The sequence below is a fragment of the Brachyhypopomus gauderio genome, chromosome 12 (assembly GCF_052324685.1).
Source record: "Brachyhypopomus gauderio isolate BG-103 chromosome 12, BGAUD_0.2, whole genome shotgun sequence".
Classification (NCBI taxonomy): Eukaryota; Metazoa; Chordata; class Actinopteri; order Gymnotiformes; family Hypopomidae; genus Brachyhypopomus; species Brachyhypopomus gauderio.
Window position 1 is genome coordinate 9065370 of NC_135222.1, and position 144179 is coordinate 9209548.

At 44.3% G+C, this 144179-nt stretch overlaps 5 protein-coding genes across 11 annotated transcripts in view; 4 read left to right on the plus strand and 1 right to left on the minus strand.

Moving 5' to 3' along the window:
- Window positions 1–389: 389 nt before the first annotated feature.
- asb7 (ankyrin repeat and SOCS box containing 7) lies at window positions 390–7059 on the minus strand. 3 transcript variants are annotated; one of them, XM_077023001.1, is made up of 5 exons: window positions 6946–7057; window positions 6013–6126; window positions 5308–5564; window positions 3739–4344; window positions 390–2346 (listed from the first exon to the last, which is right to left on the minus strand). In XM_077023001.1, exons 3-5 carry the CDS (start codon window positions 5516–5518, stop codon window positions 2207–2209), a joined length of 957 nt encoding a protein of 318 aa, XP_076879116.1. In that variant the 5' UTR covers window positions 5519–5564; window positions 6013–6126; window positions 6946–7057; the 3' UTR covers window positions 390–2206. The 3 variants fall into 3 exon arrangements, with proteins under 3 accessions (XP_076879116.1, XP_076879115.1, XP_076879117.1); XM_077023000.1 differs by having other exon boundaries at window positions 6211–6984; XM_077023002.1 differs by lacking the exon at window positions 6013–6126 and having other exon boundaries at window positions 6946–7059.
- Window positions 7027–9081, plus strand: lins1 (lines homolog 1). Of its 2 annotated transcripts, none has more exons than XM_077023004.1 (5): window positions 7027–7714; window positions 7831–7920; window positions 8436–8577; window positions 8768–8820; window positions 8945–9081. In XM_077023004.1, the coding sequence occupies exons 1-4, from the start codon at window positions 7409–7411 to the stop codon at window positions 8773–8775; spliced, it is 546 nt and encodes a 181-aa protein (XP_076879119.1). In that variant the 5' UTR covers window positions 7027–7408; the 3' UTR covers window positions 8776–8820; window positions 8945–9081. The 2 variants fall into 2 exon arrangements, with proteins under 2 accessions (XP_076879119.1, XP_076879118.1); XM_077023003.1 differs by having other exon boundaries at window positions 8911–8993.
- Window positions 9082–12236: 3155 nt separating this feature from the next.
- Window positions 12237–24814, plus strand: cers3a (ceramide synthase 3a). Of its 2 annotated transcripts, XM_077022999.1 has the most exons (12): window positions 12237–12659; window positions 13149–13225; window positions 14701–14883; window positions 15137–15254; window positions 16342–16460; window positions 16870–16927; window positions 18875–18925; window positions 19386–19478; window positions 19634–19762; window positions 19936–20042; window positions 20385–20538; window positions 23643–24814. In XM_077022999.1, exons 3-12 carry the CDS (start codon window positions 14711–14713, stop codon window positions 23772–23774), a joined length of 1134 nt encoding a protein of 377 aa, XP_076879114.1. In that variant the 5' UTR covers window positions 12237–12659; window positions 13149–13225; window positions 14701–14710; the 3' UTR covers window positions 23775–24814. The 2 variants fall into 2 exon arrangements, with proteins under 2 accessions (XP_076879114.1, XP_076879113.1); XM_077022998.1 differs by lacking the exon at window positions 13149–13225 and having other exon boundaries at window positions 12241–12659.
- Window positions 24815–27675: 2861 nt separating this feature from the next.
- Window positions 27676–111009, plus strand: adamts17 (ADAM metallopeptidase with thrombospondin type 1 motif, 17). 3 transcript variants are annotated; one of them, XM_077023005.1, is made up of 24 exons: window positions 27677–27854; window positions 28531–28874; window positions 33636–33801; window positions 41683–41855; window positions 43707–43790; window positions 44908–45065; window positions 49229–49272; window positions 61405–61510; window positions 64295–64435; window positions 66689–66839; window positions 68180–68281; window positions 70237–70382; window positions 73472–73641; window positions 75448–75575; window positions 81245–81365; window positions 82831–82905; window positions 85523–85603; window positions 87272–87429; window positions 90542–90701; window positions 96771–96906; window positions 99531–99735; window positions 100237–100389; window positions 106061–106238; window positions 108338–111009. In XM_077023005.1, exons 1-24 carry the CDS (start codon window positions 27782–27784, stop codon window positions 108487–108489), a joined length of 3405 nt encoding a protein of 1134 aa, XP_076879120.1. In that variant the 5' UTR covers window positions 27677–27781; the 3' UTR covers window positions 108490–111009. The 3 variants fall into 3 exon arrangements, 2 of the variants coding, with proteins under 2 accessions (XP_076879120.1, XP_076879121.1); XM_077023006.1 differs by lacking the exon at window positions 82831–82905 and having other exon boundaries at window positions 27678–27854; XR_013134252.1 differs by lacking the exons at window positions 100237–100389; window positions 106061–106238; window positions 108338–111009 and having other exon boundaries at window positions 27676–27854; window positions 90415–90701; window positions 99531–99668.
- A 17905-nt stretch (window positions 111010–128914) lies between these two features.
- Window positions 128915–144179, plus strand: part of minar1 (membrane integral NOTCH2 associated receptor 1) — a 15432-nt gene continuing 167 nt past the window's right edge. The window contains exons 1-4 of the mRNA XM_077023007.1: window positions 128915–129213; window positions 129660–131947; window positions 137705–137959; window positions 142443–144179. The exon at window positions 142443–144179 is cut by the window's right edge and continues 167 nt beyond it. Of these exons, the coding sequence (XP_076879122.1) occupies window positions 129704–131947; window positions 137705–137959; window positions 142443–142640 (2697 nt within the window). The 5' untranslated portion in view covers window positions 128915–129213; window positions 129660–129703 and the 3' untranslated portion in view covers window positions 142641–144179. The remainder of the gene's footprint in view (window positions 129214–129659; window positions 131948–137704; window positions 137960–142442) is intronic.

Consider the following 144179-nt stretch of genomic DNA (forward strand, 5'->3'; position numbering starts at 1 on the left):
CACATCATCTAAGGGGTGGGGGGAGGAGGTACTGATGTCATGCCAAGCCGTGTCATTTAAGGTGTCCCCTACATAGAGGCACATGTGACGCCACTGAGATCGGCATGGCAGGGGTGGGCAGCTCCTTTTAAAGTTCTGCCAGCAAAGCAAAGCTGTAATATGCGTGCGTGAAACCCAAGAGCCTTGAGCGGTCATATATCAGAGCAGGATCTGCCCATGACCTCCAGTGTGGACATTAAGGGTTTATAGTAACACATCACAGAACATGAGAAAATAAGGACTGGCTCCCAATCTCCACCCGGTCATGTCAGAATTCAGCTTAAATGGTGTTTCTGTACAGGGCTGCACTACACTGGTCAAGGTCACCTATGAAACCAAGAACAACCTCATTATACCGAGTAGATTTTATTTAAAAAGGCAACAAACTCTCAAATTAATTCAAATGAATGTGTAGTATACAGTTACTAATGCTGTGAAAATAAACAAGGACATTATGATATTCATTTATTCACACGTTTACATTCTGAACTAGGCAAACAGCAGTTTATGTACATTCAGTAGTTGTGGCGAATGTTGCGGAAGACTTTAAGATTATTTAAGACGCAATCTGAATTCAGCTTAAGTTGTTCTGCGAAAACACATAAGCTCCCCCGGAATTCGGTCATGAAATAAAATACGCTGAGGCAGTAAGCATTCATGCGTACACAGTCTTTCACTCTTACTCTCGCACTCATACTGTAAACAAAATCTCAAACAAAATGTTGAGAGAAAAAAAAATAAAATAAAATAAAAAGCCTGAATGCACACTGAAATACCATCCCTTAAACACTCCTCGGTCTGATCTCCATAGTGTAATGGCATGTTCTACTGCTTCAGTCATAGCAATGGCAGTATTCTGGGTATTTGAGTTTATTTTCTGAGTGAATGCAAAAGTGTACTCAAGGTTTAGCAAAGGAAGTGATCACATTAATATTAACACTGAATCATCCATCCATCCAGGCTTAGTCTGTAAGCTGATGAAATTATAATTTAATAAGAAATGACAAATAAGGTATATACTTCTTTGAGGGGTTTCAAATTTCAACTCTAAGTTCCATTTGAAGGCACAACTTACTGCTGTAGGCCTTACATTGTGGGTAGAACAAAAAAAAAGAAGAAGAAATCTTAGAGGGGAAAATGCATCACAATTCGCTGATTTCTCCTGGTTTTTGACTATGGTTTTAGATTCAACCCCTTCACCCTGGCTCCCTGTGCAAAAAATAATAAAATAAAATCAACCAACAAAAACCAAACCAACACACCACACCACAAGACCATTCAACAAAATCTTAAACAGTTCAATAATGCAAGAGTTTATAGCTTAAATAATTCTAGAAAAATATTCGCTGTACATATGACACAAATATATACATAGTGTAGTCCTTGGTGATTTGTGTATCTTTATACATGCTTATAATTACGAAATCAAGAATTCAATGTAACTAATGGCAAGCTCATTTTTTTACATGTATATCGCCAACATTTCCCAAACAATAGTAGCACCAATACTCACCATCAAGAAAAATTAAATGGCAAATTATAAGAACTCTATAGTGGACTTAAACAAAAGAATGCTGCAGAATTCTAGCCAATTTGTGACCAGTCCTGGGTAGATGTAGCACTGAAAACATTTTTTTATTTTTTTAATCTGACCACACATTTTGAAATGGACAATTTTAGTCAAAATGACTAGTGCATCACTTAGCTTGCTAGGTAAAATATCCAGTACTTAATGCAACTAAAGTGGTGCATAGTCAACATTTTCCAAACCTTGGATTGAGAAGTAACTGCAGAGACAAGAGCTCATAGTCTGCACAAGGTTGGTCCAAGGTTGATTGTGACCTCCAAGATAAGTATATTAATAATAATAATAAACAAAAAAACAAAATTCATTCAAATGAAACATTTGACAAATTTCTTCCCAAGGGTCAATGATTAAAAGATTTTCAAGCTCAACGTTCATAACATTTACTTGAATTATTCACTTGGCTACATTTTGAATTTGCCCAAATTCAAAAGCCATTAATTGTAGAAATACATGCTTACATCATTGTATAAAACAATCTGTTGCCAGAGGTTGAAAATAAAGAGGAGAACCAGGGTTTGCATAGTCTTCTGTAGGGAAAGAGGGTTCCTGCGATCCTAACAAGAGGTTTTAAGGCCTTTGTCAGACATTGTCAAATTTGTGTTTTAAATAGTCTTTCATGACCTTGGCAATAGGCAGATCCTCCAAGAACTTTAAACTTTGAAGACCTATGCACTGACGAATCTTTATTCTGCACAAGTCCTGCAAAGTCCTGGGCTGGCCTAAAAAGAGAGGGGGAAGATAGATTTGACAACTTAAATATGAAACCCCATCTGAAGCAGTAATATTTTTGGTAATCAATTTGAAACCATCCCTCACAATGCATTACAACATGGGTATGATAACTAATTGACATTCCGGGAGGGAGGGAAGGAGATAGAGATAGAGAGAGAGAAAGAGAAAAACCCAACAAACCAAGCAACCCAGGCCACTAAAATAACCCCCAAGAACCAAACTGAAGAACAAAGTCCTACACACATACATGGGGTGGCACTTCAGATGTCAAGATTCAGATGTCAAGGTGAAGATCCCTTTTTTTAGCTTCAGGTTACTGCTCAAAATGTCATTAAGGTCATAAGCTCTGGCCCCCCACCCCCAAGTACCATCTTGAAGATGGTAATGAACCTCCATGAACTCATTATCAGTTCTAATGGCCGGGCTCGTTCTGCCCACGGACAATGTGGCACAGGCACAAATGAAGCCAGCTGGGAAAACCACTACAAAAGACCCTGCTGGGGCCCATCTGCAGAGTCAGACCCCGTCTCCTGCCTTTCCCAGTGCCTCATTATTATAAAATTTTTTTTTAACCCATCCAAAACTCTTTTACATGTCAGTTATGGTTTTGGAGACCTTACATGACTGGGAGACACTTAAGAAAGGCGCTGAAGTGCTTTTTATAATCGATAACTGGGCTGAAACGTGATCGGGCTCATGGTTTGGGCTGAATAGGGGGAACCAACTCCACTGTGCATGAGGGTCAGAGACAGGCAGCTTTGATATGGTGATATCAAAGTTGAAGCAGAGCACAGGAATGTGGCCATTGTTGTCTACTAGATCATTAGTGCTTCAGGTAACACGGCTCCCTTTTCTCAGACACTGGATTGTTGGGGGGGGGGGTGAAGCTCATTATAGCTGTGCGCTCAGGAGGTGACGGCACAAGCCAAGACCACGGTGCCTTTAGATCAGGCCTCTGCTCAATTTACACGCCCAGAGAGCTACTACTGCACCAGTGCATTTACTGGCAAGTTCTGGGCTTTTAATTTGTGTGTGCTCATTTTATATATACACACACACACACACACACACACACACACACACACACACACACACACACACACACAGACACGTGTGAGTGTACACTGCTAGGAAAACAAATGGAGTCATGACCATGCTGGCTAATAATATTTGTTTCAATGCAAAGTTTCAGTATGAACATCAACATAAAACACCTTATGTGTAACATATCTGAACCTATTATCAGTGGCTGTTTAATGAAATACGGTGTATTTATCGCCTATGCAAATTGACTCATTCATTCATTCAACCAACATAGTGGCTGAAAGCGACAAATGCAACAGTCTAAATCAAAGTATCCACATGTGAAGTGAACCTACGTGTGACCTCCTGCAGGAAGTCCAGGCAGGGCCGGCTGACGGCGGACATGCTGACGGAGACGGCCACGGGCGTCTGGCCCTCGTAGTTGCGCGTGTTGGTGTCGGCCCCGTAGGCGTGGAGCATCTGGGCGCACAGCACGTCGTCGCGGAGGGCGGAGAGGTGCAGCGGCGTCTGGCCGTCCTCCAGCCGGCCCAGGTTGGTGTCGGCGCCACGCTGCAGGAACATGCGGCAGTACGAGTGGTTGCCCTTGATGACGGCGTAGCGCAGCAGGAAGCCGTTCTGGATGTCGATGTTGGCGCCGTGGTCCAGCAGGATGCGCACGCAGCTGGAGCGCTCGCGGATGATGGCCAGCTGCAGCGGGGTGGTGCCCTTGTCGCTGAGCGGGTCCACGTCGGCCCTGAACTCCAGCAGGAGGCGCACGAAGGAGTCGCGGCCGTAGTGCGCGGCCACGTGCAGCGGCGTCCAGCCGTCGTTGCTCTTGGCGTTGATGATGTCGCCGCGGTGCTCCGACTCCAGCATGAGGCGGGCGATGCGGGCGCGGCCGTGCATGGCGGCGTAGTGCAGCGCCGTGAAGCCGCCGATGAAGTCCTTCACCGTGGGGTCCGCTGGGTCACACACACACACACGCGCGCACAAGTTACCTTTCAGGGCTGCATGGGGACATAATGAACCTTCAACCCAAACACTGGACTGCTACTGTAACAAAAACTGGAGAAACTCTATCCACTCCTTCATAAAGCCTATGACAATGAGTTAAAGAGTTTATCATCTGCATCATGACATACTGTATAGTACTGTCATAATATACTCCACAACCTATTTCAAGACAACTTCACAGTGATTCCGTTGGGTGAAACAGCACAAATGTTTTGGACTACGGCCCCAAATCAAGAACCCATGAGAGTTTTAAATGAAAACAGTGTGACTTTTAATTAATCCTGTAATTTCATTATTGCCAGTAAACATTTTTTTACTCAATGGCTCATATGGTACTGCTGTAAGACAGCAGATTACTGCATGTAGATTTATTTTTTAGTGTTTCAGCAATTTTGCAAATAACCTAGTTACATAGCGCCATCTAGCCTCCTGAATAAATTCCTGCACTCTAACTTATATTTAGGTTATATTTATGGCGTTGGCCATTTAGGTTTATATTTAGGTAAAAAAAAAATTATGTATAATTAAAATATTGTGAAACAGGGAAAACAGGGCCCAGAGTAGCTGGTATTTTTATGGACAAGACCATAAAATTATGGATAGTTATCTTTGAAACAGGTCTTTCCACCGACGTCTCTGAAATCAATCTTCTGTGTATGTTTCCAGTACATTTTGCAATATGCATTTGTGCTTTTTGTATGTTTTCGTGCTTAATTTTTGTACTTGTTTCAATATTCTATTTGCACGTTTTCACATCATCTTAAGTGCTGCCGATGTGAATGAATATGTATGAATGGACTAGCACGGTCTTAACATCTGCTTACGATGCATTACCATACACATTAGCAAAAAAAACCCCAACCCCAACACACTGGTAAGTGCGTGGTCAGCCAGGCCTCGTGGCCTCGTACCTCCGTGCTCGAGGAAGACGCGCACGCAGCGTTCCTTGCCCTTGGCGGCGGAGAAGTGGAGCAGCGTCCAGCCGTTGGCGTCGCGGATCTTGGGCGAGTAGCCCTGCTCCAGCATCTTGCGCACGGTGTAGACGTCACCGGCCGCCACCGCCGCCTGGATCTGCAGCTCCTCCTGGAGTTCCGGGTTCCTTCTGCAGTGATGGTTCAGCATCCTGTCACATCTCGCAGCAGGACGGGGTTCAGCTGCTCCTGGGTGTCTGGGTGTGCACATTCACGTACACACACACACACACTTTTTTTAAGCCAGTAAATGTTGATAAATGACAAGAAGCTAGATTTTTCCTGAAAGGGGCAGCTTTAATTTTTTCTTGTTACCAGTTTGGTACAGCTATTTCTGTAAGAAAAATATTACCATTTTACCTAGGTTTACTAAGCTCACCAAGCATGCAAATACATTATACAAATCAACAAAAAGTCTGAATATATTAAGTCATATCTAGTCAACGGCTTTCTTAAAAAATATGTTCAAGATTCCTAGCCCAGTTTCTTTGGATACATCTATTACTGTGTCTCCCAAGACACATAACTTTTAAGTGATTTGCCAATACAAACAATTAAATGTTTTAAAGATCCTTGTAAATGTGCATGCAAGATTAAGGGAACTTCAGTCATGCAATGATAACTGCTGGCATGGTTTAAAATTACCCTTGATTAACGTATAACAGTTCTGAATGTCCCTTTGTGTTTTGGGCCCATTCTTCTGTCCAGTCCAACCAGCATCAAACTTCCAAATGTGTAGTAGCAGTACCGAAAAAAAACCTATTAAGAACACAATCAAAAGTCATTATCTACACTGTCAACCGGTATTACAAGAGATACAAGAACAATAAAGTACTAAATTACCTAAAAATGAAAACTGTTCCTGGTTAAAATAAACCTAAATCGCAGTTTTGCTCTCCGATGTGAAGAATAATCCGATAATCAGGGATCGATCTGTGTTATTGTGGCTAGTCTCACAGCTACACGTCAGTCCCCCGAGCTAACAGCGCTCAGCCGACGATGGGAACCGGCCGCCGTCGCTAAATTTGACAGTAAACGGATTAATTATTTACCCCGAGTCTCCACGATACGTGGTTTAAACCCGACATTGTGCTCCTCGTTGTCCGAATTAACCCGACGAGACTCCCAGTACACACACAAGACTCTGGCTCGGCCAACAGGAACAATGAGTTGTTATGTGTCTCGCTAGCCAGATACGAGCCGAGTCTGCTTCCTCCCCGGCTGGGCAGGGGGCCGAACCCCGTCCGCTAGCCGGCTCAGGACAACTACGCGCCTTCGTTAATACAGAACAGAACGTGTACAAACGGGACCGCTTATGTTAGGAGCTCCAGACGTAATATTAGCCAAGCTGAACCGTTAGCATGCTAGCTAGCTAGCCCAGCTAGCTGCCAACATTACTTTATAAGCTGTCTGGCTAGCAAACTAGCTTCCTGCCAAAGAGGCCGTCCACACAGCCGCGTCCTGTCTCAAGTTTCGGAAACTCCGTGAAGTAAGGCGTGCGAGTGTGTTTGGTAGCGTTATGGCGCGACAGCAGCGACTTTAGAAGAAAGTAGCAGAAAAATATTCAAACGTTCATACTTAGACAGAATGCAGCTAGCCTCACTAGCTATCCACTTCCAGTTATGGTGCCCGCAGCCAATCAGCGCACGGGAGCGAAGAATTCCAGCTGTCAAATCCGCGTCCTGCTGCAAAAGAAAAACGCCGCTTTGCGACAGTTGCCGCCACCGGCGGTAAGACTGCGCCCGCGCATGCGCATTCGAGCGGCGATAGTTGCGAGGCGAGGACGTGCTAGCTGTGTGACGCTAGCTGTCCGGCTGACATGGTACACGACGTAAAACCAGACAGTACATCATTAGGCTCAACACCTCGAAATGGTGGCTTAATTTTTAAATAAGTCTCGTCATTTGTTGTTGATTTAGTTTTTTTATTTTTTATGAACAATGATTTCTTCGGCATTGGACTTAAGTGACAAGTTAGCTAGTTGATGTGTTTCCAAGATATAGTTTTGCATTCCTAGAGTACAGTAGAGTACAGTAGAGTAATGGATGTACTTATTTCAGACTTGCACGCAGTGTTCAGTGTTTTGCAGTCTGGAGTTATTCCTGACATGTCTGCTGAGGAACTTGCAATTAGCATTTCATCAGTTGTAAACCACTCTTTAAATACTTTAATCCAGTCTACACCAAGCGTGACAAGTAAAGACACAGACTTATTTTGCTTGTGTCTTACTGTTATTGGAAAAGTAATTGCAAGTCAGTCATCAAAGAGTTTTGAACAAAATGTCAAAGACTTTTATGAATATGTCATAAAGAGGCTGTTTGCAGACAGCAGCCTTATGCAAGAACTTGTGAGTATGAGCACTTTTGGAATGTAGTTTTCTGCTTAAAAATATTAATGTATTAATCTTAATGGCATCACAATTGCAAAGCTCTCTCATTTCTTGCCATTTTATTGATGTTGCAGGTACATTTTCTCAAATACCAGGACAGGTTCTTGTTCCATTTAACTGCAAAGTGTATGTCATCATTTGTCATTTATGACATTAATATCAATGTGAGTACTGCAACAACACTGCATAAACCTAAATTTTAACACTACATTACTCCTAAACACATACCAATTGATATTATTAACATCCAAGTAACACAGTGAGCATTCATATGACTATCAATTTAAAGCATGCCTGTTTTATCATAACTTCTGGTTGGTCAACAGTGTTTTGAGATGTTTGACTGTCTTATGAAGAGTAGAACCTGGCTAGTTTATATATTAGTCTGTCTGTGTCTCTATGGTCTTATGGTAAAGGGCTGTCTGTATATTTAGATCTAAATATTGTTAGTCTATACACACATGGGAGTCCTTTAAGATTCTAATGTTATATTAAAAATATTACCTGATCCAGGTAATCAAGTTACATTGCAATGGCGTAGACCAAGTAACAAAGCACCATGTACTCCTTCCTGGTCCTTTGTTACTTGGTCTATACCATTGCAATGTAATCTAAATACTAAGTAGATGACATTATTATTAATAGAAGAGTTTGTCATATATCTGTAATGGTTCTGCAGCGAGACAGCAACCCTGTTTGGACTGCCATGTTGGTCGAAACGTTTAAAGAATCAGGCCCTGGATACAAATTGGACACATGCCTGTGGTCACTAACACGCGTGATCAAGGGAATCCTGAGAGGACATGGTCTCAGTAAGCAAGGTATGGAAAACCTTTTTTAGGAAGACTTATAAAATTAATGATTTCGTTTTTATCTATGCCTGGAACATTCCTCATTTTGCTGTGCTTTTGGAAAGCACACAATGTATTTTCTGTCATTGTCTCTGCTTTATCAGTATGCATTGCCATGTAGGTTTATTGTTTTATATTTGTGTTACATGTTTGAAACCAGATGATTAATGTGGCTTAATTTCCCGAGAGTCCTTTATGCTGAACTACTACATGGTAAATCAATATTTTGTCATTTGTTCCATAGAGATCTTGATGAAACTTCTTGCTGGTTTTGAACCATCCCTCCATTCCTTGTTTTCAAAGTTGCTCTCTTGTGCCACTTCTGAACACGTGAAAGCCAATTCCAGTGATCTGGATGTCTCCGTGTGTGCATACATGGATCTTCTTGAGGCCCTTACTGCAGCAAGAACGAGTCATGGCATCTGCTCCTCCATCCAGAGGCTGACGTTCCTTCAGACATCAACCCTCCTCCACCTAGTGGACTCCGAGCTGGGCTACTTTGTGAAGAAGAGGACGCTGCTGTTACTGAAGCGGTGTCTCGTGGGAAGGGCCGGGGAGGAGTGGGCCTTGGGAGGAGCCCGCCCCACCCCCTGTGACGCCGAGACCTGGAGCAGTGACATGCTTGCTATGGCCAGCGCCGTGCTGCAGGAGGTGGACTCTGGTTGGCTCAGGCGCGTGTCTGTCAAGCCCCAGGCGAGTTTCTTTGGTGGGAACAGACAGAAGTGCACCGACGGGGAGGGGAAAGATGGCGTGATGCTGAGGGCTGTGAGCCTAATTTTGATCAAGAGTTTGGAGCTCAAAATGCAGCATGTTGGCACTGCAGGTAATGAGTTTGTCTTGCTTCAGTTTTGTGGTTCTTCACCCAAGCCATGCCGTTACTTTATCACGATAATGGTGCTCTTACAATAGCGCCATTCTTCTGTTTTTATGTGATCTAATCTTAGAGCACATTATATATATTCTTGGCATATAAGAAAGAGCTCATATATCCACAGTTTTTACACCTAATAAATTAGAATCTGAATCTACTCAAAGTAAATTTACTCATTATATGAATTAGACCATATAATAATCCAAGGTTAAGCACATCTGTAATTAAAAGTTTAAAATATGGTAATAGACATTTGATTCAAAATGCAAGCTACACACACAAGTTAAAATGTCTCACTTGTGTGAACAAGTACTTGTTTAAACATATTTGCACTGCCTCCTTTTCAACAGGAGATGGCAGCCTTTGGACTTTGAGTAACCACTTCTTTTCTGTTCTACTATTTTAGGAGCTTCCCATGCGGTTCATGTCCAGCAGTGTGTAATGGAGCTTCTGCTCTTCGTGCAGCAGCAGGTGTTCCAGTTTCAAGGAGATACTCACAGGTGCTCGTGGATTTCATTGGTGTTCAGTGAACAGGATGATGACATGATGGAGTCAGTCAAGGCTGTGACTGCCTTGTATCTACATCAGAAAAAGTAAGATATTCGGTTTTCTTAAATGATTGTGAATGATAGCAGAATTATTGTTGACTGTTGGATAAATTGTGTTTTGTTGTTTAGTTTGACTTACTGAGATGAGAAGCTGGAGGCAAATGTTTTGTATTTCTTTACAGGATGGCTACCTCCGAGCCCGAGGCATGCAGCTGGGGCTGTAACCCACACTGCCACTTCATACTTCTGCTCCAGAGTATCTTCTTTGACCACACTGTGCTCCTTGACTTCCTCATTTCTGCTGAAACCTGTTTCTTGGAATATTGTGTCTTGTACCTCAAACATTTACCAGAAAACTGGCAAGATTTTTGTAATGCTTGTAGTCATATTGAAGACTCGCAGAGGAAGTTTGGAGATCGTGAGATGATGACAGAAGCTCTGCCGCTAGCAGCTGCATCTGGAAGTTCATTGAACCCTCAAGGAACATCAGTTACACCTCAGGCTAGAATCAGTCCTCAGTCTCCAACTTCTCAGCCGCGGGACCCTGTAGTCAGCTCTTTTCTACGACTGGTTGATTATGAGAGCTCAGAGGAGTCTGAGGAGGAAGAACAGAACATTTTGCATCTCCAGACAAAGAAGAACCCTGAAGAACTGGAATTAAACAATAGCACGAGACACATGAAGAGTCTTTCCTGGGCAGCTGATGGAGTGGAGAAGGCGAGGACTAACTCCTCTGATTCTCTGGTTAGAAAGGTTGTGTTGTGCCTTACTGAATTAAGGAGAGTTATCACCAGACTTCATTCTAGGGACCTCTTCCCTTACAATCCTAGTTCACTTCTGAAGCTGTTAATGGCCGTTGAGGCCAGGGGAGCTTTGTGAGCCCCAACTGTAAGCCAGCTCAAGTGATATGGAGACTAAAACTGAAACCATTTTGAGGACTTCCATATTTGCATAGTCTCAAAACATGATATACATATAAATACAAATGATGTTAATGCAATTTAACTGTGCTTGTGAAACAAGGCAAGGCTGATTAATCAAAACTGTTAGATAAATGCTAGCCAAGTAAAATTTTGTGCTATTAGGGATTATTTATATTGGGACAAGCTCCTCAGTCTGCAGTAGATGAAGTTAAATGGACAAAAGTTCTCAGATAAAATGTCTTGTGAAAAGTACATTTCAGTTGAAAGCACGCAAACAAGAAGATCTTGTACTTCATTAGTACATCAGAATTGCCCGGGTGGGAGAAAAGGGCAAAGTGATTAGTTTGTCTTATGAACAGCAATGACAGAATTTCAGGAAGATCAGTGCTGTGACTCACTGGAGTTCAGCTGTGGGTCTAATTAACCTTTCATATTTCAGTTCATTAGCATGTTTCACTCCCCCTCTTCTGCTTTCATTCATTTAATTTTTGAGACACTTTCAGATGTATAGGTGCTTGTTATTTGTTTGAGTGGTAACTGAAACAAATGACATATGTCATTAAAGAACTGAAGCTTTAAACAAAAGAGTATTTACTACTACTCTTTGTTTAGCTTATCTTTGAGTGTAATTTACAGTGTAATTTAGTAATATTTATGTTTTCAAGATAAAAACATGTACCATTTAAAAGTTCACCACAAAAGCAGTGGAAGTGTTTTTCATATGGTGGGTTAAATCTTTATCTCTAGGGAGGAAGTATAGTCGATTGCCTTTTGTCAATATTTACGTGACACTAGTAGGAGATCAATTCAGTTAGCATTCACATTGAAACAATAAGGACAATCAACAATTTACAGCAACCCACAACTGGTAACGTGCCACTATTAGTGCAGTTAAAACACTATATCTACAGGTTCTTGAAAGCTCTTGTTTCCTATATAATCTCATGTGCTATAATCCTGTCTCAGCCTGTTTCCTGCTTTTAGAAAAACACACTCTGAAATGCACACTCTCCTGATAAACTCACAAGTACAAAGACGTTTGTGTTTATGTTTAACTGAATCCAGAAGCATTAGGCACCATTATTTTTCTTGATCATGAAACCATGACTTTCAGCCCGGGGCAATGTTTTATTAAACCTTCCCCCCTTTCTCATTTCAAACGTACAAAGACAAATCTATAATATATAATAAGTAAATAATAAAAGAGTATGTTAATCTTCTTTATGATACCATATGAGGATATTCAATAAAAGTTCTAAAGTACAGTATAGCCCCATGTGGCTGCTTTAATATCCCAAGGCATATGCAGTCATTATAAAATCATACTTCTCAGCTTATCTGTCTTTTGTCCGTATGCACAACTAACTGTCCAGATATCTCATCGGCTCAGGACTATCACCACGTGAATCTGAAGTCCTGGGGGCATGTTTTCCCGCCAATGACGGCTGTCAGCCAACAAATCCTTCGTTACCTGAGGACGTGTGGAGAGGAGGAGGAGGAGGAGAAAGGAGGGGAGGAGACAAAAAAAGTCAATTGTAGCTAAGCTGGGTGTGCCAGTGAGAAATTCCAAACAAAGAACAGGTCCTGCGTGAGCTAAGAGTGGCTGTCATGTACTGCGGTTTGCCAGCGGGTCAGCAGGACACAGAGACGGTCGCGGCGTGCAGCTCCCACCTTTACCCACACACCAAAGCGGGAGAGGAGAGGAGAGAGGTACGTTTGGGGCCTTACCCTGGGCGAGGGCTCGCCTGGGCGCCTGTCGGGACGTGTCCCCGTTAACTCGGTCTTTACTCTCCCTTTCTTCCCCTCTCACTTCTCTACTTACATGTCAGCAAACTGTCTAAACAAGCGACAAGGGGAAAGACATTCGGGACATGAAAGGATCTTTTGATCTAATTGGCAGACAGATTTGTGTCTGAGGTAGAAGTGGAGTGTGTTTTTAGGACATTTTACCTTGTTCGGCAGTGCAGGTTCCATGAAACTGCTGTGAATTTAAAACACTGTATATTTGTCAGAATTGGCACCATAATATTACAGTGTATGTGTTGTTTTTGCTGTTTTTTGACCAGTCACTATAAGTGGCGCTAGAACATTCTTTAACAGTGACAGTATAAGTCTGTCTGTGGGACTTCTCTATCAGAATTACATTATAACATTCTCAACCAGCATTATTGTTTGTGTTTACTGGTCTCATTCTCCCAGGATACACATTCCATCAATAAAAGAAAGTACTGAACATTTAAATTACTTGGATCAAGATATTTCAAAATATTCTCAAGGTAACCAGTGTAATACATTGATTCCTCATAGAACATTGAGTTGTCGCAGATTCCCAGGAGGCTACAGGTTCACTGTTTTACAGGTGCCCTCTGTTCACACTGCCGTTGGAACTACATACATGCAACAGTCTGATATCACGCATGGTTAACTGAAACAAAGCCTATTGTCTACCCTGGTTACCCCGTGTTGTGTTTATGGCCGGCTTTGTCTACTCAGAGTTTGAGGAAGAAGAGTTTGCATACATATGGAGCCGGACGCTGTTTACACAGCTCATGTTCTTTGCTCTTTGGACATTGGTAGGCTGTACAGTGATGTACTACTGACCATATTCAGAAAAAAAGTCCTAATTGGGAGTGTTTTTGAATGCTAGCTTTCTGCTCGATTCTGAGTAGGCTTATCTGCCCAATTAAGTGAAGTAATGGCATATATCAGAGCTGATGAAGGAACGCCTTTGGCTTACCGTGAACCTTGAAATATGAAACTTTAACCTTGAAGTTTTCATGGTTATTATGATAACTAGTTTTCCAGTCCTACCGGTTGAATGGGACAATGGCCATTTAGCATCAACCTGTTATGATTGTTTTGGAAGATACATTTGTATTCGCCGACACCTACAATGAATATTGAATGTCTATTGTATTTGAATTACAGAAAAGACACTAATGTGCATAGGAGCTGGGTGTTTCTAAGCATTCCTGGTGGGAGCAGGTGTGTGTCTGCATGTGCGTCCGTGTGAGAGCACAGGTGTGGGCATATAGTTGAACCTAAGGTCATCACTACCCCTATTCCGTTTGTTTTCTGTTACAGCAGATATGTTTTGATGTCAGCAGAAAAGGCCAGTGCCTTCACCAGTATTTTGAAAGCTGACAGAGCTTTAAGCAGCTAGTACGCTGGAAATCTCACGCTCATTTAACATTAACGTCTCCTCTGGTGAAGAGAACCTGTACACACAGTGATTTGCTTGTAGCCAGCAAGGCAAGACGCTGGCCTGTGGCGGTCGCTAGGATCCAGCCATCGCATTTACTGAGTCTTTGGCACGTTTGCTATTAATCAAAATGGGTGCAGGGAAGGACCACTGACCAAATATTTACATTGGAAATAACAAGAAACTCTGCTGGTCTAGGGCTATAAATCCAAAGTCTTTATAGGCTTGGTTTGCTTGCATTATGAATACCTATGGGATGTTTTTCTCTTTTATTCTGAATAGCTTTGTGTTTCTTTACTTAATAAATTTATTTTATTCATTAAGTTTCTTTATCACAGATTAATTTTGTGTTTTTCAGAGAACAACTTTTCTCAATCTCACTATAACAACACTTCCTTTTAAAATAGTCCTCGAAGTGAATCTTGTAAGGCTATTACCATTACTGTTCTGCAGTTTAAAATCAAGTTTAATTTAATCCACAAATGAATATTTATGCAAAGAATAATGATCTAGTAGGGACACGCCTCTGATGTTTGCTTTGTCTTACAGAGTGGGCGGGATGCTTGACACCATTGCAGAGTGGTTCTGGTGGGACCGTCTCTGGCTGCCATTCAACCTCACATGGGCGGATCTAGAGGACAAGGATGGGCGTGTCTATGCCAAGGTGTCAGACTTGTATATCACCTTGCCCTGCTCGATAGGGTTCCTCATAATTAGATACATGTTTGAAAGGTAGGTTCTAAGAAGCTGAATGGGGTTTTCCTTGCAAAATCTCAAATATAGTTTTACCATTTCTGTAATTTAAGTTTCGAGGAAAACCATGCGACAACAACACTCGATTCACAACACATTGAATGAGGCTTGGAACTCATTCAAGTAAAAACAATTACATGGATATCCATGTTAGTGTGTGAACCTCCACTCTCTGCACCAGATCCCTTTCAGTGGGTGGTGTCATATTGTAAATTATTTGACTGTTTTTCAGGTTTGTAGCCACACCGTTGGCAGCCACCTTTGGTGTGAGAGAACAGAACAGGCACAGAGTGGAATACAATTCCATCCTGGAACGTTATTATGCATCGCAGTGTCAAAGCCCAGGAAAGGTACGGCACAGACCTCAACCTGACACTCCCTATGCTCACCACCCTCTTTATTAGAATCAAGGGTTTATTAGACACACCTCCTTCATCGACATCTAGAGACCCATGCCTGTGTTTTGCCCTGAGCAACATGATGACCGCAAAACTGCTGGTCATTTTTGGGTGGTTCGCTGAACTGCTCTCAGAGGGATACCTATTCAGCAGTGGTCAGGTAATGGCCAGCGATTAAGGATTGACATGGGTTAAGTCTGCATGACAACAACTGGACCAATTGTTCATCTTGTGTGTCTGTGAAAAGCCCCTATTGGACAGGTGTACCTAGAAAGGCGGCCAGTAAGAGTTGTTCCAGACTAGGTACTGCTAATATGGCCAGTGTGTGCAGTAGCCCTTAACGCACAAGGGAAGCACATGCAGCAACTCCATTCACTCTGAACACAGAAGGAAGGGGTTAGTAGCAATTCCAAAGTCTAGGTAGACCAGGTGTGGTTGAGCAGTAATTGAACAAGTATGTTAAAAGAGTGAGAAACACACTGGAAGCTGTTTCTCACAGTGGTGAAGCAAAAGTCAAAAGCTTCCATGTGAATCTACCGTGCCTTTCATAGCACTAGACCACGTCAATGGCCTTTGCTGTTGGATATCTATTGTGTTTTTCACAAAAGTATAAAAACTGTACAACACAGACTCTTCAACTGTGACCTTGAACAGGGCAGGATTCAGGAGCCAAACTCCTCATGGTTCTCTGCTGATGGTGCCTGATATCAGGATTAACATTTACTTTATCAGTGAACAACATAATTATATTTTCAGGAATGTGTGGTCGGTCACACCTAGTGACCTTCTGTTTACTTAATTAGGGGTTAACTTTGTGTGTTTGTGTGTGAGAGAGAGAGAGAGAGAGAGACATTTCACATTTAAAATTGGTATGTGAATTTGTATGTGAAACAACATCTAGTTTCTCACCAATGCGTGTGTGCATGCTTGAGATTGGGCTGTGTGCAGCACCCATGTGACCACAAGCATGTGCACGCGTGTAACAGGTGGAATCTCCCTCATTCTGACTCTGGGTACAATCTACTGTATGTGAGCCCAGGCAGACATTCAGGGCCTGTCCAAGAAATGCGGCTGGTCTAACCGACACGTGGAACGCTGGTTCAGGAGGAGACGAACCCAGGAGCGTCCGGGGGTCCTTAAAAAGTTCAGGGAAGCCAGGTGAGTGAGACGATACTCAACGTGTTGAATATTCTTAACCAAAAACTCAAGTGAAATTGAACTACTTTTACTAGATTTTGTATAGTATTTGTGCATCTTATAGTCTTGAGTGAAACTTGCATGAATTCGTTTTGGTTGATGAGGCAAAGCAATTGACATCAATACCATTTTATTAAACTGCATTTTATTAAAAGTTTTTGAAGTTGCATTATGTTGGATGCAGTTTATCAGTTGATCATGTACCCAACATTATTATTTATGTGTTCTGGTCTGCACAATAAAAGCCTATCACGATGATCACGTATCAAGTCTCGTTTTGGCAAAGCCTCCTCTGAAGCTTCCTCTCATGTATGAGAAATGGCCAAAGGTTTGCTGTGCACTGTAATTGTACTTTCTCTGCTTCCTCAAGCTGGAGATTTGTCTTCTACATTGGAGCCTTCATCTGCGGCATCGTAGCCCTGTATGATGTAAGTGTTTCATCTTCTCCACCCTTATCACAACCACTTGCACGAGTCAGAAAAGGGCTAGGAGATAAACGCTTGTAGGAGGCAAGTGTGTTGGGTTGTGATTTTGGTTGTAGCTGGCCAGGAGTAGAAGCTGTATTATGGGCCAGGCACAACGATGGGTGAAACAGAACTGGTGTCAGTGGATATTTGTTTTGGCTCTGATGGTAGTAGAATGACTCACATTTTATGCCATGCTTGGGTGGGGGTGAGAGGGTGAAGTCTGTCTACGGAGACGCCAGCGGACATGTTACGGCTGCAAGCACAATGCTGAGAATGTCAGCTGAACAATGACTCACCTTAGTATGTCTCGGCATAAAAAAAACACTAACAGCTATTGTGACCATGGACAGATGATTATTATGGAAATATAATTCACTTGCGAATCTGTGCCGTAGCATTTAAAGGACACTCGTAGTTTGAAATATTGAGATAAAATCAAGTAGATGAAATTGCAAGATTAGGCCAGAGAGCATTGCAGATTTCTTTGAGAAAAGCATTTTTTGTAACTTGCAATTAGTGAGTTTAAAGGAGGCAAACATAATATAGCTGAAATTCGCACAGAGCAGTGGACATACTGAACAGGGCTGCAGTAGTGAATCGATTTTCACTACTGGGAAAGATGGGAAAGAATGACAGAAAGAGGGAAGACAAAAAGGTGCATGCAGGCACAGTTCTCTCTACTGAAAGAAAACTGAAAAGGAAAGAGACCACCATTTTGTTCTTATGCAACACATGTTGATAGGGTTGACTGTGTTTGAATAGTGTGATATATTTGATTTATAGATTGACTTTTGTGATCAGAAATACGTGTGGAATGTTTATAGCAAGGATAGCAACAGGGCGTAGGGCGTGTTGGCTATGGTCCAAAATGATAATAATAAGACAACACACTTAGCTAAATTCTTGAGGGAACTTTCACAGTGCATATTAAATGAATGCAAAATTGTACATTTAGGGTACATTTCTTTTCCCGCTGTAAACCTGAAAATAAATGTGATCATTATAAGAGCACATTTTTGGACCCACAACATTTATTAAACAATGATTTATGGCTGAGACAGCCTTTCCATTGCACCCACACTGTGCACGCTGAATGAATGCTGCAAAGTCATTGAATAAAATAAATAGAACCATGTGAATGAACAAATGAATTACATGTTGTTGTTGTTGTTGTTGTGGTGGTGGTGCTGGTGGTGGTGGCTGCATGAGGATCTGAGCACTATGGTGGTTTAGGGAGTATGTCAGTATGGAAGACAGCAAGGGCTCAAACAAACGTAGCATGTGGTTGGACCTTCCATGATGCAGGCACATAAGCAGGTCTCAGAGCGTCCGAACATTTTACTGCAAAGAAAGTAGATGATGAGCAAACATAATATCAGCTAAAAGAAACAGCTTTGAAGAACATAAGCAATGAAGAACATAAGAACAATCAGACATCTGTGTGTGTGTGTGTGTGTGTGTGTGTGTGTGTGTGTGTGTGTGTGTGTGTGTGTGTGTGCGTGCGTGCGTGCGTGCGTGCGTGCGTGCGTGCGTGCGTGCGTGCGTGCATGCACATCTGTACATTACAGGTTTTTTTTTTTTTACATTACGGTGGGTCCATATACCCTATTGATGAATGGTATGGAGAAATCAAGGAATAAAACAAGAAAATCCTTCATTTTAATGCCAAACATCTTTTGGATATTTATCAATCTTTATAAAGATGCATCAGTGCATTTCAACACTCGTGATCTTAGCGTGCTGTTTCTTTTAGCTGATGAAGGAAATCAAATGATCTGGCTGAATAAATATCCCAATCTAAATCTCTTATCATAAGCTATAAATAAATTCTGCAATCAGATTCATGTATGTTTATTTGTATTTAATTTGTTTTGGTTTTATATTTTGTTTATGCTTTCTGTTTTCTAGAAACCATGGTTTTACAATTTAAGAGAAGTTTGGACTGCCTATCCTAAACAGGTAGATTTGAACATTCTTCTAGGTTTTAATACTCCTATTTACATTTAATACTCGTTTCTGCATTCCAAAAACATTTAACTACAACTCATGAATAAGCTCCAATCTGATCCAACACAAAACATCAGCTTAGACCATATTTAGTCAAAAATCATGTTTTTTCCTAAAAGGAATGTGTCTGGAATTGTTTAGATCAAATCAACAGCTCAGTGACATCATTCATGTTGCCCACCTGCCATTATATATAACAGCAGTAAAATATAACAGTATAATTCCCTCTCCTGAAGAACATTTTAATAACCCAGATGCGCTACGCTACAGTGAACTGCATATATATCTCTTTAATCGATAGCATATGTCTTTTTTTTTCGAGCACTGTAAGAGTACTCAAATGTATTTTTATGGTCACAGCGGTATTGGCAGGTTGAAAGAACTATTGTTGTTTGGTTTTTCTCTCTTGTAGTCCATAATGGAGTCCCAGTACTGGTATTACGTACTTGAGATGAGCTTCTACTGGTCACTGCTCTTCAGCATCACCTTTGATGTGAAACGAAAGGTGTGTGTCAACACGGCATTGTGTTCTTCACACCCACACGTCTTCCTTGTATGAACAGTATGAACAACAATGTTAGCAGCTACAGATAAGGCAAAGTGTGAAGAATGTCTCACGTGGGGAGTTTTTTTCACGTGGGAATTTTTTCATGTGGGCAGGATTTCAAAGAGCAAGTAATTCATCACCTCGCCACGCTGACCCTTCTGGCATTTTCCTGGTGTGCAAACTACATCCGTGTGGGAACGCTGGTCATGCTTGTGCATGACTCCTCTGATGTGTTCCTAGAGGTGAGGAGCGCCGTTTACTTCATCTCCACACATTATTCATACGTACCTCAGTGAGGAAATATGAAAGAGAGCAGTATATAGTTAAAGTAATAGCAAAGGTAACAGACATCTTTGATGTTTTCATTTGACCTGACATAGCTGTTCATCTCACCCTGCTTCATCATTATGTCCAGTCTGCCAAGGTCTTCAACTATGCCAAGTGGGGAAAGACCTGCAACGGCTTGTTTGTCCTGTTTGCTGTTGTGTTCATGGTGACCAGACTCATCATCTTTCCTTTTTGGTAAGATACCAAAGTGTGTTTGTGTGTGTGTTTGCGCGTGTGCGTGTTTGTGTGTTTGCATGTGTGTGTTTGCATGTGTGTGTGTGTGTGTGTGTGTGTGTGTGTGTGTGTGTGTGTGTGTGTGTGTGTGTGCGCATACGTGTGTGTGTGTGTATGTGTTCATGCATACGTGTGTGTGTGAACATGTGTGCATTCTTGTGTTTGTGTGAATGCAGCTTGGATAAGCACGTGGTTTGTAGAGATCTCATTAGAGCGATATCGAATCACTTTGCTGCTTTGAATGTTACTATGACATCATAGCCATTTTATTACGCTAAGATCTCTTTTTTGTCTTCATGGCAGGATCATCCACTGTACTTGGGTCTACCCGCCAGATCACTACCCAGTCTTCTTTGGTTATTACTTCTTCAATGCTATGCTTGGCATTCTCTTGATGCTGCACATATTCTGGGCCTACCTGATTGTCTGCATGTTGAAGAAGTTCCTTTTTGGCAGTGTAAGTAGTGATTGGACATGCCCTAAACATGCCATAACATGCCATAACATGCCATAACATGCCATAACATGCTACAAACTTGCCATAAAAATGATCGTAAATATGTCATAAACATGCCATAAATATGCCATAAACATTCTATAAACATGCCATAGCATGCCATAACATGTTACAAACTTGCCAAAAACATGCTATAAACATGCTATAAACATGTCATAAACTCTTTTAAATCGTTCAGCTAGCACAGCCAACTGCAGACTGTGCTGTTCATTGGCCTTTTAGTTTGAAAGGTCACACTTTCATATCCTGAAAAAAGCAAATAACATCTTGTTTTTCTGTTTAGTTAATTAATATAGAAGGTCCTGACAACACGCTGCTGATTTGAGGTTAAATGGCTGTGTGAATGTTATCTGTAATATTAGCAAGGCGCTGTTCATTTCTTCACAGCATGTCTTGAAAATTCTGTCCTCCCTCTGTACTCCATGTAGGCCTATTCAGTTAATCTATTTATTGCCACAAAGACTAATCCCTATGACATCTTTGTGCTTTAAGACTAAATGGCAGTTTTATGACCCCTCAGAACCAACAGTATAGGTTTCTGAGAACTGCTCCTTCCTTCATTCTTCATGCCATTTGTTGGTATAGGAGCTCTGAAGGCAATAAGAATAGGACAGCCCTGTATCCATGCTTACTAAGGCAGGGTCCAGCAATCAAACTGGCCAATCACAGGACGGATGCTAGATTCACAATAACCAAGCATTGCCAGCTGTTGGCAAGGCAGGTTGAAAATATCTCCTAATACATTTTTTATTTTACCGGCCAATTTTCATGGGGCCCCTAAAATGCACGGGGCCCATAGGCCCATAAGCCCATAGGTCCATAGGCCTACCCTGCCTATATGGTAATACAATATATATCCAGTGCTGCTTTCAGGCATGCCCTGTGAGGCTTCATCAACCACTCCTCCACTTGACGGAGCCTTCCTGTGTAGACCAGTTTGGCCAGAGTTGTGGTAGTGAGTGTGGCATGAAGAAAGTGGTGACAGTTTGATGGCACCAGGAATAAATGGCACATGACAGACTATAGCGAGAATGCTGCACAAACGCTCAAAAAGCAAATGTGCTCAACAACTGGTTAGGTTCACATTCGTTCTTAGTCTCTTAGTACTACACATCAATTCTACATTTGTACTGAGAGGAACCATAGGCCGGTACCTTAGGCATCTTTGTTTGGCATTTTTGGCGGGAACGAGTTTAGTGCGTGGTCATCCTTGGTGGAAGACGTTACATGGTTGTTGTGTAGCTTGTTGAATTTTGTAAGCTTTTGAAGCTTTGTTTATACGGATTACAAAAGAGCACAAAACACTGCCTTTTATAAAGCTGATGTCTAAGCTTTGATGGCTTGTCACCTTATCACAGACTTGATCTTTTTCCAGGTCACAACCTTATCAGTGTACTTGACATTGAAGGTATTTTAAGCATATTTAGAAAATTTCACCGTCAACTTTTGAAACCCCCATACAGTTTTCAATTAATCAACTAAATGTCAAACTAACAAGACTTAAATAAGGTTGTGTGTCCAGTGGTTATGGTATGTAATTCAATTACCATAGAAATGGCAGGTTCTTTCTTTCCCTTCTATTTCTCAACTGCGTCAAGTGAGAAATTTAATAACTTGTACTTCCTTGAGGTTTGTGGCTACCTTCTTTACCCTTATGTTTGTGCTTTAGCATCTGATATATGATATACAGGAAAAGGTTTGTGGTGTAACAGGACGGGCAGTAGGGAGGATCTGAGTGGGTTTGTTGGCTATTTGTTTTGGTATTTATGTAAAATGCAGTAATGTCATGGTGTAAATGGCTCTCTACGTTTAAGTAAATCACCTTAATTGAGTTTTAAGTGATGAATTTCACCAGTTGCTGAAAAATAGCACATATCTGCAGTAAGTTGCAGACTTTTGCTTTGGAAATCAGATAATGGTCATTATGGTCATTGTATAATTTATTCATATGTGACTGAAAATGAATAATGTAAGTATGAATATGACTACTGCACCTAAGACCCTAGTGGGTTTGGGGTTAGAATACCCTTAATTTAAGGAGAGGTGTTTTTTAAGCATTTTCATATATCTTTATATTGGACTTTTGGGCCTGCTTAATCTTTCTGTATCATATGTAATAAATGCTCAGTGTAGCTGTCAAATAATTTATAAGTCCCATATGCTTGTACTGTTTTATTGATGCAGTTGATGCCAGTTCTAGTAATCTATGCAGTACTTGCTGAAGGCACAGCAGCAGTTTGTCCAAACACTGTCCGCACTGTCCCGATTTGGCCCTACTTTGGCATGGAAGTACGCGGTTTAATCAGCGTCAGCTTGGTTCACAGGCTCGTGGTTCTTTCTCCCGCACTGACACGGCTAAGTCATAATAGGTGTTTGGTTGAACAGGCAAGCTGCTCGCTTTCCCGTTGAACAGAGTGGCCAGAGAATGCCAGAATGAATGACCTCACCTTGTAAATGACCTATGTCTGTCGCTCTCAGGCAGCTAATTTGGTGTGTTTTAATGTACATCAAACTGTAGTCAGCTGTGATGTTGGGGAGACCGATTGTCCTCCTCTGCATCTCATTTATAAAAGTGACTCAACAAGCTGATTCTTCAGAGAGGGTTTTGAATCACAGGGTGCCGGTTTAGTGCTGCTGAGGCTGGTTTCTCATGTCTCTTTGCTAAGCGATGGCTGTGTCAGGTTCGTAGTGCGTTACTCTTCCTGCTGGATTTACAACCTTTAGAGCCTGGTTGTCACTCTTGCAGGATTCTAATACATTGGCATTTCCTTAAAGTTCTCAGTTGTGCCCAGATAAGACAGGTTGGCTGTCTGCCTATCTAACATGGTGCATCCAGATTCCCAGGTTATGGTGTATTATTGATGATTCATTCATTTGTACAAACATTTCCATTTCCATCAATTTTATAGTCATCAGTTTCAGAAGCCCACGGCAAATGTAGTAGTGAGAACGTTGTCATATGGTCACTAGTGTGTTTTGCTGTAATTAAATATTCTTTTGCTCTTTTAAGTTCATGTTCTATTTTTCTGTCTCTGGCTTGGTAGTTAACCAAAGATGAGAGAAGTGACAATGAAGAAGATGATGATGATGAAGACAACAGCATGTCTGAGGACCATGATGCCTACCTAAAAGTCACCAATGGCTGTGGAGCTAGAAGCAGGGTGAACCATCACTAGTGAATAGGCTGCCTCCCGGTTCCCATGGTGATGACTGAAGGAACTTATGAAGTAGTTTGTTTGTATGTTTGTTTTCCTTCTGGAGCTGGGAACCAGACTCAGGCTTCTGTAGTGGACGGCCCCGAACCAGAAATGTTTCAGACAACGAGACCCACATTTGATTAATTACCATTGAGACCATGCCAAAGATCTCAGCAGAAATGCTCTTGTGTCTCTCGAGAGTGTACTTGCAAACTACAAACAAGTGCTTGTGTTCTTTCACTCAGTGCCAGCATAGACTGGTTTCATTGGCTCCTTCAGTATAGCCAAGCCCTCTCTGGCCAGCAAAATGGGCAAGAACAGAGAACCCCACCTCCCCCACAAAAACTGGGGGGGGGAAAAATGGTCTTCAGCACAAAAGAAAAAGAGATGTTACTCCTCTTCTCCATCATGCCTAATGGGTTCCTCATTGTTCCTCGGAGGGATCTGGCCGCTGTTGCTGCTAATCGTCATCCATCAGGGTCTCTTCTTTCACCGGCTGCCTTCAGTCCCGTGTGTTTCCCGTTAGTGTGTTCCATGAGATGGAGGCACTCTATGCTCTCCAGCCAGATGAAATCGTGTTTTGGGGTTTTTTTTTTGCCAGATGACTTTACAAAAAAACGCTTCAGCACTGTGCCCGCCCCTCTGAGGTCTTGCTCTTATACTGACTGGCATACTTCTGAAAATACGTTACCTCGAAACGGAGGCTGTCGGTTCTTAGGTTCTCCTGAAGCTATGAGCTGCTATTGTAGCTCTATATTTTGGTCCTGTTTTGATTGTTGGTGAGGCGTGAACGAATTAATTTAAATAGGCATGTGGGTGGAAGTCATTATACATGTTATATAACCTTTACAAACTCAAAGTACATGTTTTGGTTTTTGTTTGTGATGTTTAAATGCATTACCTCTTTTAAGCACTACATGTGTGCTTTAGCGTTTGCCTGTTCAGAAAAAGATGATTTTACTGAAGGTGTCATTTTGACTGTAAAGTATTTTGTTTTAATAAAAAAAATATTATACGATTGTATGAAAGCTACATGTCTTGGCCATTATTAAAGTTGAAATAACACTGATATAACTATGATGAAGTGAAGCCCATGTCAAGAAAATGATCCTCCGTTTTCTGATTACTCCATAGTTTCCTCCACAGTCCTGCCAGTTATCCTGAGCTAATTTCAGTCAGTGAGGTGGAAATTACCAGGTACACAAAATGGCCTAATGTGTTTCCCCCTAGTACTTGTGTTCTTAAACACTAGGCAACAAAATAATTTTGTTATGTTTCACAAAGTAAACTTGGTGGTAATACTTTTTATGCTGAATTTGTTTGAATAATTTCTATCCAGTATGTTTGTAAGTAATAAAATACTACTTATTCATAAATAAGGCTGTAAAAAATCCCTCTTCAGGGTCTCCCAACATAGAGGGACTTCACTTCCTTTGGTACCTCTAATACTATACAGACGAAATAACATAAAAGAGAAAATCTAGATTTAGTGACCAAAAAATATATAAGAAAAGCTTTTTATCTCTCTTTTTGTTGCATGGGACATTTCTGTTCTTCGGTGTAATCAGGCCATGAACTGCATCAACCTCTAGGGGGAGCAGTTAACCACACTAACAAAGCAAGGTAATAAATATTGCGCTCCCCAGTTTGCGTCCGTGTTCATGGTTCAGCAATGGTTGCCCGTTTCCAGCAGTTGGGTCTGCACTGTTCTCTCTTGAAATAAAAGCGACTGTCATGGGCCACCCCTGAATACCTAGACGAGGCACCGTACTCCGTTTGACCTGCTTGTATATTGTGGAGTCCACGGACGTAATTTGGGGGGGGGGGACATGTCCCCCCCACTTTTTCAAAAGCCGGTGTTGGTCCCCCCCAGTTTTTACGGTTAAAACCAAATATTTAAATAGCGACGAATCCATGTCCCCCCCCACTTTTTATTACAAAATTACGTCCATGGTGGAGTCCGTGGACTGGAGACTAGCTGGCCATTGTCCAGTTCCCATGCAGCCCAAAGAGCGCGCGATGGACTTCCACGCAATGACCGCGCGTGTTGGATCGAAGCTGGTTTCACCCACCATGCGGCGCGTGTGGCGGTGCGGCAGGCAGCTATAAAGGCAGCGCCTTTGGTGTTATTAGCAGCGTCTTGTTGCGTATGCGAACCATATTTCTTCCCACAGGTGCAAGCTTGTTTTCCACCATTTACCAACTGAGTGGTTGAGCCCAAGGATGTGGTTGGATGTCTTTGATTGTATGCCTCTCATTTACTGTTCAAAACACTCCAGCAATATACTCCAGCTTTCACTCCAGCACCAGTACAGACAGACTGGGTGGTTCTGTCATGCTGTTCTTTCATAATGGTCAGTTGAGTCAAGCCAGATGCTTTTGCTGCCCATCCGGATTCAGCAAAAAGATCTTTTGGGCAGCTGAGCTGTAGAAAGAGAAGAGAAATCATAGTGCTCCGAACAGAACTAATCCCTCCCTGACCCACTCTAAAGAATCTCCATTCGCTGACAAGGGCTTTGATCTCTGGGTGGAAGTTTCTCATTTGAAGTTTTCCCATTCAAATCCTGCACAGCAATGAGAATAACATAACTGGAGCCATAAAACAAGACTAGTTCTGAAAATCTATATATCTGTGTATGAGATGAAGTGTCAAAATGCTTTGTAGTCTTCAAATTAACCTGGTTATTGTAATATGTAGTAGGTCACATTTGGTAGCCATGATTAAAATCGATTTAATACAGACTCTCTGAAACGTCCACGCCACTAGGTGTCAGTATAATGGCTGTCTCATGACGGGAAGAATTGGAAAAATGACTTAACGCCGCTTTAACTTTGGCGCTCCTGGGTTACTGTTATCAGCATGCTCGTGCACAGGTCAGGGCTTGTGGTGCTCAACGTGAACTCAGTGAGAGTCTCACGAGTCCTCTAAGAGACCATGGAGGGCAACGCTGGCCTGGTAATGGCTCACCGATTGTTAGTCAGTTTTTTAATTTCCTTTCTTTCTTTCTTTCTTTTTTTTTTTTGGGGGGGGGGGGGTGTATAAATAACCATGTAAGAGTTTTGTGCTGCATCTGCGCTCCCACGTCTTGCTTTGGCAATTACCTGATGTCTTGAATCAGGTGAGAGAGAGAGAGAGAGAGATAGAGAGAGAGAGAGAGAGAGAGAGAGAGAGAGAGAGAGAGATCCATTAAACTGTGAGTGTTCCATGACTATGAGAGAGAAGCGTTGGTTTTTCCCGGTACTCGAGGACATCACCATAACAGAGTCATCAGATGTGATGAAGAATGACTGTGGGTTGTGTTGAATTACCTACATCCTTTCACTTACACCCCATTTATCAGTTTTCATGGGGGACAAACACCTTCAAATGACGACCTTGCCAGCCATTTACTGCGTTATAGCCTAATTTTACTCTTGCTGAAATTGTAGTGTGTACATAAATGTAACGTTTCACATGACTAATAGTTTTATTTTTGGGGTTGTTTTTTTCTCCATTTTGCCTCACTCCTTTGTCCTAATCACAACTGAGCTGCAGGGTATAAAAAACAAAACTTGGTGATGAATCTGACAATGACATTTTAAAGTCATTTAATAACAAAATCATGTATAAAATAAGTTAAACCGACTTTTCTTGGAGGGTAAAGTCTGACTTGGCATGTGGTATGCAGTACGTGTTCAAACGTCTTCTGGATTAAACTCCGTCTGATTTTACTACCTACGTTTTTAACAGCATGGAAACCACGTGTACGGTTGCGACCCGCTCCTAAGATAGACAGCGCAATCAGCGAATCACAACACAGGGATCTGGTTTTTATAAGGCACGCAGGCAAATGCGGTTGCGGGGAGGGCTGTCCGGCGTCGGTGGGCGTGTATTTCGACTCAAGTTCAGTTTGCTCGCCGTAGCGCTTAATTTTCCAAACTTTCAGTGACTTCGGTTCAGTTCGTTCTCGCTTGGCTGGCGTGCGTTTCGTCTTCATATAGCGGTGATGCATTACCACAGTGGTCTACGGCTTCTCTTCCGTTTTTTCCTCTTTTGCATCGGGCAACATGCAATATCAGGTAAGACTGTAATAACACCTGTCTAACTTGTCTACTAACGTTACTAATACCCAATCTGCAAAACTGCTTACAATGCCACAACACTCCTTTAACTCAAACGACTCGTTGTCATGAGTTATCTGCAAAGTTCACAAGTAAAGGACTTCTGCTGTCCTCGCTAAAAGCAGTTTTTTGCAACTCACATGCCATTTCAATAATAATAATAACCACTGAGTACTTAAGAATCACATAACTTTAGCGCCCGGTTTTATCCACATGTATAATTGTTTTCACTGCGCGTTTGGATTGGTTCAAAAGTTTACTAGACAGTGTAAACTCTTTCTGTCTTCTCTACCCACTTCCATGAAAGATCTCTGACTGTAATTCCCATTCTTAATACTTCTAACCACGCCGGTCCAGCCTCTCCTGGCATTACCCCTGAGACCGTTCAGCTCAGCAAGCATCACCGCTTTAACGCTATTCTCACTTTGACTTCTTTGGCAAAAGTGAATACTTTCCCCTCATTAAGTTTAGCTATAAATGCAGTTACTCTAGCTTTTACAATAGTAACCTACTTTCGTCTGACGCTACATTACTCTCATCAGTACATTTATTAGCTTTCTTACAGTGTCATAATTTGATTTTCCAAAAAAAGAGTGTTGTCCCAAACCGCAGTGCTCCATCCCTTTCACCCTAGCACACTCCGTAGTGTACGAGACGGATACGGCAGTGCCGCGGGTGCTACGGCGCGAGCAGGTGCACCTGCTGCCGGAACCGTCCGGGTGGAGTTCGGGCCGCACGCGACGTTCCGGCCGCCAGCAAGACGGCCTGTTCCTGTCGCTCCCAGCCTTTGGCCAGGAGCTCCTCCTGGAGCTGCAGAGGGACGAGGCGTTCCTCGCCGCCGGCTTCGTGGTTGAGGAGAGGACTCACGAACGAAGCTTCCAGCACGAGCCGGCTTTTAAGGCACGGACCTGCTTCTACACCGGAACTGTTCTCAATCGCACGGACTCCTTTGCGTCGCTGGACACTTGCGGAGGACTGGTGAGTTCCTCTTTTGTTCGACGGGCGGTTGACGGCAGCCTGTGCAGCCAGCGCAGGTGCATTTCAGACACTGAGCAGAAAAGTTCTTTGAGTTTCAGGCTAGTCGCTTTGGGTTTTGGTTAGACTCCCTGCAGTGAGTATCGGGCTTGCAGACGTTTCATCTTTGGTGACCGCTTACATTGTCTCAGATCCCCACTGCTTTTGGGTTGGCATTACTGGGCATCGACATGTCCGCAAGACTTTGCCGGCACAAGCGTGAGATTGGTTGGATTCTGCACCCATGTTCACACGTTCACACATAGACGGCTCCTTGGCCCGGGTCCAGCCACGCGTGACCCGCTATCAACCGGCTGAAAGGAATGAGGAACCTGTTGTGGAGAGCTGTCAGGCGGTCTGTGATTGGGCCGTAGGGTCACGCCGGTGTTCCCTGGCATCCACCATCCCCCACCCCCACCCCTCACTGCTGCTTTGGCAGTGAAGGGCGCTGTTTGTTTGTGCACGCGCACGCACTGGGCTGCTGTCCCGTGCCTGTTTGCGGAATAATAGTGCGAGTGTGGCTGTTGAACACCACGTTGAACTGTGAGGCATGACACTTGAGCCGCACGCCATTTTTTCATTCCGACGCCGGCGCCGTGCATGCCTCGAATTCTGCAGTGTGTGCATTTGTGTGTGTGTGTGTGTGTGTGCATTTGTGTGTGTGTGTGTGTATGTGTGTGCGCACATTAAACACTTGTGCATGCAACACTTTTGGATTTCTGACTCTGCGTTTTGGCTCTGTTGCTTAGTCCACAAACCTCTGCTCCACGCACCATATTGGGCCATCGCAATCCATTCATTTTCGGTCATGCAGCCCTGACTAATTACAAACAAACAGCGGCGCTTCGATACATCTCGGGGTGTCCGACGTTTCTGCGTTTTTTCCCCCCTCCCCTTATAAGCTCTGCTTAGGCAACAGCTATGTGGAAAGTGAGGTCATCCTCAACCGCAAACGTTCCAGTCGCATGTGGAATCGGACCAGGCCGGGCTGCACCGACACCCCCGGGCAGGCTGACAGGGAGCAGATGCGAAAGCGAGACGCCTCCCTGCCCCCCACCTCCCGATCAGCTGGGGATCAGCTGGGATGTTTTGACTATCCTCGGCTCACGATTCCTCGCGACGCCGGGCCTTTTCCATTGGGCCAGGAGCGCTTCCTGTGCTGAGTGCTGCTGCAGGTCTGACTGGCTGTGTGCAGACAGGACAAAAAAAAAAGTGGGTCAGTGATGTGACGCTAGTGTTTGGGTTAGCATTAGTGCTAACAGACTCAAAGGAGTCAGGGGCATGTGTTTAAGACACGCTTCTTCTTTTATTCTCCTTTCTGTTTGGATTTTGTGCTCTTTCTTGGCTGTTGCCCCAGGTGACCCGTCCTCAGGCGGCTGAGTGACAGTCTTGTGCAGTTACTGTTCTCAGGACAGACTAATTGCAGCCCTGTAATTTGACTATGGGTTTACATGAAAATTTACCATATATGGATTGCATTCTGACATGAGCTTATAACAATCAACTAGTGATTTCTACTGTTTTTCTTTTCCTTTTTGGGGTCAGCACATATTATTTTAGGCCGACAGTTTGAACTCTCATAACACATACTAATAAACCCCTAGTAGTTTTATCACACTTTATTTGATTAGCGGAATTACATTCATGTAGCTCTGCATTCAGGCCTAAAGCGAAACATCAAGCAATGGGAATTTCATACATCTCCAGAATTCTGTCCCGTATATATTAATTCTGTGTTGTACGTTTTCAATAGTGTTTCTTCCATGCCTGGCCCCTTGGGGCCCTGCCCTGACATTCTGCTGGGTACGTATGATGATGTAACTCTGAAAAAACTTTATCTGTGTTAGTTTCTGGGAACTGGCCCCTTTGATCTTTTACATTTTTAAATAGTATTTTCATCCTTGGCTTTTCATTACCAATGTGCCTGGTGGTCACAACGTTGGACACGTGACTCATCAAAGCATCAGAACAAGAAGTTGCATTATGCAACCTTAGTGTAAAATGTCTGCATGGTATGGACACATACGGATGTAGATCTTCCGTTCTCAAGTTCATGAATTTCAACTCCATACATGTTGTTAAGTAACAGAGATCTTAGGTTAAGAGCTTTGAGCTTGTCCTGTTACTACTCCATTAGCTCACCATTAGCATGACTTGCTAAAAGAAGCCTTACCAACAGGTTATTTGGCCTGGTCTTGAGTCTGGTAGTGTATTACTTTAATATATGGTTACATTAAAATTACATAACTAAATTGAATATTATAATACAGTAATATATTATTCAACAGTTAGTTACAACCTCACAATCTGATTGGTTGAGAAGCCTTCTTACCATGCTGGTATTCATGATAACAGCACAGGGTTTTCACACCAAAAACCCCACTGACACGTTGTTACATAACGACTACCTTCATGCACCTAAGTTGTTTTGTGCAGGTACAGAATGGGAAATGAGTGAACGACCTTTCTAAGATAGCAAAAATTGAAGATTTGTACCTGCGCAAAACATTTTGACCTGCAATCTGTCTGGAGAGTGTGACCACAGATGCACATCAGATTCTGCACATCAAATTCTCCACATCAAGTTTGGCCAGTTTTAGACTGTTGGGACTGTTGACAGTTAATACACTGAGGCCAGTAAAGTGACCTGCACTGTTTGATGTCAGCATTTGTCCTCCAGAGTTTATTCTAACTGCACAATGAATGGAAGTGTTAACATATAATTAACATAATTATATTACCATATAATAATAACCCCGATAAATGCAGTGAGCCTAGCAAAAACAGTTCTATTAATTAATACACTTTTATTATTTTTCTTTTTGCATAGAAGTTGCATTGCAATAATTAAGTTATTTGCTTTGGAACTACTTTTTGGTGGAAGATTTGCCATATAACATATTCAACAATATGTTTTGTGCAGATTTCTTTCTTTGGTAGACCTCATGTATATAAGCAGGAAGAACACTCAAGGCTGTGCGTTATTGCAAATACCATAACGGCTGTGATTTGGTCACAGGCATTAGCCGGAGGCGATTGTTGTAGATTATCGGGGAATGACATTATTTGCGAAACGCTCTTATTTCATAACATTATGATTTGCGACAACACGGTCCATCTATTATTCCTTCTATAAATATTAAAATAAATAATGTAATTATTACATACATATTGTAGTATTGGCATTAGTCCAAGCCCTTTATGGGTATGAGGGCTGAGGAGGTGTGAGGCTCTACCTCCATTTCAACCATGACACCCCCCCCCCCCCCCCCCCCCCCCAAGTACGTGCATCCATGCGTGGGGACCTGAACGTGGTGGAGATGACAGCACCTGCTGCATGATCTCTTTCTGCTTCGCTCCCGCCCAGAGCAGCTCTCTCTTCAGAGCCACAGAACTCGCCTTAAGTTCTAACGGTCACTCAGGCTGGGATAGACAAGCCCACCATGAGTTGGGCCAACATTCCTGGTGGACTACTGATGGAATTATATACATGGGCAGACGTGATGCATAGAGGGCACAGAGATACATAGAGATGCATAGAGATACACAGAGATGCATAGAGATACATAGAGATACATACAAATGCATAGAGATACTGTACGTAGAGGTACATACATACATAGAGAAGCATGGAGATACATAGAGATACATACAAATGCACAGAGATACTGTACGTAGAGATACATACATACATACATAGACAAGCATAGAGATATATAGATACATACAAATGCACAGAGATACTGTACGTAGAGATACATAGACATACATAGAGAAGCATAGAGATACATAGACATACATAGAGAAGCATAGAGATACATAGAGATACATAGAGAAGCATAGAGATACATAGAGATACATAGACATACATAGAGAAGCATAGAGATACATAGACATACATAGACATACATAGAGATACATAGACATACATAGAGAAGCATAGAGATACATAGACATACATAGAGAAGCATAGAGATACATAGACATACATAGAGATACATAGAGAAGCATAGAGATACATAGACATACATAGAGAAGCATAGAGATACATAGAGATACATAGAGAAGCATAGAGATACATAGACATACATAGAGAAGCATAGAGATACATAGACTCTTGGGAGTCCTTCCAGGTGCAGTTGCCAGTGTGATAATATACTGTGATTAATTTGTTTTTTAGCTGACAGCCCATGTGTGTATTGAAAACTCTTTACATTAAATGAACAGGGCTGTCTGAGGAGAAGAACACACATCACATTTAAGAGAGTGATCATAAAGCATAATAGATGCTAATGAGGTGTTTTTGTTGAATATGCTCAATTTCATAAATGCCTCTTTACAAAATTAGGTTTTAGTTGTGTACTGTAGTAAATATGTGTCAGTGTAATCTCAGATCTAGGCAAGCTGTCATGGTATGACTTACAAACGAAACAGCCCCAAGATGTAATTGCACAGAATCAAAATTGATTGGTTGCTTTTGATTCTAGAAGTGACGGGGAAAAAATCAACACAGGGTTATTGTAATTTTCAAAAGTGAAGTGATAAACTGCTGTTTGAAAGATTCTACCTCCTTCTGTAAGTGGATGACATACGTCTGTGATTTTGTGATTAGCAAGCACACATTTAAGCAGCTTTGCAGCCACAAGATCACTTCAGCTCATAATTTTGCATGCAGGCATTACTGCACCAGGAACTGACTACCTTCTAACCTCGTGTCTGTCTCAGACGGGCCTCGTCCAGAACGGAGAGGAGACTCTGTTTATTGAGCCAGTGGATCATGTGGCCGACTCCTTCTCTGGCTTGGAACACAAGGTGGTCAGACAACTGCGCTCCTCTGGGGAAAGGTCCCGGTCCAGAGGAAGTGGCCCCAAATACTGCCAGATCATCAGAGGTGAGCAGAATGCTTTCAAATGCCGTTGAACTGAGCCTTTTGTGCTTTTATTAGTTTAGTTGTAACCTTTTACGTACCTTTTCTAACAAAACGAATATGCAGCCAATTAGAAACTGTTTTCTTTGTGGCTTTTGACTGCAAACTGATGAAGCCGCCGGCATTTATTTGCCAACACCGATCCCAGCTAACCAGTGTCATTGAAAAACCATTAGAGCACCTCGCCATGCACTGTATTTCATTCTACTTATTACAGCCAGAGAGACTCACAGGATCACTTAGACTGGCCTCTCTATTTATGATGAATTACACGCAAGGAATCTGTTATGATAATGGCGACGCTCGGCTTCGCGCCCGTGTCCACCTCCCCATTTCCCCCCGAGAAGCGCTCACGGCTCGACAGCCGTCGGCCTCATAAATCATGCATTTCATAGCAACATTTACGGCCACATCCAATGCTTTTGATGTCTTCATTTTTCCCCCCACAACGCCGCTAAGAGACACGGAGGCAGAGAAGGCGCAGCTGTTTGGGTTTTCGCCACACACTTGTCTGTCCCGGGTCAGTGTCGCTAGACTCCTGTCGGGACTCGCTTCTGCGCAAAAACGCTGACGGAATCTCATCGTCGCGCTTTCTTACGTTAATAACGCCGTGCATATTTTCCAGGCCCGTGGGCGCTTCTTCGCCAAGATGTACGATTTTCTTTCTTGCCGAAAAGAAACCGCAGCTTTAAGAACTGGCTCTCCTCTGCGTCGTGGAGGCCAAAAGCTCCGGGCGTCTGGTCGCGCTCATATTTAGGGACGGGAGGTTTTTTGTGAGCACGCCGCAAACTTGTAGTTTACTCTTTTGTTCTTCAGCATGGAAATGAGGGTAGCCAAGTTTGTTGAGTCCATATGCAAAGATCTATACTCCTGTCTGCCAGCTTAATAACACAGCTGGATTTTCTAGTCTTGTACTATCACAGGTTTGTGGGTATTCAGAGTTTAGGATCCAACATTCTTCCTCATTTGTTTGGGCGGTGTTGTAGTTTAATTCTCAGCTGGACTGTGCAGGACGAATATTACATAACCTTCTCTTAAGGGGGAAAGACCACCAGAATTTTGACAACCTGTATAAATAAATTCTTTCCATATGTCCATATTTGGAAACTGAAACTTCCTCTTTAAAAAGAGGAAAAGGGGGAAATGAAAAAGAGAAGAAAAAAACAAAGAAAGAAGGAAAGAAGGAGTACCAGTTGTGGACCTGGGGTATGATGAAGGCTGTGTTTACAAGTGGGGTCTGTGTGCTAGGTGTGAGGGTACATGTGTGTGTGTGCACGTGTGCTAGGTGGGAGGGTACATGTGTGTGTGTGCACGTGTGCTTGGTGGGAGGGTACGTGTGTGTGCACGCGTGCTTGGTGTGAGGGTACGTGTGTGCACGTGTGTGTGCTTGGTGTGAGGGTACTTGTGTGTGCACGTGTGCCTGTGTGCTTGGTGTGAGGGTATGTGTGTGTGCACATGTGCTTGGTGTGAGGGTACGTGTGTGCACGTGTGTGTGCTTGGTGTGAGGGTACTTGTGTGTGCACGTGTGCCTGTGTGCTTGGTGTGAAGGTATGTGTGTGTGCACGTGTGCCTGTGTGCTTGGTGTGAGAGAACGTGTGTGCACATGTGTGTCTGTGTGCTAGGTGTGAGGGTACATGTATGTGCACGTGTGTGTGCTTGGTATGAGAAAATGTGTGCACGTGCGTGTCTGTGCTAGGTGTGAGGGTACGTGCACATGCCTGTCTGTGTGCTTGGTGTGAGGGTACGTGTGCACATGTGTGTTTGTGTGCTAGGTGGGAGGGTACGTGTGTATCTGTGTGCTTGGTGTGAGGGTATGTGTGTGTCTGTGTGCTTGGTGTGAGGGTACGTGTGCACGTGTGTGTTTGTGTGCTAGGTGTGAGGGTACGTGTGTGTCTGTGTGCTTGGTGTGAGGGTATGTGTGTGTCTGTGTGCTTGGTGTGAGGGTATGTGTGTGTCTGTGTGCTTGGTGTGAGGGTACGTGTGCATGTGTGTGTTTGTGTGCTAGGTGTGAGGGTACGTGTGTGTCTGTGTGCTTGGTGTGAGGGTACGTGTGTGTCTGTGTGCTTGGTGTGAGGGTACGTGTGTGTCTGTGTGCTTGGTGTGAGGGTACGTGTGTGTCTGTGTGCTTGGTGTGAGGGTACGTGTGTGTCTGTGTGCTTGGTGTGAGGGTACGTGTGCATGTGTGTGTTTGTGTGCTAGGTGTGAGGGTACGTGTGTGTCTGTGTGCTTGGTGTGAGGGTACGTGTGTGTCTGTGGGCTAGGTGTGAGGGTACGTGTGTGCACATGCGTGTCTGTGTGCACATGCGTGTCTGTGTGGCTAAACTGAGCTCCAGGTGTGGCAGGTGCTTTAGCCATTCAGCTCTTCCAAGCACCTGGCGTTTGCTGAGTGCTGATTGGGCCAGTGGAGAGGCACAGGGTGCCAGATTTGGGGGGGAAATTCTTTCCTCTGCATTCATGTCTGTCTCAGGCCATGCCAGAGCCCTCATCCCGTATCTCTCTTGTCTGTCTGTCTGTTTCTCTCTCTCTCTCTCTCTCTCTCTCTCTCTCTCTCTCTCTCTCTCTCTCTCTCTCTCTCTCTCTCTCTCTCTCTCTCTCTCTCTCCCTCTCTCTCCCGACTTGTTTGCTTTCTCTGTCTTTCTTTGTCTTGCCATCGTGTTGAAAAGTTGAGAGAGAACTGTATCCCTGAACCCCCCCCCCCCCCCCCCCCCCCCCCTCACCCTCACCACCAAACCACACTGTCCCCGGAGAAAGATACTAACTGAGACAGACTTTATATTCATTAAACTTCTTGTCCTCGATGCGTTAGAGCTTTCCCCTTCGCTGTGCGAGCACACACACACACACACGCACGCACACACACACACACACTCACGCACACACTCACACAGTCTGGATGTGCAAGGACGGATCGTGTTACAGAGGGGGAGCGTTAAACGCAGCAGAAGGAGTGAGTCTGGCTGCAGATCTCACACCCTGTTCCATCTGGAGCGCTGAAATACGGCCTCTCTGACGTGCCCCCGAGCCAGTGCACCATCACACGTAGCGCCACCTTTGGAAGACGACCTGCTCGCCGCAGCCTTCGCCACTCCAGTCCTGAACCGGGAAGCCAAAAGGTGCTCGTCAATCCCAGCTGATCGTGAGCGGAGGGGACGGGACGTTCCACACAACGGGACTCCCGGCTGAGAGGGAATGTCGAGCGAGATCAGAGGGCAGAAGAAAGGGGCGTGGACGAAAGTGGGTCAGCAGACGCGAGGAGGGAGTGGAGCTTGTCGGAGTTAGCAGGTAACGATGTCTCATGGGCTCGGAGGCCACTCCAGACTAGAGGGCTTGGACAGGTCTCGCTGGTTTATCACACCCACTGCAAGGATCCCAGGATGAAACTCACTGTGTTGCGCTTATAAAGGTGGCTGTGGATAGGGGGCAGATCAAGGTGAAAACCTTTGAAGAGAGCGGACACGCCGAGGACCGCAGGGACCAGAAAGGACATGGACCATGAAGACAGGAAGCTTGGTGGTCATCAGGGAGCAGCATTTAAGCAAGATGGAGGGCAGGATGAAGAAGTCCTGGAAATTAGGAAGCCGTGGCAAAGGACAAAGAGTTCACGTCGGTTTAGGAGAGAGGTTTGCTTCAGGGAGGTGGGGACGTTTCTGTCCCATGTTTAGAAGCTGGCGGCTGGAAACAGTAGGTGGTTACACCATGAAGCGCAGGGAAACTGTGGAAGCAGTTCTGGACTATTGGCTGTATATTCCCATTTCGTTTCCATTGGGAGCCACTTGGTCTTTTTTTGATGCTGGACCGTCACTGGGGTTGCGCCGTCAGTGCGGAAGGCCAGCATTTCTACTGGGGCCAGAGTTCTGGTCTGCCCCACTCTTTGTGATCTGAATCGCTAGGTTCTGTGGTCTGCCTCTGAACCGGGTGGAATCTGAAAAATGTTGGAACTTCTCTCAGACTCTCAGACCTCTCGAACGACTTCCAGCACCACACCGCCTTCCCCATCCCGTTCTGACTCGCTGCTCCTCTTCAGGCCGCATAGATGTTTTTGTATTCCCACCCACTGGTTTCTTGGCCTTGGCCCACACACACACACACACACACACACACACACACACACACACACACACACATACACACACAGGCATACATTACAGAAGCTGAAGCTGGTTTGTGGTGTAGGGTGTGTGCCTTAACCCCCAGCAAAAACAGTCTACAGACACCTGTCAGCTAAGAGGCTCTATTTCAGCTCTACTCCTCTCCAATGGGCTTGTGACATTGACAAAACACTACAGGAAGATTTGGCCATCTGGTTGTCATACTGTTGACCATTGTACATCCAGTAACAACTATACTCTTGAGTCCTCAAGGTGCTTTATGACTTACATATAACACATAACTAGAAATAGTAGCCGGTCAGAGATAAAATACAGCTCATACTAATTTCACCTGCACTCAGTTCATAAAATACAAACACAACAGTCAGTTTGTTCTGCTGGATACAGCCAGTGAAACTACCTCTTTCTCACTCATTAGAGCTTGGCTAATATTAAAGCATACGGTTGTGTTATTTTTATGTTTGGTGTTTTCCACCGGTCATACCTGACTTCCACTGCTCAGGCTGTGCGGGCAACAGGAAAATCATGCAAGGATTGATTATGATTTTAGATCTTTTTTGTTGCAGACAACACGTTTGTAATTGGACCACAGTCACCTGATTGGTGCATGCAGGATATAACATAGCACTACAATGTCTATTTTCACAACCCCTATAAAGGTTTTAAGCCACAGTAGTGGTTTTCAGGAAGCATTCACACCAGTCCCAAACTCATTTATGCTGTGTTCATACAGCAGACAAAATGGTTCACATCTAATCTTTTTTCTTCATATTTCAGAATGTAACAAATAACAAATGTGTTTTCTGGGTAGCTTTGTGAAAAGCAAAAAAAAAACACACATTGAAACTGACATTTTCAGTTGTGATTTGGGACACTTTCATATGTGGTACTGAAATCTGATATGTTGCAAAGTGACTCAGATTCAGGAGCCAGATCGGAATTCATGCAGCTTTTACGCCAATCGAACTCTATGTTCGCCATGATTTCGCACTGGCGGGAAGGAAAGAGCCCACTGCTCCTGGCTCTGATTTTGCATCCAGATATTCCTCTCATACCTGCCATAACTCCACAGAGACCCATCATTAAAATCTTGGCCTTCTATCATCTCCTTGCTCTCATGATCATTTGTTTCCGAGTTTGTAGCCAGCTTCCACTGCAGATGAACATGAGCATTAACTTCAGGCTAGCGGCCTGACTCCATTTTGATCATGTGCGAAGCATCGTTCTTCTCTGGGTGTTGGTTTAGGAGTGTGAAATGTTCGGACTAATGTCAGACATATGCCATGTTACAAAGAGTGTGAACAGCCTAACAACAAAAAAATGGGTCATGAAATCAGTTTTGGGCCTCTTCTACCTGCAGTGTGCATGTACTATTGTGAATCATTACTATTCAGTGCACTTTCCCCATGGAAGCACTTGTCAGAGCAAACAGCTACCTTAGCAATGTGGGGTTTCTGGCAACCGCTGTGAGAATTATTATGTTTCTCGATGCCATGCTAGCAAAGCAGGAAGGTAGAAGGTAGTGAGCTTATTTGTTGTTAGCATGGAACGTACAGTATGCTGTTAAGGGAAACGTACGCTTGCATCTTCGAGATCTCGTACAAGTGGAACCTCGTTTTATGGCCGGAGCCTCTCGGAGCAGAAGGGCGGCGTGTCTGGGAAACGCACTGCTTGATGGCATCAGGTTTTGTGTGTCACGCTCTTCAGATCTAAGGGATGTTAAAGTGCTTCCTTTGACTTTCTGTCCTTTGAGCTGTCAGAAAGTTTTGACTCATGGAATGTTTCCACGGCGAAAATACCCCTAAAGAATATTTTAGTGCAGCTACCCAGATGCTCGAAAGTGCTCGCGTTTACACAACTGTACACGTAATTTCACCTTTTTCTCCCACGGAGTTCTCCACAGTTTTATCAGCCCTGTTCAAAGTCTAAAGACCCGTTTCAGTTCTTGGAGTGGAGAACCTCCGGCACCCAGCTCGGGGAGCAGAACCTAAACTCTAGCTCCACAAGGGCTGGTTCCCAGTGATGTGTTTACAGAACCTACGTGTAATGTATGAATGCAGAGTGGCCAGAACCTTGGGATAGTTGTTCAGTGATTACAAAAAACCTGGATGTGGATTCAAAGGCTGAGAAAGAGTACCAAGAGTGCAGACTGAGCAGCCGACGCCTTCTTCAACCACAGTGTTTTTAGGGTCTGGTGTTGGATGACAGGGGTGAAGTCTGGACATCATTATGTCATCACAGATATCAATGTCATCACTGGCTTCATGACTTCACTCGTCACGGTTACTTGCTGACAAATATATTCATTAAAAGGAACTTTCCAAAATATCTTCACGCATGCATGACATGCATGACATGCATGATTAGTCTTCCTTCACAGTTTTTGCATATCGTTTCGTGCAATAACTTTGTCACCTTCGATAATTATTGGGTTTATATGACACAGACTCTTGCAGCATGGCCACGTTTAGTGTGAGGCTGGGACAGATGACCTTTACAGCTGCCTGAGGAGACAACCCAGTCCATATTGTCCCATCATGTCACTGTCACTGCAGCCAGTTTCATTACCTTGTACAAAGTGACTTTGTATGTTTTTACAACAGATGTTATTTGGAGTGAAGATATATAACGACATATTTAACGATGGGATGTTTAAGGACCACCAGCAGCATCTCCTGCTATATTTTGAGATGCGTTGAGTGATTGTCTTTGTCTTTGAGTGTTCAGTTCTATTGCTGTGAAATGGTTCCGGTGCTTTGAAACACATGGAGGAATCACCCTGTGACATTGGGTGCCCTTTGGGACCAAAGGGATCCTTCATTAGTGTGTGTACGCATGCTGACATACAAACAAACATCTGCCTGCAGATGGCTTCAAGACTTGCATGGAGCACACATGCACTGCAGATAGGCGTCCAGTCAGTTGACCTTCACCTGCCAGGCGTGGTCCTGGTCCACTCTGTCTCCTCCCTAATGGGCTTGTGCCGCTGACAAAAGACCAACGCACTTAACTACCAAATGTGCTGCACAGTCAGTGACGTATGCTTTTGTTCATTCCCACGCAGCAGGAACGCGTGGACTGGAAACGACAATCTCTGAAGATACTCACCATTCATTGAATTTAATGAGCTTAATCATCACTATAACACTTTTGCCCTTAATATTTCTTTCAGAGCCTTGACTTCATCCAGAGAGTATCTGGAAGAACTTACCCCCCCCCCCCCCCCCCCCCCGTCTCCAATGTTCTGACTCGGTTCTGCAGGGTTGCGGTAGTGCTATTACATCTGCTCAACGGAGGCCTAATTGGTCACATGGGCAGAGCGTGCGGGGGCATCTTGGAGACGGCTGGAGCTGCTTAAGAGCAGCTCGGACGTAGAGCCGGCCAACGTTTGCCTTTTGTTTATGAGAGTTGGTTACTAGAAACTTCAGCCATACATTCTGCTGTCGGCAGTCATTAAGGGTTCTGCCTTTATTCCCATCACATCTGTCATGCTGGTTCTGTGTGTTTTTGCATGTGTGTGTGTATATGTGTGTGTGTGTGTGTGTGTCCTGCATAGACAATATATCCTGTATATAAAAATGCTGTGTGCATGAAGACATATGTAAGTCGGTCTGCTATAGAAGTTAAAACTCATTGTGTGTGTGTGTGTCTGTCTCTGTGTGTGTGTGTGTGTGTGTGTGTGTGTGTGTGTGTGTGTGTGTGTGTGTGTGTGTGTGTGTGTGTGTGTGTATGGTAGGGAAGAGGAAGGAGAGGAAGGCTAAAGTCGTAGAGGATGCCCGTGGGAAGAGGAATGCTATCCGTCTGAGTGGCGAATACACTGCAGAGACCGTGGTGGTGGCCGACGCAGACATGGTGCAGTATCACGGGGCCGAGGCCGCCCAGCGCTTCCTGCTCACTGTCATGAACATGGTGAGTTTCACACACACACACACACACACACACACACACACACACACACACACACACACACTCACACACACACACACACACACACACACACACACACACACACACACACACACTCATCCAAACACTCACAGTGCGAAACTTTCTCCTAGAATAGGAAACAGTGGCATATGTCAGTGCAGCACAGATATTACATTTTCAATCCAGATTTTAGGTTCAGTTTCCGTAATTATATTGTGATGACTTAGAAAAATAGACATATGGTTGTTTATTTAACGAGGAGGTGATCACTTCACTCTTGTCCTTGTGTTTTACAATCTCTATTTAATCCTGTGCACTACAGCCATTATGATTTTCGCTAGTGTGCACTGGGTGGTTTACTATATCCACCCCCTGAGGGGATGTGAGGTGCAGGTATAATACAAAAGTTCCAGAAGGATCTTTGGGCAAACTTTGAAAGAGATGTGATAATGGAAGGCGTCTAAGGGAGAGACCTCCTGAAGTGTGGATGTTACAGCATACAAGACTGTATGCTTGTATGCTGTAACACACACACACACACACATCTAAGTTGATATAATACCTCAAAGCTGCAATAAAGACTAGAAGAATGTATTCTTTTCGAGGATACTCATGCACATGCTATTTTCATGCTGTTTAACGCCGTTTTTCACAGAGGACGCGACTTCATCTTTGATCTGTTTCATTTTATTAGGGCCATAACGTACTCTGGAATTTACTTTGACCGCCATGAAGATTTTGATTGGCGGTACTTGTAATCATACATACGATGGTCTTTAACTGCCAGAGGAGGAAATATTATGTTTGGATTTTTGCCAAAAGTTTGAATTAGATTAGCAACTAGAGTAAAGTAAAGGGACGTTTATGGGGTATCACATAATTAGCTGTAGGTTTTGAGTGTGTATATCATATGTCCACTTTAATTTGTTTGGAAGAGCAGTAGTAATGAATACAGTCCAGCTTTTTTGGCACCTGTTAGTTATAATAGTCTGAAGAAGAAACCAAAGGCAAGACTTTTTCCAAAGGTCTGAAGATTGTTGGATCTGGTGTGTGTGTGTGTGTGTGTGTGTGTGTGTGTGTGTGTGTGTGTGTGTGTGATTTGAATAAAATCTTGACATTCTCTGTAGATATGCTAGCTGTTGTTTGGAAGTTGATTTGTCTGTACATGAAGAGATGTATTAACATTTACAAATGAATTCAAAAGCCAAGATCTTCTGAATTAATTCAAAGAATGAATTTAGAGCAGCATTTCATGTAAGCATTGTGAAAACGTTTTTCCCACAGTGAGCTGTTTTTAAGTCTTCGAGAGAGGAGAGAGCTTCCTGCCTTGAGCAGGCGTTGTTCCGTGGTCTGGGCTGTATGAGGCAGGGCGTGTTTTACGGCCAACGCAGGCCTTGATTCATCCTCCCTCAGGTCTGGCCTGATTGTTGAAGTGTAGCAAGGACACCGCTGTGGAAAATATTCCTCTTTCTCGTGTAAATACAGTGATGTGAAGTGGTTCCTTGAGGTCCTTCCTTCCAGATGTTGATTCCCTGTTCTGTCCACTCCCTGTGTTACTTAAATGGTCTCATAAATGTCTCAGAAACAGCTGTCTCTCTTATATCCAATGTTTGTTTTCTACAAAAGGTTTTGTAGTGTGGAACTCTCACCTTAACACCCTTTCTGTCACTGTTTGGAAGGTAAAATAAAAACATCCACCTCTTCTCTTCTCTTTTCTTCTCTTCTCTTCTCTTCTCCTACTTTGTGAATGCCTGCAATGCTCTCTCTCTGGCTTTCTGTCTGTCTCTCTCTCTCTCTCTCTCTCTCTCTCTCTCTCTCTCTCTCATGATGCAGGTGTATAATATGTTTCAGCACCAGAGTCTGGGCGTACAGCTGAACATTCGTGTCACCAAATTGGTCCTGCTGCACTCCCGCCCAGTAAGTCTGACCTCCACGACCCCTGTTGACAGGCTTGACCCCCGTTGCCCTGAGATGTGCTAAATCTCTCCAAGACTGTGAGCCTTTCAGCCCCTCCCCCTTTCTCTTGTTTTATTTCTGTCCTCAGGGCCTGTGATGTTATCGGTGTGTGTGTGTGTGTGTGTGTGTGTGTGTGTGTGTTTAACAACTGCTTTCCACTCAGAAAATCCTAAAGTACATGTTAAAATTGTCATGAAGTTGCTCTAAAGACCTTAAGATAACAGCCACAGATAGATTGTGGATATTCGATCATCATTTTTGAGTATCATTGACAAATAACCGCCTACCGGGCAAATAACCGCCTACCGGGCAAATAACCGCCTACCCGGCTGTCTGAATTCACATCTATTGGCATGAAAAGAGCACAAACAATTTGAAGAGGGTAATGGAGCTTTAAAGTAGTAAATTTAGTACATGGGAAACACAGAATTGTGTTCAGTAATGCCCTGTGCTATTCCAATTCCGTGTTCACTCATACCCTATGTTCACTCATACCCTATCTCATACCCTATGTTCACTCATACCCTGTGTTCACTCATACCCTATCTCATACCCTATGTTCACTCATACCCTGTGTTCACTCATACCCTATCTCATACCCTATGTTCACTTATACCCTGTGTTCATGTTCCTCTTACTTCAAGGTACCATTTTTTGACCATTGTTGACTTGTTTTAGTTTCCCCAGGCACTCGGTTAAACGTCTACATGTCCTCCTGAAAATTTCTTGAACCTTTGATTGCTTGTACCAATACAAGTCATCTTGACTTACTAGAACTAGAAAATACATGGTCTGAAAACTTTCATGCACATATGGCCAAATAAGCTGAAAGGTCTGGTTCCATTTACAGAACATCTTCACCCAAGTATGTCAACACTGCCGTTGGCTAACGTAGCTGTTTCTAGCATTATGGGATTTGAATTATAGTATATGGTCGTCATGGGTTTTCATTCATTGAAGAGCATGTTAACAAGTCATGTTGGGCGATGGGTGCTAGCTGTATCTGCGAGGCGTGGGTCTGGACGGGTCTGGACGGGCTGCTCTGGAGAATAATCCCACTGTCGACTGGTCTCTTCAGGAGAAGCTGAAGATGGGCCACCATGGCGAGAAGGTGCTGGAGAGCTTCTGCCACTGGCAGCACGAGGAGTACGGAGGCGCGCGATACCTGGGCAACAACCACGTCCCCGGAGGCAGAGACGACCCGCCACCGATGGACGTGGCCGTCCTGGTGACGAGGTGCGTCCGTCTTCCCGTGTCCCTTGTTTTCCTGGGGATGTTTGCGTTTTGCGTTTTGTTTGTGCTTTTTGTTTGCTTTTGAGCTTTTCTCTTCTTCACTTCTCCCCACCGCTCGCCGCCACTTCTGTGCTCACGTCTTTGTTTCAGCGCCACTTGGGCTCACGTGGGCTCACGTTCTCCAGCACGTTCTCTCACCTTCTCTCATTATTTCACCTCTTTGATGCTCAGCATCCGTCAGCACTCTTGTGCTTTTTGGGGATTAGAGGCCCCCCCTCTTTATTGATTAAGCCGTAACATAATTTAGACCCTTCAGTTCCTGAGCCATTGATGGACCCTAATGACGCATTCATTTACCAGTCCATCATCGAGGCAGGTCTGCTCCCAGTCTTCCTTCTGCATCACTCCAACCCGATTGCTCTTGGCAGCCAAACAGACTCGTGCTCCCTCTTTTGGATCAGGTCTTATTACCTCGCTATAATTTTCGGGGCTCAAAAAAAAAAAAAGTTTAAGAAAAAAAGGAATCCTTTTGTTGGGAACGATACTCTCCTGTCAGACGCCATCCATCTTCCTGGGCCTGAGGAACAGTCATGGAGGCCCACAGAAAGCCCTTTTGTTTTCACCTCTGCCAGGTTAAATCCAACCCTCCTCACCCACCGCGAGGCTCTCCGCTCGGAGGACGTGGCTCATGGGACCGACATCTGCCCGAATGCCACTGGTGAGATGGCCTGGGGCGTCGGGAGTGCGTCACAGGCAAATTACAGCGTGTCGAGCGTACTCTCCAGTTCCCCCTCCCCCGCACGCCACCAACCTCCTCCGTCTTGCTCCGTCAGAGCTACCGCTGCGAACCTTTACACTGTGTAGCCTTTTGGGGGAAAAAAAACAACTCATGACTCATTCATGAAAGACAGAGCAGGCCGACCCAGTAATGCCATTTACCATTCAGGACAAGATTACAGGACTTTAAATAACAACTTTGTGTTGTTGAAGGGCAAATTATACCACTGTTTGTCATTTGAAATCAGAGATTATAATTGATTTCTGCAGTTCAGATGTGCGCAGGATGGACACCTACACTAATTTACCTCAATTTCTGACTGAGCAGCAGAAACACAAACAGTAGCGTGAGTCTGTGTGAGATCAAAAGGACTACAGGCTCCTTGTAATTTAGCAAATTACGTTTTTTGCTCTGAAGGACCAAGTAGTTGCTGAATTGCTGAAATGGTTTGTGGTGTTGCAATGTGCAAAAAGCAAAAGAACAAAATGAAAAGCAAATGAAAAATAAGTTATAACACCCCTCCCCCTCCAAAAATCAGATTTTCTTATTCAAGCAAGTGAAAATATGGTTTTCAGCGGGAAGAACTTTGATCTGTGGTTGAAAGGGCGGCCTGTGCCTGTTTTGCTTGAGTTCTCCACGCTGACGCTTTTCTGCTGTTGGCCCCAGCCAGCTGCTATTTCATGACAGCCAGGACCGCCATCACGCAAGCCCTGTCACATTCACTGGATGGGACCTTGGAGCTAATGGGATTTAGCATCACTACGCTAGCCCTCCCCAGTCTATGTGACGTGCTACACGCGAGCTATCTCACGCAGCAGCTGTGTGTCAGATCCATTTAATCTGTTACGGAACACAGGAAATCAGAAGGGGTTTAGATGGTTGATGGCAAAGGCACAACTGAATTGTTATTGCTTATAGTTCCATGGGAGTGTGTACACATTTAAAATTCCAGTAGTTAGCATAGTCCAAAAGACGTAAACTGCTTGAGAGGCTATCACAAATCATTTTCATCAATCATTGTGTGGGTGTGGGGTTGGGTACCAAAACCTTGTACCAATATGGCACTGTTTCCTGTATGATTGGTATCTTGCAAAGCAGATTTCAGTGCCTCATTGGTGCTTACTTTTGTTTTAAAGTAAAGAAGCAAAATGTGTACTCCATACATGTCTTGGCGAATTAACCTCATATGGAGTAATTCATGTGAATGAGATTTTTCACTGAAGTATTTCTTTATATAAATGTCTGAGTTATATTGAAATATTTGCTGAGAAATGTATGCTACAGGCAACAGAAGCACTACTGCATGTCATGTTGTCATCACTAGTTAACAAGTTCATAACAAGAAAAACATTTTAGAAAGTGGTTGGAACATGTCCCAAATGTTCTGTGTCCCCACAGTCCCCAGTGGAAGTTCTGCCCATGATTTTCATTGACATTCATGTATACTTTAAACTCCCACATATAAAAATTAGGTGAACACATGTTGACGTTTATATTGAAATACAAATTTTTTTAAACACAAGATTTTATGAAGGATTTACTTTACTATTTAGCTCATGATATATGTAATTGTCTGTTATCCAGACGAATCCTCAGGTCTTTTCGTAACTATACCTCTTGCCAGTGCCAATTAGCTGGCCCTGTTCCCAACCAGCAGTGGTGGAAATTTGAAACTGCTGACCCCCCCCCCCCCCCCCCCCCCCCCCCCCCCCGCACCCATATGCAGCTCTCCGGTTGTCCATCACCTGTTAGTCATTGTTCCTACTGAAATAAGGTCCTGGTTGAGTCAAATTACAGGCTTGCAAGCTGCTGCTTTGCTCCAGTATGACCCTGCCAAGCAGAATTAGGAGGGGAAGCAGTACATGTGGACCTGGTCCTGTGCTGCCTGATCAAGCAGGGTCACAGCGGCCGGCGGCACCGGGCCCACTGCTCAGAGCATTCGCCAGCGTTGCGACCGACTTCGACCTTTCAGCGACCAGCCATTAACTGTGTTTTGGTAACCAGGGCAGGAGAGAGGAAGGTGGAAGCCCGTGTGTTAGTCCGGCGTGTCCTGGGTGCAGCCCTGGTGTTGCAGACAAAGTAAACAGAGGCTTCTCGGGGTTCTTCTTGGATGTGAGGTTTGTTTCTTTTGGTCAGGGAGGAGGGGATGTGCTGTCTGGTACTGATGTTGTAACTCAAAGTGATGCAGCCTTTGGATCTGTTTGAAAGTTGCTTAACAGATGAACATGGTGGGATGGGGAGAGACTGAGGGGCCGTTGGCCTTCTTAACAAGTGAGGTTGGATGCTATCCAGACCTCAGCTGGGTTTTGGCATACGTCCCAGTGGAGGTGCCTGTCTATGACTTGCACTCACACTCTCTCTCTGACTCTCTCTCTCTCTCTCTCTCTCTCTCTCTCTCTCTCTGTTTCTGTGTCTGCATCTCTTTCTGAGGCACCCAGGCTTCACCCGCGTGTCGTGTTTGTGTGCCACGGTCCCGTCCCGTTTGTGCCCTGTCTCCAGTACGCCGACACGCTGCCGTTATCAGCCCCAGGACGGGGTCAGCGAGGGCATGGGTCGTGAGAAAACCGCACCTCCTGTAGTGTCTGCTGCGTCATACCCAATATCTCGGCGGTTCGGCGGTATTTCAAGCAGCTATAACTTTGAGACGTGTCACTAACATTCACCTTTACTCCAGTAAGCTCTGAAAAGCCAGCAGCAGTGCTGTTGGATGCCCCATGATGCCTTGGGGTGGGAGTCAGATGGGGTTACCATGGATGCCAGAATGTGCTTTTGAATGTTTTGCATGGACGCTGGTCAATTGGCTCCCACGGCTGACAGAAGAGGCTGGAAAAGTCGGTTCTTCTGTTGTGAAGTTTTACAGGAATGCAGGATAATTGTTTTGTCTACTTATCGAGAGGACATTGTGGCCTTCATGGAACAAATGTTTGCGTTTCGCTTTCCATTGTTTTGATTGTTTTTTAGGAGTCATGCAAATAAAAGTCTTAGAAAGGAAATATGAGCGATTCATACCAGATGTAATTAATTGACTGTTCTTGTCAATAGTCCATGTCCAGGAGTTTAATCAAGGAGGACTCAATGAGGAGACGAGCGCAAATAGATTTCAGACTTTTTTCTTATTTCCAATCTTTTTTGTGTGTGTTTTGAAACTCAAGACCTAACAAAAACACAGCATTCGCTAAACCAAACATCACAAGAGGAGTATGGTTTTTATTTTCACGCTTATTGTTGAGATCATCCTGCACAGACTCATAGCTACCATACCTTGAAATCACCTAGTACATTCCTAGCTTTCAAGAAGTCTGTTTAAAATACCTGTTAACTCTGACTCTCTCTCCCTTCTCCTCTCGCTCTCTCTCTTGCTTTCTCTCTCATTCCTCCCTTATTTCAGGACAGATTTCTGTGTCCACAAAGATGAGCCCTGTGACACTGTTGGTGAGTAACTAACCCGTGGCTTTGTTAGCCTATTTGGTATACACAGTATACACTTAGTCTTCCTGTTTCACAGCTATAATGATACAGCACTCACAAGGTTTCAGAATGTGGGGGCAGCCTTCCAAAAAATAGATCCAAAAAACGAGCCAAAATTACGGCAATTAAGCTGTCAGACGTCTAAGTCAAAATTTTCGAAATAGCAAACGATGCTATTTCTGTATCTCTATCCCTCTCCTTTTGTCTTCCTTTAAACTGACAGTGATTCCAGGATTGTCTGAGTGTGTAGACATGAAAATAAATCAGATGCTTTTTAATCTTCATAGCAGCCAGAACTTTGATACACTACTATCATTAGTTATACACTAGCATGCCTCAACACTGTAAGAAAAGTAATTAACGTTATCCATTCTGATTTAATCAGACAAACTGTGCACTAGCTCTGTTTTGCAAAAGCTATACATCTTTTTCCCACCGTGAAACTGTTAAGTATTCATATCACATTATGCAACTCAAATTGGACTGAACTTTGCAGCCATCAGCACCAGAAACACCATACAGAATTTAGGGACATGATTTTTTTAGCCCTGGACCAAACTGCACACCACAGTCTGTGCCGACACCACCCAGGTGTCATGGCAATTGGAACAGCACCGTCAGACATCGCTTACGCACATGACAGAAGAAAAGCACTCGGACCGAGCGACAGCTGCCCGGTTCTGACCTCTTTACGGGGCAGGGCTTGGAAATAGTCGAACTCTGAGACCCCTTCCCACCCTGTAGGTTGCTGCCATGGAAACCAGAGGGGCAGGTGACTTGACCCTTGACACACAGCGTCCACCAAGGGTGTGCGCACGGAGCAAAATAGCAGCGTGCCGCAAGGGGTCTGTCTTCTGCGCTTAGTGCAAATGAATAATCACACGCTGGCGGCCACGTTTAACAAAGCCGCCCCGCGTGGATTGAGAGGTGTGAATTTTAACACCACACCTCGTTTGTCAATCATGGCTGTAAAAGCTTGTCATGTATTTGTCCCTACCACAGACACAGTGGACTGAACCCCCTGAGAAAGCACATTTCCAGCAGTCTGAAAGCACGGGGGAAGCCTAACTGTTATGCCATGATGGAACCAGTTTGGGCACAGTATAGCTCTTATTCGGACAATGAAACATGGCACTCTTGGAATGGTTTGTCTTTATGTACTATTCTCCTTCTGGGTGGCCTTGTTTTCCCAAAGGGAAGACAGACATAAAAATGCAAAAAATAGACCCCATCCCCCATCGTAGTATCCGCCAGCCAACTTCACCCTGTCTAGACATGTTAAATGAATCCACCGATGTCCACGTCTGTCTTCATATCCCCAATCACTTCGTTGTTACCTTCAGATGCTTACAAATGATTAGGATGCTGCCATACATTTTTCTGTATGTGGTCGTCTCTAATGGAAAGTCTGGACAGAGCTTGGGATAACAGCTTGGCCCTTGCCTGGTGAGTCTCCATGTGAATGACACCGACCCGGATGAAGCACTGGATCTCCACGAAGGCCCCACTGTGGAACTGGACCAGAACGATGAGCTCATACACGTCAGCCCCACCTCCCCTTAGCTGGGCGTGTGCTCTTGGAAACACACACAGCTCTTAAGCTGAATCCTTGCACAGCAGATCTTACAGCCGTGAGGAGCCGTAGGATAACGAGAACCTTCGTACACTGGGACCGAACGAAGATGCTTCAGCATATTCAAGCTTGTCTGGAAGAACATCAGCATGGTCTCCCCTTAGAGTCTCTGACACTGAGCTCTATCTTCATCGTTTCAAAAGAAATGATGAAAGCTGCACTGTCTGATGCTGTCTCTTCACAGTAGGAACTAAAGCACCAGTGTGCCCTTAAGTGGAGTCTATACTTCTACTTAATTACCCTTAAAGATCTCGGTGTATTCGGCAACATCATTTTTGGCCATTTCTTTCTTCTTATTTTTCTCTGTGAGTGATTTGTATCGTTCTAAACATAGCGGTTTTTAAATGAGGTTACCTCCTAGGAATCCTCCCATGTAGATTATGTAATACTGGAGAGCATCCATTTCAAACTTTGATTTATGCATTTTGAAGCCAACAATTTACTTCACTCTTAAAAAGCCAAGTAAGCCTGCTTTTTGTGCTTTTGAGGACTATTTCGATTTATAAAGTAATACAAAATGTCCAGTTCTTTTCTTTGCATAAAGAATATTTGTTACAAGCTAGCTAAGAAAATGAATGGAACATCTAATATTCAGCTGTGTTTAATGCCCTTTGTTATGGAATTTATGGTTTTAAATGGCACGTAATGCTAGTGCCTCAAAAGCATTTTTTACAGTCTGGAATCATCCTTTAATCTGCCAGATCTAGTGCTCATTAATCCAGCAGATGCTGTTAGTGATGGAAAGGAATCTCCCCTTTTCACACTAGCAGGAAGGATCTTTCAGAGGTGTAAGGGAGTCACAGAGGTCTTATCCTTTAGATCTCAAGGATCAGAGAGAGGCTTTTTTCAGTTATTTACAAGGAACCTTTTGAGATGTGGTTTGAGAAAGGAATGATAGACTCCTTCCCCAAGGTGAAGCGTGTCAATGGGTTTTTTTTGTCTTTGAAAGCTGTGGTCTTGCTGTGGTCTGTGCCACAAGTGATATATTCAAACTACGTCAGATGTAACATAATATTAACTGGCCTGTAAACGTAGGACTAGATTAATTCTGTGGCAATACTTGAGGGGATGATGATATTTCTTTGGCTTATTAAAGTTACATAATGCAATTTCACATAAAGTTTAAGTGTGGTGAGCTTCACAAACTCAGTTTTTTTTTTTGAGAATAAAAAAAAGTTTAAAAAAAGTGAATCTAGAACCATACAATGAAATTCTAAATCTTAAAAGAGCATACGGACACAAACAAGAAACGTTCCAGATGACTTGAACAGAATTTTAGGTTAGTTGGTGCAGTAATGGCCTAACTAAAAAAGTAAATAAAAGTTGTTCTAGATGTTGCAGTTGAAGGAGAGGGAGAGGGAGAGGGAGAGGGAGTGAGGTGGAGGGAGGGAGTGAAGGAGTGAGGGAGGGTGAAGGAGTTGAGGGATGGTGGAGAGTGAGGAGGAGTGAGGTGAGGAGGGGGTGAATGAGTGAGGGAGGGAGGGGTGAAGGAGGGAGGGAGGGATGTGAGGGATGGAGTGAGGAGAGTGAGGATTGGGAGAGTGAGGGGAGGGGGGTGAAGAGAGGTGAGGGTGAAGGAGTGAGGGAGGGAGTGAAGATGAGGAGGGGAAGGGGTGAGGGAGTGAGGGAGGGAAGTGAGAGTGAGGTGAAGGAGTGAGGGGGTGAATGAGTGAGGGAGGAGGGGTGAAGGAGTGAGGGAGGGGGTGAATGAGTGAGGGAGGGAGGGGGTGAAAGAGTGAGAGAGGGAGGGAGTGAGGGAGGGAGGGGTAAAAGACGGAGGGAGGGGTGAACGAGAAGGTCCTATAGTAATGCGTCATTTGTAGTCCACCAGCCTCAGATACTGGCATGACAAACCCTGGACGGGTCTCGATTCACCGATCGACAAATTTCTTGTTCAGTGTAAGTTGCGCGTGCATATTATTTTTAGATCGCAGGCTTGTGGGGAGGGACTTGGACAATGAACCTCAAATGATGAAAGGATTTGATATAGATCAGCCACTTTTGCTTTCAGCAACTTGTGTGATGGGTCTCATGAATATGCGCTTCATCAGACCTGAAGCCAGAGCTGCTTCACAGGAGTGGTGGTGTGGAGTCCTGCTGCAGACCAGGCCAGCACCTCTGAAATCTCTCATGCTTCTGGTGTGACGGGATGACCGGGTTACCTCCTGGAAATAAATGCAGTGCAAACCAGACTTTTCTGGCCGCAAGAGCCCTGGCAACATCTAGCAAAGGGTCTCCCATTCACCCCTCAGTAGCAAATTACATTAGACCACTTGGTGATTGACATTTGAGAGTTGAGCTCTAAGTCCGAAGCCCACTTTGGCTCTGACCTCATGTGTTACCTGCGTGTGAAATGAGGCACGGAGAGGTACATTGTGTAATCCCGGACCGAGCGGACCTTGCCATCTGCTGCTATGAAGTGCCGTGCTGGTTTTATAAGCTCTCCTGCTGGATAGGTTTACCACCGCGTTTCCTGTTCTGCGAGGACTGTAGGGCGCTTCGTGGAACATTGCGTGTGGTTCGCCCGGGCCATAAACTTAGCCTAAACATTATTGAATGAGCCTCCGTGTTTGGAGGGACTCAGGATTTCTTAGCCGACACAACCTCATTTTTGGCAACTGTTGTATTAATACCACCTGCACATATAAGTGTTGTGGTAATTCATTATGTGAAAGATGTTTTCCAGATTTAGGCATATCCCGGACTGAGATGTGCCAGGTGAAATAATAATAAACTAAGCTAAATTCTAACTAAATTTAAAATGAAAGAAATACAGAGAGAGATAGGTGCACTCAGACTACAGCTCAAATGGGGTAAGGATTCTGGGGTAGATTGTTATCAGACAGAGATAGGTGCACTCCGAATACAGCTCAAATGGGGTAAGGGCTGTGGGGTAGACTGTTATCAGACAGAGATAGGTGCACTCAGACTATAGTTCTGATGCCACAGGGCAAACTGAGCTTACTGTTGAAGCAAACATGGCATGCTTTGCGGCTCCAAATCCCCCCAGAATATCCCAACTCCCCTCAGAATAACTCAAATCTCAGTAAAAAAGCTCCTGCCTCAGGTGAAACAACAACAAAGAAATAATCAGATAAGGAAAAATAATTTAAATAGAAATAAAATGCCTTTAAATGACAGGTAAGATCTAAATGATTTTAAAACAAAATGCATGCAACATGCAAAACTCAGACATTAAAACTCCCCACAGGAAGTGACGTCATGGTGCGCCTGGCACCCACCCAGAGGGACACACACACACACACACACACACACCATGCACACACACACACACACACCATGCACACACACACACATACACATACACACACTATGCCTCTCCCATTCCCAATCACTAGAATACTGAACACCTGATCACCTAATCACTATCACCTGGTCGTGGTTGTGTCCCACAGGTGTGTGCCTCCAGGGCCGGCTCCTCACTCTCACACCACACACACCATCCCAGCACACACCACACACACCATCCCAACACACACCACACACACCATCCCAGCACACGCCACACACACCATCCCAGCTCACATCACACACACCATCCCAGCCCACACCACACACACCAACCCAACACACACCACACACACCAACCCAGCCCACACCACACACACCATCCCAACACACACCACACACACCATCCCAACCCACACCACACACACCATCCCAGCACACGCCACACACACCATCCCAGCTCACATCACACACACCATCCCAGCCCACACCACACACACCATCCCAACACACACCACACACACCATCCCAGCACACGCCACACACACCATCCCAGCTCACATCACACACACCATCCCAGCCCACACCACACACACCAACCCAACACACACCACACACACCAACCCAGCCCACACCACACACACCATCCCAACACACACCACACACACCATCCCAACCCACACCACACACACCATCCCAGCACATGCCACACACACCATCCCAGCCCACACCACACACACCAACCCAACACACACCACACACACCAACCCAGCCCACACCACACACACTATCCCAACACACACCACACACACCATCCCAGCCCACACCACACACACCATCCCAGCACACGCCACACACACCATCCCAACACACACCACACACACCATCCCAGCACACGCCACACACACCATCCCAGCACACACCACACACACCATCCCAGCACACACCACACACACCATCCCAGCACACGCCACACACACCATCCCAGCACACACCACACACACCATCCCAGCCCACACCACACACACCATCCCAGCCCACACCACACACACCATCCCAGCACACACCACACACACCATCCCAGCCCACACCACACACACCATCCCAGCACACACCACACACACCATCCCAGCCCACACCACACACACCATCCCAGCACACACAACACACACCATCCCAGCACACACAACACACACCATCCCAGCACAGGCCACACACACCATCCCAGCACATGCCACACACACCATCCCAGCACACACCACATCCCATCAACACACCACACTACATGCTCCTTTAAGCGAGAATTAGCAACCATGTCTGGGAAAACAAAATTGCTCTTTTAATAGATCCTCTTCCCATATGATTAATATGATTCCTTTTAATTTTGAACATCGAGCAGTCTAATCAATTTTAGCGCCGTCTATTTACTGTCAGGTGCTAAAAGTAAATCATTGCAGTGTCAGTGACAGAGGTCACATCAGTTCAGCCAGGCGCAGTGATGTATGTGATCTCACGCACCTGCTGCGAGAGAGTGAGACTGCCACCGCTGCTTGCAAATGCACCCGAAATGGAAAACCTGACTATGCAAACACTGCTGCAGTGCCCTACCCCCCGTATATGCGGCAGGTGCCATGGATGTTATTTTTCACACCCTTAATGATTCTGGACATCTAAGAGAATTTTCGTCTCTTGTTTCAGGATGCTGGAGCAGCTGGCTGATTTTCAGCTGTCTGAGTGGCAGGATTTTGCGGTACGGTGCGGAGAATTGCTTGTGTGGGGGTGGCCCTCCCGCGGTCCCGCGCTGAAAAGCCCTTTGGGCCGTCTTTGGCCCTGCCTGCACAGCGTAGCCCAATTTCTTTTTTGTGAACACCCAGTCAGCCGCTCCGTGCGTCATGGGCCTCTGTGTTTTCATGAAAAATGAAAGTCGTCATGCTCTGGTCCGCGCCCGATGTATTTTTCAAACTTTGGAGCACCTTTTGAAAACAGCGAGCATCCTCATAACAGATTGATCTGTTTGGTTTTCTCCGGATGTTAGCCGTCACGCTGTCTGCTGCCGCCCTCAGGGGCCGGCGTGGTAAAGCCGCGTGTAGCAGCTCTTCCTCTCTTTGGTTCGCTAGCAACCTGAAAGCGGTGAGGACGAAACCGTCCTGACAGGTAGCCGATGGAGACGCCGCTTGCTGATGCTTTGGAAGGTATTAGTCCTTTCATTACACATGTGCGTAGATATCAAGTGTGCGTACATATCGAGTGTGTGCGTCGTGTACTACACTCGTCCGTCGGATTCTGACGACCTCTCCTGCTGTGTTCCACGAGTGCTGAGCTGGTGAAGCCAGCACCGCCCTTTACGTGTGAACGTCCACCGCTCTGCTGGACGAGAAGCCACCTTCAAGTTCAAAATGGCTCATTCGGCGTGCATAAATCATTAGAAAAATCTACGCTTGCGTGCGTAGCCATGACGTGAGGGAGCTTTGTGTGTGTGTGTGTGTGTGTGTGTGTGTGTGTGTGTGTTAGCTTTGTCTTAGGCTTTGTTTTTGAAAGCGATGAGTGATGTAACCGTAGAGAATAATGTAGCATGTGTAGAAGTGCTTCCTTTCAAGCTAATTTATCATGATTTGTGTGCAAAATAACAGAACGATTGGAGATTATCATCATTCATTGCTATATACAAATTTACTGGCCATTAATAAACACGTTGATGGGAATTCTTACTAGTACAGCTCACTCAGCTATATGAAAGGTTATTTTTTGGTGTGTATATACATTATTTATCAGCATTACATAGTGTGTGTTCCCTCAGAGTCAAATCCAGGACCCTGATGTTGTGAAGATCTGCTACCTGGTGGGATACAGAAAAATTGATGTTTTAGCCACATGAACATATAGAGCTGCAACTGGTTATCTCAACATTGGCCTCAGCAATATTAATGCAGCAGGCTAACTTTTCCGCATGCGACAGACATGCTGGCCAATCTCAGATGCTGTTGATAAGCGTTCTGTGTTTTCATAAATCAAGATGCTAATGTGATGCAAACAAACCTAGAACGCCTTTCGCCATGTCATATTAAGTACTCACCAATATGTTTTTAATATTCTAGGAACATATTGCAGTGAGTAGAAATATAATTGAAAATGATATTTTGAAATGTCAGCATTTGGAAGGAAAATGTAATTGGCAATAAGGAACAGCAGTTTGGGATTAGAGTGATGAATTGTTTTGAAAACATGAGGTTAAAAACCATTGTTAAATGAGATCATAATGGCGATGTGGTCATGAGTTAAACTCGGATTCTCATCCCAATTTTTGGGCTTGCACAGAATGGAAAGATTTGACTGGGTTTCGGTTGGGATGGAAGTTTTTAGCACATTGCTTAAAGCTTCATATTGTTATGTATCAGTGATTTGAAACCTTGTGCCTTTATCCTGAATCCTAAAAGTTTAATGATGCTGTTTGGAAGAGTTTGGAACAGTTGGGCATTGCTGTTGGTTGAGGAGTCCAACTCCATCGAGATTAGCCATCGTCTGAATTCAGTTCCTCGTGTTGGTACCAATTGTTGTCATGAACCTGAACAGTCTTTAGTGAGTGCTGAAGATGACGACAAAAGCAGAGACAGTAGTGAGGATGACCCAGTTGTAACGGCTCAATGACCCAGTTGTTTGGGCTTAATGAACCAGCTGTAACAGCTCAATACACACTTGATCATGCAGCCTCCTCGCACAGCTTCCCTGAGCTGGACCATCACCATAACAGACAGTGGGAGTCATCGCCAGTGGACATCACAGCTGCTTCTATGCTGCTGAGGTGAAAGCGTTGCTCCCAAACGACCTTCATCACCTCCCGGGTTTCATCGGAAGCCACAGCCTTCTGCCCTGATTCTGCCGGATCGGATTAGTTACTGCTCTTCGCGGTTCAAGAAAGTCATTGGGGTGTCGAAGCCCAGCGCTGCTCGTGCGCTGTCTGGACCAGGCTGCTCACAAGCGTGTGTTCGTGCGTGCAATGCAGTTCGTCTCCGCCGTTAAGACCAACATGTCTTCTTGACCTGTGTGAATTTCTCTTTGCATTTCCTTTTCTTATTCCTCATCATGAATTTACAGCAAGGAGTAAGAAAACAACATGTACATGCAGGCAAAACGTAACGGATCCAAGCACAATGTAAGAACGTAGAAACGTAAGAACATAGAAACATAAGAACATAAGAATGTAGAAATGTAAGAACGTAGAAACGTAAGAACATCGAAATGAAAGAACGTAGAAATGAAAGAACGTAGAAACGTAAGAACGTAGAAACGCGGGCACCGCTTCTAAGATTGTACTGTAAACGCAAAGCTCGATAAGCAGGGTGGGTATAGTTGCAGAGGAGTAAGGGCAAAATCTGTGTAAAAATTTAGGACAACATCTGTTTTCTAATCATCCTGCAGTTTCCATGCACTGTTCGAGAAAGCTTGTTTTTTCCACTACAAACGTCGTGTGAGTGGTGATGAGATCTGTGTTCTTGGTGGGACGGGTTGAGATACGAACCCTTAAACCGAAACATCGCCTCGCAACAGCCGGTTCTCATGTTATCGGCTCAAGGAACGAGGGGTTTCCAGGATGTCATATGTTCTCATTTTGTGCTGCGTCCAAGGACCATGGGGCCTTGTTTCTGTTAATTGGAAATGCCCCACAGGGACGCGCTTACAGATGGCATAAGGTAAATCCATTTTAATCCAGATCCTCTTCAGCCTGTGATTGTTCACATATGGGAATTGTGCCTAGTGTCAATACTAGCATATTATTCAGCATTCAGTGCTAGTGTGTGAGACGTGTTCCAGAGGCTTTTATTGACTAGGCCGAAGTTTTAAACACCACTGCCCTGCTGCCTGCCATGATTTTAAATGGATGTGAAATAAAAGCAAAGTGAATGAATGCTGAATTCAGTATGTTTTAAACCACTTTTCTTACCTTTTGTAGCATGTTCATGGTATGTTTATTTTTATGATGCTGTTAAAATAGATGTGGTAGTGTTATCATTTAAACATTTAGCATTTAATGCATTTATTTAATGTAGAACATTTTTATCCAAGATTTAATAATACATGTGCTTGTGTTATTGTGTGTGTGTGTGTGTGTGTGTGTGTGTGTGTGTGTGTGTGTGTGTGTGTGTGTGTGTGTGTGTGTGTGTGTGTGTGTGTGTGTGTGTGTATGTGCGTGTGCCCGTGTGTGTGTGTGTGTGTGTGTGTGTGTGTGTGTGTGTTTGTGCGTGCGCATGCACGTTAGATGTTGGATGCAGAAAGAAAGAAAGAAGTTAAAGATTGTCAACCACAATAAATTGATCTACGTCTCTGGCCATGTCACTAGAGAGACTTTGACTGGTTGACTTGAATACAGTTCTGATGACAGTGTCTCGTTTTTTGAAATGATTTATTCCCAGCAGTAAAAGTGATAGCATATGTGGCAGCCTTTCTTTATGAAGGCAAACCACCATTAACTACAGTCTCACATGGGTGGGAGCCTCCATGTTCAGGCCCAGAACTTTCCTGGTTGGCTATATAGAGGCACTGGTGTGTAACAGTAACATAAATAAAAGTTTTAAAAGCAGGTAATTCTTCAGAGCTCTGAAGAAAAAGCGATTCCTAGAGGATGGGGATTAGGTTAAACTTCAGACGGCAGATCTGGTCAATTGAATGAGAAGACAGAAGAATTGTTCCTGAATGCTCATTTCATCTGTGTTGCTAATGAAGATTAAGTAATAGCGTGATAAACGCGCTGTAGTCGTGAATCGTTTTTATTGCTCGTGAGCTCAGCATGCCCATATTCTTATACAACACTTTTAAAAAAGGCTGAAAATAAGCATTGCTTTTTGATATGAAGTCATATTCATCCATGCACAATCAGGTCCTAATAGGTTCATGTCAGTCATGGATGGAGGCTCCAAAAATTCGTGTGTGTTCGCAGTAATCCCAAATGAAATCACTGAAATCTGTGCTTTTTCAACAAATCCATCTGGCTTTGATTTAATTCTCTTGTCACTGATTTAATTTATGGAAGTCTGGGACTAAGCAAGGCTTTCTGGGTAGTGTCCAGCAATAGACAAAAACCAGGCATCTGAACAGACCTCCAGAAAGGCAATAGTGACTGATTTGACAGCCTTAAGATATCGTTTTTGTTGGCTGACACTGATCGATGGGGTTTTGAACCGATGAGTTCCTGCTGAGGTGCCCCGTTTCAACGGCAGATTATATAATCTTTTGTCAAAGGTGTGTTCTGAGATGTCAACATATTGATCTTGATTCTAGATATGTTAGCATAATTCCTCCTCGTGAAGTTTTCGTTAACATCCTATCACTCTCCTTCAGTCGGTTTCAGATCGCCAGGCCATGAAATGGTCATGCCAGTATTACAGAATTAGCATTAACCTTAGCATGTTATAGTACATTATTATCACTATGGTTTCAACTATGGTTTAAACTGATAAGTAAAACAAACCAACATATCACTGGTGAATTAATGATAATTGTTGAATATCTGTTTTAACCTTCTGAACTTTGGAAAACTTCCAAAGTTTTGTAGTGCATGAAGTTCTTTTGCCAGCCTTGTATTGTTTTACAGTACAATGCTCCTCTATTGAACTGGATGACATACTTGGCCTGAACCTCAGCTCAGTTCAGGTGGGAAACCGCAAACCAGCCCACACACAGACCATTGTATCATCTTCATCTGCCATCACTTCACATAATATATTGCCCATTAAATCACACCCAGAGCAGCATTGCTGACGGGTCCTGCAGGTTCTTGGTGGCGAAGCTCGTCAACGCTGTGCTCTGTGGGGAAGCTAGCCCGCGTACCCTCTCTTCGCCACTGCTGTTATTCAGGGTGGTGAATCATCCCAGTTTAATTGGCAGAGAAATGGGGTCAATATTGTAACCCTCCCAGGAATGAGGAGGCCATGGGAGCTTGGCGCTCCTGAGGAGACCCCGAGAGAGCCGGGCAGGCCAAGAGGGTGAAGAGGCTTTGCCGCTAGTTCGTTTCGTGCAGTCAGTGTTGGGCACATGACTTTCTGGGGACAAAAAGCAGACTCGGAAAAACGTGTGGCCAGAAGAGTGAGAGCCAAGAGTGGCTTCTCAATTTGGAAGGACCGCGGGCCCATGCACAGCTGGTGGCCTTGCGTCTACACCCACTGATCTCCACCCCCTCCACCCCTCCACCCTCCCCTGCCCGGATGTGGTTTTCCATACAGGAATCGCCTACCTGGGTGGCACCTGCAGCGCCAAGAGGAAGTGTGTGCTGGCGGAGGACAACGGACTGAACCTGGCCTTCACCATCGCCCACGAGTTGGGACACAAGTGAGTCCGGGCCGCGTTCGCCGCAGACACTGCATGCTGCACGCTTTCCTTGTGCACTTGTGCATTTCACGGGGGAACACTAAACCACGGTTGCATATGCACGCCGCCGACGTGGCACACTTGTGATTCCACCCTCGGGACATAAAGTCCGACGTCTTTAGGTGAGTGGAAGGAGCTATGTAGCCGAGAAACACTAACGTTGTGGGTAGAGTGTGCCCGGTAGCGTTGTGCAGGCCCAGTCATGCCACAGCTCCCTACCGGACCTCCTGCATTGCTGGCATTTTTGGGTGAAGCGTTGCCTTAAAACATGATTTACTCTTCTCACTGTTCATGTTTGTTACGTTGATTTCAATTGCAAAGTGCTCAAAGGAAAGGCCCGTAGTTAATTTCACCTCTACGCCGCATTTAGATTGTATAAATGATCTTAATGCCTGTTCTGACCCAATCTGAAAGTGGGTAATTAGCTTTTTATTCACAGCAACATCTAATTATCCTCCAAGGCCTAAGAGCGTTTTGTTTGTTAGGCTTGCGTTGGCCAGCCAAAATCAGACTCACCAATATAGCCAAGTTGTATTAGCATTAGTGCAGGCGGTGTGAAGATTTCTCAGTGTGCGTGCTTCAGTGGTGCCCACTAGGGCGGCGCTGGCCTGGCAAAGTCTTAAAGGCCAGCAGTAATGAGCTGGCAAGCAGCGTGACTGACCGGTGCCGAGATGACGGGTACAGTTGCACAGCCGATGTCACACACGTGTTCGCAAACACACACACACGCATACACACACAAGCCTCCTTTGTGCTTACTCCGTAAAACACCTATTAAAGTGAGAACGTTGGAGGTGTGAGTGGACCTTTGTTTGCAAAGAATAAACGCTGTAATTTGGCTTGTTGTAAGGATGGCGCTGTAGGGCTGCACCTGGATTAGAGCTGCCGGGCTGTATTTGTCGACTTGACATTTATATGCTCAAATGTGTGTTTAGGGGCCCTTCTCTTTGGCATATGTCTTGGTGTCTAAGACATCTGAACCTCCGGGCTTGAAAAGGCTTTATTGTCTCAGATGAGTCTGGCAGAACTCATTGTCTGACCACTGTCTGATGGTCCGAGTCTCTTAGTGGCTGCCGGTTACGGTAAAATGTTATCTGGCTTTTCTCTTTAACCAGGGAGAACGTTTGATTACTCTACTGACTTACGTTTCATTACACAGCCGTTAGTCTTGCACCAGCAAGTTTTTTGATCCATTAAACGATCATTTGTTTGGAATGGCTGCTGAAGTAAATGTGTAATTATGAAGATCATAAAGCCTAATGTATCACCACTGCCTTATGTAAGAAAAGGGTCAGATATGGACGTGAACCATGCTGAGAAACCAATTAAAAGCTAAAGCATTTATCCCTGCATGTGGAAAGGACTCCTTCAGCAGTTTCATTCGCCCGTGTGTGTGAGACTGGCCGCATGTTTCAGTCTGCCCGCGGTGATTTGTTTTGTCTTTATAATGTGATCGTTAGTCAAAAACGTAGCGGTGAGAGCAACATTGGTTGGAACCGGGCACACCTTCTTTAATGAGCTGATGTTTGTCTCGGATACAGGACTAATATTTGCTATATATGCTCACCTCATATGAAAATCATTAGAGCTCCACATGAAAGATTTCGAGAGTATTTGTGGCAGAGCTTTCGTGGTGGAGAATGACACCTTCGGTAGAAAGGAACACCGAGTTGCAGGAACCACATTCATTATTTTACAATTGCAAGCCGACACTTGTCGTCAGAGTATTAAGTGAAAATTCATCTTATGACCTCTGAAAGGTCTGCATCTCGATGTATTTGTTATTTACAGGACTGATTTAGCTTCCCTGTTGTCTTGTTTATTTAATCCTGGGTCATCACTGCAGCGGTCCACATTGCTTTGCGTTCGCCGGTTGAAGACATTCTGCTACTGGTGGGCCGTGTTATTAGTTTTGGCAGTGCAGTGCGTGTGTATGTCTACAGGCCTGCTACGTCTGGGTCCACGTACACACTACACGTCCTCGTGTGGGGAATCTTCTGCATCAATCCTTCAATCTCCGACTCCAAGCAGACAGCTGAAGACGATCTCGCACATTACCGGAATAATCGCTTGGATGCGGCGCTGTTTGAAAAGGGAGGGACGGTGAAATCTCGTCCGTTTTAGTGCTCTTTTCTTCGCACGTCGTGCTCCAGCGTGATGTTTCTAAGCTCTCCCGAGCTGGCACTGACTCGGCTTTTAGTGCATTTATTTCGGCGCAGGAGATGAGCCTCGGAAACCACCGTGCCACAAGCTTTATCAGCCCCCGTGTTTCTGCACTGCTGCTTGGGGGGTGTGGGGGGGGGGGGGGGGGGGTGTGGGGGGGTGTGTATTTGTTTTTTCTTTCACTTGTTGTTTTTAATTTGAGAAATGTAGGTCAGGCCTTGAGAGGAATACAGCTGTCGCTCGATCTATGTGTGGTTGGGCCTTCCACCATTGCTTTGGGAAAACAGTGCTTGCATTTTGTAGGAGTGTCACAAACAATGTTTGGAGCACTTACATACCATAATACTTGTCAGAGAGATGTCAGCATGAAGTGTTGGGAAACCTCAGGCGCCTCCATATCTTAAAAGAAGTGTTTACAGTGCCGTGGGAATGTGTATGTGGTATGGAACTGCAGTAGTGTGTGTGTGTGTGTGTGTGTGTGTGTGTGTGTGTGTGTGTGTGTGTGTGTGTGTGTGTGTGTGTGTGTGAGTGTGTGTTAGTAGTGTGTGTGTATTATGCTGTAAAGCTCTCTCTCCTTTACAGCATGGGCATGAGTCATGATGATGACCACACCACTTGCACCGGCCACTCCCATATTATGTCAGGAGAGTGGGTCAAAGGTCGTAACCCTAGCGACCTCTCCTGGTCCACCTGTAGCCGCGATGACCTGGAGAACTTCCTCAGGTGAGAAACGATTGTCCGTCTGCTTCACTGACAGGGGTCAAAATAGCTTAGTGATTTACATGTTAGTTTTAGTGCTGTATGTCGATCACTTAACTGAACTGTCATTTGATTCTGATTGTGATAATGGCATATTTGATGCTGACATTTACAGTGACGTCTGATCACAGCATTTAAGTGCGAGGGGAAATCACCTGGTGATTGATGTAAACCACACACTCATCAGATAATCAGATGCTAGATTATATCCTACAAAAGAACGATTGAACCAATGACAAACCTTTCGATAAAAGATCTGACTCCTGCTCCCCGGTCTCCTGCACCCACGACTAATGTTCTTGCCCTGGTGCTAATTCCCAGAAGCCCCCTAGTGCCAAAGCCGTAGAGACACCGAAGCGCTTCTCTAACCCCTGAGGTAGTCTTCAGACTATGATGCATTTTTTACAGTACTTGCCAAAACAAGACATATCAGTGGAATCCATAGCAGTAATTAGAACTTTGTCATGTTAGAAGAGACAGGATGTCAGGCATCTCTGCAACTACGCCATCTTTTTATCAGATTATTTGTCACAAGATCAATTACACTTGATGACACTTCTTCTGGAAGTGTGTAGACTCCTTAGGATATCAAACCTGCATGGTTGCAGCACATGAGAATCTCACACACACACACACATACACACACACATTATAGGCTTCCCGTGTGCGAGACAGCCTCACTCCACACACACACACACACACACACACACACACACACACACACACACACACACACACACACACACACACACACACACACACATAAACACCCCCCCCCACACACACACACACAAACGCCCCCCACCACAGACACAAACACCCCCCCCCCCCCCTCTCCCACACACACACACACACACACACAACCCACCCGAATTCCTTCACTCTGTGGCACTTTCAAAGACGCCTTTATTATCTCTGGATCTCTTGGCATGAAGGGTGTTAATATGCCAGGAAGAACAGATCCAGTCTGTTTTAGTACTAATGTGGAAAGTCAGACGCTATTGACCTGAATATTAAATAACCAGAATCGGATTTTTCTTAGTTTATAGAAATAGGCGTCTAGGAATCTCACCGCGTTTGCAGTCCAGTAGGTGTCAGTGGCTTGTTTCACTCGATATTACTGTTATTTTCCTTTAAGCCTCTTCCATCGCACCTCAACCGCTGCACATTCTTTATGCTCCGAGCATCAAATCCGCTGTTGCCTGTAGTCAGGCATTCTCTGAGGTGAAGAACCAGCTCCTTACCCACAGCCTCAAAGCACTCGCACCGTATCCAGCAGCCAAACGCTCTTTCACGCACAGCAATACAAATTTACCTGTGGCAGTTGGAGGTAGCGTGGAAGGAGGCCGCTGTTGCCGAGGCCGCTGTTGCCGAGCAGCAGACGGCAAGCGTTCTTGGGATCCTCCAGCGAGTTCGTGCGGATCCGTGTCGGCTACGTCTCCAAACGTATCCCGTCGTCTCATGAGCTTCTCGCAGCAGGGGAGCCGCAGAGGAGAAGTCTCCGTCGCACCATCCTGCTTTTCAATTGTCAAGACTTTTTTTTTTACAATGAAACACAATAACGTTCCTTCAGGGCCATGGTGCAACACAAAAGAACAAAAATAAATATGTGAACAAATAAATAAAAGTGAACTAAATAAATATGAAATACAGGACCAAAGACGACACACATGGCAACACCAACCAGTGCATGACAGAGTGGGTGGAGGTGGCGAGGGTGTACAGGTACTTATAACATCCAGTAGGCCATGAGGTAACAGCCAGCAACAGCAATTTACCAACATGGCGTTGTTAAATACTGTACTTGTTAAATACTTGTTGTTAGTCTCTGGGAGTTGAGGAGTCTGATGGCGTCGGGAAGAAAGCGCTGCACGGTTTGGCTGTAAGGGCCTGAATTTCAATGCGTCCAGGGGCGTAGGCTCGGAATAGGTGTTCTTTCTCTCACCGCATGCAAATATTTTCTGTGAGTTTGCAGGAGCAAACACTAAGGTGGGCAAATGGAAAATAAAAGTAAGTGTGTAGGTGTGTGTGTAGGTGTGTGTGTGTGTGTGTGTGTGTGTGTGTGTGTGTGTGTGTGTGTGTGTGTGTGTGTGTAGGTGTGCGTATTGTTTGGTCGCTGCGGCTCGGTACCCATGAGTAAGATTCTGAAAGGCCTCTGGCGAGAGCATGCACGTCACGGCCCTGTCGTGCTCTCTGTCGCCCCCTGCTGCTCATCAGGTCGAAGGCGAGCGCCTGCCTGCTGCACACGGACCCGCGGAGCCGCTACCGGCTGCGTCTGCCCGCCAAGCTGCCCGGCATGCACTACAGCGCCGACGAGCAGTGCCAGATCCTGTTCGGCTCCAACGCTACCTTCTGCACCGACATGGAGGTGAGCGCACCCCACGATCTGAACTTGTGCTCCTTGAACGATTACCCAGCACGCCCCTGGGATTTGCAAACACAAATCCTAAAGCCACGTCTTTCCCCCAGATTTCATCGTAGCTCGCTTTATCACGCTTGGAAAACCCAATGCGGGGACGCGACCTTGCCAAAAATCGTGCACTTCAACTACGGCCAATTTCCCATTTGTAAGCAATCCCGTCTCTCTGCCCAGTGACGGCGAGGCCCTTCACACAGCCGTCTGTGCAAGAGAACAGCGAGGGGGATTTCAGAAAAAAGAAACGGTCCTACTTGTGTGCAATTTGGACGGTTCATCTGACTGCGCATGGCAAATTAGACAGCTCAGATTTCTCTGTCCCCACCCTGGCTTCTACACCAGATGCTGCGTGCAGATGGAAGGCCTGAGTTCTCTGCAAAGTTCTCTCATCATCTGCGAACAGGAGAAGGTTCTTTGCGGTTGTCACAGTAAAGCAGTATGGTAATGGTCTTTACAAGGCCTTCTTGCACAAGACATTGCTCTGGTTCCAAACTGGAAATTAGACCATTCTTCAAACTGCCTTAAGCATTTTACACTTTTTTTTTCCTTCTTCGCACTGTGGCTCCTCACACGAAGCCTTATCCTTAATGATTTCCCGCATGGATTTTGGGTTACCATAGTGACCGCCAATACATTCGCGCAGATGGCAGGTGGTGACAAGCTAGGTTTGACTCCTACCTAATTCATCCCCGCAAGGCTAAAGTCTGTTTTTTTTAGAGCATTTTACCCTGCAGCTGTAAGCTGAAACACACCCGTATTTGACTGAGGGTTATATAGCTTTCACTCTCCTGTTTGTGCTCCTCGAGTGCAGAGGGAGAAGCTGGAGACAAGCGAGTGAGACCTGAGTGAGATCTAGATGGTCTGACGCAGGCTGGTCTCGGATGGAGCGCATCGGGGCGGGTCACACAGTTCACAATCTCAGCCCAGGCCAGTGCTCATGAGAAATTGCTGAGTACAACACCCCCCCCCCCCCCCCCCCCCCCAGAGCCCCTGTTGTGTCCCGCAGATTTAAGTGCGCACTCAGGAAGTGTCCTGTCACTTCCTCTTGCCTCGTCTCTCCTGTCAGGGTAGACATGGTCTAATCATACTAACCCGGAGACGTCTAGTCAACACACAGGAGGCTGTGGTAGGCTGCATGTAAGGGTTAGATCTTGAGGCATAACCATGGAGACAGGGTGATGCCCCCTGGCAGCAGGCCACTGCCTCTCTCACTCTCTCACCCGCGCACTCCGCACAGTTCCGCGATCGAGGTGATGCTAAGCTAATGCTAAGCTAATGCTATGTCATTTCAGCACCTGATGTGTGCAGGCCTGTGGTGTCTGGTTGAAGGGGACACGTCCTGTAAGACCAAACTGGACCCGCCTCTGGACGGAACAGAGTGCGGTGCAGACAAGGTAGCCAACCGGCCTGGCTGATTCCCGTTACGGTCAAACTCACGGCATTTGCACACGCAAGTTCTGCACTTTCACACATGCTGCTTAAGACACACATTAATAATTAATTATTATTACATTAATGCATGTTCAGTTTGGTGAAACTGTGAATGACATTCAATAGAGGCCATACATCATCACTGAAATAAGATCATAATATATCTACCTCCTAATGTATTCATTATATACTAATAAATAATCCTTTTAATATACAAGAGTAAATGAATCCTTTAATATACAAGTTAAGAGTAAAGTAATACTTTAATATACAAGTTAAGAGTAAAGTAATACTTTAATATACAAGTTAAGAGTAAAGTACAGTGAGGAAAAGAAGTATTTGAACACCCTTTGCAAGTTCTCCCACTTAGAAATCATGGAGGGGTCTGAATTTTTCATCTTAGCTGCATGTCCACTGTAAGAGACATTTATTTGTGTGTTGCTGCTGGAAATAAGTATTTGAACACCTGTGAAAATCAATGTTAATATTTGGTACAGTGGTACAGTTTGTTTGCAATTACAGCGATCAAACGTTTCCTGTAGTTTTTCACCAGGTTTGCACACACTGCAGCAGGGATGTTGGCCCATTCCTCCACACAGATCAAGTTTCTGAGCTGTCGCTGAGAAACACGGAGTTTGAGCTCCCTCCAAAGATTTTCTATAGGGTTTAGGTCTGGAGACTGGCTAGGCCGCTCCAGAACCTTGATATGCTTCTTACGGAGCTACTCCTTGGTTATCCTGGCTGTGTGCTTTGGGTCATTGTCATGTTGAAAGACCCAGCCACGACCCATCTTCAATGCTCTAACTGAGGGAAGGAGGTTGTTCCCCAAAATCTCACAATACATGGCCCCGGTCATCCTGTCCTTAATACAGTGCAGTTGTCCTGTCCCAAGTGCAGAAAAACACCCCCAAAACATGATGCTTCCACCCCCATGCTTCACAGTAGGGACGGTGTTTTTGGGATGGTACTGATTATTCTTTGTCCTCCAAACACGGCGAGTGGAATTAAGACCAAGAAGTTCTATTTTGGTCTCATCTGACCACAGAACTTTCTCCCATGACTCCTCTGGATCATCCAAACGGTCATGGTCATTAAGACGGGCCTGGACATGTACTGATTTAAGCAGGGGAGCCTTCCATGCCATGCATGACTTTAAACTATGACGTCTTAGTGTATTAACCACAGTAACCTTGGAAACAGTGGTGCCAGCCCTCTTCAGGTCATTGACCAGCTCCTCCCGTGTAGTTCTGGGCTGCTTCCTCACCTTTCTTAGCATCATTGCTACACCACGAGGTTAGATCCTGCGTAGAGCTTCTACCATTTTCTAATAATTGCTCCAACAGTGGATGTTTTTTCACCAAGCTGCTTGACAATTGCCCCATTGCCCTTTACAGCCTTGTGGAGGTCTACAATTTCGTCTCTGATGTCTTTGTACAGCTCTTTGCTATTAGCCATGTTAGTAGTTGGAGTCTTACTGATTGTGTGGGGTGGACAGGTGTCTTTATGCAGCTAACAACCTCAAACAGGTGCTTCTAATTTAGAATTTCTAAGTCTTTTCTACTTCTTTTCCTCATGGGAGTACTTTTACAAGTTTACAAGAGTAAAGGAATCCTTTAATATATAAGTTAAGATTAAAGGAATCCTTTACTATACAAGTAAAGAGTAAAGGTATGCTTTAATATACAAGAGTAAAGGAATCCTATAATATGCAAGTAAGAATAAAGTAATGCTTTAATATACAAGTTAAGAATAAAGTAATCTTTTAAAATACAAGTTAAGAATAAAGTAATCTTTTAATATAAAAATTAAGAGTAAAGGAATCCTTTAATATACTAATATTCCCTGGACTTTTGATGACGGTGATATTATAGTGTCCCTGTTTATTAACGTGTGCGTGTGTGTGTGTGTGTGTGTGTAGTGGTGCAGGGCCGGTGACTGTGTCAGTAAGACTCCCATCCCACAGCACATTGACGGGGACTGGAGCCCGTGGGGCCAGTGGAGCATGTGCAGCCGCACCTGTGGCACCGGGGCGCGCTTCAGACAGAGGAAGTGTGACAACCCTCCGTAAGCCTGCTCACACGCACACACACACACACACACGTGTGTGTGCACACGCATACACTCACTCACAGACATGTGCAGACACACACATGTGCATACACACACACTCACACGCGCACATACCCACACACACACACACGCACACACACACACACACAACGTGTGTGTGCACACGCATACACTCACTCACAGACATGTGCAGACACACACATGTGCATACACACACACTCACACGCGCACATACCCACACACACGCACACACACACACACACACACACACACACACACACACACACACACACACACACTGATATTACCCACTACAACCATGTCTATTTCACTGATGTTGACGAGCTCCCTCCATGTTGCAGAACTGCTCCCCTGCCACGTTATGAATAATGTCATTTTTTAGGATTCCTGCATCTTCTCTGAAGGCATCCTAAATCTCCCACGCTGCAGGGCATCTCAGCCCACCGAAGGCACCACGGCTCTCTGTGGACTGCCAGCCCGTCCCAGTCACAGCGCACTCAGCGTGATGGATTTATTTGAGCTCTGGCAGAAATTCATTTTTCTTGCCACTCTGCCGAGAGGCGAATGACGATGGCAAACAGCCTCCTGGAATGTGTGTGTGTGTGTGTGTGTGTGTGTGTGTGTGTGTGTGTGTGTGTGTGTGTGTGTGTGTGTGTGTGTACATACACATGCCTGTGCATGCATGTGCATGTGTGTGTTTGCTGCAGAAACTCAGAGGATAATAAATTCTAAGTTGATATAGAAAATCTGCTTGTTGTCCTTGGCCAGTGCGAGACTAGCTGCTGTGAGTGGAGGTGCTTCAGTGATTCAGGTTTGTTTTGGTTGTATTTTGCCATGAGTAGGATGGGGGGGGGGGGGGGGGGGGGGGGTTGTTCACAAGCTGAGCGTTCTTTCACACACTGATTTGACTCGGATGCTGGACTGTCAGTGTGGGGTGCTCACAGCTGCCCTGAGTGGTGGAGGGAGACAGCAAGAAAGAAAAGAGAAAGAGTTCCCATGTCTGCATCCCAGGTTTAGCAACAAAGGAAAAAAGAACAATGAGGTGATTCGGTGTTTGGAGCAAGAAGGAAAAAATGTAAAAGACTGAGGGAGGAGAGGTGAGGAGGAGAATTGAGGAGAAGAAAAGAGAGGAGACAGGGGGAGAGAAGTTCATGGCAACAGTGGAAGAGGTTCAGGAAAAGTCGGGGTTTAACCCAGGTCTTGACACAGCTGCTGTTTGCAGAACTGCGCGTTAGGAACTGGTGTGTGGTTGTGAGCCTGTTCCATAATGGTGCACTGGCTTGGAAGCTCACCCTCTCCTGCGTGCTCCTCAACAGCTAAGTCACTGAGTTATGAGCTTTTAAACAGAGGTCATTTCTTCTCGTCACACTCCATTGCCCCAGGGAATGGTGGGTACCAAGAATAGCCACCCAGATCACGCCACATATCCACATGTCCATGTAATTGTCTCCAATAAATAGGAGCACAAAAGCTTCATTTACAGGATGACCTCAGAGCTGTTTCAATCACATTAGCCCCCATTACAATGTGGGCCAAACCTGGTACTTCAGTTTGGCTTCAGGGTTTCTGCTTCCAGCCCGCTTCAGGGTTTCTGCTTCCAGCCCATTGTGCTGGACTCGGCCTTAAATAAAATATTCAATCCCACAACCCTCTCCAGCAGAAAAGGCTACATTTTACTTTCTCTGTAAGCGACTTTGGTTATACAAGCATGTCATAAATAAAGTGTATTGTTATTATTACTATTTTTACTATTATTGTGATTTCTGAGCACTAGCGAAAATATATCATTACAGCCCCTTTTCCAGTCTAGAGCCAAGCAGTTACTAAAGCTGTGTCAGGCTATTCCACAGTGATCTGAACTCCATTTTCTTTTCTTTTTCAACAAGTGTTGGGCTGAAATTCGGGGCCACGAGGTATTTGTGGCTGCAATGGTTTCTTGTCAGAATTACTTAGCTAAACAGCTACATGCGCTGGATATAACTGGTTTTAGTGCTCTAATTTATGTGTGCAGAACAACGCAGGATATATTCAAATACCTAATGTTGCTGATGAGAGAAGGCAAGAGACCTCCGTTTGTTTAGAACCAATCACCAAATCCCTACCACAGTAAGCCATCCCGAGTGAATGGTTCTGTGGCTAGGCTATTAGCCATTTTTTATCGTCCAACTTATTGTAAAACGTGGCGTAGCCTTTGACAAAAAAGGTAAAGAGATAATTCAGAACAGCAGAGCAAACATCACAGTCTGAAGAATGTGGTCATGCCCCGAATGGACACTTTTTTATTTTGCGACAATAATTACAAAAATACCAACCGAACTTTCAAAGCAATGCTTAACACTGGATAAAATGCTCTTGTGGGGTTTGGTGATATCTCTGGTGATATTTTTTACAAGTTAAATGTCTTAGTAAACAGCACTAACAGTGTGATCAAACCAGGGTTCGCTTTAAGCTAAGCAAATGTCTGAACACCCCACAAACGTGCAGTTTAGCGTTCTGTCACTACCATGGACACGCACCAGGAACTGTAACCCTAAGGATTTAGTTCCCTGAGCTGCTCCTAGAGCCGACGTCTGTGGATAGCAACCGGAAACCTTCATTCAAAACACGGGACTTTCTTTGTTCTTTGATTAGTGTTTGTTGTTGCAGTTGTAATGTAACTGGTATCTGGCTTTGTTGTGATTTTACTGTGGAATTCAGTTAAATGTATCTGATTGGTGATATTCATTACAAGATGGCTTGATTTACAACAGCAGATCAAGCTTCCTTGGTTTCTGTTTTTTGTTGTTTTGGTTCAGGAGAACAAACACATGAATGAGATGAACGTTCACAAAATGCCGGATGCTTCTGCTGTTTGATAAACAAAGGGACTCCTTAGAAATCAAGGCATGCACAGTTCTCTTGTTTTAATGGGTGTTCACTTATTCACCCTGTTTTAGAACAGGTCACCCTGTTTTTGAACTACTTAACCATGTAATCCCGTGTGACTGTTAAGAACTGATAGCACAGCGATGCTGTACTTGTAGTGTTTTAGTGCTGGAACGCTGTGTGTGTTGTTGGTGCAGGCCCGGCCATGGCGGCAGGCACTGCCCCGGGGTCAGTGTGGAGCATGAAGTGTGTGAGGGCCCCCCATGTGCCAAGGGCCTGCCCACGTTCCGAGACCAGCAGTGCCAGGCCCACGAACGGCATGCTGGGAAAAAGAAGAGTCAGGTGTGGACGGCTGTGATAAACGATGGTAAGATGTGATGCTATGACCCGCCATGCTCGCCAGACTGTCACGCACGCACACACACGCGCACACACACACACACACACACACACACACACACACACACACACACACACACAGCACAACTTTCCTCTAGTGCTGCCTGATTTCTCTCGTGACTCGCCAAGCAACACAAGCCGTTGCATCACAAGAGGCAGCACACTCATGTGAACGACACCTTTGTTTTCTGTGCTCCGCTGAGCGGGCTTTTAGGGCATGCAGACTTTGTTTCTCATAGGTAAAAGGCCAATTGGAGTGTGTGTCTGTGGACCTAAATACCAATTTGAGTACCAACAGCAAAGAATCAGCGTAATCCCATAGGCCGCAACTGAAGAGGATGGAATTCAGCCGTAAAATACGTTTTAGTGTTATTTTTTTACTGCATGATCATAATGAAAGCCTGGCCCCTCTGGAGAGGTATATTTTAACTGTGTGTGTGTTAATTCTGTGGGCTGGTCAGAAACATAATGCAGGGGCATGTTGTATTTATGAGCATATTTCTGTAATTTTATTTTTCATTTTGCATTATTGTTTTATGTGGAAGGAATATTCAGCCTTTCCACTGTATGGAGGCTGTACTTTCCACCTATGGAAGGTTCCAGAAAGCTGAATGTCACTGGAGGAATTTATTTGCAGTTGCCCACCAAATGTCAAATTTTAGTTTTGACGCAAATTATTAATAGCAGGTTGTGAAAGTGCAGTGCGAGTGGTGCACAAACACACACAATCAAACACACGCGCACACACACACACACACACACACACACAGAAGCACACCCCCCCCCCCCCCCCCCCCCCACACACACACAAACAAGCATTCCTCCTCCACACACACACACACACACAGAGTAGCTACCCTGCAGTATACAGCGGTGTGCACTGGAAGTCTGTCATACTGTTGCCACACACTGACTTCAGCAAGGCTGTGGAAAGGCAAGAGATGCAAAGAAAGTCAGAACAGGTTTCGTTAAAGGTGCGTCAGCCCTCACTCACATGCCTTATAGAAGTCCCCTGTTACTGGGTCACCAACTGAAGTCTTCGCCCAGACTTTAATACACGCTTCAGCTCTGTCCTCCCCTGGTTCCTGGGGTAATTTGATTTCAAAGGGCTGTGCCCAGCACTCCTGCGATTAGCGTCTGTTCCACGGATGGACATTTATTTGAATTCCACAAATGACCGAGGATCCATTGTCCGCACACCGCTAAGCCCATGGCTCAACGAGGACGATTGAAAAAGCACTCAGACGTAAAAGCACTCAGCTTTAGGCTCATGCAGAACCCCCAACCACCACCATCACCACCACACACACACCAGAAACAAACATCGCCTTAGAGATGCAGTCAGCCAATGAAAGGACAATCTCAAATATATAAGGCCTCTAACAGGGCCGAGACGGCTGCGTGTACCAGGTGCATCAGCCGTCTGAGAGAGGTTCACTGATTTTTGCAGCCAGTAATGAGAACTCCACCACCCCCACACTCGACCCCTGACTCATTCCCCAAAAACACCTTTTCACAGAGTCTCTGGGCTGCTTTCTTCTCACTTAGCTGGAATTTCTACTCCCATCATAAGAGAAAATTCGAAAGCCATCTGGGTGTCTCATGCTTCGGAGGTGAGCACGGTTAGGTAGTGCTCCAATCTGAACCCCCGAACACGGTTCCAAAGTTGCTCTCATGATAAGAACAACGCTATATTCCATTTTACTTCATTCCGTTCACCCAAAGCAGAGAGGTTGATAACGTTTTGGTGTGTGTTGTGATTGTGTCTCCTCAGAGAAGCCTTGCGTTCTCTTCTGCACGCCGGCGGGCAGGGATGCCCCGGTCCTGCTGGCAGAGCGCGTGCTGGACGGGACACCGTGTGGACCCTACGAGACTGACCTGTGTGTGAACGGAAAGTGTCAGGTGTGTGTTTGTTCTGTGGGTGTGGGCAAGGGTGGGTTAGTGTTTTGGTGTGCATGTGTTTGTGTGTTTGTGTGTGTGTGTGTGTGTGTGTGTGTGTGTGTGTGTGTGTGTGTGTTATGGCTGTGGGTGGGTGTGTGGGTATATTTGGGTTTGTGTTTGCGTGTGTGTGTTTGTGTGTGTTTCTGTGGGTGGGTTCATGTGTTTATGTGAGAAAGAGTGTGTGAGGGAGACAACCCATAGAGAGATTCATAATAGACAGATAGTAAATATAATAATATAATATAAGTCCTGTTTACATTTGCATAGTACAGTTTAAATGCTTGCTCAGCTCAGCTAATATATTAAGTCTAAAAACGTCCCCAGACCTTGTGCCAACAGACCCAGAAGCCTGCCAGCTTCAACCTTTACGCGCCCAAAATGTCACATACCGCCAGACGTTAAGTGGAAAGGTTTAATGTCATGAAACTGGACACCGTAAAGTTTTGGGTTCTGAAGAGCACTGTGAAACAGAAGACAGAACAAGTGCTGAATCCTCGTCTCTCTTCAAACTGGGCACTTTTAAGCCCCGGCAGATTTTAAGCCAAATGGCATTGGTTTGGAGTCCTAGCACTTTTGCACATTGTCTTGAGTATTACGTGATACGGGTCCCAGGGCAGGACACCGTCCCGCACCCTGACAGGACCTGTAAGAACCGCCCATTTCAAAAGGGCAGGCTTACATAAATACCTCCGAGATACTTTTGGTTCGTTGAGAAAGACAACGCTGCCTGATTGATTAGCCCAACGCAGCCTGACTGATTAACCCAACACAGCCTGACTGATTAGCCCAACATCACGGTGTGGAAACTGAGGATGAGTCCCTCCTGCTTTCTACTTCAACATGTTCCTGATGCTACAATATGAAGTAAAGGAAAAGAAAGGAAAATAATATGAAAACAAAGGGAAAGAAGAATGATCCAATTAGATTTGAGATGTGCTCTGACCCTGTTAGCTTGAATTAGCCGTTGGAACACTCGACCTTGTTCTGGCTTGGTAAAGGAGTGCAGTGATACAACATCTCCCCCTCAAACACATTCACACCATCTCGTATACACACTCGCATGCTGGAGGCAGATGAAGTTTTCTCCAATCATAGAACGATATTTTTACAGTTTTTTGCCGTCACTAAGGGCCAATTTCTGAAACTTTATCTCCTCTTGTCAAAACGTAACACACAGCAGCCAAAGCCACACACACTTCATGCAACACTCTTTCAAGTCTTGCCAAAACTACTTTTGCAGTTAAACCCTGCATACAAATATCAGATGAACAGCATTTCCTATATGACAACTACACACTGATGTACAAATGGAAAACACTCTACACTACTTCACTCCACTGCTACTGCTGTGTGATTTTTGAGTATTCAGTGTGTAATCTGCTGTAAACATCTGTCATAATACTCACATATACATATTTATTCACACATATACAGGTCATTTATGCATCTTCAGTAAATATACACCGTAAAGTAAAACACAATTACAAGATAAATGTTTTTTTTCTTTTTTGCATGAACTGCAACACATGCAGTATATACTGTAATACACAGTTAACACATGTAGTATATACTGTAATACACAGATAACACATGTAGTATATACTGTAATACACAGATAACACATGTAGTATATACTGTAATACACAGTTAACACATGTAGTATATACTGCAATACACAGATCACACATGTAGTATATACTGTAATACACAGTTAACACATGTAGTACATACTGTAATACACAGATCTCACATGTAGTACATACTGTAATACACAGATCTCACATGTAGTACATACTGTAATACACAGTTAACACATGTAGTATATACTGTAATACACAGATAAGAACACATGCTGTATATACTGTAATACACAGATAACACATGTAGTATATACTGTAATACACAGTTAACACATGTAGTATATACTGCAATACACAGATAACACATGTAGTATATACTGCAATACACAGATAACACATGTAGTATATACTGTAATACACAGATCACACATGTAGTATATACTGTAATACACAGATAACACATGTAGTATATACTGCAATACACAGATAACACATGTAGTATATACTGTAATACACAGATAACACATGTAGTATATACTGTAATACACAGATCACACATGTAGTATATACTGCAATACACAGATAACACATGTAGTATATACTGTAATACACAGATAAGAACACATGCTGTATATACTGTAATACACAGATAACAAAAGCCAAAAAAGACTTGTAACTTCAACATGCTAAATTATGGTCCATCTTGTCTCATATTTGGTTCTGGATACAAGATCTCATTGACATCACAGCCAATGTCCTCTCTGGCCAGACAGCGGGGGAATCATCTTCTGGAGTGACGTATCCACCCGTGTCATGCTCCCCCATCAATGTCACCACACACTTCCTCCATCTCCTGGATAACGGATGTGTGATGGTGGGGTTGGCGACCACCTCCACTCAGAAAAGAACGTAGTAGCACTGAAGAATGGAGAGTTTGTGGAGGTGAAGCCCAACAAATCGTGTGTGTTCAGTGGAGCAGTTTTGCACTTGAGCAGCCCGGTGGAGACAACAACGGACCTGGACTGATGTGGTCCATCGCCATAGTGATGGCATGTGGCATGATGATGAAGACCACCATTATGGCAAATGGCTGCACACATTGTGATGAACATCTTATCAGCATGAAATGAAACTTTACTGTAAATTACTATAACTACTGATATGGTACTACACTGCAGTAGTACAGTGGTATATACAGTTCAGTCCTGTGAGTTCAGTAGTATGGTATAGATCACAGATCTTCTAACCTATTCTCATTTCAAAATGCCCGGATGATGCTACAGTACAGATTAAGCTGTCTTAACGACTGCAAAAAGCTGTAAACTTGTAAGAAAGATTTAACACTTTAAATGGTGTTCCTCACTTGGAAGATTATGTCACTGTGATACAATTGGTAAAAAACAGCATATCCTTCGAGCTCTACCTCGCTATTTAAGAGATATGTCAAAGGCTAAAGAGTCTCTGTGCTTTTACAGATGAGCTCAGAGTGCTTTATTTTAAATGGTAAGCAGTAGTTGCTTCTGTCTTTTAAATAAAGCACAGGCACAAACACGCACACCCACTCACATCCCCACGCACCCACACACACCCATTTGCACCCACACGCACCCACATATGCGGTAAGGAGGTCACTTCACAAATCTTGTTCTGAATGAAGAGCTGTAGCATAACTCTTGAATCAAAAGTTTTTATTCAGTGTGTGTGTGTGTGTGTGTGTGTGTGTTTGTGCACCTGCATGTGCGTGCGTTTGTATATGTGTGTGTGTGTGTGTGTGTGTGTGTGTGTGTGTGTTGTGTTTGTAAACTCCACTCAAGTTAACCTCCAGACTCTTGGCTATTAACACTAGACATTCTTTTTCTCTGCCAGACCAGTCAAGTTTTGCTTTTAGAACATTTCATTATAAAGCACTACAGCTGCTATACCCCATCACCTAATTCTCTAGGTCTGTCTACTTGCTTTCCTGCTGTCTGTCTGTCTCTCTCTCTCTCTCTCTCTCTCTCTCTCTCTCTCTCCCACCTTTCTCTTGTCTGTCTTTCTCCCTGTCTCTCTCACCTGTCTCCTCTATCTGTCTTTCTCCCTGTCTCTCTCTCACCTGTCTCCCTGACTCTCTGTTGCTTACTTTGACTCTTTTCATCCACTTGTCAGTTTCTCACCTCTTTCCACTGTAATTTGAGAGAGAGAGAGAGAGAGAGAGAGAGAGAGAGAGAGAGAAAAGAGGGGTGAGACTGTGAGTGAGGATTGAAACTCAGATGACTGTGGAGACTACCTTAACCCACACTGGCTGTTAAAACAGAGCCTCCTGATTGGCTGGAAGGGTCATTCTTAATGGGGAAGATAGTGCCAGATGTTCTCAATGTATCCAGTCCACATGCTGAGCCAGCACACAGCTTCACACACATGGGGACTTTTATCATGTGTCATGCATTGCAAGCCAGTACATGCACGTGCACACACACACACACACACACACACATGCAGACACATGCACCTTCATATGCGTAGATTACAAATGTGCACATGTAGTTGTACAGACAGAAAGGCTCACAGACTCGCACATGGAGACTATGGATAAACACGCACATGCATGTGCACACTCTCTCACACACACACACACACACGTGCGCACACATACGTGCAACACACAAAATGTTCACAGTATGTTACATTTTATTTATGATTGCCACAAAAATAAGCTGACCTCTATGAGCCTGCCATTACCTGTTCTGCTCATCAGCAAGCAGGGCGTGTGTGTGTGTGTGTGTGTGTGTAAGGCCTCTTACTCTGCTCTCACTGTACTTTTCATGAAATCATTTCCAGACACTGTGTAGTCTGCTTCATATTTGTTCTCTGTCTCTCTCTCCCTCTCTCTCCCTCTCCTTCTCCCTCCCTTCCTGTTCCCTCTCTTTTCCTTTCTCCGTCTGTCCGTCTGTCTCTCTTTCTCCCTAGTGTTTGGCACATTAGCACATGTCATTCCTCCCCCTCCCCCCTGTGAGGCCATGCAGTTCATTTGAAAAGGTCACTAGTTAGACTGCAGTCCTCCATCTCTTTGGGCCTCTCTAGGTGAAGAGTGCAGCGTGTAATACAGATCTCTCCACTCGCCCTGCTACACCAGACAGGGCAGACACCCACACGTCTTCATTTATCTCCACACAGTGCCCACCGTCTCGCCCTCCGCCTTCCCTGCCTCCCGCTAGCCCGTCTGGCTAATTCATGCGCCTTGGAAATGTTGAATGTCTTTCAGTAAGTCACTCAACTGCTTGGGCGTCCTGTCATGGCTGTCACAGTCTTGTTCACTCTCTTTCTCGCTGTCTCTTCCTCTGTCCATTTAAAACCCATTTCTTCTAATCTTGACACAAACAACAAAACAGATCTGTTGTTCATAGTGCTTGTAAAATGTCGACTCACGTCTGGGCATTACAAGAAGGTTGTGTTTGAACTAGAATGGTACTGTAAGGAGGCCGTACTGAACTATGGAACTCAGAGACACGATTTGGAGACAGTGGTTTATATATAAATATGTATATATTCTGTGAGTGTGTGTGTGTGTGTGTGTGTGTGTGTGTGTGTGAGTGTGTGTGTGTGTGTGAGTGTGTGTGTGTGTGTGTGTGTGTGTGTGTGTGTGTGTGTGTGTGTGTGTGTGTGTGAGTGTGTGTGTGTGTGTGAGTGTGTGTGTGTGTGTGTGTGTGTGTGTGTGTGTGTGTGTGTGTGTGTGTGTGTGTGTAAGTAAGTTAAAACAAAAGCTGTGTTGGAACTCTTCCCTCACAGGTTTAATCCTCCTGCACTTATCATGTAATAGACTCTTCTCCACCATGAAACTGCCACGCATCATAACTGACCTGCTGACCAAATCTTCAGGAACGAGTCCTCCACTGCAGTGTCCAGAAAGAGACGTTTGGTCAAAACCAGAAGTAAAGCGCAGGTGTTGGGCAGTAAAGACCTTGGAGCTGGACTCAGACGGGCAGCATGCCCACGGGTCACATACGGACGAGTGTGGCCGGCGCTTTCCAACCAACCGCATTCTTTCTGACTGAGCCCCCCCTCCCCCCCTAGACGATCGGCTGCAACGGCATCATTGGCTCGTCGGCTAAGGAGGACCGGTGTGGAGTGTGCAACGGAGACGGCAGGTCTTGCAAGATCGTCAAAGGAGACTTCAACCATACACGCGGAATGGGTGAGTATGTCGAGGGGGTTGGGGGGGGCTGATTCATCCTAATGGCTCAGATCGTTACATCGTCCGTCACAGAGGCTCTGATAATATCGTGTAATGGTACGTTGATGACAATTTTATGACATTATAATTATGTTGTCAAATTAAAACTAATAAGCTGTATTTGAAACGGTGGCTTATGATGAATGTTGTCGTTGGTTGATAATGGAAAAGGATGATGTTTGTCTCCAGCCTCTGTGTGTGTGTGTGTGTGTGTGTGTGTGTGTGTGTGTGTGTGTGTGTGTGTGTGTGTGTGTGTGTGTGTGTGTGTGTGTGTGTGTTTATGCATCAAGGCATGTGTTGGGATCATCGAATGATAGATGGTGAACATCTTATTTTTGTCAGGTTTTAGTCGGCTTTGTGTCTTGTAATGAATATACTGTAGACTGTCAGGTAAAAGTCAAGACTGTAGCAGGAAGACCACACACACACGTTACACACACATTACACACACGTTACACACAAAGTTAAGGCCATGTCCACACTCTCAGACTCAGCACAGTCAAAACATCTCTCTCTCTCTGACTCCCACTCTGTGGCAGCTGATCGGAGAGTCAGCTGTCGACCTTTCGACCTTCCGTGAAGCACACTCGAACGGGAGCCAGAAAAGTGTGCTCTCTGTCAATCACAGGAAGTTGCTTGTCAAAAAAAAAAAAGAAAAAGAAAGAACGCAAACGTTCAGAGGTGAAAGTGCAGCGGACACATCAGTCCTGCAGTGTGTCCAGTCTCCAGCCTGGAGGGTGTAAGACGCTGCCCCTTCCGTACACCACGCTCAACAGCACAACCACGATAGAGAAGGAGCGGGCAAATCCCCTTTAGCTCTTCGTCCTCCGGGGGTAAGAAGTTGAGATCAGGCAATCCGTGACGCCACGTTCAGGCACCGCCAAGCGGATTAGGGTTCTGCCTCTTCAAAGCGGAGCGCTCTTCTCCAGAACGTGCCCTGCCCCGACGGCGGCGTGCCGCGATCCGTCCCGGTGCGGGTCTAAATCGCCCCGCCCACTGGCCCGTTAAAACATCCCGATCTCTGTTGCGGCTGCGGGATTAGGCGAACTTGGAGCGTGCCCAAACACGGCGAATGGTGAATGGTGACTTACAACCCAACCCACCACCTCCAAACCCACCACAATCACTGAGCGCTCTCAGTCTAGGTGTTAGCAAGCTCTGATCTCTTGTGTGAGCATGATTAGCCAATAGCTTGGCCTCGTCTTTGCCAGGTCAGCGGGAATCATCTTTAGCAACAGGGAGTCGGTCTGGACCCTGTCTGTTGAGCTGATTTAGGCAATCCCAAAGTGTGTACATGTGTGTGAAGGTATCTGTCCCTGGCTGAGATAAGGACAGTCCAGACAGGCAGCCCTGTAGGTAAAGGAGGTCTTTGGCCCCTCCCCTTTTTTCTCTCGCCACTGACCGTGTCTGGTTCTCTGTTCTCCAGTCACCCCTAGCCATTGTAAGAAGGTCTCTACATGTGTGATGTCAAAATCCAGAACAATTCCCAAGTGTTTCTCATGTAAGATGCATGCTTGTGCATGGATACGTGTGGTTGTGTGTGCGCGCGTGAGCGCGTGCGTGTGCTCGTGTGTCATCATGTGTGTGTAACCCAGACATGTAGACACGTAGATCATCAAACCCTGATAGTGTGCACGGCCTGTCACTTGTCGATCACGGGGGGGGGACGCTAAGGTCACTGCTCCACCTCAACCATACTCCCATCACCTGGAGCACAGCATGAAGCTTCTTCCGAGCTCTCCGTCCCGCTGAGCTGCTCGCAGTGCAGAGCTGCCTTCTTTCCAGAGCTGTCTCCTCTTTTGTCCCCACTGAGCAAAAATCACGTTCAAGTAGTCCTAGGAGAACCCAAGAACCCATTTTGTTTTTTCCGCATCATTTAATTTTCAAAATGTAACCCCCCCCCCAAACATCGAGGGAAATGACCTGCTTACTTTGACAGTAAACAGATCAATTGTTAATTAGAAGGAAGTAATACGAAACTGAGGCGGTTCCAGCCAAGAGTCTGATGGGAAGTCCTGCTGTCTGATATCCCTCTTAACTGTGGGCAAGGTGATGGTGCTCCCAATGTATATGTGTGGGTGTGTGTGTTTTGGGGAGTGCTCACTACTAAAAGGGTGTGTAGTCCTCTGCAGACAGCAGCCATTCTGGTAAAGGGTTCTTTTTTGGGGGATGGCAACCCTGTAAGCAGACTGCAGCATGCTTTGATTAACACTGGAGCGCTGTGGTGTGGGCCTGGGGGACCATGTCGGCCTGGTGTGGAGCAGTAATGAGAAACAAAGCAGCCTACGAAACACACACACACACACACACACACACAAACATCCAACACCTGCTTTAGTTGATTTAATTGCTCAATAATCAGTTGAGCAGGCGTGTCAGGGCTTAGCTCCTGCACCAACCCATCCTCTAAATAAAAACAGGAAACACAAGATGCAAACACACTCCGAAACAACACACTCCCCTTCCGTCAGTCGATACTCAACAAAGTCACTATTCTTCATCTTTATATTCCGTCACCCCACCTTTGTCCTGCGGGGGGGATTTGAATCCTGACCGGTGTGGGTTGCCCTGTCCTGTGACCTTTAAGAGACCAGATGAAGAGTAAGATGTTGCTCTCCAGATACTTACTGCAGCTGCAGTTTGACTGTCACTGGAAGGTCAAATTGGAATGACCCCTGCAAGTTTTGGAAAAGTGATCCCACGCTATGACTGATACACATGATCTCAAAGAGCCATATCCTCTTCTTAAGGTTTAATATCACTCTGTATTTCTCATTCTGATTGTCTCTCTGCCTCTCGCTTTCTCCCTCTTTCTCTGTCTCTCTCTCTCTGCTGGCCCCCATCTCTCTCTGTGTGTGTCTGTCTCTGTCACCCCGTCTCTCTCTCTCACTCTCTCTCTGTGTCCGTCTCTCTCACGCTCCGTCTCCCCCCCCCTGTCTCTCTCTCTCTGTCTCATTCTGTGCTCCTCTCCCTCTCTGCTATGGTTAAATCTCATTTCTTGGATATGTGGTTGAGGTCGAGCAAATTTCTAATAAGCATAGAACTCTTAGTCAGCATGGGGACATTATGAAGAAATGAACAGCTTTGTTTTATCATTACTGCTCAAACACAGTACAGCACGATGCCACAGGGGAGTGTTTTTGTGTACGTGTTTGTACGTGTGTAAACACAAGATTTTCTGGTTCCGATCAGAGCTTTCCATCTCACCATCCTCTCATCCGGATCCTAATCCGGCCGGGCACGCCCTTCCGAAGAGAGCTGCGGTTTTTCAGCAAAGGCCGGCTGGTTGGCGTAGAGCTGCGCTCGCCTGAGACATCCGTGGCTAGCAGACGGCAAGCCCGTCAGTCCGGAGCCCGACGGTGACGCACCCTCTTGGCCTGCTCCACCAGTGCCCGGGGAGGCCGTGACCCCGTGCGCCGGTGCAAAGGAAACGTGCAGTCTGGCCAGCCAAACCCAGTTAGCGCACCAGGCAGCTGGTGATCGTTTTAGATGGTTTGCTCTGATTGGCCAGGATGCTGCCACCACTGCCAACTCAAATGTATGTTCACATATACACACCCACACCCATATTATTAGAGGGCTATTTACAGTATTAGAAGCACATGGTAGGTGCGGTAGTAGAAGACTGCAGCTCATGTGTTGCCCTTGCGTTTGTGTTTAACCCTCCTCTGGTTTTGTAAGGTTGGTTTTTGACCACAGGTCAGCTGCTGGCTGGCAGACCATTCTCAACATGTCACATACACTAATATCATCCACTACCATGCCACCATCACGTCACTGCTAAAGCTGTGTTGAGAAGGGTCCATCAAATACCGTCCAGTCAGCAGAGCGTCCTAAAGTCAGAAACGGACCAGTGATGAAAGGTCCAGAGGAGGACTGACATAGCGTGTATGGCAAAGCATGGGGTTAATCCGCACATTTAGACCTAATCTACATTTAGACCTACACAAGCTAGGTGTACCTATTGAAGTCACCAGTAAATGGAGGCAAAAGGTACGTTGTTTCTAATAAAATGGGTGTATATGTGGACAGACATTTGCATATGCGTTTGTCTAAAGACTCCTGAGATTTTCACAAGCCCAAATCTGCTCTCTCCTCTCCTCTGTCTTCACCTGCAGGTTACATAGAGGCAGCTGTAATTCCTGCCGGAGCTCGGCGAATCAAAGTTGTGGAAGACAAGCCATCCCACAGCTTCCTGGGTAATTGCTCGACTTGTTGTCATAATGACGGCCCTCTCCCCGCTACACTACACACACACACATACAGATTGTGTGTCCTCCCCAAAGGAGAACAAGTCAAACGTGGAGGGCCTCACCATTTCCCTATGACAGACGACTTATCTGCAGAACCAACGAAGGGCAAGCTGCTTCTCACCCACTCAGTAGTGGCGACAGGCTGCAAGCCCTGTTTGGAGATCAGTGCTAAAGCTTTTGCCTCGCCACTAAGCCAATTAAACAACTAGCAGAGCTATCTATTGCAGTGTAGCCCACGGTATACCTCAAAACTCTTATTGGCCTGTAATTGACCTGAGCATGTTGAATGTGGTAATATGATTTGCTCTGGGAATGTCCGTATAGGTTAAACTCTACTAGTGTGATCAGATGGATGATTCATAGGCTTTGGCTGTGTTCCCCAGCCTTAAAAGTACTCTCAGCTTGCAGCAGTAAAAGTCTATTGTTGTCTTTCTGGTAAAGAAATATTGACAGATCATTTTTCACGTGCTAAATGGAGTTTCGTGTCCCAGCGCTAGAAGCAAACGCACACAGCCCGCACACAGCCAGAGACACTCTTGGGCCACCTTAACAGCAGCTCTGGGAGTGGTGTTATGCACTCTGGGAGTGGTGCTATGCACTCTGGGAGGGCTGAGTGAGTGCTCCACTCGGGACCACCCACTGACACCTTAGAAGACGCACCGTAGACCTGGCTTCTCATCCAACAGAGACGTGGCCGATCACCCTGTTTAAAACGGTCTCGGCTGTCGTCTTAAGAGAGGATTGGCAGAAAGGGCCAGTGTGTGCCCACGACCATGATCTGGTGTCGTGAAAATGTCCTGTTGAGGACGCTCTCTCCTGCAAGGACACACAATAGTTTTGTTTCTGTTTAGCCAAAAGAGCTGCTAGCAACACAAACGCCACGCCCAACCTTCAGAACAAGAACATCTGTTCTTCGGAGCATGTGGGCAGGAACACTGTTTTCTGTCGCGCGCTGTGTGGGGCAACTAGTTCTCTTCTTTCTGCTCACCCGAGATTTCTCCTGCAGCTTCAAACGAAAAGAACTTCAACTCCTTCTGGGTTTTTTGATCGAATTCTCATGGAGAACTCATGGACAGAGTTAAGATGGTGGCATTCGCACTCTTAGCTTAGCGTATGACATCGGTCATATTTAAAGAAGTCCACTTTAATTGTTCAATACCTGAAAAAGCTTTGTGAGATCAGGTTGGGAAGAAGAGGTTGAATGAGATGGAGGAGCCCGTGTGGTAAAGTATGTCAGTATTTTAAGGTTGTGTTTGGGTGGCTGTATTTTAAACTTTCTCCCCGGTTCTGTAACGATGAGCGATGACTGTGTTTCTCTAGATGATACTGACACCAAGAAAACAAGACTAATATAACAGTGGAATTCATGGCTTCACACAAAGAACTGGGAATCTGCCTTGTGGATTTATTGTCAGAAAGTACATCATGTGTTGCAGGTGTTGAATACTCATGACCTTTATATTGCTAATGACTGACAGACACTCTGAGTCTGTGTTAAATATAGAGGCTCTGCAGCTACCATGTACAGATGCACTTTTTGGCCTTGCGTTTGTATTTTCCTATACGTCCCATACCAGTATAACCCCATAACCTCTTTCCTGTTGACTGTTTCAGCTTTGAAGGATTCAGGCAAGAGATCCATAAACAATGACTGGAAAATCGAGCTGCCCGGAGAGTTTGAGCTCGCCGGCACCACGATCCGCTACGTTCGGAGGGGGCTGTGGGAGAAGATGTCTGCCAAGGGACCCACTAAGACTCCTCTCCACCTCATGGTAAAACCATTAGGTCTTAGACTGTACCTCTGGGGAACACCTCTCTCTCTTTCAACTGGCCTACACTCTTTCACACATATGTTCATCCTTTTATGCAAGAAGCATATTTGTAACATCAAGTGCTATATATTTACGACTGACAAGTGCGTAAATTTATGAGGTTGCGAAGTTTTACACAGTTGTAGGGTTTGGTGTGGTTATTTGTTTTGTTAAAACCTTTGTGCGACTTTATCAAGAATGGCAGAATAGTTTTCCATGACCTGAGAGGCTCATGGTATGCTCAAAATGAGCGAAACGTGCCGCTTTGTATTTGGAAAGCGCTCTATTTTCTTAATCCAGAATAAACATACCAAGTCACTGGGAAACAGCCTGCATCAATCACTCTTAGAGAACTAACACGGATGTTTGGTAGACCTGCACCTCGAACCGTCATGACCCTGAAATAGCATTTCTCTGCCCTGTTCTCCTGAGATCTGAGATTTCTGCTTGACATCATCATGACATCATGCACTGTGCAAGGCCCTCAGCGCTTTGGTGGAGCATCTGATGAAACGCAATCCTCCTCGCACCTTGTTCCAGTTATGATTTTTTTTCCCTGAAGCTCTTTGAGGACATGGAAGATGCAATCAACACTGCTCCCTACAGTCAAAAGGCTTTCTGCAGGAAAAAAGGGTTTGTTAACTCAGAGGCGCTTGCAGAAGCCGTGTGAGAGCTCGCCAATTAACCTAATAAAGAAACGAGGAAGACTTGAGACGAAGCTCTGCGCAGCCCTCTCCGATCACAGATGCTTAACTTCAAAAGGCTCTAGTGTTTTCATCCCTCTCTTGGGTATTTTAGCTAAATTATTGAGGAGCTCCAGGGCTCTCAGCAAAGCTATGACGCAGGATCTTCTGGCCTTAAATGATGCCAAGTGCTTCAAACAGGGAGCTGTAGGCACTTTAAATGTAAATGTATCATGCTTTTACAATGCTCCATAATAGTTTTTAATAAGGAAAGCGTATTAATCATAACCTGTTAAGGAGTCTTAATACTGGATGAAAAATGTCTCGTTGCTTCTTTGGTCACGGTATTTTAACGCTGATGGATGTTAGGTGCGTTTGGTGAACCTGCTAGGTCTCCTCATCACCTTTTGACCAGTCTTCTTGTAGCAGTTTATGCAGCACGTAAAGCACACACTATTTTCTATGCAGACAAAGGATGGGGTCAAAGTAAAAGGTAGTAGGCAACACCGTAGAATACCCAATAACTCAGCTTAATAGGGCTGGAGAAACTTTGCTCAGAGGTTTTTTTTTTTTTTCTCCACAGTAGCTGAAGCTGACATCAATCAGCGTGCACTCCTAGTCATCAGAACAGAGTGCATTCAGATGTTCAGCTGTCAGATGTCACTAATATTGTGAAGTCCAAGGCTGAAGAGAGTCTTTTGGATCAAAGAATTACACATGTGTGTGTGTACTTTAAAGATCACACACACAGCCATTAGCCCCCACAGCTCTGACCCTACAAGAAATGAAACTGCTACATTCTTGCTGTTGTGGTGGTCCGGGGGGACAGCTAGGCCTGTCACAGCTATTACATAATTGCCTGATTGCACTTATTTCTACTGACCGCAGTGATTTGCTGTGACCTTGATTATTTGCTCTGGCCACAATAATTTCCCATATTAATTTGATTTGAAACGCATGAAACAGAATATGAATTTTATGCTTGTCATCGCAACAAATATGCTGAGACCAAAGAGACTGAACCCACTTCCATCTGCTTATTTATTATTTCAGTGTGCATAAAGGAAAACAAACACATTTTTCCTCGACCCCTAACATATAGCTCAGCATTCCATCACTGATTTGCTTCCGTTTTGCACTGGAGCATCGAGACCAATGTAGCGAACAAGTAATGAAAGCTTCTGAATGTAACATTGCGTGTGTTGCACCATACTGGGGCGGACACAATCGCAGAAGAGAGCTGGTCTCTGCACTATCACCGCTAACTTCAAAGACACATAACGAGATTGACATGAGGGGCGAGGCCAACCATGACACTGAACATGTTTGAACCACGAGCCACTTGTCTTTCTGACATGGTCGCAAAACTTCATAGAATTATTAAGAGATTTCTTCATTAATTTACATAAATACATATTTTCATTTTTTTATAGGGTGTTTAAAATATGCATAGACAAAGTCTCACAGCAAAACGTGGAATGAATGTTTTCGAACACACTCACAAATAACATCCTTTGCCAACAACCCCATCAAATTAATAAGTAAACAGTTTGATCATTGTACATTTATTTTGATTGGCAGTTTTGGTAATGCAGTTTATTTTGAAATTATTATAAGCATACAAATTTTATTCATTATAATTTCACTGATCAATAAATCGACATTCTTTATCATAAGTGTGTACTCTGTATTATTGTAATATTTATAGATATACACTCATAATAGAAATAGGATCAACCATTAATCACAATAATTTGTATGACAATAATTCGGCAGCTACAGTGTCACGATTGTAACGGCCCAGTACCCAGAGTTAGTAAAATGCTGCTACTGGGATTGGAGGAAGGATGTGGCTTCTCCCTTAGCAACCCGCCGGCAACACGCATCAGTCTCTTCACGCTTAGCACACTGGAGTCTGTTGAACTGATGGTCCCGTGAGTCTGTTGAGGAATTGATTATCGGGCACGTTTAAGCAAATCTCGATCATTTGCCACTTCACTGTGTTCACAACCTTGAGCTTTTGGAGTTACTGAGCACATCCCGAGTTCGCGGGGACAACAAAAATGCATTCTTTTTTTGGGATGTCAGTCATCACAGAGAGAAAAGACAGATGTCTGTCATGACCTTTACTAAAGCACATCAGTCATAAGGCTTTTTTTTAATGAAGGAGAGCAAAATCTCTCCATCTGGTGACACTCTCCAATAGTGCGGCTCCTTGAAAACTGTCCTGTGGTTATAATGTATCGTCCATTTCTTCACGCAGAGAAAAGATTTCCCAGCATGCCATGCCAGCATGTCCCGTTCTTTCCCCATCACCCCCAGTCCGTCCGTCCCTTCCTGCACTGACTCCGCCTCCGTGGCGCGCCGCCCATGTCTGATCCGCCTCCAAGGTCCTGCTGTTCCACGACCAGACGTATGGGATCCACTACGAGTACACGGTGTCCCTGAACCAGAGCCAGGAGGGCAGCGGCGAGGTGCCCAGAGAGCCGGATCGTCTCTACCTCTGGACCCACCGGACCTGGGGAAGCTGCAGTGTGCAGTGTGGGGGAGGTCAGTGCACCAGCGCTTGCTCTCTCTCTCTCTCTCTCTCTCTCTCTCTCTCTCTCTCTCTCTCTATATATATATATATATATATATATAAACAACTCTTGGATGAAACTAATGAGCCTCCATGGCATAGACTGTGTTAGGTGAAGGTGATAGATGTAATGTGAAGGTGTTAGGTGTTGGATGAAGGTCTTAGGTGAAGGTGTTAGGTGTTTGCTGAAGGTGTTGGGTGTTCGGTGAAGCTGTTAGATGAAGGTGTTAGGTGAAGGCGTTAAGAGAAGCTGTTAGATGAAGGTGTTAAGTGAAGGTGTTAGGTATTAGGTGTTAGATGAAGGTGTTAGGTGAAGCTGTTAGATGAAGGTGTTTGGTGAAGCTGTTAGATGAAGGTGTTAGGTGAAGGCGTTAAGTGAAGCTGTTAGATGAAGGTGTTAAGTGAAGGTGTTAGGTATTAGGTGTTAGATGAAGGTGTTAGGTGAAACTGTTAGATGAAGGTGTTTGGTGAAGCTGTTAGATGAAGGTGTTTGGTGAAGCTGTTAGATGAAGGTGTTTGGTGAAGGTGTTTGGTGAAGCTGTTAGATGAATGTGTTAGATGAAGGTGTTTGGTGAAGCTGTTAGATGAAGGTGTTTGGTGAAGCTGTTAGATGAAGGTGTTAGGTGAAGGTGTTAGGTGTTGCAGCAGAGCACTGAAGGCTTTCAGATTGTGTGTTTATTGGTCAGCACGGTGAACCTGGAGATTCAGGTGTTCCCAGTTCTGCTCCACTGGATATCAGATGAATTAGCAGGCCACGGAGACACCACCCATGAAACCACTGACCCACCACGCAGTTCTTATGCGTTTCCTGGCATACATGGCCCCTGTCTGTCCACTTGCAGCATGAACCTGGATTCGGCAGAAAAGGCTGTGTTTCTCCAATCCTCCAGTGTCCAATTACGCTTCTCCTGTGCAAACTGCAGGCGACGTTGATGACGAACCTTGGCTAACATTGGAGCCTTAACCATGAATCCGCTTCACTGGGTCTGACAGCAGCGTTGGCGCCATGGTGATCCCTGAGACTGTCCTCATTGCTGCTGTGTTCATTACAGAGGTTAACTGCTCCACTGAGGTGTGTCGATTGCTCTGTGCCGCTTGCCGTAGTCGCTGTTCCCCTCTGGCGTCAGTGGCCATCGGCCACCACTGTTATGCAGTCGGGAGGCACTCGGCATGCGAGAAGTTCATTCTCGGTACCCTTCACCACGGTGGCTCTAGAACATTCCGCTGGGAGACGCTACCACCCTGTGCTCCCCTGTTATCTTGCCCTTTTAGACATCAGTCAAACACGTTGCTCATGACAATTGTTTCGCACTGTTGCAACTGACCCATGTGCTGGCTTATTTATACATGCACTAAACCCTGTTAAGTGGCATCTGTGATGCCCCAGGCTAAGTTAATTCCAAACCGTGTGTGTGTGTGTGTGTGTGTGTGTGTGTGTGTGTGTGTGTGTGTGTGTGTGTGTGTGTGAATTTATATATGCTTAATGTTCAGCTAAGTCAAAGCAATGCAAGTTTCTTTCTATAGCATCTTTCATACACAAAGCAATTTAAAGTGCTTCACATAAGAACAGGACAGATCTCAGGCTGTGCAATTATCACCCTGTGCTGCCCACTCATTCCCAACTGCAGCAGAGCACAGAGATCCCTGAGACTGTGTTATGGGTCAGCATGGTGTTATCCGTCAGCATGGTGAACACAGTCAGCACAGTGTTATCAGTCAGCACGGTGTTATTGGTCAGCACAGTGAACATGGTCAGCATGGTTATTGGTCAGCACAGTGAACATGGTCAGCACGGTGTTATTGGTCAGCACTGTGTTATTGGTCAGCACAGTGAACATGGTCAGCACGGTGTTATTGGTCAGCTCAGTGAACATGGTGATCCAAATGTTCCCATATGAGCTCCTCAGGAAGGTCTTTGCCCAGGAATATAGTAAAAAAGCAATTTATGATATGTCATTCAAATTGAAATTGAAATATTAAAAACAAAGAATTTAAGAAATAAAAGAAAGTGAGAGAAATTAAACAGAAAGATTGAGAATTTTTTTTAAAGACTAAAATACATAATATATACAGAATTAAGAGTAAAAATGAATAAATAAATAATAATAATCTCATATCCTCTCACAGCTGGTTCAATTTCCAAACAGCATAGTAGCTAAATGCTATCTCACCATACTTAGTTTTTACCTAAGGCAGAACTAACTGACTATTTCCTAATGAGTTCTGCTCAACCCATAACTCTGCAGCATATGAGATAGATACACTGGTCCTACACCATTAAGTGATTTATAGACCAGCAATAATACCTCCAAGTCAGTTCTGTAGAGTACTGGTAGCTAGTGTAAGGACCTAAGAATGGGGGTGATCTTTTTCTCTTAGTGAGAACTCTAGCAGCTGCATTTTGAATCAACTGAATCCAAAATGAAGTCAGTCATGACAGAAACACCTGAAAACATGAGACAAAGTCACAATCAGTCACCATAAGTCAGTCACTTTTGAATAGTAGTGAGCAAAAAGCACACATAGGTAGTTTTAGAGTTGGTATACTGGTATACTGAGTATAATGTCAGTATAACTGTAGTTCAGCCTTGACTGAAAGAGTAGATTTTGTATTTAGATGATACTAGCTAACCACATAATGTTTAACAAATGCATTTATAATGTAATATAATAATGTTGAATGTATAGCAATACATAATAATTTAGAATAATAATAGCTATATTCTAAATGAAAAGGAAAGTATTAAAACCTAAATTAAGTAAAATGTATTTTTAGCTGCTATTAAAAAAATCATCATTCAAAATTCATTCATTAGTGGTTTTTGCCTGATTCATTTTTAAAAGTAAGCAGTTGTCTGTTTCCTACGTCTCTTGGTATTTCACTCACATTATGTTAAATAATCCAGCACGTCGCAATCTTAAGTGTGTTTAGGAATTCTGAAATGAATGTGCTACAGCAAGAGCAGTAATCTTCAAATCAGTTGTAAAATGAACAGGCAGCCGTTTAATTTATATTATCATTATTATTATCTGTAACTTCCCTTTTTGTTTATGAAACCATTTCCCAAACTTTTATCTCATTACTTTATTAACAAAAATAAGGGACTTTCTGATATTTTATTTACTTATTTATTTATTGTTGGTGGGGGATGGGGGGGGGGGGGGGGGGGGGGGGGGGGTTAGTTCTCAAAAGTTATTAATGCATCCTGGCAATGGTACCATCTGGCCATATGGTTGTAGATAATTGTGTATCATCCGCATTGCTATGAAAGCTGACACAATGCCGACTGGGGGGGGGGGGGGGGGGGGGGGGGGGGGGGTGTTCTTGATTAGGAGTGGAGAGTGAGCGGTGGTTTTTATTAAGTCTGCTCTGAGTCTAACTGGACCAACTGGGCTGCTGATTTGTTGGAAATGTAATTGACTTGGAGGAGGAGCTGACAGAGCGAAGGATGAATGTAAACCCACTCCCCAGCTTCATCGCCGGGGGCAACACGGCGACTCTATTGGATCTGACAACCCGGGCCTGGAGAAATAATACAGTAATCCCATTTGCGAGTGGAGGTGGGCGGGGTTAAGGCGGAGCATAAGACGAAGACAGGTTTTTAAGAAGGACATAATCACAGCTTAAGACGATAAAAAAAAAAGTTTACCAGCGCATTTTAAGATGCCGTTTCGTTAAGTACGGCTAAGAGCAGAATGATAAGCGCAGGCCGCACCGCTAACGCCGAGCTGAGAGAGACGGGACCTTGGCAGGACAGCGCAGCTGTGATACGTGAACCTTGTGATGCAGTACTGCGTCCTGTGTGGACAGTAATTAGCATCGCACGCGCTTGCCGGCAGACCAGTGGAGTAGCCTGGATGGTCTCCACTTCCAAAAGTACCGGTAATTAGATGGACATTAGATGTAGTTTATGTCGCCTCACTGAAGTGTTCACTGGCACAAAAGAAACAAAAGATCAGGTGGTAGTTATTTCTATTTCACACCTTTTGCAAAATCACTTTTTAAAAATCACTAATGGCAGAGGTTTGGTTGATTTCTTCTGCCTTTTAATCAGTGTCACTCAAATCTTTTCTCAAGGATGTCTCATTTGATTGGTCTGCTTAATTGATTACTTGAGCACTGACATGTGAGTCTTTTACCTAATTGACTTTACCATTGCAGCTGTGGTTCATTTACTTTTGCACATGTTCAGATCAAAGGCTCTGATCCATTTTTCATGTAGTCTGTGGCACAACACAGATTTCCCTCAAAAAAAAGGAAATGGAATTCATGAACATAAACCAGACATTTCATATACAAAAACTGGTGATGATGATAGAATAAGAAAAACAACATAAAAATCTGAACTACTCAAGAAAGGAGTTCACAAATTTTCAAGCAGCTATGTATATATGAAGAATATCACTGTCTAAAACAAGAAGACCTAAACATCTTTGACCACATGTTTCTATAATTCTATTAATTAGTCAGGTAATAAGTCACTGTATAGAAGACACACATTTCCTGTTGAAATTCCAAGTGAGGAAGCACTAAACAGAACTGAGTCCATTTGGGTTCATCAGGTTGGATGAACAGAGATGATAACAGTGTGCAGGATTGAAAATCACCTGCTGCCTCCAGCACACCTTGACGTAGGCCTTAGCGGATTAGGATTAGGATTAGGATCTGGCGTGTCTTATCGTCACATATAATCCAAACGCTACTCTTGGGCTTGCGTTTCTTTCCATCTGCAAACGCATCTGTGGGTCCACATCGCCAGCGCCTCCAGAGGATGCTTCTAAACCCGCCCCCTCCACCCAATTCAGAGCCCACCCGGCTCACAGCTCCACCATGGTGCCAGTGCGAAGCTGCGCTCAGAGTTGCCCTGGTTACTGTAAAGCAGGGCGCTGCAGAAGCCTTCACCGGCCTTGCTGCCAAAAGCAGCTGGAGTGGGTCGTTGACCCCTGAATGACCTCCTGTGTACGTCAAGCAGACGCCATGTCCAAACGACTTCTGCGATTGAGTGGAAGCAACAGCACATCTGAATGAAGCTTTTAACCGAACCTTAAACTGGCCAGCCTTGATTTTCCTGTGAGGAAAGAACACTTAAAATGCCACGCTAGCAGCACCGAGCACTGCGCTGTGCTGTGTGCTAATAGTCCATTTTATAGCGCGGCCTTCAAAATTATTGATGCAGTAATGCAGAATATGTTTATGCAAACCATCTCCATATTTTTCTTTCCCTCTCCTTTCTCCCTCCATTTCTTTTCCTCCCTCAGGCTCCCGTATGCCTCTTTTGCTCCATCTCTCCAACTTGCTGTGTCCTCCCCTCTTTCGAACTTTATTTCGGCTCTTAATCTGCCCTTTATCGGCTCCCCCTCTGAGGGGATTACCTTCGGACTGCTCATGCTTTGGTTTGGCGCATTCATCACTACAGTAGACGAATAAGATAATCCTCCAGTCTGGCACCCAGCCATGATCACAAAGGCGAGTTTCTCTGTCCATAAGGGCTCATGTCTTACCAACCACCCATTTGGTCAACATCGACTTAATTAGTTTAAATAGCCTCTGTGAATTTTGGGTCATTAGTTAGCTATTTTTTATTCTCAAATTGCTTCTCAGTTAGACAGAACGCCATTGTAATTGGTGTTTGAAGTTGGCAAGGCCAAATGAGGTCCTGGGAAGCAGGTTACAGTTCCGCTGATTAGTAATTGTGGTTACCGTCTACATTTGGTTTTAGTGTGTTAGGCTATGTTACAACATGGATGTCTGTGGCGGGCTGGCGTTTTACCTGCCTGATGAGTTGAACCACGTTTGAGTGTTTGATATGCAGGGCATAGAGTGCTCAGACCTAGGAGAGAGTCCCGCTGTGTCCCTGGGTGAAGGCTATAGTGTCTTCATAGACTAACAAGATGGGATTTTATATTAAAGGTGTAGAAAATGTGTAGAAAACTTTCAAGTGTGTTGCCATGGTGCTACCAGGACTAAACCTTGCACATGTTTTATTTGTCTGAACCGTCTAATCTTCAGCTATTTTCAATCAAGTTTTTGTTTTCCCCAGGAGAGAGAAAAACGGTAGTTTCCTGCATGAGGATTGTGAATAAAACCATGACACTGGTGAACGACAGCTACTGTCAGCCAGAGAATCGCCCTGCCCCTCAGGTGCGCCACTGCAACACCCACCCCTGCCAGTACAGGTGAGGCATAGCAATAGCCCCGCCCACAGCACTCAACACCTACAGTACCTAACTGTACACCAACTGTACACCAACAGCCACCAACAACACTCAAATGTTACTGTTGCAACACTGCTCGGCCTACAATACAACACTCAGCTCTGGCCACAACACTTACGTACATGGCATAATCAAAATAAGGTAATATAATAGAGGCTACAATACAGGATGCTCAATCATTGTCCAAAATGAATATATAACTGATTGAGCTACTAAGCTAGACTCTCCTTTCTGTGTTTGTGTACAGAGGAGACAGTAATGCTCTTAGAAATTCCATTAGCAGCATGGCAGGATTCTTTCTCTTTCTCTCTGTACAGCATTAGAAACGTGGTCCAAACACAGCACATTACCTCCTCTATTCTAATTCACTCTTCACAGAGAGCAGTGACAGAAAAGGTTCCCGTGTCGCTGTCCCGGGAGAGACGCGAACACATCAAAAATGTACAGCGATGACAATTACCTCTCGTTATCACACATTCCCAATTTGCTCCCCCTCTGAAACAGCAATCATCACGCACATTAGTATCTGCTTCCAGACTGGAAATATTCGAGAATCAAAGGCTCTCAGTAAGGCATGTGAGGCCAGCTGGTGTGTGTGTGTGTGTGTGTGTGTGTGGGTAAGTGTGAGGCTTTGTGCCTGACTTGATGCAGTGAAATACTCTCAGCTGTATTCTCTTCCTCCTAGAGGTGTTACTGGTCATTGTGTTCTTTTGAAGGGGAGGGCGTCCAGCCAGACTCCGCTGATGAATAACCACTATCTCACTGGCCCAGTGCCCTTTAACAAATCTAGCAGGATCAAGCCACAGTGCTTTTTAAGTTTGATTACATTTTGGACATACAACCAGTTTTATTAGATGGATTTGAGACTCTTAACCTGTTAACAAAATTTGAATAAAGTTATGTATGTGTTAAAGTAGCTACAACCCACGCATGTGCTGATCCTCAGCTGAGATTAAAGGTGTAACCGATATAGCATGATGGGTTCTGCGTGTGAGACAGCGTGGCAAACTGTTCGCTGTTTGTCCCGTTGCTGGAGATGAAAAGCCTCAGCTGTTAAAGTAGCAAAGCTTTTGCAGCAGATTGCTCTCTGGAGCTGAGGGACCACGGTTTAAGCATCGTCAGGGGACGTCCACACTGTAGTTCTGTCAGGCAAACGCTCTAAATGACTTGTGTGTCTTTAGTTGAGGTTGTGTGTCTGGCTTAATCTCGACTGAAAGGATTTGATGCCAAGCGTCAGTCATGACGCGTGACACACTGCAGTGTCATTTAGTGATGGAGCACCATTGGGGTCCCTTGTCCTCTGGTTGTGTTGAGGAAAGTCCCAGGAGAAATGTGCTTCTTCGCCTCTCCCTCGACTGGAGGGTGTGTGTCTCCTGTTCCCAAAAGCGCAAAGACCCTCAAACGTTTTGAAAACCTTAGTAACGCATGCAAAAAAATAAATACGGTAAATCAAATCTCAACAAAAACCGTTCATGACAGAAGGCCAAGTGAGGTATCAGGGCTTCCAACCAAAGAAAACACAAAAACAAGGGGAAAGGAAGAAAACTGCTCGCGTTCTCGTTTTTTTTGTCTTTAGACTGTAAATTCGTGGGGTTTATTACAACACCGGTCTGCGGGAGGGTGGCTGTTTCTGGCTCGTTCCAGATGTTGCCGTGGTCACCTGTTCCCTCGTATGACATCACGGTTGTGGTTCTTACAGAAGGCGAAGCGCAGACACTAATATTTGTTCCATTTCAGCTTTTGTCATTTAGCGCGTATTAAACCAGAGTGGAACAGCGCAAGGCCGCTGGAGTGGAAGCTGACATCATTACTCACTGTGGCTCCTCCAGAAAAACGACAGTGATTACTGTGTTGTTTATTCCTAACATGTGGGCCGATTTTGTCCTAACATTCAGTTGCATCATAGAATCGCCTTGAAGAACCTGGAGTGTTGTTTTCAGACAGCTAAAAGTCATTTGTGAACATATCTTGACCATCACTGTCAGATAACTCTTAGCTCAAAGGCAACCAAGCATACACAGTTTTGTCTTGTACTGTATAAATATGCTGTTTGATTAAACTACACATGGTGGAAAGAAACCGTGTTATGACTAAAAGACAAAAGACAGACAGGAGACCAATGGTTTCAGAAGCAACCGGCATCCTGAAGAATGACTGGACTCTTTTGTCACCACGTGACAGCTTCACTTTCACCTCTGAGTCTGCTGTAAAGTCCTGGCTGTTCAGCTTGGGGTAGCACAGACAGGCGCTTGTGCATGACCCCCTGATCCAAAACCTTTGGCAATATTGTTCGACTTGAGTATGATTAATGAATTGGTGGTCAAAGAGCAGCTTTTTTTGTTGCTATTAGACCTGTTAGTAAAGGACTTTGAAAAGCAGCTTTAAGCTATAGTGGTAATCCCTGGGGGTGCTGAGTAATTGGCCACTGTTCTGTGCATGCCAAAATGGTCCAGCTCTCACACATCTTTTAGGCTTTGGGTTTGTTTGGTTACTACAGCTTTGCCAGGACCTAACCACATCTCCCCATTTGTGATCCTCTCTCTCTCTCTCTCTCTCCACACCCTGACCCCCTACGCCCCCTGCAGGTGGGTGGCGGGCGACTGGAGCCCCTGTTCGGGGAGCTGTGGGCGGGGCATGCAGCAGAGGGAGGTGTCCTGCGTGTACCAGCTGCAGAACGGTACTCCCCTGGCCACGCGCGACCTCTACTGCACCGGCCCCAAGCCGGCCAGCCAGCAAGAGTGCCATGGTCGTCACTGCCTCATGCTCTGGGAGGCGTCAGAGTGGTCCAAGGTCAGTCTCCAACCTCCCCCCACATGATCCCACGTGTGTGTGTGTGTGTGTGTGTGTGTTGTGCACATTTCTGTGTGTTTGCTGGATAAATATTTGGCATTGTAAATGTTTCATGGATGGGTTTCAGTGTGTGTGTATAATTGTGAGGTTTCAGCTTGGCCTGTGGAGGGCAGTGCGGTAGCTTGGGCTTCTTTCTCCCTCCCTCCCTCCCTTTCTCCTTTCCTCCCTCCGTTTCTTCTTTGCTCTTCCTGCCCTGGCTCTCTCCCTCTCCCCTTTCTCTCTATCCCTTGCTCTGTTTTCTATATATATATTTTGGACTCTGCCTATTATATCCACTTCATTAGGAAATGCTTTTTCCAGTAGAAAAAACTCTTAATGGGACTCCACAGGGAGCACTCTTTCATGAGAGGGATTTCTTTCTTCCTCTCATGTCCTTACACCCCCCCCCCCCACACACACACACACACACACACACACACACCTGTCCCAATCCCCCTCTAGTGTTCATCGGACTGTGGCCGCGGCACCAGAGAGAGGACAGTAACGTGCACCAACCCTCAGGGGCTCTGTGACACGGCCTCTCGACCGGCCCAGCAGGAGCATTGTGAGGACTACTCCAACTGCTACGAATGGAAGACTGGAGACTGGTCAAAGGTATACACACACACTTCAATTACTATATATAGGAGGATTTTCCATTCAACTGTGTAGTACTGGAGCCAAACGATGCCACAGTGACAACTAAATACAAGCCCAACTTTAACCTCAGCAGCTGAGAGGAAACCCCTTGACTTGAGTCTTTTATGTACTCACAGGGACCAGCCGTATATCCACACAACATCAGAATTCCCATGTTGAACGTTCCCATAATGGACATTTGCTAACACTACGGCACATATCCAAACACATGCACACTTCATTATTGTGAAGAATGATTTCATGTGTGCACATTTCAAAATGTTGGCAGGTTGTGATGGCTCTTGTGTTTTTTGGGACAGATTTTCAGAAAGCCAATGCAACGTTTATTTGATTTTTTTTTATCCAATACACTACGTCCACATTTTGTGCTGATCTGTTGTTACAACTCTCAAGAAGGTAATCCCAGCACCACTGGAACCCCAGAAGGGGAAGTCGTCCCCTTCTCATGATTCAAGTGGCAAAACTGAGATGTGACAGCTTGCCGATTGCAGAGATGTTATGAATCACTGGCGTCTGGTGTGCCCGAGTCCTCCAGACAGACACTCGGAGACGAGTCGATTTCCAACTCAATTTTGTTTTTGTTTGTTTGTTTGTTTGTTCTGCTCGATCGCTGGCGGGCAACACAGTGCCCAACCCTGACGGCCAACCCCTTTGCTTGAGGCGAGTCCTCCTGTCTCAGGTGGACTCATATCTAGCATTAGACTGTCTGCTTTCAAAAGCTGTGATGTTACTGTAATGTTACTCGTGGTTAATATTGGGACTGGTGTCCTTGATGTGCAGACTGTGCTGTGAAAGCTTCCTCTTCATGGAGGTTTACAGGTGTGGGGAGGGTTAAGCCCGTTGAGGCGAGAGGGCTCTGAGAAGTCTTGGCTCTGGCCTTATCCATACCACCCATTCTGATCGTGAGGGTGGGGATGTGTTCAGTGCTCTGGCATTTGGTGCATGTTGGGTAACATGGTGCATGTTTTAGTGCATGTTGGGGAACCACTCATAGCTGCCTCAGCCGCCGTAGTATTAGAATCGTGCAGCTAAAATAAGTCAAAACATGTAATATATGAGAGTCTGTTCTCATTTACAAAGAAAGTGGGAGTGTAAAAACGGTAATGAGTCCTTCCTGTCTCTGCGAAATGCTGGCTGGGGTTTAAAAGACGTCTCATTCAGACACAAACACACACACAAACACAAACAGTGAGGTTTATTTATTGCAGTTCCCAGCAATGTGGCCAGCCAATAAGATGCCTTCTCCCACTGTGGGAGCACTAGGCGACAAAAAGAACCACTCTTGAACAAGACTCCGCCCATCTCCTACACCAACGACGAGACTTTAGAAAGGACATCACAAAAGGCCCCGGCAGCCGTGTGGGCGGAGCGTTTCCGGAGCCCCCAAACCCCGCCCCCGTGCAAGAACCTCCATTCACAAGGAGGCACGTCTGCCTTCCGCACGCCGACAGGGCAGAGGGCAGGCGGGGGCATCAGGGTGCCCAGCTGACACTGACACTTAACGCTCTATACTTCTCAGTATAAAGCTGACTCTTCAGCAGTAGAGCTGACCGCAGGACTCTCTCACAGGACTCTCTCGCAGGACTCTCTTATAGGACTCTCTCGTTCTCTTTCTTGTGCCATCTCCCCATCCTCTTTGTCTTTCACTCGCTCCCCAGTGAAAAGTTCTTCAAGCATAATATCAGGGCTTTTGCAACAGCCCAATAGTGCATATATATGTGTGTGTGTGTGTATACAGATTTTCTGTAGTCCATTCTCTAGCCTGTAATTATTAGCGGTTGGTTTCTAACCGATGTAGTCTTAGTATCTGAATCCAGTAGTCACACTGATATGTGTCAAAACCTCAACTGTGCTGTCCCTAATAAACTGGTACCAGCCAAATGCTGTCCATTGCCAGAAAGGTCCTGTTGTAAAAACACATAATGAATGAGGCATGATGTGGATTACAAATTGTCCATGACAGCAGGCAGGCTACATTCTATAATTGTATGCTGAAAATGCATTCAGGTGTTGTTGTTTTTATTGGGTGTATTTAATAATGAGATCAGTAAGTGTAGGTCCAAACTATGTGTTTGTAATAAAGTTGTATATATATATAACCACTTTGATCACAAATGTTTATGGAAAGTTGACATCTTCTTGGTAGTGGTAAGTCATTCATAAATGAAAATCAAACAATATGTTCTTGTCTGTACTCGTAGCACTGTAAACCTCTCTGACATATCCCCACTCTTGGGAGATTTCTGTTCTGCAGAATATTAATACTCGCCTTCACTGGTGACTTTCAGAGTCCTGAGCCAGCTGGATCTGTCGGCCTGTCCTGGCAGAGCTTCCCGGCACGTGCTGGAAACACACCTCGAAGGTGCTGGTGTGGCGGGGGGCTTGAAACAGGCGGTTTACATCTCCCTTGGTGTTCTTGACATGGACATGCGGCCGGAGTAGGTGGAGGTGAAGCGGTAGAGGCCTGTCGGTTCTTGGGGGACAGGTTCTAGGGTCCTGAACGCGAGGGCCGGTTTTCGCACCCGACTGATGCTTGTGGCTGCAGTTCAAGAAAAGTGAAGGAAATTGTGTTAGCTTGCACGCTAACACCAGATGTTTCTGAAGGCCGGGGCTAACAATAGACAAAGCGGTCTTGAAAACAAACAGCAGACTTTGTTTTTTGGAGGATGTGACTTGACTTTTTTTGAACATCTTGAGCTTTGAGTGTTTGACTACATCAGTACTCCATAACAGTGGTCAGCAACCCTGAAGATTTACCTTTCAGAGGAACTGATCACCAACCCTCGTCACATGGAGTCCTGCTAATCGATGCCTTCTGCACAGATTGCCTGGATCTGGTGGTGGTGGCCACAGGCGTGAACTGAACCCTGGAAAAATGTAGATCTCCAGGAACAGAAACATTTGCCTGAGCTTATATTGGTGAATATTGGTTAACTGTTGCCCCGTAAAATTAACTTATTCCAATATTGCAAGTCTGTCATGCATCCGCCAACTGCCTTTTTTTAAACCAACAACTCGAGGCCTAGGGACCAGACACAGATGCTACCCTTCCACAAACTGTATTAATGATCCCAAACAAATTATTCTGATCATGGACCAAGACAGAGTAACACATGTAGATTTACAGTGTAACCAGTTTGAATGGCTTGGCAGGGCTCCACTCGTCCCGTGGAGTCACACAGCCGTATTTAATGTGTTCAGCGCCATCGAGCTGCGAGATCTCATCTCCAGTGGGGATCTACAGCTCCCCGGCTGCTTTTCGAATGTCATCTTTTTCCAATTACGTGAAAGACAATTTGAGTACGGGCAGCAAATGACAGCATTAGAGGCCACATCTCTCAATTGGCTGCAAGATTGAAACAGGCTGGACTGGCTCTGCACTTGGGCACCATCAAATTGTGTTCAATTGCGTTATGCCAAACAAGCACCTTGTGTTTTTTTTTGTTGTTTTTTTTTTTCTCTCAATTTTGGGGCCATGCACGGGATTTCCTCTTTTTCACCAGTGCGTACCATCTATAACCCATCTGCTGCCATGGGCGTGTTATGTTAGCAAAAACACATCAGAGGGAGAGTTTATTCGTATTACTCTCAGGTAGCATCCTTCATCCTAACTAAATGGTTTAAGAGAACAGCCAAGATTTTTTTCCTTCCTACATGGTTGTTGTCCCCTCCTACCTGTGTTTTGCCCTCAGAATTTTAGAGATTTATTAGTAAGTCCGACATGTGATCCCTGGAGTTTGAGTGTTGGGTGAGCACTTCAAAACTGGCTTTGATCTGAGCTTGGAGGTTCCAGCCCACTGTGCAGCTGCTCGGTAGAGCGACTCCTCGGTTAAGGGAGCGTCTGAAGCAGAGTGTCTTTACAACCATAATGAGGCTTCTTGGTTAAGGGAGCGTCTGAAGCAGAGCGTCTTTACGACTAAACTGAGGCTCCTCGGTTAAGGGAGCATCTGAAAAAAAAAACGTCTTTACGACCACACTGAGGCCCCTCGGTTAAGGGAGCGTCTGAAGCAGAGCGTCTTCACGACCACACCGAGGCTCCTCAGTTAAGGGAGCGTCTGAAGCAGAGTATCTTCATGACCACACCAAGGCTCCTCGGTTAAGGGAGCGTCTGAAATCGAGCATCTGAAATCAAGCGTCTGAAATCGATCATCTTCATGACCACACTGAGGCTCCTCGGTTAAGGGAGCGTCTGAAATTGAGCATCTTCACAACCATACCGAGGCTCCTCCCCCAGCCAGCTTGGCCTGTGAATGCCTTCTGTGATATTTGTACAGGCTCCCCCAGCAGACCGCGAATGACCGCTCCCAGCCAGAGTGCTGATTTGATTTTCATCGGCCCGTCGTCGCTTGTGAAGTTGAATTATTTGGGTAGCGATGAAAGGAATTTGGGTAGAACCACTCATAGCGTGTCCCAGACCTGCAAGTCGATTTGTTTTGCGGTTGACATCTCTGAGACACGGCAGTCTGTAATAAACTACAGTGATAGGACAGTCTGTAATAGACTACAGTGATAGGCAGTTTGTTTAGTCTCTACAGTTTGGCGGTTTTTGGTTGGGGGTCTTGGGGTCGGGGTGTTTGATACATACTGCTTGGCACACAGTATGTTAGGTTTTTGGCCTTCCTTGTACATTGAATTAGCTTGGTTTCACTTCATGAGCAAGTCCATGAGTGAGTTGATTCACCAAAGTCTCATAAAATATGCTATGTGGAATTTATTCTTGTGTTTCCAGTTTCACATTGCAGGTTTTCTATATATTCAGCTTCAAAATAGATCACAGCGTTTAATCACCACAGCGTTTAATCCAAGCTGTAGCTGTTTGGTGTTGCATTCTTGTTATTCAGGGGATTGAGAGAAGAGACATAATCTTTTACCAGCTTTCTACTAATACTTTCTACTGTCACAGTATGTGGTTCTGATTGATAGTAAATACATACCTCATTAAAATAAGAATTAACCAAGGGCTATCTTGTCTTTAAAATCATCAGTGGATTTTTCATGTGCTTACAAATTGTCAAAAAGCATGACTGGTTTTTATTAATTCAAAACAATATTTCCCTAGAAGTCATTAGCCGCACATCTTCACTTAGACATGCCAGGCTGGACGATTCATCTGATCTGTTCTGGGTCTGTGTAAGAGCACGTTTATTAAGAGTGTACTGGAGTCAGCTGATTGGTCTGAGCTAACAAGCTATGAAGGAGTGAAGCTTTGTCGCGGAGCTAAGCGGCTATGAGCTTGATGAGCACCCGGTGGAGCTGCCGTGACAGCTCGGTTCCTCCGAAAGACAACCAGGAGAGTGTCCTGTCTGCTCACCTCTGGAGACTGAGCCTGAGCAAAAGCAGTCAAAAAGCATTTGGCTTCCATATAACGTTGCCTAAATTAAGACGAAACCATCGCTAACCTCTGAGCGCTAGTACTTTAAAAAGATAATGCACTGAAATTCACTTTTTTATGCCTCTTTCCATCCCAGTAGTTGCCATAACAGTCCTAGACGTTGTCATAAACACTTTCAACACAGCTGACAAAGAATTGAAGTTGTGAAGTTGTAATGTGACAGCCTTTAAAATACAGTAGATGGTAGTTTAAATCTAATTGCCACCATTGACTTGTTTGATTGGTCTGTTTTAGTGTTCGTCATCCTGTGGACGGGGCCTACAGTCCAGAGTGGTCCAATGCATGCACAGAGTGACGGGTCGTCATGGCAGCGACTGCCCTGTTGTCTTAAAGCCTCCAGCGTATAGGCAATGCCACCAGGGGGCCTGTAATGAAAAAGTCAACGTGAACACCATCACTTCTCCAAGGCTGGGTAAGAAAACCACTTCCCACATCAAAGCCAAATATTTCTATGTTTAAATAGTTTCATTACTGTAGTGAGGCTGCAGGTGTTGGCAGCTATTTTTAAAAATGCCTCTGGGTTTTCCTTTATATTCTTTAATTCGAAATGCATGCTTTTCTCCAACTGAAGCCATGTCAGTTTGCAAAAATCATTCTTGCCTTCAAAATTCCCCATTTTTAGTACTTTACATTTCAAACAGCATGCTACTGCAAATATTTACTGGCACATGACTGAGTGTAACTTTGTACTTTGCTGAGCACAATTTTGCTTTCATTTCATTTTAAATACCATTTTTACTGGAGTAAAATCATCAGCATATAAAGGTTTGTTAGAGTGTGCATTAAACCACCAGTTACAGTTACTATGTCAGTGCTTACATTAATACCATTGCCTATTATGTAAATGCATATTAGCAGTACAATATGGTTACTCAGTGTATTACACTTTAATTAATTATACAGTATATTGCCAAAAGTATTCGCTCACCTTCCTTGACTCACATATGAGCTTAAGTAACATCCCATTCCTAATCCATAGGGTTCAGTATGACGTTGGTCCACCCTTTGCAGCTAGAACAGCTTAAACTCTTCTGGGAAGGCTGTCCACAATGTTTAGGAGTGTGTTTATGGGGATTTTTGACCATTCCTCCAGAAGCGCATTTGTGAGGTCACATATTGATGTTGGATGAGAAGGCCTGGCTCTCAATCTCCACTCTAATTCATCCCAAAGGTGTTCTATCGGGTTGAGGTCAGGACTCTGTGCAGGCCAGTCAAGTTCATTCACAACAGACTCTGCCATCCATGTCTTTATGGACCTTGCTTTGTGCTCTGATGCACAGTCATGTTGGAAGAGGAATGGGCCAGCTCCAAACTGTTCCCATAAAGGTGGGAGCATGGAATTGTCTTGGTATGCTGAAGCATTCAGAGTTCCTTTCACTGGAACTAAGGGGCCAAGCCCAGCTCCTGAAAAACAACCCCACACCATAATCCCCCCTCCACCAAAATTTACACTTGGCACAATGCAGTCAGACAAGTACTGTTCTGGCAACTGTCAAACCCAGACTCGTCCATCAGATTTCCAGTTGGAGAAGTGTGACTTGTCACTCCAGAGAACACACCTCCACTGCTCTAGAGTCCAGTGGCAGCATACTTTACACCACTGCATCCGACGCTTTGTATTGCACTTTGTGATGTATGGCTTGGATGCAGCTGCTCAACCATTCCATGAAGCTCTCTGTGCACTGTTCTTGAGCCAATCTGAAGGCCACATGAAGTTTAGATGTCTATAGTGACCACTTTGCACTATGCACTTCAGCATTCACTGACCCGGCTCCGTCAGGTACGTGGCCTACTAATTCGTGGCTCAGTTGCTGCCATTCCCAAACACTTCCATTTTCTTATAAAACAGCTGACAGTTGACTGGAATATTTAGGAGCGAGGAGATTTGTTGGCTAGATTTGTTGCACAGGTGGCATCCTATCACAGTTCCACGCTGGAATTCACTGAGCTCCTGCGAGCGACCCATTCTTTCACAAATGTTTGTAAAACATGATTAGGTGCTTAATTTTATACACCTGTGGCCATGGAAGTGATTGGAACACCTGATTCCGATAACTTGGATGGGTGAGCGAATACTTTTGGCAATATTGTGTAGTTACACTGTTGCAGTGGTAGTTTTATGTGTAGGGTATGTTATCAATGGCTAATGGTAGGAATGTTACCAAAGGCTATATTTTTGCAAAGCTACAGCTTCTAGATTTTCCTAGAACATTAGCACATGGAACTAAATTATAGTAATAAAGACTTTAAAGACATTTTTGACTGCTGTTTGGTTTGACACATCAGTGTTTTTTAAGCCTTAACTAACACAGCTTAACCGGTAAGTGGCCTCTCCAGTGGCAGGAGCCCTGGGAAATTGGCACGCCTTACCGTGTTTGGTGCGTGTGTCCGTAAGCCCACGTGCCCTGACTTCCAGTGGCAGGATCCCTGGGAAATTGGCACGCCATACCGTGTTTGGTGCGTGTGTCCGTAAGCCCACGTGCCCTAACCTTGTGTGCTTGTGCCCGGCAGCGGCATTGACGTACAAGTGCACGGGGGACCAGTGGACAGTGTACTGCCAGGTGATCCGGGACAAGAACCTATGCCAGGACATGCGCTGGTATCAGCGCTGCTGCAAGACCTGCAGAGACTTTTACGCCAGCATGACGGCCCGCAAGAGTTAATGAACCCCCCACCCCCCGGACACCATAGTAGCTTGGTTTTTAAGTCCTCTTTTTTTTGTACTGTCATAAATTACACTGTTTATATTGCTGTTGAGGATTATTGGGAGTGAGAAAAAGATCTGAATTGTAGTAACGGGCAAAGCGATTAATCAATAGATTTTTCAAATGGGGTTTAAAGAGGTTTTAAGGTTGAACTTGAAAAGGATGTGCAAGGTCTTTGGTTTTTATATTACTTTGCTGAAAACCAAAATGAACATCAGGGAAGGCCATTGGAAATGACGTCATCAATATACCGGCTTGGCTGTTGTACAGTAAGCCGAGATTTGGAGAGTTGTTTGGCTAGCATTGCGTTTTTTAAAGCCACTGGTTGGCCACTTATCCCTGGAATGGGCAACAGGGCATTTCTGCCATTACCACATCCAACTTATCAGTCTGTAAAATTATCTTTCTTATTTTTAGTTTGTCTTCTTTATTTCCCTCCAACCACCACCAGACTCCTTAAAGAGGTCCAAATATCCCACCAAAGAAGATGCATAATCAGGAACAACAGTGGCTGTAGTCACAATGTTATCAAAAAGCGCCATGCTGTTGCTACAGCCGTCTTGACTGTGCACACCACGCTTGTCTTGCATGTCATCTTGAGCCCGCAGTGTTGCACATTCGTTTTTATTGCGGTCCAAGCACAGTTGGCCTAACAGTAAAGAGAGAGCAAGCAGGAGCCACGTTTGTTTCTTAACCTCTGTCAGAGAGCCCGAGACGTAACGGCTACCCCAGTGGACGCTACTCGTTGCATTCTGAAAATGGTTTCCATACGTTGAAATACCCTCCGTTCATACTGGACCCTAAGTTTAGAGATTCTTATCCATTTAAAACTATTCTTTTGAGTTCTTTGCTAGAAGTCTGATAAAGAGTTAAAGATACGTCAGACAATTGCTAAATGTGAGCGCGTAGTCCTCCCTACAGACTGAGACGTCTCACTCCAGTGTTTTTCAGCAAACCGTAAAATGCCAACCTTACTGATGGACAGATCATATCCTGGAGACAGGTGGTTGCATCTGCAGGTGAGAACACAGCAAAGCCAAAATCCAGCTCAGATCTGCGATGGGTGAGACCAGAAAGGGTGAAAAGGCACTCTGAGCTATCACTGAGTGGAGTGTAGTTTTCAGGGTGTAGTCAGCATGCTAACACGATTTTTTGTTAGGCAAAAATGTACATATCAATATCTGGTTTGATCTGAGGCTTATGCAGGTTTTGTAATTATTTTGTTTTGCAAAATTTTTTTAGTTGAACATCAGGCTTGGTGTAAGTCACATGATTAGTCACATGACAGGCTTGATGGTGGAAAAAGGTAACCTCTAAAGATCTGTCATGTTACAACTCGCTGGTCAGTTTGTCATTCTGTAACATTACTTCAATAATGTTTTCCTTTATATTTCATCAATTTATTTTTCATCATTCATTTTGAGTTTGACTAAATGTACCTTTAATTAATATTTAAGGGAATGGTGCAGCCTTTTCAATATTAGACTCTTGAGTCTAACATTTTAAGTTCAAGAAGAACAACGGTACTACAAGAAGTTATGCTCAGGAAACACATACAATGTGTTTTTATTTTTGAACACAAAAATCTAGGAAACTGGGTGGTGTTTTGAGTTTTTATTAAATTGGTATTAAAATTGTTATGCACTAGGGCTGCACAGTATATGTGCTTGTGTTATTGGAGTTTTGAATTTAGCAATACTGATATTATAAAAAATACTAAAATGAAGGGCAAATCAGCCCTCTAACAAACCCCCTTTTTTGTGCTGTGAGCACCTGACCAATGTTAGATGCAAGTGTTAAATTTTGGTGCATATTGCCGTATGAGATACCCTATGGCGCATGTTTGTAGCAGGTTATAGTGGATCTCAATAACAGGTGCAAAACTTTGTATTACTGAAGACAATGTAAAATGTGAACTTCCGACTCCGTGTTTGTGCTTCACAGAAACATCCCATTGGTGTGTGTGTGAGAGAGAGATAGAGATAGAGAGAGAGAGAAAGAGAGTTGAGAGAGTGTGTATATGTGTGTGTGTGTGAGAGAGAGAGAGAAAGAGAAAGAGAGTTGAGAGAGTGTGTATGTGTGTGTGTGTGTGTGTGTGTGTGTTTAGATAGCTTGGTCCCTGTTTTCTCAGGCCATACAGGGTTCATGTGGTGCTACAGACAAATTTCACTGCTGTGGAATTAAACGTTTTTTCCATTATCTGTTGAATTGATTGACTCGTCATCCGTATGTATGTTCAAACAGGCTTTGTCACCATGAGGTAATACTGATGATACTGCCCTTGTCTTTTGCTGTTTGGTGTCACTTGCTTCAATTACTGATATAGTGCCGATTTGCGTATATATTCCAGTACTGTATGTCTTAGTTGCACACATAATTGGCACATACACTGCCACTGTATGCATTGTTTGATGGTGCTGATTTAATTAATTGTTTGAAATGTTTATACAAAAATAAATTAATATCTTGTAAGTTTTACTTTACTTTTGTCATTTTGTGAAATACACTGAATTATGGAGTAGGTAACTAATGGTTTCTGTCACTTGGGAGTTTTTAAAAAAGATTTGCATAGTTATGTCTATAATGGTACACCATGATTCAGGCATGATTGGAAGCTATTACAATATTTAAATTCCATTAAATTGTTCATTGTGATGCCTTCATACAATGCAAGTGCGAAAAAAATGAATAAAGGAGTCCAGAATATGTTGTCAATAATCTGAGAGCCGCTGCAGAGCGTCCCACGATGCTTCTTTGTATTCTGTTCGTTATCTCTGTCCCGCGCACGCTGCCGCCGGCTTCCCTTTAACGTGGAATCGGCAGTATACCGCGACATTCAGAGTACCGAACGCTCTCATGACAAACTGCTATCTAGCCCTCCGGCTTCAGTCGTAAATCCATCAGAGTGGCCTAGAGCTGGCTGCGGAGGTTTCAGTGAGAAGGTCATTGTCACTTAATTCGCCTGTTTCCCGGCATGCAGGATGCTTATGGTTTGTTTTTTTATTACTGTTTACTATTGTTATTCATTCACTTTCTGCATTCTTACCCACAGTCCACTTCCACCCCGAAAGGCCAATAATTTCATCATTTCATGGTGTCTTCGTAGAACACGATTGGATATTTTGACAAAAGGCTGAAATCTTTGCTTTCAATAAAGCACACCTACACATACATTTTTTTAAATCTTATTACAGCGGAGTAGCTGAGCTGTTTCAGTAACAAGCAGGAGTGTCCTTCACCTTGGATCCAGGCTCATAAAAACCTCTCTCATTATTTTAAAGGAGCAGAAAACTCTGGACCACAAACCATGATGAAACATCATCTGTGCATCCTGGCCTATTCAGTTCAGTGTTGCCCAGATCCACTGCAGCCGCGAGTATTCTCTCTCTTAGCTGTTACTTGTTTCACGTTTTTTTGAAACCGTAAGACTGCTTCGTTTTGATTGATTTGAGCCGTCTTTTCCTGCCAAACTGCACGTGTTTCAGTTGTGCCTCCTGGTTACAGCATTCAGTCTCAGCATCCAGAAACAGATCAAACTCCATGATATTAATTATAGATAGAAATGTAGAGCCTGTTGTTCATAAATGAGAAAAAGCAGCAGAGAGATTAGAGGCAAGGTGCCTGAGCCAATAAAGGACCCGTTACTTTGCTATCTGTGACAGGAAGGCCGTCTCGTGGTTGTTGCACTGTATACTGAGATTTAGTGGTGAGGTGGCCATGTATTACATGTGAATATTGTAATGCATAAGAGACACTACACAATTAGTCCACTTCTCCTGATCGTTATGTAATTAGCGCCACGATCCTGCTTCATCCGCTTTGGGTGGTTTTTAAACACTGCTGATATACACTTGCGACACAAGGCACTGGTACACAGGTCTGCAGACTGTTGTCTGTCTGATGTCAAGCAGTTTGGAAGCCATTCTCCTCTTCACCGTCAATATCTTGACCACAGCACCACTGCTATGCTCAATGCTTCTACGTGGCTGCCCATCTTGGTCATTACTTAATCCTGCCCAGGGAGTTTTTCCTTGCTCATTAGGGATCTGGACACATATTTATAAAACTGCTTTGTGACAAGCTGTGTTATGAAAAGCAATTTATAAATAAATTTGACTTTGATCTGTATCAACATAGCACTGGCGCTTAAATAGGTCTCTCACACTCAAACCCGAGTTGAGAATAGACCTAAATAAAATGTGGCCGGTAGGAGAAACTGTTAGATGACAAACATATATTTACTGGCAAACTGTGCCTAGCAATAAGCTACAGTATGGAACTACAAACCCATAAATTCCCTCTGCAACATAATAAAGAGGGAGGTGACTGTAAATAATAGCGACATCTGACACTTGAAGTCGTTAGGGAGTTGAGACGTACTTAAAAAAGGTCTCGATTTGCAGAGAAAATGTGAAATGCGCTTCCTGACAACTTCAGCAGGATGGTGCTTGGCAAACTAACTGAAAGCTTTCAGAAAGCCTTCAGGGGAGCATGAGAGTATTGTAGTGGTCTTGGGCACCTGGTCTTGGGACTGGGACGGAGCACAGAGGTAATGTGTGAGGTACAGGTGAAAGAGATAATCAGTAATCAAGAGACAGGTGAAGGAGATGATGCATTCAGCAGGTGATTGGGGGAGGTGAAGGTGCCCTGTGATTGGGTATCATCTGTGAGGCCCACCTGGAACTGGCTAGGGTGTGACCCAACACTTTTTGGTAATTACAGTCATAATAAAGATAATCTTATTTACATTGATTACTTCATATTTGGAAGCTAGCTATGACTCAAATAATTAAATGAATTAAAATTATAGTATAACAAGCATTTTATTGTAAAAATTAACTGAACAAAAAACTCAATAACTCAAAATTGTATTGTTTAGAAGCACTACAATCTGGAAACACTTTGACATCAATCTTTTATTTTAGCTTTTATAAATTTTTTTTATTTAGAGCATGTGCCATGAAATGACTGTAGCTACAAATTGACGATATCCAAGACAACCATATCTGAGTTTTGGCTGTCACTCCTGTGTAGGTCAGTTGCTGACCAAAGGCTGAACCACAGGGTAAAGTCTATCTCTGGCTATCTTCTCCATCTCACCTCCGCACAGCTGAAACGCTCAGTGACAAAGCTCCCACATGTGCCTTTGTTCTGGGAACAGAGAAGGGCTAAAGAACACTGCCGTGACCGTGTCCCTCTGAGACCGTGAGCTGACATTTACACGGTGTACACACTGGCCTGTTTAAGACATCTGGGTTGCCGAGTCTGACCCTAAACATGAAGAAGGGGGAGTTGGAGGTGCTTTTACTGGGTTTGTCTGAATGGGCAAGACAAGGCAACAGCGGCAAGGAAAAACTCAAGAGCAAGAGGAAGAAACCTTGAGAGGAACCACAGGTCAGAAGGTCCTCCTCTAGTCCACATGGGATGTCAAACTAACAACAGATAATGAATAAAACTGCTTTTCACTTTCAACTTTAACTTGCTATAAACTTACAAGAGCAGTTTATTAAGCCTCAAGACATAATTAACATTTGGGAAAAGCAAAAGAACTGGCAGGTGTCCTTTCTATCCACACGTCTGAAAGACTGATCTGTAAATCTACAGGAGAATTTAGGCATTTCATCTCTTGTTTCTCTTCTTCCCATTACATTTCAGAAGCATTTCATCACTGCTCAAGCAGTTCAGGTTTGCATTTTTACATTCAGCTTTGCAGCATACAGTGGACTTAGAGTCAACTCTGGGTCTGCTCCTTCTTTTGCTGACTCTCTGAGGAAGAAGCCAAAACAATGTGACCTTTAACAAAGACGACTCTGCTGTGTGCGCCAGATTGCACCACTAACAGGGCGTTTCCTGCAGTCCTGCAGGACCTTGTCCTCATGGGCTTTTGTTTACTGCTGGTTCAAACGTATCTAACCTGTGTTCTCCTTTTTACTTTGTCATCCTACCAAATCGTTTTCTCTGGCATGTTTGGCCTCTTATGGACTACACGATTTCTACTCTTACTCAACTTGTACTAGACCATTTAAGGCGTTTTTTGTATTTAAAAAAATGTCCCCTCACCTGCAGAACTGCGTAAAATATATTTATGCGTTTGATAGATTGTACTATGAGCTTGTATTTACTGACACAACCTCTGTAGAGTGAGTATATTATTATTATGTACTACACCAGCATGGATGATATGCAGATTTTAAACTGATTGTGATTCTAGTAGCTCAAGTTCTTCACACCATCTTGTATAAGATCTTCCATATTGGGTAAACGATGTTGTAAAGATGCACCTTTTTGTGTTAGAAATTATGCAACTTCTTGATAAAATCTTTCACAAATAATGCTTATTCACAATGAATCAGCAGGAACACTTCACAAGACCATTAACCACATTGGGAATAAACAACACATCTTTAATCCTTTCACCATGTATTTACTGAGATGGAGACACTGAGGGTGTCAGTAGTCAGTAGTGACTTCCGTCTGTCCTAGCAAAGCAAACAGATTTCTGGAGGTGCGGTCAGAGCTGAGCTGAGTGGGATGTGGATGAGAAGGGGCCTCCTAGATCACAATCAGACCGCTTTCATCTCGAAGAACCGCCACCTAACAATTATGGCCGTGCCCGGCCCGTCGTCATGGCGAAGCAGGCGAGCTGCCCCTGTGGACGCGCACAGACACGCTTCTACCCAGTATGAAGTGGCCTGCATTGTTCGGGTGATGCTGATGATAGTTGACCTCTTGTGTTTCAGTACCCGATGGACTGGAACCTTCCCAGTGTGCGGGGGTATATATGCCTGATAATAACAGCTCTCTGGTGGAGTGCAATTTGTGTTCTTTCATCCCTGATAAAATAAGAGAATGTTGCAACCATGTAACCGATGAACAAATGTAGTGCATTAGGATGGAGAATTCTGCCATTAGGTGCAGAACAACACAGCCGGTCAATAGTGTCTTTGAAGGTTATTCATTTTACATGGACTTTCATGTTAATGCAGCATAATGAATTCAAACCAAACAAGTTTCTGAATCGATGTAGGCGGGGTATGACCAAAAGATTTCAGACCATGGAAGTGTTGTGAGATCATTTGGATGCTCGATAAATTCTAATATTTTTTGTAGCACCACGGTTAAGACAGACAACGAATGAACGCTGCTGTCGTGACATTCCTGGACAGAGCGGAAGAACGAATGAATGACATGAAACGGAGGTGGAGACCCCGCTCCCTGTGAGAATCAGAGGGTTAATAAATGGATTGTGTGATTCGCATATTACAGGAAATTAGAATGCAGCGTACTTTTAAGAAGTTGTGCTTGCACAGCCGTTTGTGGAAGGCAATTAGTCTTAATCTCTGAGTGAACATGGGGCCCAATCAGAGGCTACTTTCTCCAGATGGCGTTCGAACAGGGTAGTAATCAAGCCAACTGAGACTTTCAGTGCTTAGGGTGTGCACACACACACATGAACAAGTAGCCTACAAAACATATTACAGATGTACCAGCCATTTACAATCTATTTCACTTCATTCACTGTAATTGATTTCATAAGTAAATATCAAACAGGAGTCCAGGTGACATTAAAATTGTGTTTAATTTCTTCATAAATATGCTGTCTAACCGACTGCAGAAAAAAGATTTTCATTCAGGCTTCCTCTCAAGGCCACAAAGCGCAAAGTACAGTGACAAACCATGATGAAGCGGATCTTCGTTCCTTTCACTGTGGTCCTTGGAGAGAACCAGTGGTTTAGAAGAGACTACCTTTGCCCGTGTCTTTCTACCTGTATATGAAAACGTTTCTGAGCTGCTACATAATCGATCCATCACTCCCTGCTTCCCTTTCTCTCACACAAACAGACGTCCTCCCCAGACACTCGCCCCTGACTGCTCTGAACTCGAAGGTGTCCGCTGACATAGCAAACTCAGGCTGTTTATTACACTCCAGACAAGCAGAGTGTGTCTGCTCTGAGTAATGTCCTTCTCCCAGTCCCTCTCTCGCTCTCCCGCCGAGAACATTCACTCAGATGAAGACACCCGCTCCAAATTAGCCAGACAGACGATGGCATATTTGCTTACCGGGAGCTTTGCGGCCCGAGACGTGTACGGAGACGCACAGGCGTGCACGCACTCGCACGCAGAGCAGAGCTTTGAAGAGCAGAGGGAGTTTCTGAACAGCAGGTCAGATGAATGGCTCTCCCTCACCATGAGCCGGGCATGTCAGCATTTTCGGAAGGCGATGATGAACAACTTACATCCTTCTTTTGCTTTTGTGCACAAAACAAGCCTGGCTATCCCAAAGCAAAGCTCACGTGGCTGATGGTTTATTCAGTAACTCTCTGCCCTTCGGTAGTCCTGGACTGCACACTGCTACATTATGCATGTGTATGGTGCATATGGACTTGGGACAGGTAAAATGGAAGAATGACATTAGTGAGGTCAAGCCTGAGACGTTGGTTGTCCAAACGTCCAGCTGGTCTCATGGGAATGCTTCAGACAGCACGCATCCCATAAGAACTTTACAGTCTGGTCCATTTCCTGTGAAGATGAAGAAAATCACCAGTGTTGCTAGAGTTGCGACAAGTGCACGCTGTGTAATTCTACTGGTGTCCAGATCAGCGGTATATTGTACTGGTCTCCACAGTGTACTGTACAGCTATTGTGCTGGCCGGAGTTGCTCTTCTGCTGTAATGATGGATGCCATGCAAGTGAGTGTCTGTGGTTACTTTGTAAAACAGAGGTATTACATGTCATGTGTTCCTCTGATTCATTATAAATGATTGCTTAAAGCATTAGGGATGTGGTATGGTATAAATAGCTCACACTGTTCTGTAATTCAACTATTTTTGATAGTTGAATGTAGATATGAACTAAAAGTAACGTCATTACGGGTTCAAACTGTTCACAATGGCATGGTTTATCACCCAGGGCCTGGCCTTAGGTCGATACTGTAAATCTTAGCGACTAGAGTATAACAGCCCTCCTGTTAGCTGACGGTATCTGTTGTTACAACAGTTAAAATGAGCCTGGCTGCTACAGCTAGGAATGAGTCTTACAGCTACACTGCAAACACAGCTGCAAAAGTCAAATAAACTTTACTGGCTCTTAATGCAACAGGCTTCCTGAATAAAACAGTATGTCAGATGGAGCAGTCAAAGTGCATAATCAAAGGATTGGGGAAGAGGAGCTCTGAGAGAGTCACTCTGCAATAGGGAGAGTGCAACATGCTTTGTTGTTTTTTTTCATTGTTGTTGTTGCATCCCCATAATGGCCTTAACTGTTTGTACACATGTTGCAGAGGTTATGAGTTTGACATTTATACTCAGATATGTGATGGTTCGTGCAGTGTGCTTACCTAGAGTCAGTTAAGAGAATCATGTTGGAATTCTACTTTAAGGTTCATGGGCCATACAAAATCCAACAATGCTAAAAATGTTTGTTAAAATCAATGACATACATATTATACAATATGCAGTTATAAAGATCCATAAGCAACTTGGTGTGAAACAGTGCACAGAATATATCCCATAATATAGAGTGCTGTATTTTTAACATGCACAGGTCAATGTTTCAGGTTTGCAAAAAAAACAATATTGGCCCATATTCTCCAAACACCTGATCCAGTTTTAGTGGAGGCCAAGCCTTCCATACTTGCAGAAACCACACAGAGACAGAACAAAAACCCGAACTGCCTGGCTGCCATTTGAAAAGCAGACACGGCGACATCATTTGCGTGACGTGCGCACCGTTAGCCACAAAGCAGCTCGGGCCGCTAAGCGTTCGGATAGGCCAGCAGACATCTGGGCTGGGGAAGACAACCACGGAGTGCGCTGTCGTCTCCCGGGCTGACAGAGATACCACCTGCTCAGGGGTGAAATGGCCCACCACAGACCCTGTCTGATTGATATCAGCCCACAGAGAGAGGGAAGCTCGGTCCCCTGCGGATTAGCAATAGATTTCTGACCCTCTTTTATCAAAAGAGGAGCAATGATAACAATAGATTTGGTTTACAGGGATGGTTGAAGTGACTGAATTATGGCTGGTACTGAAGGTGAGTTTGTACTTGATGGTGTTCTGTGCTGGATTTGTGGCCTCACAACTTAAGTGGTAATAAACAAAAACAAAGCAATAAACACTGACTGAGACAGACAAGTCATTCTAAATGAAAAATAGAAAAAATCCTAACAACGAGTTCTTACAGACCAATGAGTCTGTATTCCCCTTTACAACATGAGTGCAAGACTGAACCAGATAACAAAAAATAAACATTAATATACACAGCAGGGAGTTATAACATTAACACAGGCTTAGCTTAGCAAACACACTAGAAGACTTCAGGAAAACAAACCAAAAAAATCTGAAGTGCCATTATTAAGGGGCAGCATTAATATTCTTGCTTTCTACCTTGCCGGAGGGGTAATATTAGCTAGCAGTACACAGAAAGGCAGCTTCTAACCTCTGGTCTAAGAGAAAAGCAGACCAGCACTCGGTAAAAAAGATGTGAAGGGACCTGATGCAGCACCTCTGCAAATCACGCCCTTGTTTTATGAGAGTCATTGGTTTGAAGCCCCTCGGGAAAATGTTAGTGCCTGACAGAGACCTCTCCACAGATCTCCATTCCAAACCTCAGTCCAGCGCCACGGGGCACACTGACACTCTCTTTCACGCCTGGTTGCTTTCTTACTCTCCACACACACACAATATGGTGCTGCTCTGGTAACTGATGGGAATATTCTTTCCGTTCTGTTTTGTTAAACGCACATTAAAGTGATCCTGCTGTACAATGGGGGGTTATGAAGGGTTGAATCCCTATGAGATAATGGCTGTGAAGTTACTATAAAGGGCAGAACTCACTGAAGGGGGCTCAGTGTTATTTAACATTTGTGTGTGTATGTGCGTTTGCATATAGCTGGGTCTCATTAAAATCCTGGTCCCTCAGCGTGGCGTAGTCCACATAGAGGTCAGTGGTCCAGATCTCTCCCTCCTGAAACTCACCTACTCTTTTGTGTGAGACTTGTGTATCTGTGTTTGTGTCTGTTTCAATAACACAAATACATTAATTACATCTGTTCTCATCATATTTAAATCTTTTTTTGTTTCTGATGGTGTGTGAATGTGCATCTGCAAATGCTTTTGTCGACATGCTGTGTGTGTGTGTGTGTGTGAGCTAGATGGAGAGACAATGCTTACACCGAATCTGTTTGTGTACTGGTGCCTTGCAACACACTGGGCTTGTTATATGGCAGGTGGGGTTCGAGGAAGGTGGCATTAAATCCTCACAGCCAGAAAGGAAACATAAACATCTGTCACCCTGCTCCCTCCCCTCTCACTCACTCTCCCTCTCCTTTCTGTCTTTCTCCCTTTCCCATTTTTTTTTACGGTTTATCTCTTTTTACTTAATGTATTTTTTCCCTTGTACAAATGTTTCTCTACTATAAATGGTAAATGGATATATAAAATCAAACGGCAGCATAAAGTAAGCATTCTTCTAGCAGATAAAGCATTGTGTAGTGTGCGTGCGCGCGCGCGCACACACACACACACACACACACACACACACACACACACACACACACACACACACACACACACACACACAGTACCACACAGCAGAGCCCTTCTCTGCTGCATGTAGAGGTCTCTTGAGCCTCTGGCCTAGGCCTCAGGCTTTATCCTGTGTCTATGTCCAGAACATGGCCAACACCCTCGCCACTGCTGGAGGCAAAGCATGACTCTGTGGTGTGTGTGTGTGTGTGTGTGTGTGTGTGTGTGTGTGTGTGTGTGGTGTGTGTGTGTGTGTGTGTGGCCACTGGGCTTTTGGGTGCCCCTGAAAGCAACTTTGCCAGAACCTTCTTATTTCCTAGTTTGGTTTCCTCACTGCGCACAATGTGATGACACAAGGAAGCTGTATCTGGTTTCTAAGATAATAACCAGCTCTGTAGTTCAGTGTATACATGGCATGTACACCCACTGGAGGCGTGTCTTGTATGTGATTGCATGTGTGTGTGTGTGTGTGTGTGTGTGTGTGTGTGTGTGTGTGTGTGTGGTGTGCCTTAGGGGCATTCAGAAGCAGCAATAGCTAAGATTTGAGAAGTGTCAGGGCCACCATACGTCCAAGTGAAGATGACTTACTCATCTGTCCAGAAGGGAGTCATCTCATCTCCAGAGGACAAAGACAAGTCTGCATTCATTTCTGAAACTGGTTTACAGCTTACAGTGAGTCCATTACAGAAGCCAGTTTATTCAGGACCAGCCATTCATAATGCCTTGTTAAAATGAGAGCTTTATAGAAGAATGTGTTTGTGAAATGGAACTGCAGTAATCAATACCCTTCAACTCACCAGCCATGTGCAATATTGAGTGCGTGTTTGCTGTGGTCTTCCGAATGTGCACTTCTCTAGAGACAGACTACTGTAGGTAGACTCCTGCTGACTCCGTTTTGGTGTTCTCTGGGGAACACACACACACACACACACACTCTCTCTCTCTCCTGCTGTCCATCACTGTTAGCCAGGACAGATAATGAGGCATGAAAAGAAATTGTGACAGAGGAGCTCAGAAAAAAAAGTTTAATCCATCCCTGTCTTCTATTAACATCTGCGAGCGCTGCAGTCCAACATGCGTATCTGCTGGATTTTTAATTTAAACTCCCACTCCTGGGGATGGGGTGTGAGCTAACCCTGGTACCAGACATCGTTTCATACTCTTTTGGAAGTTGTTAGAACAAAAGCGGAGAAGTCGCTTGGAATCCTTTTCCGTATGCTGGTTGGGTTTCTGCCATCAAGGCTGTGATTCTGATAGGGATGCTGCTATTCAGACTTGGATGGTGTGAAGCGCTTTGTTTCCATCAGCACGTCCCTTAAATAACGTTGCTCAATACATTTATCAATTTTCGTCAAAGCGCACCACCACAGTAACAGGTACTACTGTTTTGATCTCAAATCATCTATGACTCCCCAGGAACATTACAGTAAAATATTAGTAGCCTACTTTGAACTTCAACTGCCAAGTAATTTATTATATCAAATCAAATATGCCTTTTTCAGTTTGGGCTGTAATGAGACGCTGATGAATACTTGTGTGATGTAGGACTGGGTTTGGTTCTTTCCACCCTCACGTTACATAATCTCTTCCCCAATGTTATACCCGAAGTGTCTCCTGTCTGTGTCTCCTCTCCTCCTCCTCATGGTTGTGTCCCCAGGCCTCAGTGACAAGCGTCCAGGACCAATCTGTTCTGCCTGTCAAATCACACTGCACAAAGTGGGCAAACGGCATCAAGGTGTAAAGCTAATGCTACAATTTAATTACAGGCCAAGAATGCTGTGTGTATATGTGTATTTGTGTACGTGTGGGTTTGAGAGAGAGAGAGAGAGAGAGAGAGAGAGAGAGAGAGAGAGAGAGAGAGAGAGAGAGAGAGAACATTTTCCTTCTGTCTACTGTAACACTCTGCGCTGCATAAATCACAACTTCAACTACCCTGAGTTTATTCCAGACTGATCTTTGTCCTCAAAAAAGAAAACTCTAAAGGCTGTTTTAATTTTAACTGCCTGAAATCCAATCTTCAGTATCAATCAATAAAACTTGGCTATATTTACCACAAACAAACTGTTCTAAGCTGTAATGTCTGATTTACTTACACAAAACCTCGTGCTAGTTTGATTAAAACCTATTCGACTACTTTACTCCGTTCAACTCCTGTTGAAAACAGACGATTCATCATCTCCTGGTAGCTCCTCCAACACCCATCCACGTCTCCCACAGAACCTGCCACACAACGCTCCAAGGAGAAAGAGACAGGAACCTTAAAAAACACTAACACACTATTTTTAGTTCAAAACAAACACGCCCAGAATTTGCATAGCGATACCCGCGTCGGTTCCGCTTTATCGCCGGCTCGCGTTTGTCGTGGCGGGAGCCCTGAGGGGCGAGAGCCGCCGCCGTGCTGCTGGCTACTGTGGCGCGTACCGTCTCTTCATCCCTGCCACCCCCCACAGATGCCGGCCTGCGATAGGTGTGTGTGTGTGGGACTCCTGGAGGGCCCGGTGCTAATTGATTCCTCCAGTATAGCTTTAAAAACTCTCATCAGCAGCTAATGAGAAGCGGGATCCGTCGAGCACAGTGGCAGTCACGAGAGAAGGATTAGAGTCAAAGGCTTTTTCATCTGCGGTTCAGCACGGCGGTTTAATCGGAGAAAAGACTTGCAGGGTTTATCTCGAGGACTGGAAGCAATTTATGAAGTAAATAAAAAGCAAACAGCACAAAGCTGTTTGTTGAGGACTCCTGTAGTTTTCGCTCGGTTAATGTAGTGATATGGTGAGAGGACTGCGTACTAGCCTTTAGGTCAACAGTTAAATTGTATTAGGCATTTTTAATCTTTGCAATTTGTCTTTAGCCCACTCTGAGTGTAATATCAACGTCCAAATCAATTACTATCTTTGCTTCCTACTGTCAACAAATTATAAAAGCTCTCCCATTTGAGAGCTATGCTGAAGCTGTTTACTGTTGCCTTTGATATCTGAACTGGGTACACTGAGCTCTTCTCCAACACAGTGGGAGTTAGTTGTGTCAAATGTTTTGCGACTTAAAACGTCTAAAACTCCCATATTATGATTAATGACAGCTTGAAAGAGAGAATCGTGCAGAAAGGCATCATGAAGGCAGAAGCTAATCTCTACATACATGCTTCAAAAACCCTCCATGGAATGACTGGAGGAAAATTCCCTTACCGCGATGACCTTCATGCATTTTGAATGAGAAAACACAAAAATCACACAAGTTCATTAGAGAAGCCCTCTAGCCAAATGGGTTTGCACTGACAACTCAAAGATGCCTCGCGTTCCAATTTCATCAATTTCTCTTCAAGTCATAATCAATTTCAAGCACAATTCAGTCGATTGTAAGATAACTCACACAAGTGAAGACTAATGACTCCAGGCAAGTATTGTTTTTTTTTCTTCAGGTGATTAGTTTCTTAACAGTCTTCTCGATGAATCAGTGAATTCATGAGCTGGTTTATTGTCAGACTAGTTTTTTGTCTGCCCTGATCTTATGTCTCCTGCTAAAATGATAAGAGGCATAAGGAATTGTGAATCACACACACACACACACACACACACACACAGAGAATACCATTTTGCTTTGTGACCCTGGCTACAATGGATCTGTCTGAATGGATTTGGCTTTGCTTTTATGTTTACATACAGCAGTTCACTGTAGGAGCAGCGATGCACTGGTCGATTCTAATTATGTCTGGTCCTTGTCTGAGGTGAGTGATTAGAGGTAATGGCATTCCACCTTGCACCTTGTAGCAGTACTCATTAGTTACTTTATTAGGTTCACATGTTTTATTGGTGCGTTTTATAAGTGAACGGTCACACACTGGAGTCCACGTGTTGCTATGCGCTGTCTGTTCACTACTATACTCATACTTAGGTATTCCTCTAGTGGTATGGTCATGTATTTGGAGCTGGTATGGTTATTCAGACACAACAGTGATGTCAGGGTTTTTTTCTTATCAGTGTTACTGCTGGGGTGAAGGCGGTCCGCCCCCAACAAATATCCAGCCAAGAGGTGTCTCATGGTCAGAAAGTGGCTGTTAAAAAACGGGTAGAGGAGGATGGCTAGTGCAAATAGTGCATGGTATCAAATCCGAAATAGGTGGTGATTGTATACTTACATCAGGGCTCTGCAGTATGAGTATAGTGCTTCCGTTTCCTCCATCATTTTTTAAAAATGTGAATGTAATTTTAGTTTAGTAGCATGTGTACGACATGAGATTTTGAAATTAGTTATCTACTGTTAACCGAGTATTCATTAAGCGTGCAGAAAATGTACATAAATGAATTTTTGGCTATGCATCCACAAATTCAATCTCACAACTTCTCAAGTCAACTTAAAATCTGTGAGCCTCTACTTTTTCTACACATATCTTAGGGCGTACTCACACTAGGCTCTGTGATCCGGGCCCGGGCACGGTTCCCTGCCGAAGCATGGTTCGTTTGGCTAGTGTGAGCGCTCCAACCGTGCCCGGGCCCGGATCAGTTAACCGTGCTCGGGCCCGCTTGAAGAGGTGGGCCAGGGCACGATTTGCGCGGACTCGGGCACGGTTCGCTTCTAGTGTGAGCGCTATCCGTGCCTGGGCCCGCTTGGTACCTCGTCTGATTGGTTCATTTCGCTGGAACTCAAACATGACGTCAGTGATGCGACGCTCACGTTAAACAGTCATAGCGGCAAAGCGATTAGCAGACAATCGTTGTGTTAAATTATCGATAAATTTGTGCTTGCACCGTGTTTCTGCACTCCCAAAACGACTCCAAAAATACAATAAAAAGAGAATCGTGAACTTCATAGTGTTGTGCGAGCGCACTTTTTTCCCAAATAAAGTCACGTTGTGATGACGTAAGCGTGCTCGGGCGCGGTCGATGAAGCCAGTGTGAGTGCAGGCCAGAGGGGGAGTGGGGAGGGGGGATAACCGGGCCCCAGCACGGAACCAGCAAACCGTGCCTAGTGTGAGTACGCCCTTAGTTGAAAAAATGTGCGATTTGTGCACTTGTAAGTGGGTGGGGCAGTGGGGGGGGGTAACTCATCAAAAGCGCTTATTAAAAAAAAATCTGGACGCATAAACATGAAATACAACATACGGCCACCTTGCTCACTGTAAATTTAACTTATCCATATTTGCGAACAACGTAGAATATCAGGCTTAAGTAGTTTAGATTTAATACTCATATTGAAAGTAGCTAGGTTGAAACTTGCAGTGAAGCATATTAGCATAGCAAAGCTTCATCATTTCCTGATAGTATTTTGTGTAGTAACCTGCCAAACTATACTATTAAGATCAGAATATATCTATAGATAGATAGATATGTGGAAAATTAAATGACAGGCTGATCCAACTTCAGTGGAAATTCCTCAAAACAAGTTCAGTTCAGTAGTGTGTGTGGCCTCCACGTGCCTGCATGACCTCCCTACAACGCCTGGGTATGCTCCTCATGAGGCTCCTGAGGAATCTCCTGTCAGACCTGGATTAAAGCATCAGTCAACGCCTGGACAGTCTGTGGTTCAACGTGGCATTGGTGGATGATGACCCAGATGTGCTCGATTGTATTCAGGTCTGGGGAACAGGCAGGTCAGTCCATAGCAGCAATGCCTTCATCATGCAGGAACTGCTGACACACTTCAGCCACATGAGGCCTAGCATTGTTATGCATCAGAAGGAAACCAGGACCCACTGCACCTGCATATGGTCTCACAATGGGTCTGCAGATCTCATCCCGGTACCTCATGGCAGTCAGCGTCCCTCTAGCTAGCACATGGAGGTCTACAAAGAAATGCCTACCCACACCATTACTGACCCATTTCCAAACTGGTCATGCTGGAGGATGTTACAGGCAGCAGAACATTCTCCACTGCGTCTCCAGACTCTGTCTGACAGAATCTGTCTGTCACATGTGCTCAGTGTGAACTTGCTCTCATCCGTGAAGAGCTCAGTGCGCCAATGTTGAATCTGCCAATCTTGGTGTTCTCTGGCAAATGTCAATTGTCCTGCACAGTGTTGGGCTGTAAGCACAAGCCCCACTTGTGGATGTCGGGCGCTCATACCACCCTCATGGAGTCTGTTTCTGACAGTTTGAGCAGAAACATGGATATTAGTGGCCTGCTGGAGGTCATTTTGCAGGGCTCTGGCACTGCTCCTCCTCTTCCTCATTGCACAAAGGAGGAGGTAGTGGTCCTACTGCTGGGTTGTTGCCCTTCTACGGCCTCCTCCGTGTCTCCTGGTGTACTGGCCTGTCTCCTGGTATCTGTTCCATACTCTGGACACTGTGCTGACAGACACAACAAACCTTCTTGCCACAACTCGCATTGATGTGCCATCCTGGATGAGCTGCACTACCTGAGTAACTTCTGTGGGTTGTAGACACCGCCTCATGCAACCTCTATGGTGAGAGAACTGACAAAGTGTGCCAAAGTGACCAAAACATCAGCCAGAAGGGATGAGAACAGAGAAAAGGTCTGTGGTCACCACCTGCAGAACCACTCCTTTATAGGGGGGGTCTTGCTAATTGCCTCTCATTTCTACCTGTTGTCTGATCCATTTGCACAACAGCAGGTGAAATTGATTCACAATCAGTGTTGCTTCCTAACTGAACAGGTTTGTTTCACAAAAGTGTGGTTGACTTGGAGTTACATTGTGCTGTTTAAGTGTTCCCTTTATTTTTATTTTTTTATAAAGTGCACTTCATATTTAATATTCTATTAAAATATTATATTCTATACTTTTGATGTCAGAAGCACCAGTGCTTACTAGAACCCTGTACACAGCTTTAAAAAAGAGAGCAGAGTGTATTTCAAATGCAAAACTGAAATTTCACAAGCACTACTTATGACTCCCCTTTAATTGTTTTTAGAGGAGTTGTAATCGTGTCATTTTGAGAAATATTATTGCAGCAGTCAAAGCAATACCTGCTTTTTCAGAATGTTTGTTCTATTGGGAAGCATTAAAATGCTTGTATGCATAACATGTTTATGGGGTATATTATGTGAAATAATATGTTCTGTTAAATGATTGCTAATAAAGATTCCTGCTCTGTCGAAATATGGTCACCTGTCACTGTACCCCTCACTCATCGAGTCATAATTACCATCCATGTCCTTGAAAGTACAACTCTTTACTCAAATGCCTTTTGGCACTTGACTGACTTTGCCCCTTGAAATTAGTTTTTTTCCCCCCCTTTAGAGTTCAACTTCACGTTTGCTTTTTCACCTGGAAAATTAAGAGCATCAACCCAGAATCTGATGGGAGTGTGTCTCCTCCAGAGGTTGCAGGAACGTAGGTCAGGACAACGGGGTTAATTTGGTTTCGCAGAATGCACTGGGCTACTCTGGTGGACACAAAGGTGGGATGACCTCGGTACTGAGCATTCAACTCAAATGCTTTATGTGTTACATTATAATCTACCATATATAATTCTTCCTGAGGTGCATTAAGACCATAAAAAACAGCCTGGTGAGTTCTCCATATGAGTCTGTTGCTTCTGAGCCCAAAAGAACTGCACAGGAAAAAGCTGATTTTGTGATTCAGTAATACACAATGTACCAAACACATCCTTGATTTTCTCGAACACATCCTTGATTTTCTAGAACACAACAAAGTTGTCTTTGAATGGACTACATTTTGATTGACTTACTATTTACTCTTAAGGTGTTCATTTCACAGATTCTCAGTGAGGAAAACTCGATGCTCTAATCAGTGTGGTTTGCTGACTTTGCAGACTATAACCTAAATGTCAGCGGATTCTCATTATTGGGCCAAAAAGAAATTAACTCCCTGCAGCTTACAGTTCTCAAAACTGCTCTTAATTGGTGAAGCCACCAGTGCAGAAAAGTAAATTAATACATTTTTCAGAAACTTCATCAGAAGTTGATCGAGCCACACCTCCATCTTGTACCGGTTTAACCCCCCAACCCCCTGTTCCACCTCTGTGTGCATCCAAACAAATCCTAGCAGCTGAGCTGAGAGATATTGATTTGTGGGGTACAACATCTTCCATAACATAATATCTTCTGGGAAGCAATGATGCAAATAAAATAAAACAACTGCAGAAAATGAACAAATTTGCAGTGCGTGTTATTAAGTACCCACAACACTACAAGTAACGGATGCCAACAGAGGATACGGTGTTTTCCATATGAACCGCAATAACTCTCCCGAATTTTTTCAGTTAAAAAACGCGTTGTAATACCAGACTGATGTTTTATTTATCGGCATATTGCAATCGCTGTGATACAGTGCTCACCTTCAGTAATAAATGCTTAAAAATTAGAAGCGTTAAATGCAATATTATATTTGTATGGCGATCTTCCTGCCCCGTGTTGGTCGTATTTTTATGTCAATTCAAATGAAAACAACCCTGTTGTTAGCAGTGACAGGCTGTGTAAAGTTATTTACAGTAACCATATCAATGGGACCTGGAAAAAAGCTTTATTATGTCTCGGTTCGAGCCGCATCTGAAAGCATTCATCCTCGCGTTCCTGGCTCGGTCAACCGCGTCATTCAGCGCCCATTTTGAATTAGTTTTCTGTCCGGTCTTTTAATGTGGCTTGTAGTAATCATTAAAAAAAATACAGTGATTGCGCTTAAATTTAGGTTTCATGAACACTGCGTTTACTATCCATGACCAGTCTCGTTCGCGTACGTCCTCTTGATGTCCTTCACCATGTAATGGCATCCTACAATAAATGTATCTGGAGGAATAAAAACATATGTGTGACCTATAACTACGTACTGGGACACGTTGGATTTAATTCGGTCCTTCGCGGTGCAGAATGCATTCGCCTGCATTCGGCGTTAAGGTGTAATTACGTCATTCTAGGTGGAAACAAAGCCTCTTTCGTTCTTTCAGCTGCACGCGCGCGCGTCAGACAGCGGGCTGCTCCGCTGGACGAACTCCCTGTGCAAACCGGACTCCGGAGAGCGTCACAGGAGACCAAGAACTAACGAGCGGGTTGCAAACCAGGCGAAAGGATGTTAACTATTACAGTTATTATTCTTTATTCCGTGCCACGGTGAAGGAATGTTCGTGGATTAAATGCAACGGAATAATGAGCAGCGCGCGCGTTAACTTTGCTTCACCAAACGTGTGGTTTATATATTGATTTTTTTTCCTGAACCAGTGGACACCAGATGGGATACTGTAAAAGGTGTGTTCTTGATTTCTTTCTTAGCTGAGAAGCACTTAAAATGAAAGCTTTGGATGGTTAATGCTGCTAGTAAAATCAGTAATTCTCAGTTACGTTTTATTCCTTGCGGTATCGTAGTATCATAGGATTGTTACTGGATTCAGCATCTTCCCGTATTGCTAGTAAAGAACTTCCACTCAGCTGATATCTTCATAAATCGATCACGTGTTACATAGCATATAATCGTATGTTTTTCTCTTTATAAGTACAGATGTTGTCAACATTGACAACACTTGGGTTTTTGCGCATGTTCTGTGTGTGTGTGAATTGAATAAATGATTAATAACATACGTACTGTATTGAAATAATTTTTAAGTAACTATTCATGCTGAAATAATATAGGGATCTAGTTTACAAATGCAGTCACATATTTAGTGTTTAATTCCCAATCTCTTCTTCCTGTGCAGTTTTTTGTCTCTTCTCTAAAATAAGAATTGGAGCACCCGTAGTAATGGATGCAGTGCCAGAATACTCCCTTTTCCTGGTAAGGATTTTGGAGGAACTAGACACCAAATACAGCACTGTGTCCTACCAGGACCTGTGCAAGTCCCTGTGTGCCCGCTTTGACCTGGTCCACCTGGCGAAGCTAAGGAGTCTACTGTTCTACACAGCATGTTTGGACCCAAGTTTCCCTGCCACTTTATTTAAGGACAAGATGAGATGCTCAGTAGAAGACCAGCAGTCTAAGAAACTTATGGTAGCTGCAGACATTGTTACCATGTTCAACCTCATCCAAATGAATGGTGGGATGGCCAAGGACAAGCTACCCATGAGTCACAGACCCAAATTTCATAAAAACCAATCCTTTGAGTCCTGCAGGTCCGATACGGATGTCTACAAATACAATGACTGCGATAGGGCATATGACATCCCTGACAGAAGGTGCCACCACGTTTCACGGAACTCGCCATGCCCCAAATCTGACTGCGGCAGCTGCCAGGCATTCATGCCAAGCTCAGACCCCAACTTCCTCCTGGGAGTCACCAAGGATCTGAAGTGTAGAGCAGCGTCACTGGATAAGCTGCAGCATTTGCCTCAGTATGTCAGAGCCAGTCCCCCTCCGTGTGAGATGCAGAGCACTTACTTCCCCATGGAAATCGACAGCGAGTCCGCCACTGATCAGGACTCATTGCACATCAACCCAGGTGGCAAGGACATGTACCTGCCCAACTCCGAGCCGTTCACTGTGCACTCGTGCGTGCAAAAGCGGAATATCTTTAAGGAAGACTTTCACAACCTCGTTGCCTTCTCACCCCACGTGATCTCAGCTGAATCCAAGTCCGGTACCAGAGAGAGGGGTGATTACCACCGGAGGGAGTTGCATAAGCCACCCACTTTCTTCAACCACAGCTTTGAGTTGCCATACAGCAACCCTTACTTCGATCCCGTCAGCTCTCCCATCCAGAACAAAGGCAGAGTGAAGCATGAAAGTCTAGACGACTTGCAAGCGTCCACGTATTTCGGGCCAACGACAGTCACAGAGTGCGTGAACACCAGGAGGACGTCTGGGAGACAGGCCAGGCAGTCAGCTTGGCCTGTGAAGAGCCTAAGCCTCAATACAGAGGAGGGCCCTGATTTTGAAAGGACCTTCTTGAACAACAAGGTCCCAAAAGACAATCATCGCCATAACATCAGCACCATTGACAACAACCAGCACTTTCAGTGTGCCAAAGAGATGTCCATAGCATCTCCTTCAGGCTTCTCCAAGAAGTCTAATGGACCAAAAATGAAGGACATGAGCTCTGTTGCATGTGGCCCGAGTGTTGAAAAGAGAGAAGGAGGGAAGAGGTTTAAAGACAAGAGTATCAACTGTCCATCGATTCAGGTTCCTAACATAGACAATGGATTTAGTGTGGGGACCCAGACAGAACAATCTGAACAAAGGAAGCTGAAAGACTACAACATGGCCACCAAGTATGGGGAGAGGCCATCTTTCAAACACTCAGAAGAGGACTGTGAGATCATAAGTGATGATATAAGTGACATTTTTCGTTTCCTGGATGATATGAGTGTTTGTGGTTCCCTTGGAATTACCCAGTCATCCTGCTACAATAGCAACGGCTCCCTCTCTCAGGTGACCAAGTCAGATGGTGACAGCTCACCTGAACGCAATACGATCAAACTGGGCAAGCCTATCATGAAACTAGATCGTCTCTTGAACTCTCTGGAGAATCCCGACGAGGAGCTCAAAGCAAGCGTCAGCAAACTGGTCCTCAGAATTGGTGAGATCGAGAAGAAGCTCGAATCTCTCTCTGGAGTGCGTGGGGAGATTTCACAGGTCCTCTCAAAGCTCACTAGGTTGGATGAGAAGATTCAAGAACCAGAGGCAAACGGGAAACCCTGCGATGGCGGGACAGTGCAGCAGATCCAGACAGACACGAATCTCTCACCTCACGTTTTTCAGTGTCACACCACCGGTCACAACGTCAAAGTGGAAACGAATGTAGACTGGGGCTGCTCGGACACCAGCGGCAGCGAGAGCCTCAGGGTGAAAGCACTGAAGAAGAGCATGTTCATCCGCAGGTCATCAAGGTCGCTGACAGAAGAGAACAGTGCCACCGAATCCAAAGTGGCCAGTATCACCAACTCGCCTCGGGACTGGAGGACAGTCTCCTACTCTAGCCATCCAGTGGAGGAGATAAAAGAGAAGGACAGGCATGGCGAAGGCAAGGACAGACACAGGAAAGCCAAAGAGGTAATAAATAAAGCTCAGCTTGTTTTTGTTCTTGCAATCGAAGTTACAGAACTTTGAAAAGAGAAAAGACATCAAGGCACTGTAAATTTCTCAAAGTTGTACATTTGAAGCTCATTGCAAACAATACATCATGAGCTAAGCATATTTCTCCTCTATACTCAGCTTTGAATGGGAGTCTTAACCTTAGTTCCTTAACTTAGGTATGTTTTAATTGTGAGATTGTTCCTCAAACTCAATACCTCAATTTCAACAGAAACTGATGTAAAGCCTCTTGCTAAGACTGAGTCTCTTTGGCAATGATAACTACTTTCTGTGGTGCCGTAATCACATAGCATTCCACCAATCCCCTACTCATCTTGTATGCTGAAAGAGAAATGGGATTGCCTTTGTAAGGGCACAATGAGCTAAAAGATGAATGTAGCCAAATTAGGCATGCTGTTGTTGTAGGACTTCAGGAGAATTTGTCACTGTAGATCTCCAACCACCTTTAGAGTTAACACATTCATCAGCTTAAACCAGGAGCACTGGGGCATTACAAATCCTGAATGCAAATGAACAGCTAGAGATGGCGGGAAAGATCCACATTTCTGACCCAATGCTTTTCTCCACATTAGCAAGTATGGGGAAAGAATGTAATTATTATCATGTCCTTGGCACAGGCTGAGGTCTGTAATAGAGGAACTAATTTGTAATGACAGCTCGAAGAGCGGCTTCTAAAGGTAATTGAAAAAGGGTCTTCACCTGAATTGTGACATTCTCTGCATTTGGTAGTGTAAGCACCTTCATGCTAAGATAACAGACTTATGTGCCTCCTCGATTGAAAGGAGAGAGCTGTTAGCTCCAGCTGGCTCTTACGCACAAGGAAGAAAATATGTATGAGGCATAGTGGAAGAGCAGCAGGAGCCATGCTGCCGTTTTTTCGATCTTATTCTATTCATCTGGCACCAAGAATTTGTTATTTAGAACACATTCTGTCAGAATAAAATAGCTGACACAACAGATACATGCATATGAATCTCCCCTTGTCCTTTTGAAACCTCTCTCTCTCTCTCGCCTTCTCTCACTCTCTCACTCCCTCATACTCACCATCTTTCACCTTCTCTCTCATCCTCACATTCTCTCTCTCATCCTCTCCTCCCTCTCTCACTCTCACCCTCTCACCTTCTGTCTCACCCTCTCCCTCTCATCTTTTTTCTCTCTCACCTCTCTCTCTGACCCTGTCTCCCTCTCTCTACCTCTCTTTCTCTCTCTCTCTCTCTCTCTCTCTCTCTCTCTCTCTCTCTCTCTCTCACACACACACACACACTGTCTCACCCTGTTTCTCTCTTTCTCTCTCTCTATCTATCTATCTATCTATCTATCTATCTATCTATCTATCTATCTATCTATCTATCTATCTCTCTATCTATCTCTCTATCTATCTATCTATCTATCTATCTCTCTTTGACCCTCTCTCTTGCTTTCTCATGCTGCTTCTCTTTTTGGGAGTTTATAAGTGCATCACTGCCACACATCGCATCTCTGGAGTCTCTCAGGCTCGGATTCATTTTACTGAATGGCACCTCAGGGAACTGATACTTAATCAAAACAGAGTAACAGAGAGAAGTTAGCAGTGTGCATTTCACAACATAGTGTTTGTGGTGGACAGCAAATCAGGAAGTTAATCATATCATTGTTTTTCTATTATAAGAGTTATGTAATATAAACAAAATTGGTCTACTTTTTTGTGTAAGAGATTTTTCTTGTCACTTGAGAATCTCTTGAGATTCTTTACTCAGCAAATAATAATGGAGGTTCATGGTGTGTTTCTGCTGTGCCCAGATGTGCTTTAGCACAGCAGCTGAATTCCCCACAGGACAACAGTGGGTCAATGGCTGCCTTACATCACCTGTCCTTGCTATGCTCATGTTCTGTAGTATGTCCATCTGTCTCTCTCTCTCTCTCTCTCTCTCTCTCTCTCTCTCTCTCTCTCTCTCTCTCTCTCTCTCTCTCTTCTCTCTCTCTCTCTCTGACACATACTTCGGCTACAGTTTTTTCACCCCATTAATCTCACACCCATGCTCACTCACACACACACACACACACACACACACACACACACACACACACACACACACACACACACACACACACACACACACACACACACACACACACACACACCTTTTGGGCTGAGCTCTAAGGGCTTAGGGTATGACAGGGCTCATCCAGTGAACTCAACAGTCTCTGTGAGCAACTGAACTGTCAGCAGGTGTGAAGAAGTAAGAGAGCTGTCATATCCAGCCTGACTTTGAACACAGCGTCCGTTGGTTAGCAAGCTGCGCTGCTGGAGAAAAAAACCAAAATGCGAGCCATTCCTTCAGTTCAGGAAAGCAATGAGTTTGACAGCTGAGCACGCTGTTGTCTCCACACTGTCCAAGCTGAAACAGTTGGTGGGACGGATCAGAGATAAGATATGAGCAGGCTAATCGGAGTTTATACAAAACACGAATGTAATTAACATTTAGCCACTAATTACATTCAATGGATTTGGAGTCAGAACACAAAAAGAGACTCTGATAAAATATCCTTTGTGTATTATTTTAAACAGGAGCTTGTTAGGCCTTGATTTGAAAGTAGTATCAGTGATCTTCATACATGAAGATAAACAGTATCATGATATCATGTACTATGCAGAATCACACAGGTCCCAGAACAGTGGTGATTTTATCCACGGTTTTCAATGTTTTGTTTATCATGAGAAGAATATGAATGAATGAATGAATGAATGAAGCAAGGAAGGAAGGAAACGGATTTATTTAGCGCCTTTCAAGATACCCAAGGTCGCTTTACAAATAGCTCTGGTACTGTATATGAAGAGATTTTGCTAGTTCACTTGCATACAGTAAAAGTGAACAGGGACAAACGAGATATTTCATATTATATCACATAAAAAATATAACTGTAGTCAGGTGAATTCTGGGTGATCACAACAGGACAGAGCTTTAGGTCTGCAGATGCATTCAATACCAACATGGTTATTTATAGCATGTGCAATTACTGTAGGGTTCATTGTATGCAGTAACACTATTGTCATGTGTATGGCAACCACTGGGATTCAGCTAGCAGATTTGGAATCTGTGGAGTTCATCTGCAAATCAGAGATTTTCTATTTCCGTTAGCCACTTGGCCCTTATGCAGCCCTATAATCTTCGGTGCATCCCGATTTTTTGGAGAGTCGAGTTCTTGAGGGAGCGGAAGTGTTATCAAACGCCAGGCTCTAAACATCGTCCAAAACGCAAGCGTCCTCGGGGCACACGTGCCCTTAGAACAACCTTTACTTCTTAAAACTCTTCCTCTGCCTTTCGGAGTGATGCCGCGTGCCATGCACAGCGCTTTCTGCAGCCCGTTTGGCCTGCTGCATGCTGATTAGCGGCGGCCTGCTCTTTGCTGGGAGGGCCAAGCTGGGCTAGAATGAGACCCCCTTCTGTAGTCCCTCATGCTGGTTTTTAATTTGCACCTGAGTCCAAGCAAGGCAGAGCTGCTAATGAGTGGAACAACACTTCAGAGAAGCCTTTTACACCAATAGGGAGGGAGAGAGCAAAGTTTTCTACATATGATTCATATGATAAAATATGACTCCTCAAATTACTGTACATGTGGTTAGTGAATTGAATGTGAAAATGGTAATGGGTTAACAAATTTTCATTACATTTTAAAGTAGTCCAAGAATTAAGAATCTCGTTTATTAAAATATCTCTTGCTTTAGAATTTAGAATTTCTGCTTGTTTTTGTTGCTTTTATTATATTCCCATTCATATCTATTTTCCAGGCAATGTTGTTTTGTTCATTTTGTCAAGTGGAAAATGCAGCATATTTTCAAAAGCCCTCTCCAAATCTTATATTCATGCATCCTGTTCATTCTGCAGCAAAAGCGTTATAAACCAATGACCAATCATTTTTGTCAGTTACTGAATAATTTTACATTTCATTGGTGGCCTCTACCTATGAACATTTAATGACTTAAACAAGGTCATCTACAAATTGATAACGCACAGGCGCTTCACAAATTTTTACTTGCTGGTGGTTTATTCCATTTGACCGTGACGTATTGAAGTATATCCATTAATGTTTACGTGTCTCAATTTGTATACCACCCAAAGTGAAACCGTAAGCACTGAAACTGTAAGTGTAAGCAGTTAACAGCATTTACAGATTCATGATTTTTACATGAATTACATTTTCAGATTTTTGTGTGCACACTACATAAAAGCTTCCCATTTCTTCCTCATAAAACACAAGCAGCAAAGAAACGTTGCAGTCGGTAGACTGCGTATCCTGTACTCATCATGAAGTGCCCGCGTTTCATATACTTGTGTTGCCAAGTCTCCAGACAATCACCCTTCCTCGTTCATTCTGAGCGCTCTGTGAAGCTCACTTATTTTCGGGGGCTCTTCACATCCATCCTAACTAGATACCAATACGCTGGCTGTCATCAATTAAGCAAGCTGATTTTCGTAGCCATTTAAAAACTCTTAACCCCTTCGTCATGTCTGCGTTTTCTGCCTTCCTGTTATTCTGCTCGCCGGCCTGGGCGGTCACCTACATGCCCTAGTTTTTGTGTTGTTTACATAAACCCTTCTTCCAAGAAATAACGTCACACTGGGAAAGAAGGAGCGAGATGCGAGCGTGAAAGAGAAATTTCGTTATCAGGAAACGGCATCAACCAAAGAGCACAGAGCTGTGAAACCACAAAATCAAACTTCTAACGAGCAGTTGGCGATAGCGGCGTGGCCACAGCAGCTAACTCGGTCCGCCGTCTGAGGCGCGGTGTGTACTGCTCTGGAGGAGAGTACCTGTGAACTCAAATAGGGCAGAATACGAACGAGGCTAACAAGGCACAGGTGCTTGTGTTTAATACGTTTAATGATCGTATCAGGTGATCAGGTATTGGCAGGTATGGGGGAGGGGTAGTGGGCGTGTCATGGCGTACCATGACAACAAAGTCATGACTAAAGTGACTCTGTTGCGAAATCTAACGTCTCCCTCACGAACAGCAATAAGCACCCGAGGAAGAGATATTAAATCCAGCATAATGCCGTGTAAAGGTCTACGAGCATGTTTTCTGCACCGTAAACGAGACGGAAATAATTTCTGCGAACGCGACACTAATATTTTAATGCCATATCTCTTGGCAGTTAAAGCCCACAAAGCCAGAAGTCTTTTGTTTGCTTGTCTCCTAACTTACAGCTGATACAGCACCGCCTGCACCTACCGCTGCTAGTGTCTCAGTGTTCTCTTATCATCCATCCCCAGTGCAGGGACTGGAGCTCTTGGTTTTTGTGCTGCCTGTGAGGAAAAGGTGGTTTCAGAACAGCTGAAGCAGTCGCTTAATGACTGCTGCACTGATTTTGTTGTGGTGTTCCACAAAAAAAACAACACTACTTAACTATGTGATCACCATTTGACAAATTAAAGCTATACATGTATAGGGTACTGTTAAAGCAAGCAGTTAATGAAGAACCAATGTCCACAATTCAGTTGAGAAAATCTGGGGCTTTCAGAACTTCTAAACCAAGACTGATGCTAGATTCTTTTGCAAATCTGATTTTAACCCTTCATAATGGTAGCTCAACAACATACTAACTAGTGTTGTTGTATACTATACCAACTAGTGTTGTAGTATACTAGCTTGGTGTTGGGGTCCTGATTTCAGATCAGTTTCAGGGCCTCCATTTTCATATTATTTACCAATGTTCCCCTATTCATTGCTCACAGACAGATCGGCAGTACGACCCTCACCAAGCTCATCGTTCCTCCAAAGCGCCCAAGGACTCCTACCTGGTGGAGCAGGTCTTCAGCCCACATCATTTCCCCCCCTCAGTCAAGTCCCACATGAAGAACAGTCCTCTCTACACTGACCTGCGGCTCTCCGGCCTGACCGAGGGGAAGAGGCCGCAGCCCTCCTGGACCATAGAGGAGTTCAAACGCAACTCAGGAGACAAGAGCAAACTCAGTGCACTGGAGCTACAGGTGAGACCCTTCCCTCACAACCACAGGCATTTTTTGCTTCGATTACAGCCTCCCTTGGTCAGGTCGGCCCAATCTAGGTCGATTTGGGCTGACCTATTTGTTGCAGGTGTTTACCTCAGCAGTGTTTGGTTGAGATTGGATTGCCCATTGGAGGCATGAGATGATAGAAAGCTTTAATGACATCTGTGACCCTTCCTGGTCTTTTATTGAAGGTTGTACTGAATTAATGTCTTTGTGCCACATTTGGATGAAGACCTACAGGTCATTTTGGACATCATCTCATGTGATCTAATAAGACAGCAATTCAGGGTGAAATGTCTCATTGACACAGAAAGCCTGAAGCCTAGAAATTTGTCAGTATCTGTGCCCTAAAATCCACTGTTATATCAGACGTGTCTGTTTACTTTAGTTTAAGGCGTTCAGTGTTCTTTGCCTCTGACAACATTTGTTTACTCTTCGCTATCTTGAGAGAAGTCTGTGTATAGATGCCATGACAGAGGGCACAGGCGAGCTGGAGATAGCGCTCTTAAATCCCTTTTAAAAAGCATAATCAACCGTCTGCAGGATCCGAACAGTCTATGCCTGAGAAGGTTTGTGGCTTTTAACAGCCACATTAACTGCCCTTGTGCTGCTCAAATACAAAAGGAATAATCCAAACGTCATTGAGGCACAGTTTTGGGTTGTGTGTGTGTGTGTGTGTGTGTGTGTGTGTGTGTGTGTGTGTGTGTGAGAGAGAGTTGGGCGGGTGGAAAGTAAGCTCCCATCACAGCCGCTGTCCTCAATTGTGAGGCTTTGCTTTTTAAAGTGTGCACCTCTGAGTCTTTTCTTATACAAGGCACTGCACGGGAGCTGGTGGAGGCGAAGTCAGCGAGTGGTGCTTTAGTGATCCAACAGAGGAGCATGCTCAGATCACAACCCGCCATTGGATTAGGGAGCAGAATTACCATCACAGCGTACTGAGGAAGGAGCTGAAGTGCAGACCTTTTCTGAATGGGTAGACATACGCATGCTCATTTGCTATGTGCTGCAGAGATCGCTAGACTTATTCTTTGATTGTTTCTGCACAAATGCTGCATGAATACAGCGCCGAATATGTGCTAACTGTAACTGCTTTCAGCTTGCACAGGCTACAGTCCTGTGCCTGTGTTAGTGCAATGCATTCAGTATGTGCAGTCAGCTAAACAGGCTATCTATTTAAAAAAGCATTGACCCAATGGACAAAAATGGAAATCGCTTTTTTCAGAGAAGGCTAATAAGATAGGTAAAGCAGAAATGTGCACATTGTAGAGCTTTTTTTTTCCTTCCACCCTTGACAATATATTATTTCCCAATTAACAGCTGTGTTCATTCTCTGAATCCGTATAATGAACACACTGCAGATGAAATGGAATTAACCTGCTTTAGCAAACATAAAGCTCTGTGTAAAATATCCTTAACAAAGCCGAATGCGTTGACTTAATGTGATTCCACTCATACCCTTGGCTGCCGGCTGCAAGCGTGCTAAGGAGTCACGTAGATTCCGAAAAGGACCCTCCAGTTTCCCTCCAAAACTATGCCTCGCTAATTTTGCCCAAAATGAAACAGCGGTGGTCTGTTCCAAAGGGGGATAAAAGTAGAATAATGATCCCTGCACGCCAGCACTACTGATGCAAGATTACTCCGAAGCTTTGTCGAGACAGTAATGCCTGCTACGCACTTCAAAGCGTTCGCGCTAAACCCACCAGAAGAAGGTTAGTCGCCTAAGCACCAGGATCCTGGTACCTGCTAAATGTCACCAGTTATTCTAAGCCAAACAACACAGAGAAAGGCAAATCGATCAACAGCCTGTCGAGTGAAGTGTCAAGACCACTTGTCAAGACAATTTGATGTAATAGTGGGTCACAGCAGATTAGGAGATTAGGATCTTGATGTTTGGTATTGGTGTTTGCAATAAAACAAGCCCTAATTTTGTGTTGAGTATAATTGCCAGGTGACAGCGGCAGGGATTTTTCCATCGTGTGGGGAAGAGGCTCAAACCGGGAATGAGTGGGAGAATGTTACAAGTTAACGAAACTTTCTTATGGAGAGTTTGGAGCTTTCATGCGAAGGGAAAAGTCTTACAGCCCACATCCATCTTCCCATAACAAATGACCTCCAATGCACTGACACTTCTGAAAAGCTACAGAGGCAGACCTGTGGGGCTCCACACTATGATTCATATAGATATCATGCTAATTGTGAACTGACATTCAAAATATTTCAAGGGTGAAACACGTGAAAAATGGCGATGAATAAATTGCAGACTGTCAATAAATGTCCACTTCACAAACTGCATTCTGGTGGATTTCATTGTGTTCTAAGTGTATTAAGTGTATTTTGCAGCACTGGTTCCAGGTCAGGTCTTTGAGCCTTATTGTTTACATATCCCCAGCCAACCAGAGCCAGATAATAATGTTGCTGGAAGTTGTCCTGGTAGTCCTGGATGCAATAATACAGTTAGTATTTCTCTAAATTAGGAACCTTGCAGATGTCGTTTGGTGATGGTCCTTTGTACTTAAGCAATACTTTACATACCATGAGAAAACACTGCAGTTCCACTGAGCTACCACTGGGGGCAGTGAGTATGTGCAGTGTAGACAATTTCATCAAATTCACAATTTATGAATAGCCGTTTTCCTTTCGGTGTGTGTGATATATTTTATAAATGAAGCCCTGGGAACAGGAGAGGGCTTAGCCAGTTAATGCTTTAAGCAGCACAAATAAGTCTGCAAATTTTTCATCAGCCAGTTCTAGGGTGGCAAATTGCTGTCAATGATTGCGAAAGGAAAATAGATCTCAGCACAAGGGAACGGGAGAACTGTTGAAGTCTATGGAAAAGCCCACACACACCATTACAGCTTCAGCATGTGAAGAGAATTCACACTGGAGGAAAAAAAGTATTACCCACAAACGATGATTCTTTTCTCTCTCTACCAAGGCATGTGCTCACTAAACACATTTTTGACAGTTGAAGGTGAGCATGGACTGCGGCAATTAAAAGCAAAATTAAATTTCACACTACTGTTTCTGGAAAATGATGACAATCAGATGAAAATCAGACGTTTGTGTATAAAAACTCTTTCCTCAATGGGAGATATATGGGTTTATCGACAGAATATAAGATATAGCTCACTCAAAGTATGGAATTCTCCAGTTGAGATGATACTATTTATTTGAATTTTCCTTATAAAACCCTCTTGGGTGACTTACTTCTTCACATGGACAACTCGTCCATGCATAAGAGAGCTCAAGACACATAGACAAGGCTTCTGTTTCCTTGTGCTGTGGACTTGTTTCCTCGTGAGATTATTGAAAACTATATGATGACACACAATAAGTCTAGACATTCTCAAGCAATCTCTCACCAGAATTTTTCCAGCGATCCTGAAAGAAATTCTCACAGGGGTTCTCGCAAGGTGACTGTCAAACAAAGTCAAAGCGAGTGTTATCATGGTACTCTTGTCATGAGCAGTTCAGCCTTCTGCCCCTAACTCATTAGCAAGACATCAGATAGCCCAGCATTAAAGTGATAATAATTAAATGCTAGCAAGGCTCATGTTGCCCTTAAGCAAGGACACAATTAAAGTGCAGTCATTGCCATTCAAAGACTTCTCACGGCACCAATCGATGGGTTCACTGTGTCTTGGGAGTGCAGCTTATTTTCCCTGAAAGTCCTGAGGAGCTGATGAGTTTGAAAGCATGTGGAGAGCCCATATTGCTGGAGTCCGACAGTATTCCCAGGCCCAGGGATGAGGCCTGCTGCACCGTCCAATCAGCACCAGAAGCAGAGGCAGCATTTTATTGGAGCTCTATCAGGAGACAAGACTGGCTCATGGTCGCAAGTGAACAGCAGTCATGAAAGAGCCGTTGCCAAGAACTGTGCTAATTCGGGGACACTGCTTGAATCTTCCGTATGATTATAAGCTCAATATGTCTCAAAACGCAAACTCTGCAAACCCTTATGTGCAAGCCATGTTTCTGGGTTTGTCTTATTTTTTTTTTTCTGTATGTATGTACAGTGTGAGGTGTCTGTGTTTCTCCACAGCTCCAAGGTCCCACCATCTTGCACGGTCTCATCATTTCATCCGAATGACTTATTTGCCATTTAACCCTAGATGTCATTTAACGCTCCGGTGTGCTCCACTCCCCTCCCTGGCACCACCCGTTTACCACTTTCTCCCCCCACCATCGTTCCATCACTCCTAATTCAATTAAAATGGCAATATGCAGGCAGCCTGAAGAATTCCACAGAAGAGTGAATGTGTTGCTCTAGTAATCTCTCTCCAGTTTGGGTTGACGAGTGGACAAGGGTCCCATTCATCTTCCCCAACCTTCATTTCACACCAAGGGCCCCAGTAACGTTAAGGCCCGCTGCACACTAGTGGTTTCTTCCCTCGTTTGAAGCACTCACCCTGTTCTCTCTCTCTGTCTCTCTGTCTCTCTCTCTCTTTTTCTCCACAAACAGACCCAGGAGTCACTCAACCCCAACAATCTGGAATACTGGATGGAGGATATCTACACGCCAGGCTACGATTCGCTGCTGAAGCGCAAGGAGGCGGAGTTTCGTAGGGCCAAAGTGTGTAAGATCGGTGCTCTGATTGCTGCGGCTGCCTGCACTGTGATACTGGTCATCGTCGTGCCCATTTGCACTATGAAGTCCTGAGGCTTTTTCTGTGTTGCCACAGAAACACACAACATCTTGTTTTGCTGAGGCAGACCTGGATTCTATGCCTAGATTAGGCCTTGTTGTGCATATAATGGAACTTTCGGTAGTGAATGTCCATTCAAACGACTGATAAAACCAGTGTTTGGCTTAATCCAAGGGAAAGTAACCGGCCTTAGAGTCTACCAATCTAACAGTGTGATGGAGGAAGTTCTACAAATAGAATTCACTACTGAAGATTGTTGTTTAAATTTTGTCTTTTTTTATTTCTAGTAGTTGATATTTTACTTAAAATTATTTGTTAATATAGATGAGCACTTTTATGGAGAACAAATAATGTACTCTTGTTTTATAACCAGTATTTGATGCACCAGATTAATAATCTGTTTAAATTCTGACACCTTTGCGTTGTCGCAATAGACACTACAAGGAAGGAAGAGGATTAAATTTTTTATTTTACTATCCTATGAGATTTATTTTTCAGTGAATTCACAGACAGAATGTGATGGGGGTGGAACAATGTTTATCTTTCTGACAAATAAGTTATATTGGGTTTGTGCAATTTTTTTCTAAGAATAAACTGAGCTATGAACAGATAACTATATATTCAAGAAACCATGTTGGAAGAACTGAATGTATGAAGGGTCATTACGTACTTTATGTAGAAGGTGACTCCTCTAATGTTTACTTCTTATTTACATAGTACCAATCTACAGGTAACTTTCATTTGATGGCAATGGTATTTATTTAAGAAACCAACTGTATCTGTATAATACTGCTTCTTTTGATCTTTTATGGCTTTTTTGTTTCAGAACTTATTATAATGTACTTGAAGCTCATTACTTTAAAGTGACTCAGTACTTAGAAAATAGGAAATATATTTGAAAGGGAACCATACACAGCATACACAATGACAGTTCCACCCGAATCTACATCTATACTGAGATGTAGGTTATATAACACTTCAGAGAGGCCTTAGGACTACTGAATGCCAGCTGCCAATTAGTCAGTGTGAGTTTCAGTCAGGACTCTGACATTCATAGAGCTTAAAGAATCGATGGCCAAGATGGCTGACTTCAGGCTGCAATCAGCATTCACACATTTCTTGTTTTATGAGTGATGCAACACATCAAGCACTAATCTTTGATTGGAGTAGTTGCTGTTTACACAAGAACAATTGCTACTGAGGTGAAAATATTGAGTCAATTGTTTGCCTCTAAATAGCTGTTCTTGTTTTGGTTTAAGTCATCTGCTTGTCTGCTTCCATCTGTAGCATAACAATAGGGTTGACACTGAGATAGAGAGAAATCGGTTATTTTGTTTATTAAGATTTGCAAGTAGGAGTGGACTATGTTTAGAGTAGGCTTCTCTCAGTAATGTAACTGCATTTGTGGAGACTTACCCTAACACCTACTCCTTGTGAAATCAATGACACTTCAGTAAAAGCCTTCAGTTTTTTTCGTCAACCATAGCTCGGAAATGTCCCATTCGAAGAGCCTAGCCTCTTAATTTTATGTAGGCTGCTTGAATGTGAAATGT

What these genes read in the sequence shown, in the direction of transcription:
- cers3a (XM_077022999.1), top strand. Translation starts at nt 14,711, where the DNA reads ATGCTTGACACCATTGCAGAGTGGTTCTGGTGGGACCGTCTCTGGCTG. An exon ending in GGACTGCCTATCCTAAACAG is followed by an intron (nt 18,926 to 19,385) that starts GTAGATTTGAAC and finishes TCTCTCTTGTAG; the next exon opens with TCCATAATGGAGTCCCAGTA. An exon ending in CTCATCATCTTTCCTTTTTG is followed by an intron (nt 20,043 to 20,384) that starts GTAAGATACCAA and finishes TCTTCATGGCAG; the next exon opens with GATCATCCACTGTACTTGGG.
- adamts17 (XM_077023005.1), top strand. Translation starts at nt 27,782, where the DNA reads ATGCATTACCACAGTGGTCTACGGCTTCTCTTCCGTTTTTTCCTCTTT. An exon ending in AGGCGTCAGAGTGGTCCAAG is followed by an intron (nt 99,736 to 100,236) that starts GTCAGTCTCCAA and finishes ATCCCCCTCTAG; the next exon opens with TGTTCATCGGACTGTGGCCG. An exon ending in AGACTGGAGACTGGTCAAAG is followed by an intron (nt 100,390 to 106,060) that starts GTATACACACAC and finishes GGTCTGTTTTAG; the next exon opens with TGTTCGTCATCCTGTGGACG.
- asb7 (XM_077023002.1), bottom strand. Translation starts at nt 5,518, where the DNA reads ATGCTGAACCATCACTGCAGAAGGAACCCGGAACTCCAGGAGGAGCTG. An exon ending in CGTCTTCCTCGAGCACGGAG is followed by an intron (nt 4,345 to 5,307) that starts GTACGAGGCCAC and finishes TGTGTGACCCAG; the next exon opens with CGGACCCCACGGTGAAGGAC. An exon ending in CTTCCTGCAGGAGGTCACAC is followed by an intron (nt 2,347 to 3,738) that starts GTAGGTTCACTT and finishes CTCTCTTTTTAG; the next exon opens with GCCAGCCCAGGACTTTGCAG.
- lins1 (XM_077023004.1), top strand. Translation starts at nt 7,409, where the DNA reads ATGGATGTACTTATTTCAGACTTGCACGCAGTGTTCAGTGTTTTGCAG. An exon ending in GCAGCCTTATGCAAGAACTT is followed by an intron (nt 7,715 to 7,830) that starts GTGAGTATGAGC and finishes TTGATGTTGCAG; the next exon opens with GTACATTTTCTCAAATACCA. An exon ending in TTTATGACATTAATATCAAT is followed by an intron (nt 7,921 to 8,435) that starts GTGAGTACTGCA and finishes ATGGTTCTGCAG; the next exon opens with CGAGACAGCAACCCTGTTTG.